At 40.9% G+C, this 136,674-nt stretch overlaps 9 protein-coding genes across 11 annotated transcripts; 4 read left to right on the top strand and 5 right to left on the bottom strand.

Annotated features, from left to right (window-relative positions):
* Nucleotides 1-1,909: 1,909 nt before the first annotated feature.
* Nucleotides 1,910-8,257, bottom strand: actr10 (actin related protein 10 homolog). The gene is made up of 13 exons (XM_005805618.2): nucleotides 8,043-8,257; nucleotides 7,013-7,085; nucleotides 6,848-6,930; nucleotides 6,605-6,713; nucleotides 6,290-6,397; nucleotides 5,459-5,526; nucleotides 5,258-5,337; nucleotides 4,698-4,733; nucleotides 4,281-4,360; nucleotides 4,063-4,136; nucleotides 3,447-3,528; nucleotides 3,145-3,346; nucleotides 1,910-2,919 (listed from the first exon to the last, which is right to left on the bottom strand). The coding sequence occupies exons 1-13, from the start codon at nucleotides 8,117-8,119 to the stop codon at nucleotides 2,738-2,740; spliced, it is 1,254 nt and encodes a 417-aa protein (XP_005805675.1). The 5' UTR covers nucleotides 8,120-8,257; the 3' UTR covers nucleotides 1,910-2,737.
* Nucleotides 8,258-8,942: 685 nt separating this feature from the next.
* c15h14orf37 (chromosome 15 C14orf37 homolog) lies at nucleotides 8,943-23,542 on the top strand. Of its 2 annotated transcripts, none has more exons than XM_005805617.2 (8): nucleotides 8,943-9,425; nucleotides 11,136-11,959; nucleotides 13,873-14,250; nucleotides 15,158-15,277; nucleotides 15,365-15,523; nucleotides 15,862-15,893; nucleotides 17,852-18,001; nucleotides 18,080-23,542. In XM_005805617.2, exons 2-8 carry the CDS (start codon nucleotides 11,158-11,160, stop codon nucleotides 18,152-18,154), a joined length of 1,716 nt encoding a protein of 571 aa, XP_005805674.2. In that variant the 5' UTR covers nucleotides 8,943-9,425; nucleotides 11,136-11,157; the 3' UTR covers nucleotides 18,155-23,542. The 2 variants fall into 2 exon arrangements, with proteins under 2 accessions (XP_005805674.2, XP_005805673.2); XM_005805616.2 differs by having other exon boundaries at nucleotides 8,944-9,425; nucleotides 13,870-14,250.
* A 1,682-nt stretch (nucleotides 23,543-25,224) lies between these two features.
* naa30 (N(alpha)-acetyltransferase 30, NatC catalytic subunit) lies at nucleotides 25,225-29,923 on the bottom strand. Its single transcript, XM_014471235.2, has 4 exons — nucleotides 28,875-29,923; nucleotides 27,800-27,923; nucleotides 27,615-27,670; nucleotides 25,225-26,551 (listed from the first exon to the last, which is right to left on the bottom strand). Exons 1-4 carry the CDS (start codon nucleotides 29,700-29,702, stop codon nucleotides 26,414-26,416), a joined length of 1,146 nt encoding a protein of 381 aa, XP_014326721.2. The 5' UTR covers nucleotides 29,703-29,923; the 3' UTR covers nucleotides 25,225-26,413.
* A 16,824-nt stretch (nucleotides 29,924-46,747) lies between these two features.
* On the top strand, nucleotides 46,748-52,946 carry LOC102220874 (homeobox protein OTX2-like). The gene is made up of 4 exons (XM_005805615.2): nucleotides 46,748-46,832; nucleotides 50,299-50,518; nucleotides 50,669-50,820; nucleotides 51,082-52,946. The coding sequence occupies exons 2-4, from the start codon at nucleotides 50,422-50,424 to the stop codon at nucleotides 51,751-51,753; spliced, it is 921 nt and encodes a 306-aa protein (XP_005805672.1). The 5' UTR covers nucleotides 46,748-46,832; nucleotides 50,299-50,421; the 3' UTR covers nucleotides 51,754-52,946.
* A 20,450-nt stretch (nucleotides 52,947-73,396) lies between these two features.
* On the bottom strand, nucleotides 73,397-82,879 carry LOC102220611 (E3 ubiquitin-protein ligase pellino homolog 2-like). The gene is made up of 7 exons (XM_005805614.2): nucleotides 81,736-82,879; nucleotides 77,248-77,377; nucleotides 76,834-76,935; nucleotides 76,169-76,366; nucleotides 75,916-76,101; nucleotides 75,633-75,838; nucleotides 73,397-74,696 (listed from the first exon to the last, which is right to left on the bottom strand). The coding sequence occupies exons 1-7, from the start codon at nucleotides 81,813-81,815 to the stop codon at nucleotides 74,312-74,314; spliced, it is 1,287 nt and encodes a 428-aa protein (XP_005805671.1). The 5' UTR covers nucleotides 81,816-82,879; the 3' UTR covers nucleotides 73,397-74,311.
* A 14,826-nt stretch (nucleotides 82,880-97,705) lies between these two features.
* Nucleotides 97,706-100,552, bottom strand: LOC102220348 (ADP-ribosylation factor 6). Its single transcript, XM_023348191.1, has 2 exons — nucleotides 100,389-100,552; nucleotides 97,706-100,231 (listed from the first exon to the last, which is right to left on the bottom strand). Exon 2 carries the CDS (start codon nucleotides 99,552-99,554, stop codon nucleotides 99,027-99,029), a length of 528 nt encoding a protein of 175 aa, XP_023203959.1. The 5' UTR covers nucleotides 99,555-100,231; nucleotides 100,389-100,552; the 3' UTR covers nucleotides 97,706-99,026.
* A 5,725-nt stretch (nucleotides 100,553-106,277) lies between these two features.
* prpf39 (pre-mRNA processing factor 39) lies at nucleotides 106,278-113,474 on the top strand. Of its 2 annotated transcripts, none has more exons than XM_023347913.1 (15): nucleotides 106,278-106,411; nucleotides 107,320-107,731; nucleotides 107,887-108,077; nucleotides 108,192-108,317; nucleotides 108,941-109,059; nucleotides 109,151-109,318; nucleotides 109,416-109,596; nucleotides 109,992-110,099; nucleotides 110,176-110,340; nucleotides 110,836-110,962; nucleotides 111,773-112,041; nucleotides 112,180-112,364; nucleotides 112,449-112,532; nucleotides 112,649-112,763; nucleotides 112,841-113,474. In XM_023347913.1, the coding sequence occupies exons 2-15, from the start codon at nucleotides 107,353-107,355 to the stop codon at nucleotides 112,928-112,930; spliced, it is 2,307 nt and encodes a 768-aa protein (XP_023203681.1). In that variant the 5' UTR covers nucleotides 106,278-106,411; nucleotides 107,320-107,352; the 3' UTR covers nucleotides 112,931-113,474. The 2 variants fall into 2 exon arrangements, with proteins under 2 accessions (XP_023203681.1, XP_014326723.1); XM_014471237.2 differs by having other exon boundaries at nucleotides 107,317-107,731.
* A 498-nt stretch (nucleotides 113,475-113,972) lies between these two features.
* Nucleotides 113,973-116,509, top strand: fau (FAU, ubiquitin like and ribosomal protein S30 fusion). The gene is made up of 5 exons (XM_005805611.2): nucleotides 113,973-114,072; nucleotides 115,498-115,579; nucleotides 115,719-115,863; nucleotides 116,120-116,175; nucleotides 116,279-116,509. Exons 2-5 carry the CDS (start codon nucleotides 115,505-115,507, stop codon nucleotides 116,402-116,404), a joined length of 402 nt encoding a protein of 133 aa, XP_005805668.1. The 5' UTR covers nucleotides 113,973-114,072; nucleotides 115,498-115,504; the 3' UTR covers nucleotides 116,405-116,509.
* A 1,442-nt stretch (nucleotides 116,510-117,951) lies between these two features.
* On the bottom strand, nucleotides 117,952-120,101 carry fkbp3 (FK506 binding protein 3). Its single transcript, XM_005805610.3, has 7 exons — nucleotides 119,972-120,101; nucleotides 119,673-119,774; nucleotides 119,484-119,585; nucleotides 119,257-119,392; nucleotides 119,077-119,144; nucleotides 118,367-118,464; nucleotides 117,952-118,232 (listed from the first exon to the last, which is right to left on the bottom strand). The coding sequence occupies exons 1-7, from the start codon at nucleotides 120,071-120,073 to the stop codon at nucleotides 118,178-118,180; spliced, it is 663 nt and encodes a 220-aa protein (XP_005805667.1). The 5' UTR covers nucleotides 120,074-120,101; the 3' UTR covers nucleotides 117,952-118,177.
* Between the last annotated feature and the right edge of the window lie 16,573 nt (nucleotides 120,102-136,674).

Raw genomic sequence — 136,674 nt, 5'->3', positions numbered from 1 at the left:
TTGACTAAAGTTAGCTGAAACACAGCTTTTCAGAAGTTTAGAAAAGAAAATCTGGAACTATTGCAGTTCGTAAACTTTTTGGGGTATTGTGTAATACTTTGATAATGAGGAACCTTTTTTTATAAGCCATCATTTGACATTAAATCAGCTGATCTAATTGCCACACTGCAGAAGCAATTGTGAAGTAAAAATTGTTTTATTTCTATTAACAATTTTATTTAATTCTTTTACGCATTTAACCACATTAGTTTTGTTCAACCTGTTAGAGTGTGAAGGCTAGAGAGTCTCTGCAGAACCAGTTAGATAGGTTTCTGCAGCTATTGCAGCAGGCTGATAGCGACAGCAAGGCATCAGAATTTGCTAACAGAAAAGAACAGATAGTTTAGATAGAAGTTCTGAGGCCTAAGAAGTTTCTTTATGGAATATTACCAGCTCAGAGTTTTAAGAAATTGATGCACCTGCTGGATATCCTGGTTTGACAATGTTCTTGTTATGCAAAATTGTTCCATTAGCAAACCTGACTTTTTGGAAACTCTCATATTTGAACAAGATGTTTATAATCCACGGAGTTAACTGACCCTCCAGTGTGATTACGTGGCTTGTATATTGTTCAACTGAAACTGGAATGACTACATTGTGTAACATGAGTTCTATATATCGTGAGGGCTTGCAGCTCCAAATCAGAACTCAGAGCAGCTTGCTGCTGTGTTTGTTCTCCGTCTGCAGACGAAATAAAGCTTTGCTCTCTGCCATTTGCCAGAGTCTCAGCCTGATCTGTTATTACACAAGATTTTTGTCCACACAATGATTTCATCTGGTTTCTTGGCTTTTGATCTCTTTTCTCTATTTATTCAATACATATTCTGTCTACTTTGAAAGGTAAACATATGTGACATTTACTGACAGTATAAATTTGTGGTGTATGGTGGGGAAATAAAATCTTGGATTCATTTTACACAAACGTGGACTACTTACAATGCAAACAATGAGATATTTATTTCAGAAGCGCTTCAGTGGAAGGAGTCACCATGAGGGTCAACCAATCAGAAGCAGACTTGGGGAACCTAAAGGCTTAGGCATTTTAGACAGCCAATAAAAAAAGACCACTTAAAACATGTTATCCAACTGACTAAAAGATCATATTCAAAGTTTCATACATCAACAATTTTGATGTATGAAAAATGGGCTTTTATTTGCTTAAAATGTTTACTACTACTTAAACCAACAGCTTATTAGACCCCTATAATTTGTGTCAAAATAAATGTTCTTCAATAATGCTTGTAAAACACCAACCTAACTCTAGTGTGATACAAAAAATGTACAACAAATCAGGTTACAAAAATACAAAATGACTTGAGGTTGGTTGTGGACGATGAAAGGTCACCTGTCTGGAAGGTGTTACATTATAGCATATTTGGTCTATATGTCGCAGTGACAATCTGGGAAGTCTGAAGATTTACAGCAAATGTCATTTACTTTAAAAATATGAGATGCAATGGTAAATTTGTGCTTTTGTGGACTACTAAGGGTGGCAAGATTTTCCCTCGCTAAGCCCAGTGGTTGGGCGCTAGGGCAGTGATTCATCCAGCGCCGCGTCGTGTTTTTGAGTTAAAAAATGTTTCAAGTTAACAGGAAATGTGAAAATATCACTTGATCAATTATATGTTATTGAACGATTGGAAGACCTGAACACCAATTATAAAGTCTTAAAAAATGCAAATATATATATATTAAAAAAAACTTTAAAAAAGGAAGCAATGCTAAGCCTGGGGGGCAGAAGTAAAGTCTGGTAGCCTGCCAGGCTTACAATACACTGGGGTAACACCTTGGGTGCAAACCTTACAATCAGCAAATAAGGTTTATGAAAGACTGATTCTTAGACTTTAAAACAAAATAACACAAATCCAGATTAGACTCAATTCTGGACATTTATTTGTAGTGATGATGGTTTACAGAGTAATTTTCAAAGGAATGTTCTGAATAGCCCAAAAACAAGACACACAAATATATTATCAGGTACGTAAGTGAAATCCACATCTTGTCAAGAGTGTCTAAATTGTGGATTACACCTTTAATGATAGTGTTGGAGCAAAACAAACCTTTTATCTTCAGTCAACAATCTTTACCTAAATTTTAATCCATCCAGAATTGCTTTAACATATGGGTAAAAAACGATCCAAAACCTCCAACAGCTAGGTAGAAACAATAAATAAGTGAAAATTGTTTGTTTGTAATCTCTATGGGTAATTTCTTCATTTTAACAGACATAACAGTCTGATTACATAAGCAACACTTTTTGTGATAAACACAAAACTTACAGTCGTAAGACGTCATCTTCAACATTTCTGCTGACTTCAGCAAATTTTCTCCTGATTCACTGGAAATAAAAATACTGAAGTGTGAAGACACACACGTACAGCGTTGTGACCGATGACATGTCTGCATTTGATATTTCAGCCCTGTGTTCATCTAATTATTAATAGCATGTGCAACTGCAAATCAATAAGGGATTGCTGCTACATTTACTGTTTAAAATGGAATACTGTCGAGATTCCATTCATTATGGTGGGAATTTATGGATAACACACATGCAAACTAGGACAACACGAATTAGCTTTTGAAATCTTACCTAGCTGACATTCAAAAATCTGTGTGTGAAGTCAACACATCAGTCTGAGAAGGTGTCGCGATGTTAAAGATTACCGAACTGTTGAGTGAAAAACTATCTGGCTAAGTTTCACTTCTCCATGGAGTACGCTCTCTTCATCAGTGGAGGAGGGGTCTTCCCTGCCTCGTAGAAAGACTCAGGAGGTGGGGAGCTCAAGCAGCACCAGTCCGGGATGCGTCCAGTCTGGTTGTAGTAATCCCGGGACACCGACCTGCTGCCCAGGATGTCCTGAAGGGCCCCAAAGATGGCGCCTGGGGGGCATCAGGAGAAATTCAAAGCAAAAGTTTAGAGAGGGAACAACAGATGCCGAAAAGAATGCATTTAAAGCTCTGAAAAACAGCTTTCTGAGTCGTTTCTCCTAAGTGCTGATTTTGAAGAAATATTTTATCCACACAGCCTTTTTTTTTCAATCTGCTCACTTAGAGAGTCAGCAAGAAAGCAGGAAATAACACTGAAAATGCTCTTTTGAAGAGTACCTCCGAGCCAGGCGGTGCAGTTGGGCTTCGCCGGTGGGGAGTGGATGCGGAAGTTCTTGCTAGCCAGCACGTTGCTGTACTTGGGTTTCTCCACCAGGAGGCGTATCTCAGCCAGCAGGCGGTGCAGGAAGCCGGGAAGCATGGCCGTGCCTCCGATCACCACCAGGTTCTCGGAGAGCACTTTACGCGTGTCAATGGGGCACTGAGAACAAAACAATAAAGATTTCCACAGGTTACAGTTTAATAAAAATAAAAACTACAACATCTGTTTGATACGCTGCGCTTATTAAATGACAGCGTACCTTCACCAGAGCGTCGAGGATCAGAGTCGCCACACTTTTCTCCTCGTTGTCCTGCTCAAACAGGATCTCCATCACCGAGTCCCTGCAAGACCAGACAAAATAACTCTGGTGCAGAAAAAAAAAAGGTTCTATAGAAAATCGCAATTTCTAGTCCTGGGAATTCTGAATCCACTGAAAACACTCAAAACCTGATTTTAGCTTGCTTTGTGTTTTTTGTAAAATTGTATTTTGAAAATGAAAAGCCAGGTAGCCAAGCTAACCTATTACTGGCAATTTAAGTTACAGAATTTTATGCACAAACCTATTTTTGTTGAAATATAAACTAATGGAACCTTTCATAATTGTTTTAAATAAATGATATATTTATTTACAGTCTTTTCCTCTTGTCAGTCACATAATTTAACCATCATTTCAAGACTAAATATAAAATATTTATTTCTGAATTAAAAAATTGTTTCTGAATCGAATCGTTAGACACTGAAAGTTTTGCATCTCTAAAACGGCACAGTCCAGACAGTAATTTACATGTTCTTCGGTGAGAAATACCACAAGAACTTGCTTAAAGTTGTTATAAAATTGCAAAAACTGAAACCAGATGAAAAGATCTTAAGATTACCTAATAGATCCTTGAACATGCAGGATTTTCTCTCCATCCAGAGGATAGTCGACATCCGGAGGAGGGGCTGGACGCTGCAAAGACACACAAGTTACACAGATTTCAGGAAACCTCACGACATTTAGGGCCCTTTTAGATTTTTTTTTTTTTTTTGCATCCAAACTTTCTGAGGAACCAAAACAGTGAAATGAAACCAGCGCAGCAAACACTCCTCCTACCTCAGCCGTACCGTCCAGGTTAAATTTGGCCTCCTGGATCTTGAGGCCTCTCTGCAAATCGCTGACAAAACATGTTCTGGCTGCAAGAAACAAAGCAGCACACATAAATCAATACACTCCTTCCGTGAACATCAACAATCTACTCAGACTTCTGAACTGAGGTGTTACTTGCAGACAGGTTAGGTCATCTATTAGCAAAACATGTAAAGAGAATTAAGCAGAAACAATGTCTTAATACCAATCTGATCTGTATAAGCCACCCAGTGATAGAATTACGGCAGCAGCAATGCCTCGATATTGAGTTATGCGACTCTGAAATGCTGATTTTTGGGGCTGAAATATTATGTCTCTTACATAATGCTGTAGTTGGTCAATAATCTTCATTAAGGAAAAGTAGAAAGTGCCAATTAAACTCACCTTTTATGTCCTCCACTGTTTCTTCTGGGATGGTTCCTGAGGAAAATACAGACGCATCACTTTTTATTGCATCACTAAATTAGACTTATGACGTGAATCTAAACTGACACTGCTGCAGAGATTAATTATAACTACTTGGTGTTATATTTAATTAGGATTCAAAAACAGCTGGAGCTGCTGCTATCTCCTAAACAGCAGCAGACGGACTTCAGAGTATGTGTCAGTCTTTATTTTTATAATAATAATAATAATTTTTTTAAAAAAAGGATCAATACATTTATTTGAGATCTGTTGTGATTTCCGCTACGATGTAGGAAATTATTCAGCATGCTATATTTGTTTGTTTTTTTTTAAATTATTATCGATTTGAAGAATACAGTTTGGTTACCTTTGCTAAGAAATGCTGAAGCGGAAACGCTAACACAGACATTTTGAATGCATAATTTAGAAACAGAGCAAGGGATTCACGGGAACGTTGAGCGGAAACAAGCCCTTCGTATGAATAGTGAATGATGCATTATGGGTCGCAGACATTTTTAGTGTAAGCTGCCTGTCGTTACCGATGGCGGCCGGTACGCTCTGCCCAGTGGTGGTGTCTGTGTCCACGGTGCACTGCTCCACGAGAAATCCGTTCAATTCTCTGCAATAAGAAAACATAACGGAAACAACAAACAATGCCGTTTTAAATTAACCCTGACAGGCAAAACCGCCACAGTGAAGTAAGTGCAAAATAAAATATTAACAGGCAACGAGGTACTGACTTATGAATGGCTTTCCCTCCAAGAGGCAGAGCCTCCCAGGCCGGGAGGATTGGAGTACACTCATAAATCTAATGCAGCAAAGTTAAGGCTGTTTTCAGAAAAGCACCCATAGTAAATCTTGGTTATTGCTTTAGAAAAAGAGAGAACAGTACAACCTTATTCACAAAAGAAACAGGGGAAAGTAAATAAATCCCAACCTTCATGCTTACAATGAAAATGCTGCTGAAACGTGGTGAAGAAGTAGAGTATTGTTTAATGCTACAATTAAGTGCTATTTCATAAAATTGAACTGTCAAAGTGTAAAACTGATCTGGATTTATGCTAAATGATCTACTGACATGATACATTTTGCTGAATGATAATTGAAAATATTATCGTTTATCGTACTTACGGCAATAAACGATAATATTGTTGTTTTGAGACCATTTTCAAGTAGTATATTGGTAATGGCATAACAATGCACATTTGCTCTCTCAAAAAATGGCTAAACTTTAACTTTGTTAGAAAAAAAAAGGAAAAAAACTCAACCCTGTAACTGGGAGGCGTTTTAAATATCCAAAATAAAACACAATCAGAAACAATGAATAAAATGTCTCTGTAAGCAAAATTAACCTTAAAAAAAATTAATCATCAGAATGGACATTTCTGAGGTCATTTTAATTTAACATGTGATTAACTGAGAAATCCCTATTGCGGCAAGATTACTAACAATCTCTTAAATATCAAAAATCTCATTGTTTCCCCTTAAACAATCTGCATAAACATCACTTTACAGTCTTGCCATTTGTTGTTTTGGATTACTCAATAACATCAAAAATAAGTAAAGGATACAGGCAGCACGAGTGTCTCTGTGTACCCACAGTCCATCACTAGAGCAGAGTTGATGCCTAAAGTCATGACGGCCATAAGGTGACTGGGAGTGAACAGCACAGAGGGCACCTGGATTAAAAACAAAACAGAAAATTTACTGTCGAGCTACAGAGTTAAACCCGAGTCCAAATGTCTGCAACTCAGAAGCATCAGATATGTTTTCACTCCTTTCATTACAAGTGAGCATGTACAGTTTTGTGAAGCAGAGAGACTGAACAATCCCGTTTACAATCTTAACCACGCATCTGTAACAACAATGGTTGTCTTTTGTGGCACCTCAAACTGTTTGAAGAAGACCTTGGTGAGCGTCTCCCTGAAGTGGGATGGGCAGAGGATGGACTCGATGATCACCACTCTTCGGTCTCGAGGGTTCACCAATAGGTGCCTGATGGGGGATAGATTCTAATTTGATGAGGCTGCATCACTCAGTTACAATGCATCATCATCTGTGGTGTTTGGTTACTGTAACAGCACAACAGTTTTGAAATAAGCACACTCGTTGCAGGAAAAGCACGTCACCTGAAGTACAATATGTGGATAAACTCTTTGAGGATGGCATAAAGCTCTTCTGTGTTGATGTTGTACTGGACCACTTTGGTGGCCTGCATGAGACAGCACACAGCATTAAGACACACATGTTGCTAACCCACACACTGATTAGTTACAGTAAATCATGAGCGTTACCTGCTGTTGTCCCGGTTTCCGGACCTCGCTCGGAATTATGAACCTGGGCCCCGTTTCCCCTGCAAAGCCGCATCTGCAAAAAACAAGTTATTTCAACAGAGCTGGTGTGCATGTTTACAAATATGACAAATTTTGTCAAATTTACAGCTAAGCCTTCTTTTGACTTCAATATGGGTGTATGGCACAAATCTTCTGCCACTCATTGCGAAGATGTAAATAAAAAAAAATCTTTTCTTGCTGTAGAATAATCTCAAAACTACAAAAATTCAGAAAGATTTGCTCGCTGCCTTAACCTATTATACTATTATCATGGTTTAAAAATAATGAAGTAATCTTTTTCCACAATTTTTAAAGTACTGTGTGCACCCAGTGGGGAAAAAACCCATATTGAAATGGGAGTTGAACATTACCAAATAAATAAAATGAATACCAAGAACAATTCTAATTTTAAAGTATCTGCTATCAACAAATGAACACTAGGTCTCTGTGTGCTATGCTGTTGGACTCACAAAGTTAAACATTGTATAAAAGAGGAGAGCAGTCCACTTGATCTGCATGTGACTTCAAGTCAGTTTCTCTGCTAAATAAATATGTGAATAACATTTTTGGGGCGCTGTGTTAGCTTATGTCAATTGGAAAAACTGCCAGTACATTACGGAGCTTACATATGTAAAACATACATAGTTAAAACGTTTCCACCAACATTCAATATTCGTTAAACAAAACAAATAGCATTTTGAAGGCTTTTGCTTTCGGCTGACTGATAATTCCACCTAGTTGTAGCTAAAACTGTCAGCTACAGCTACGTTAGCATTAGCTAATAGGCTTAGCATATTAGAGGAACTCACTACCTTGTAACTTGAACATATGCGGCCCAATTCCACTGCTAGCCACAAACATGTAAATTCTTCTAACATTTGATACATCGTAATAACGAGAGAACAATATGGGCTACATTCTTTTTAAAAAGCTAAATGTTAGCATGCTAACCTGGTAGCGGTAGCCTGTTTTGCTAACAACGCATACTCACTTTGTGTACGCTGCTCCTAAATCAATCACAATGGCAGTCTTCTCTCCTCCGCTTCCTAACCCATCAAATATTGGCATTTTACTATTTTATTTCAGAAAGTGGTTTTAGCTAATAACGCTAACAGTCACGGCTTTGCATCGCATAATAAAAAACTAGTTGTCTTCCTCTTAGCTTGGGCTGCCGCTTCACAGACTGGACGGACTGCAGGGGGAAAAGCGCAATTGGGAAACAGAAACTCAATAACATGCTCGAGTCAGGGAACATTTTATGTCCAGTAATGTCACTTTATAGCAGTATTTACAATTTAGAAAATGCCATCCAAAGAAAAAGAGAGAAGACATTACAGATTTAAACTTAAAAAGCAAATCTCTAGTTTCCATGAAGCACTGAAACGCATCTGTTGTCTTGGCAACGTTCCTCTTCTACAATCTGTCAAAAAAAGACCAAAGAAAGTACTGTTGATTCCTCTGTCCTGATAACTATTACTTCCATGAAACTGGTTTAGAAATGTGTTTAAGATGTAATCCTATAGAAACAGCTCCACACCTTCAAATATGTTGACTTCTTTTGCTACGTCACCTGTTTGGTGTCCTGGTTACGGCTGACCTCATTTCCTCAGGCGCAGACACAAGCACGACTACTTATTATCATTTAACAGCTGCCAAAGCAAGTTATTAACAATAGATAAATAAATAAAACGTAATCTTATCTGACCCCCTAATATTGAACTTTAGATAATATCTCAAATATTTGAGCAAATTGATTGCAGTGTCACATGATATGCGCAAAATCCTGCTTACGTTGTAATCTATTTGTCAGCTTACAGTCACGTTCAACGAAATGACAAAAAAAGAATGTTAGTTATAGAATAGCCTCAGCTTTTTACACATTTTGTGAAATTACAACCACAAACGTCTAAGTTTTATTACGACTTAAGGTCATAAATCATCACATATGCTTGCATATCTAAACGTTTTCTCTTGCTCTGATTGGATGTTTGGAGCGGCTGTCCCGTGGCCCCACTCTCCACAACTCTCCACATCTCTGCCCCTGTCGATAGGTCACTCCCCCGCAGCGTGATGCTGCCACCACCACCTGGAATCTGAAGGATGACCCCAAAATAAGGGAGATGTGCTCTCGCAGAATAAAAAAAAAGAAAATCAAAGACAGATTTTTTTTTTTTTTGTTCCCCCTCGCAGGCTGAAAGCATTTAAGTGGCAGCAGCGCGGACAGAGACAGCCTGCCTCTCTCCAGCTTGGTTTCTACTCTACTGAATTCAGTCCCTGTTTGGTAACGCAGCATCAATTTGGCATTCTCCTACACACTGCGAGAGAAACCTCGGCGGCGTCCATGCGCAAGGAGGTCCACCATGAGCTCTGAAAGGTATTCTGGTTTTATTATATTGTATTATTTTTTTTAGCCCTGCATGCGACCGTCGACACGCAGCTTGTGATGTTGAGGGTGTTGCGGTCTCAGGGGGGGCTGATTCCGAGCTGTCACGCTGGAGAAATGTGACTCAGTACCGCAGTGGGGAATTTGTTTACAGTCCAGATGCTGGCGTGGCCGTGTTGTCAGGTGGTGGGAGGTGGTCTGCACGCGCGCACTGATCGATTATATTGATCGGATCGATTGCAAGGGCATGGAAAGTGGGTTTGATTGAAGCATTGATCTTATGCTGCATCGAATGGTGCTGATATCTATCTATCTATCTATCTATATATATCTATATATATATATATATATATATATATATATATATATATATATATATATATATATATATATATTCTCTTGTCTGAGACAGCAAAAAAACGGGTATCAACCTGCTATTGCACAAATCATGCAGAGTTAGCTTTTGCATTTGGTATTGGGTGTATTTTCTATGTATGTTGCAACGATCTGCATTGAAGCATCTGAAGTGGATCCTATAGCGGTGCTATTTATAGCAGAAGTGAAGCGGGGTTGAGGATTGCTGTGTCAGATTTCCTCTCGTTTCCTCCATCTGTTTCCCACTTTCCCTCTTCTTTTTCTTCTTCCTCCTTCTATTTTCACCCTAGTTACTCCCCCCCCCCCCCTCACTCCCGTCACACCCACCTCCACTACCTGGGCGAAGCCATGAATCTGCAGCCTCGCAAAAAAAGAAAATTAAGATTTCTACCTCATCGCCCAAAAATGATTCGGCATTTTCTAACTAATCAGAACTACTGAGAACTAAAACAAAACAAAACAAAAAACAAAATAAAAAGCCAATTAGCTTGACTGGGAGTCTTGTGCTCTTTAAAAGGAGCTGTGATGACATGACAGTTGCAGTCTTTAGTCTAATTAAGAGAAAAGAGAACCACGATTTTGAAGCATCCATCCATTTTCTAACGCCCTTGTTAGTGGGGTTAGGAGGGCTGTTCTCCAGCTGACGTTCCGGGCGAGAAGCGGGGTACACCTGGACAGTCACCCTGGACAGTCACCCTGGAGCTGTCCTGCATCCGGCTGAATGAAGCCGGATGCAGGACAGCTGCCCTGCGCAGGGCAGCAGAGACAGACACTCACACGAGAATTTAGAAAGCCCAGTTAACCTTGACAATGATGTTTTTTGTGAGAGAACCGGCACGCATGCACAGGGAGAACACGCAAACTCCGCACAGAAAGACGCAGGAAATCGAACCCAGGAGCTTCTTGCTGCAAGGCAACACCAACTGCGCCACCGTGCAGCCGATTCTGAAGCAAATGTATTTTATTATGGTGAATGTAGATGCAAAGAAATATGTTAAAATGGCATATTGTGTCACGGGTGAAAAGGCGACAGGTTCCAGGCTCCTTGACGACCCCGCAGGGTGTTAACTTCCCCACTGGTTGGATTTGCATAAAAAAGAAGACTCGTTCAGGGGCTAACTGAGTCGTAAAGCAATTCGATCCTGTTTTTTTTTATTCTTCTTCTTATTAAAGAGCCTTCTCCAACATGTTATGCCTCGTCATCCCTGGTTTGTGTTGGAGCCACATGTCTGCCTAGTAACACCACAAACCTCCAGCAGACAGCCGTCCCTCCCACCTCTCTTCAAGCCTGCAAGCATTTATTAATTCGCTGTTGTCTGTCAACAGGCGCTGAGAAGACACAGAGAAGATGATGCCCTCCATTCTCCAGGCGCTCCTCCTGGCAGAGGCCTGCCTCTGCGTCTGCGGGGCCCCCACGTACGTCCCCGGCTTCAGCCGGATGCAGGACAGCTCCTGCGAAGAGCGCTGCGCGACAGACCGGGTGGCGCGCACCACAGAGTCCGCCCCGTCGGAGAAAGAGCGCGTTACCAGCTTCATGCTGGATGTGGGCGCAGGAGGAGGGACTGGCCCACATGGAGGGCCGGGGGGGATAGGTCCAGTGACGCAGGCGAGAAACGGGATCAGCGCTCGTGGAAGATTTGGGTTGAGCGAGGCTGGTCGAAAGGAGACCGAGAGCGAACCTGAGGGGGGAGATGTAGGTCTTGTAAAGGAGGACAAGCCTGTGGGTCCAACAGATGGGAGACAACAGGTGGACGCCGACATGAACACCCACACGCGGACTTCAGGTAGTTTCTGGGCCTCCATTGCGCCGCAGACGGACTCTTCCTACAGCCAAAAGAGCAAACAGGGCGGAACAGACGCGACCAAATCGTCCGCTTTTGATTCTGGACAGGATGGATACTCTGAGGCGACCTTGCAGTCTTCTCCAAACACTCCCCTCTGGTCCCCCAAACCGGTCTCCTTTAGTCCCGTCCCTCCGTTGGTGCTGGTCACTCCTCGGACTTCCACACAGCCGTCAGCGTGGGGCCAGGACAGACCAACGAAATCCTCGCCTTCATTTCTCCTTCTACCTGAAATCGGACCGCTGAACATGATGCCCAGAGACGATGGCCTGGAGAGTCTTTGGACCGAGGCGACGAGACCTGCAGGAGGTAACGCTTCAAAAGTGACGCAAAAAATAAAATAAAAAATCTTAGTTCAGGTTGGGTCAGACTTTCTCTTTCTTTTTAAAATCGCCTTCAAAGCTTCGATCTTCCAGTAATTATCACTGAGAGACGAGACATTTTCCAACTTGCTTCATTATCCTCTGAGAAGTTTCATTAAAAAACGTGGCAGAAATAAATAAATAAATAAATATATATATATAAAAGAGAAGTGTGTGTAGAGTCAGAGATTGGTTTTGATGGTTGGGAAAGAAAGCTGCTGCTTTTTCCACGCTCCACTTTGAACCCCAGCTGGGACTCATGACAGCCTAATTACTTTCTATTCCTGACTCAAGTTAGAAAAAAAAGAGAGAAAAGAGAAGAACACAACAGCCAGGAGAGGGTTAGTGGCAGGATTTGTTACAAGAGCCAGGCAGATTATTATTACCATGTGGATTTGGTTCATTAGGGAAAATACCACCCACATCAACGAGAAGTAATCCCCCCTTCTGGTTGTACCATTGATAAGAATTGATTGTTTTGTTTCTTATGTTAGGAATTTTGTTCCACTCTTCTTCTGCTTTAATTCACTCGTATTTTGGAGATTTCTTTTAAGAATAACGATATTTGCAAATATATAGGCATTAGTGAGTTTGGTTTTAATTTCTGTAGATTGGGTCTCGGTGTGTTGCTTTCTCCAGTCTACTTCACGTTGTGTGACAGGTACTATTAGTGATTTCTTGATTCCCCTGAGCGTCCACCACATCAAACCTACTTGTGAAAATGTGATTTACTACTTTTAATTGATTGATTTGGCAATGCGTACAGTTATATTTATATACAATCAGGTTGGTTTGGATGTTTTCGCCCTTATTTAAAATAAATAAATATATATATATATGTATTTATATATATTTGAAAATTACAAGTTATGTTAGTCTGATATTAGAAGTTGTGTGATGACGATCTAAAACATTTAGACAAAACGTAAGTCAGAGAAATTTGTGAGGGGCTGAATACTTTTTCACAGTTATGTCTTGTCTGAGAAAGATTTATTTCAGAAATGGGAGGAAAAAAGGAAATGAAGTCGACAAAAAGCCCCAGTCCCCAAAGTGACGGCACGTGAAAGGATTATAGATATGATATGGATATCAGGGCTACATTGGACATGTAATCAGGAATAAGCGCACAATTTTTTTCCCAAATAGCATTTCAACATTTTTATTTTATTGTTCATGGACTGCCATAACTTATAGAAAGTGTTTTTAAACCTTTTCCAAGCAGCTTCACCCCATCATAAATGCTACACATGCATCTGCTGATCCATACAGTTAATTTTTTCATCTCAAATAGGAAACATACATATTTTATTTCCGTCGTCAGATGTGTGTTTTTGCTCAACAGACTGCAGGACTTGTGAACATTGCTACTTCATTTAAGTTTTTTGTTTTCTTTCTAGAGTTAAATCCAGCATGATCACAGCACATTATCAGACTGCGTTTTTTATCTTAATGTTCCAAAAACATGTGGCCTTTGTATATTAAATGTTGATTTAAATGTTAACACCCTATATGGTGCCGCAGTGAAAGTATTCATAACCCCTTGAACCTTTTGGGATTTTATGTGACAGAGCAACACAAAAAAGTGAATAATTGTGAACATGAAGGCAAGTTATACATAACTATCAACATTTAATATGACAAAAATCTGAAAAGTGAGTTGTGCACTTATACTCAGTGTGAGCGCAGTTAAGTATTATCTGTTTTACATTACATGGACTGCAGTTTGTTGGTGTTGTCAAATAAAATCCATTACACTTTTTGGGCTGTATGGGGTCAAGATATATATATAAAGTACAAGCGGTGTGAATATTTTTGCAAAGCCTTGTATTTCTGCTCTTGTATGGCCTCAAACTCCAGCAGACACGGCGGTCCCGCTCCCTCAGGACGAAGCCACAGAGGCCACCATGTCTTCAGAGGCCCTGCCTCTGATCTTCGAGCCATTCGAAGACGCCACAGAGGAGGGACCAGCCGGAGCAGCAGCGGTGGTCTCCCAGGCACCAGTCGGGTCTCCTGGTGCCATGGCAACCAGGCTGCCGCCCACGTCAGAGGCGGACCCGGACCAGCTGGTGAACTCTGACCCGAGCGATGGCCCCTCCAGAGAGCCGCCGGCTCTTCTATCCGAATGGACTTCACCTTGGCAGGCGTCTGGCTCGGAGCTGCTGGAGCCGGTCGGCGCCGGAACCGCTGCCTCACAGCGGCAGGTCCAGACTGAGCAGGAGGAAGACCATCCAGGGACAGGTGAGGAAGGATAAATGAATCTGAAGGTCAACAAAACCAATAACTTTATGTATTAAACACAAGGACGTCATTTCGCTGAAAGGATGTAATGCTTGTAGTATCTATCGACCAGGGGCGTATCCACAGGGAGGCCATGGGGGCAAAGCCTTGCCACCTCCCCGCCCCCACCACCACCAACAACAACTAAAACAACTTTAAAATGTACACTTAAAAATCGAAACTCTTTTCTTGTCCGGAAGCCTCCTGTAGCCTTCAAATTAAAGATTCATTCTGCAAAAATACGTATTTATAGGTGCAATTATAATTCCAAATTCAACGAATGAATCTGCCAAGTCAAACTAAAAGACGTGGGTAAAGTTAACCCAATGAAAAGTAGCAGCACTTTGACATATTTTTACTCGAATAAACGTAAAAAGTAGCCGTTCAGAAAATTACTTGAGTCTAAAAGTAAATGTTAGAAAGAGTAATGAGTACTTGTTCAATCACAAAACCTAATTTAATATCTAGAAATTATGTCTTTAGAATGACAAAGTAGCAAGACGTGTGCAAATTCTGGTATAAAAGATAGAACAAATAATTATGAAATAAGTAAAGGAAAAGAGCATTTATACCTAAAGCTTCCAAGTGACAGTGGTACAATAAATTTTTTATCTTGTCTTTTGGGCATTTTGTTGTCTCTACTTGCGTACATAAGGTTTTTTTTTTTTAACATTCTTCACCGAGGAGGACCTCCTGCCATTCCCTTCGCTCTCCAGCCCCCATATAAACATTTCTAGATCCGCCACTGCTGCTGTTTATCAACTGCAAATTGTAATTATCGTAAAATCTTCCTGGATATTCAGAAAAAGAGCAGCTAACATTAAACGCAAACATCGAGCAAAGTCTACCTGGCCTATTTCTGATACAGGAACTGCGAGGACCACAAACTCTGAAGCAGGAACATCCAGCCATAACACAATAACAACCATTGCGAGCCATCAGCTCCTGCACAAATCCAGAACGGGAATAGAGGAGATGGAGTCTGAGGGTAAGTCATCTTTACTTCTAAAATATATATATTTTTTATTGACAAAATTGTTACGGTTGTTGGTCTTCTTTTTTTTTTTTTCTTCAGAGGAGCTGGATGAAGATGAAGACCACGAGAACTCCGAGGAATCGGTGGAAGAAGACAGTGAAGAAGACCTAACAGAAGCGCCAGAAACGTCCTCCACGCAGCCACCGTACAGCCTGATCCCTCCGCCACCGGTCTGGGTCCAGCGCAACCAACGGCTGAGTACGAGCGCACAATAACTACGGAAGAGGATTAGGGCCACCGAAAAAAGAAAAAAAAAATTCTGACTTTAATCTCAGAATTCTGATTTTAATCTCAGAATTCTGATTTTAAACTCAGAATTCTGACTTTAATCTCAGAATTCTGATTTTAATCTCAGAATTCTGATTTTAATATCAGAATTCTGACTTTAATCTCAGAATTCTTTTTTTTTGTTTTTTGGTGGCCCTAATCCTCTTCCGTACAATAACACCTTTTCAAAACTAATAAAATAGCCCCAGGATGTGTTATCATGTAAGCATCGTCTTCTTCTGCATCTTTTTTTTTTTTTTTTATTCTAGTGCGCAGCTGGGCAGAGCTGATCAGAGAAAAGGTAAGACCGCCCCCTGCTGTCTTCCTATGTCACCTGGTTTTTAGGTCTCCATGCATGTTCTCAAAATTAACTAATTATTTAATTCAGAACAGTTCAAATTATAAAAATTAAAGATTAAATTGCATGAGAACATTTAAAAAAAAAACCCACAGATAAACCACCTGCAGAGTGTTCACCTAAATCAGTGTTTCTCAAACTTTTTCAGGCCAAGGACCACTTAACTCATTTAACAAACAGCTACGGACCACCTAATTTGAAAATATTAGTCTGTTGACTCACGTATTATTGTTTTATTTGTTCATCCAAATTAGAAGAGTGGTGCTGTTTGGTAAATGTGACTGGCCACGACAAAGCCATGAACAGGTCTATTTGGACATTTTGAGTTATTTATAGATTTTGAAAGTGTGGAGTCTAAGCTTTTCTATGACGTCAAACACATGGAAATTAAAAAAAAGAAGTTGTTATTTACTACCGAGTGTTATGTGCATTAATAACATTTAGGACTATTTGTGATTTAGAAGCACAATTAAAGAAAAGTAGACTTGAGCTGCTTTAGCAGAAACAAAAAATCCTTTTCTGTACCATTAAATATAAAAAAATAAATAATTAACCCATTTCCATCCATTTTATTTATTTAACTTGGTATTTTTAACTAAATAAAAATAACAATTGCTGTTGACCTGAAAGCAGAGCAAAATTCATTACCATTCATTTGTAATAAAAACAAAGAATAGTTCTGACTGGAGCGATTCCTACCGCTAACCTCAGCAGCTATGATTTAGCTTCCTCTGATCATATAATATTGATCAGTTGTTTTCTTTCCACCGGTATCTGCAGCTTTTCTTTTGACTAACCCAGTTTTCCATCATTATTTTTAACACAGTCCTTTGGTAAGCTAGCTGTAGCGTCGCACGTTGAGCTGACGTCACGGCAAAACAAACGGTCGTTTACATGCAGTACCTCGCGGACCGGTAAGGGGCGCCCGCGGACCACCAGTTTGAGAAAGACTAACCTAAACTGATGCTGAAGAAGATCGACAATCGGGTGAATCAGCCATGAAATCCATACAAATCCAGAAGTAACCGCAGAAATCCACAGCTCAGAGGGAAAAACTGGTTCACAAGAAAGGTTTTGGTTGTTCACTCTACATGTCTGACATCTATGGAGGTCTGGCAAGAAGAAAACCGCTGTTGAGAGACAGCCATGAGGGGTTTGCCACAGGCACTGGTGTTACACCTAAATGTACTTTTTTGAGTCAAATATGAAAAACTAATATGGAATACTCGGTCAGACCCAGAATAAATTTTTATAAGGCAAATTTGTGCTCTCAAACAAGGACTTCTTTTTCACTTTCCTCTCAGTGTACAGACATATTTATAGAGCACATGTGTCAAACTCAAGGTCCGGGGCCAAATCTGGCCCGCCGTAGCTCTTTATGTGGCCCGCAAGACTCCAGGTAACATCTACAGGTCCCTGCAGTTTTTAAAAAAATCAGAAAACTACAGATTTTTCTCAAAATTGATCAGTGACATTGGGTTTTTGATCAATTTGATAAGGTAATTAATACAAGGTTGATTAATGCAAATATCGTAAAAATGTCCTACAAATATTTATAAATCAGCGTCACAGAATCTGTTATTTTGATTGCAAAAAAACTTTAAAAATGGAGGATTGATCAGTGTGAACAGATGTTCGGTATTATTTAATTTTAAGAAGCACTTGTTTAAAGCTGAAACAAACAGGCTATTTATTAATATTTTAACAGCTTAATGGATTTTATCAATACATTGTGGCACAACCGGCCCTTTAAGAATATTCAGACTTTTGATTTGGCCCAAAATAAAAGTTTGACACTCTTGTACTTGAAAATTGAATTTCACAAACTCTCCTTTCAATCTGACCGAACGTTATTTTACTCAGAAGAAAGGGCAAGTATTTAAGTCTCTATTCTTCTCCAGGCCGGGTATGTGTCCGGGATGTTGGCCCCCGTGGGCATCGGCATCACCGGGGCCCTGTTGATCGTCGGCGCCCTCTACAGCATCCGAATGCTCCACCGCAAGAGAAGGAACAGCTTCAAACACCAGAGGAGGAAGGCCAGGCAGCCGGAGGTCGGTATTCCAGTCGTTTCTCGTCTTTGGCTGGACGGTTCCCACTTTTCTAACACTTGTTTATGTCTTCCTGCCCAGCAACCCCGGGAGCCTGGCACCAGCTGTCAGGATCAGGCCATGCTGCTGGCTGACAGCTCCGAGGATGAATTCTGAGAGCATTCAGGCTTGTTTTTGTGAGCGATCATCAGCAGATGCTCTCCAGCAGGAGCGGTCTGGAAGACGTCTCCGTCAGCATCAACCCCATCAGTCTCGTCTGTTTGGGCGCGGCTCATCTGATACACACAGAAGAAGAAGAAGGGCACACACTGTTTGCAATGTAAACAGAGTGTGTGTGTGTGTGTGTGTGTGTGAAAGTTCCTCAAATTATATACAGTCATTGCAGAAAGAAGGTGCACAAACTTTCAGTTCTTGATATTTAAGTGTACAGAAACACACACCGATTTTCCACTCTGTCCCAGGTTTTTTAAGCAAAGATGAGGCTAAAATATTGTCACGGTGTCGCTTCTTCACATGACCTATTGCTGAACCGAAGTTAGTTTCTGATTCGGGAAATGGCTAAAGGGGGATTCCACCTAATTATTCACTACCTTCCGCATCTTTAATCAACTCTAGTTACAAAACTACAACACCTAGACACTTCAAACGTGGACTGGATTATTCTGCTCTAATAGCAGAATATTTAAAACCATGTTTGGGATTTGTGAATTTTTTTTTTCCCGATTTGTGAAACTGTAATAAAGGACAATTTTTGTCCTTTTTCTCGGTCACACTAGATCTGCTCTAATTCAAAACTACAACACCTAGCCACATCTAGGTTTTGTAGTTTTTTTTAACTAGAGTTGATTAAAGATGCGGAAGGTAGTGAATAATTAGGTGGGATCGCCCTTTAGCCATTTCCCGCATCGGAAGCTGGAATCGGAAAACAACTTCAGCTTTGTTGACCTATTCGCGCGGCTAACCTAAAGGTCGAGAAAACGTCTGGATACAGAGAGGAGTTTGTTGTCCACTAAGCAATTTTAGGCTGTTCAGATCTGAATTAGCAGAAAACATACCTATTTGACCATTCTTCCATTGGACATATCTAAAATATTTTCAGAAAATGCACTTTGGGAATCTGAAACACTTTGGACTAATGCTAGATGTCCAAATCCAGCCAATCCAGGAGCGCCTTTCATTTTTCTTAGGCGCCGATTGGCTGTAACCAAAATACAGGAAATATAGAAGATTGTAGACTTTACTGTGCTAAGACAGTCTCCAATGTGGTCTCAACAAAGAACATCTTATTATAAACTTTAACATTTAATATCTACAACTGTAGCTTTTTTGGGGATTTTGGTAATTCTCTTGAGCATTGTAGAGTCTCACCTGGATTGACAACTGTCCTAAATGATGTCTAGTAATCTTTCTCACTTCAATTGTGTTCGGCAGCTGCAGAAACTACAGTTCAAACACTCCCTAAAGCTCTAAGCTGGCGTCTGCCTATAAATTATGTTTGGAACAGATCATAAAAGCAAAATGCTGCTAAAGATGCTCATCATGAAGGGTTTCGAATAATTTAAAAATATGCGTTCGTTATGAAAAGTGGCATTTTGTATTTTATTTGATTATTTATCAAATAAAATAAATTATAAAAATAAATTATATATATATATAGGATTACTCATTTTTGGTTTGCTTATTACAAAACACATCTATTTAAAAAAAAAAGAAAAAAAAAAGTGAATTTCAGTGGGAGTTGCAAACACTGTAGATCATTTTGAATCTGATAAAGACCGGATCATTTCTAATGTGTTTTCGTAGATAAAGTCCTGGTTGTGAAAGAGAGCTAACTTTCTTTCTACCATGATTGCAGGCTTGGAAAAATAAACCCGACAGAGTCTTTCACAGTCCAGCCCAAAATCATTCAGACTCATAATTTATTAGCAGCAACTATTCATAGAATATATTTATGTCAGCTATAGATAAATGACAAGCGGCAAAAAGGGAGACATTTAAAACATCCTGTTTTGCATATTTAGTTCAGAATTATTCACGACTTTTCCTCAATGTTCAACTTATTTAGTTTTTTATAACTTCTGCATGTTCCTAATTATTGGTTTCTTGGAGAAAACCCCGATCTAAGCATTTTCTGCACACAGTGTGATGTTTACCTCCAGAATCTTTCGCTCGCGATAGCGTTTTCTTTGACAGGGCTCACGCAGCAGTCTTGTGTCCAAAACATCTGCTCAGCAGCGATGAGCAAACACTCGCCCGTTTGTCCCGATAAAGCGTTTTAAGAACTCGAGGTGAGACTTTTGTTTGCCTGGCTGAGAGGAACGGAGGCCGACCAGTTTACAGAGATAAGCCCGATATGAAAGGCGCGCTGGGGTCGGAGCCTTGAGACGCCAAAGCAGAGTTCACACTTCACTGAGGAAGGCCTCGCAGTGACCTGTGGGGTTTTGGATGCTGGAAACATCAGGAGGCCTCCAAAAGCCTCGGATGTTTAGCAGCTGAGAACCGAAGCAGTCGTGGAATAACTAAAAACATAAAAATAAAAAAAAGTAAGATTTTTACTGCTGCTTTAATCCTGTCAGTGTAGGATTTATGAGAGAAGCCACTTTAATCAGTTTTCGTCTTTTATTGCGAGCTTGGTTTTATATTTTTGTGTCAATAAAAGAAGCAAGAACGTATAGCTGACTGTAAATAGCTCACCTGGACACTTTTAGAATGATGTCTCATTCAATTGGGCCGTTGTAAGATAAAAAACAAACACTAGAAAGCTATTTCCCAAAATACGAAACCCTTATTAAGACCAATTTGGTGTCAAGGTCATATTCACACTAGCGTTTACACACGCAGTGCCTTGCAAAAGTATTCATTCATGTACTTTTTCACACGTCGTCACGTTTCAGCTACAAACCTCAATGCAACTTTGAATTGTTTACTCTTTTTTTTTTTTAACAAATAAACTTATAAAAAAATGAAGAAAAGTGAGCATATATGTGTTCAGCCCACTATAATCACTATAATGATTATTGACTGCTGCGTGTTGCTCTGTAAAACACAGTGACTTTCGAACTGTGGAAAAGCTCAAGGGGTGTGAATACTTTTGCAAGAAACCGTACTGCTCTGTAAAAATAAATATTCGCTTCTTTATGAGGATCAAACTTTTGGTCAGTGGTGACTGCCTGATGCAACATTGCTGTAAAAAGCTTTAAATTGAACCAGTTTTGACATTGTTTTTAATCTTTCAACTCTTTCAAGAGGTAAATGAGCTCATCTCATCTCCTTATGTTATCACCAGGAGATAAAATGAGCTTATTGTTACATTATTATTGCTTATAGAAGCAAAATGTTGGACCTAAAAAAAAAAGCCTTTGGGGTTCTCTGCTGCTTTCTATTCATGATAAGGAGATTTAGTTAAAAGTGTCAATAATTGGAATTTAATTTCTACGTGTCATTTCCAGTGATGACATCTGTTGTGTGTTGTAGTTATGTGATCTCTTTCAAAGAAAAGATGTCTAGTTTAAATGATATTTTAAAGGAAATTTATATCAAATTCTTTTGACAGAAGTTGCTGGAACAAAGCACATACCGAACATCGTCATTCTATTTACAACATGTAGCATAAAATACACTCTGATGTACAAGATAACTTGTATGTAAACTCATCCCCGCTGGACTATTTTCTCATCTTTGACCTCCATGACGCACCGAGGGAGAGTAGAAAGAAAAGATTAGATGTTTCCAAATCTCTGGAGATTCAGTTTATTTGCTTAACCTGCTTTTAAAAAGCAGAATTGTGAATTGGGATTAAAGATATGGGATGATTATAAGCAATAACCAATAAGGTCTAATTAAAACACGTGGAACCTTTCGTCAGTGTGACCTGCTTCCTGCTTGTTTACATATTTCTGTTTTAATGTGAGCGTGATGTAAAATGTTTACGGTCTGTAAATACAAAGAGTTGTGATCAAATAAACATTTCTTGTAGATGTCTTTCTTTTTGTTTATTGACCACAACAAACCTGTTTTTAATAAAAATATTTGACTCTTTAATTTGTTGCCGCCTTTTTAAAAAATGTTTTAGATGTAATGTTCAAAGCAAATAGGATTTTACTGTGCTGTATGAATAAAATGTACTTTATCAAATGAGTTTTGCGTGTTTGAAATCTTTTTTAAAATTTTTTTTTTATTTAAAGAGCCAATTATGTACAAGTTCCAGTATCAGTAGCAGGAACACACACCCTCAGCATGACGCTACCACCTCCATGCATGACCGTGTGTTCTTACGGTTTTAAGAAGAAACAAAGCAACTCGATTCCTTCCAAACGTTCAACTTCTGTACCGACTTCAACACAGTTGTAGGCTCCAAACACACAGTAAGTTCAGACTGGTTTTGGAAGCTTATTGCGCGATTTTTCCCTGCAGTTCTCAACTCAACGCTACTAAATATTTAAGGAATATGATAGAAAAGCTATGCTACTTCTCATGACATATGAAATAGCCGGAAATTAGCAAAACGATTGTTGGCGGGAACTTAACCAAGTATACTTATCCAAATATAAACAGGGTAGTATGGATTTACTTGCACTTGCATGCATAACTCTGCCATAAATTAAAACTTGTTCTTGTACTTAAAAATAAAATCATTGATGTTGCTCGAATGCAATTTAGAAAAGACCCAAATTATGACACGCATTTAAACACCGAAATGGCCCTGAGTGTGTGGATAAGTGTGTGTGTGTCAAGTCAGACAGCAGACAAGACAATTCAGTTTTACAGCATTAAAAAAAGAAATCAAATAATTTATTTCTGTGTTCTTTTTCCACATTAAATAAAAGCCATTGGACATTTCCAGATCGAAAATGAAGGAGAGAGAAGAGGTGAGGGGGAGGGGAGCAGCGCGTGTGTGTGTGGGGACAGACATGCAAAAATAAACGACTTCCTCTCCCCCTTTCTTCCTGCCGCGTGGGTCTCTCGTTGGAGGTGGTGCGTCTGTCTCTGAAGGACTTGCAGGAACCTCTGCGTGGCTGAGCCAATAATAATCTGAGGGGCGTGGGTTTTTTTTTTTTTAGCTGGGAATTTATGGTCAGAACTGTTGGGTGGCAGCCGGCCGCCTTACTTCGTCTGGCTGACGCTTTATGAAATGAATGCAACACCAGTCAGTGGCTATGAATTGATGATGACAAAGCCCTTCAGTCTGTGATCATGGCCTGAATGGAGGCTGTAATGACCAGGAAATTCCAGGAAGTGACCAATACTTGCAGAATTGAGAGAATTGTGGATGGTTTTCGTCAAAAGCAATAACAACCGGTGGGAAAGACTGAGGAAAGGTCAACCTTCAGAATGAACCTGGAGCTCTAAAGAGGGTCACCAATAAAACTGAAGGATGTCAGACAAGCAGGAACACTTTGCTTCTGAGGGTCTAGGTTATTATATTTTTTTTTTTGCTCATCATTCTCACTGAACCTCTGAATGGGTTAAAGTAGCACAGAAATAAAAATAAAAAATCTAGTAAAATAACTCTGTCCCAACCCCACACGTTAAAAAAAAAAAAAACACCATTATACAAATCTGAATAAAGGAAAATAGGTAATCCGATCAGTGGCTTCAAATACACACAGACACAAACTCACACAGACCGTGGCCGCTCTGTTCTTAGGCTCATCCACAATAAACCTGAAACGCCAACAAACGCATGTAGTGTAAATCTGAAAGAGGCGTTCAGCCATAGACTGTCATGGCAGCTTCAAATGATAACATGCGTGTTCTGTTATTAGGCATGGGCCGGGCTGAGAGTCCCACCGTACGTTTAATGAACACTTCACTGTATTAATAAGCTAATTTAAAACAAAAAAATTTACATGTTCTGATTACCTTTGTCCCTACACCTGCTAAAAGTTACAAAATTATTACTCATAAGGACGTTTGTATCATCTTACCTTTGAATAAATAGAATTAGCCGAGCATTTTAAAATAAACACCTACTAAATTTAGTTGTAGTTTCCAAGTGCTCCTGGTGCACTGGGTATATTTACTTTGGTTCTGTTATATGGAGAGTAACACAAGTGCAACAAGAAGGCATTAGGTGGTGCCTTCAAATATCGTCGGAAGTTGGAGCTTCCGAGCTGACGGGTTTAACTCCGAAAACCAGCGAGGTTTGCAAATTACTGGGCTGCTATCGACAGCTATTGAACTGTTTAACTCCATCTATTTAACGTGTTCCAATGACAAAAGAAAAAATGTTTAAATCAAGAGAGCCAACACAATAATTTAAGAATTTACTAGTTTAAATGCGCGTAGCTAAAATGGAAATGGAGTTCGTCACGGGTTGAGCTTGCTTTCGAAAACAAACAAAAAAAACCCCCAAAACTGTCGAGTACAAAAACAAAACGCACTGTTGTACAACTCCACCGTTGATGTAATGTAACAAAAACTCCCTGACAATGCTAATAAACAGCTAATTCTGCTAGGTTTTATATGACTAGCCATGCTGGATAGCTAGGCGCTAGCAAGCTGTGGTTTTAAAAGACCATTAGCTTCATTAGATATGCGTGGCGCATTTCTACCTTCCCAACCAATACTTTCTTTGTGGTAGAAAATATTCCCAAGGAGACAAATGTGTGTTTCTTGTAAAATGTTGTCGGCTTTCAACAGCAGAAAGAGCGGGAGAAGCGACAGCGCAGACTCACTCTTACCATGGTGTCTAAATTAGGGAAATTTAGAAAGTAAGAAACATTTAGGTGGTTTAATACCGTGCCGTAAAAAACGTGAAACCAGCCCATGCCTACTAGTTAATAACAGGTAAAACATTTCCACTGGTGCCGCATGCCAGCATCCAGCGGTGCTTTGAATACTGTCGACTAAACCAAGGAAGTTGAGGCGAAGCTCGCAAAGAAAGCCGACTTAACCACGCAGAAAATCTGAACAGAACCGACCCACGCTGCTGTTAAAGTCACAGTACACACACTCTTCTTTACTCGTACACACTGCAGCAATTTAAAAAGAAGTGCATCTGACCTTGTTCATTTTACTTTTTTGTTGTTGTAAAGGAAATAATGACCCCAAACCAGCTGAAGCAGTATTTCTTTGCCAGTCAGTGTGAGCTCTCTGAAGGTTCTGGAGGCGAGTCGTACATCGAGTATTGTGGACCCAGCTTGCTTTTTTGACGCATACTGTGGACAAATCCTAAATAAACCGAGCTTAAACAAAAGGCATAAAATGTTATCTGCTAAGAATACTTGTCTATTTTTCTTCTTTTTATCAACAGTTTAAATACACACAGCATACTCAAACAGGAATCCAGCATAGGGAACAGAAGTGCAGATCTAACTCCAGTCGGTCCTAATGGATAGAGTGGCACTTGAGAATGGGACTGCTCATGTTAATTAGCAAACAGAGACAGCTTGGACATGTATGACCACACCATCCTTGGCAAAGAGTCTCTTTTGGGGGCATTTTGCAGAGGCTGGCAGTGTACTGAAGAGAGAGAGAGAACAAAAAAAAACTGAAATTAAACTCCCCAAGATAACCCTGAAAGGGTTGGATATCGTGAAAGACATCAAAAGTGAAAAAAAAAAGCAGTTGGGCAAAAAGTTTGAGGTGATTGTGGATTGATTTGAATTGAACAACTGCTCCGGACCAAAAAAAAAAAATAAAATAAAATAAAAGGAGCTTTGTTTTTCTCTCACATTAAAACAAACAAGTGTTTACAGGCTCTGGTCCAGGGTGATGGGAGAGACAGCAGAAGGGGGCGCTGCGCCCAGTGGACAGAACGAGAAACAAACTGAACCATACATTACGCATCCAAGCAGTCACCCAGGACATGTTCGCTTAAATCTCAGTGAAACAAACAGCAGCACATACAACCAAAAATCACACACACACACACACCCAAAAGAAGACCATGTGGCAGTACAAACACACGAGTCAGACTAGATCTTTAACCCTCCCCAACCAAACAAAAGCTTAAAAAAAGCAAAACAAACAAAAAAAGAAACTTCACAAATATTTTCCTCCCGGTCACCGCTTCCTGCTTCCCTGCGTGTCATTTCCTGCAGGTCTGTTTGGTCCAGTGTTCTGCAGGATTATTTGGTGTGATGCCGCTTGTCCTCGTGGATCCTGTCATGTCACAGTGCAGGGGGGTAATGGGGGGCGAAGGAGGAGAAGAGGCCACCCCTCTTTGTAAAAAATAAAACACGTCTGTTGGCGTTTCAGTCTCTCTCCGCCTAAGCGATAGTTGTTCGGACGTCGAGGAGGAAAGGAAGGTGTGTCTGTGTCGATGCTAACTCCTCGCGTTTTAACACGGGGGGTGTTTGTTGTGTGTATGTATGTGTGTGTGTGTGTAATGACCAAGGGCAGAGCTCAGGCTGTTGAGCTCTTAGTGTTAGAGGTGAGCAGCACCTGGAGACCCGCCGCCCCGCGCCCCCTCTAGCGGAGCCACAGTTTGAGCCGCAGCGCGTCCACCCCGTTCAGGTAGTATCTGAACAGCCGCTTGTCTCTGACAAAACCCAAGTTCTCGTACAGCTTCAGGGCCGACTTATTGGTGATTTCCGTCTCCAGGACGACCTGGGGGGGAACACAGAGGATCGCTTAGTAAGCGGAGGCTCTTGAAGGTAAAAGTGGAATTGAATTTTCACAAGTACAGCACGTCGTGCACCGCCGTACTGCGTCGACGTTTTAGCATTTTGGAACAGTCACACCACATTTTTAGAATGATCAGATGTAGTCGTTTCAATCTGCGCAAATTGAAATTATGAACATAAACTTGCTTAAAGGAAACACGGCAATTTTGAAGAGACTTGTGTTTCTTGATAGAAAATGTCTGCCGGTCAAAATTGACGGATTTCGCAAAACTGCACAGGAAACACTTTTTTTTCACAACACACAAATTACTACTGACTGCCATTATTCTTAATACCTTATTGCGTGAATAAGCTTATTCGTTCGTGATTTTAATTGAATATTTAACTTAATAGAAGCATCGCAATTGAGAAATTGCGTTTTTTCAACATCAGCAGAATACAGACGAAGATTTGCGCACATTTGTAATGGAAACGCAGCTAGCTAGTAGCACAGACCAGTGTAAACGAATGGTCTCTGCACGCCGTCCCAACAGTGAAGCACAGTGGTGGCAGAATCATGCTGTGGGAGTGCAAAGTTGACTGAATGAAGCTAGATAAAGGGAGAACATAAGATGTGTCAAAGCATTAATACAGATCTTGAGAATGAACACGTTTAACCTAGTGCAGGAGTAAAAAGAACCTGATAGAGTACAGTTGATATTAAATAAAAACAGTTTGTTCAAAAATTTATTACATTTCTTACTTCAAAAAATATTTGTAAAGTTTATGAAAGTAGTTAAAAGTTAGATTTTTTTGTGCTTTCGCAACAAATTTATTTAACAGAACTGTAGAAACAAAGCCCAGTAGGAACTTATATTTTTAGATACCAATACATTTCTTACCAAATGTTACAAAAATCATATTTTCCATGTGTTGCTCTATCTCAGGTTTGCACAAATACAATAAATGTGCTTCAGGATTAAATCAAAACTGTATTTTTTTTCGCCCCCCACAGATTTCTTTTAAAATTTGGACTCGAAACTAAAAGAGAGATTGACTGGTGTTACCTCGTCACAGTCCCCCTCCACCATGGCATAGATGGCCTTTTTCACCAAATTAGTACCTTTAAACAAAACGAGAGAGAGCCAACAAAGAAGATCAGTTAAGTAAAACAAACAAACAAAAACATAACAGTGATTAAAGTCTTGATGTAGTTTACCAGATGGTTTTTTTAGCGTTTCGAGCCACTCACCAATACTTTTCCTTCTGTGTTTTGAGTCCACGGCCAGCATGGCGATGTAGCCGCGACGAAACATCTTCTTATGCATGTCCAGCTTACAAACGATGGCCCCGACGCACTCCTGCTCCACCATGGCCTGTGACAGAGGCACAAAGTCAGTACTTTGCTCCTCTGAGTGTCAGCCGGGGTCAGAGGCAGGACGCCGGTGGATCAGTCATCCTGTCAGATCCACGGGCTCCGCGAGTCGCCTTCTGACTTTCATTTCATCATCATGCTTCCTCTAGCAGCTCATGTGGCGGTTCTGACCCTTTCGGGGTGGGAAGTTCAGAACTTAAAGAGTATTTTTGCATTTCTTTTGACTGTGGGATTTCGTTTAAGACAAATAACAAACGAGGAAAAGAGTTCTAATCGATCTTAACAATACGCAGATTTTTTTGTGTGTTTTCGGCTCCAGTTTTCAGACAAAACATATTGACATGCAAACTTTCAAACTACTCATAATTAGAATGTAATAGACAAGAAATATTCACCTCCGCAATGGCTTTTACAACACTTATAGCCCCTATTTTAATAATGTTGAATATATATTGTGTAATTCTAACAGAGGACAAACAAACTACAATTACATTCCTCATTTATGCATCAAACCATATAAATAGATAGAGGTACTCTTTTCACCAAACTATACACAAGCTTTACTAAACTAAACAAAAAAATGAATCAAATGTTGGTGGTTGATGTATTTATCTTAAAAAAAAAAAACAAAATAAAAATCGGATTTTGCAGTATGGGCTGATTAATGATTATTTGCTGCAACTTCTACAATTCTAGCGATCAATGAGTGGAAAATATTTAATGCTGTGCTGTTTTACGTTAATTCTGTTATATTTTGAATATTGTAAAACTGTGGTATTTTTATTCAAAGTTATCATACCTTGATAATCTCTTTTGATAACAGTTAAGTTGCCGTATAAATGCCTCGTATGAAATAAACTGACAGGTGAAAAATGCTCAGAAACACAGGATGTTGAGACATTTGTGAGTTGAGGACAAAATCTCTGTGGAAGGTTTTGAGGGTCGTACTCACCAGGAAGCAAAGCTGCGGCCAGTTATGGATGAAGTACCTGTACGTGTAAATTGAATAAGGCTCAGACAAGTCCTTGGTGATTAGTCTCATGATCCACGGCATCTGGAGCTCGGACTCGTAGCGGACATAGCGGATGCCGTGGCTGTCTCCCTCTGCTCTACCGGGAGAGCCGCTGAGGTCCAGCCGGGCCAGCTCCACGGCCGGCGGCTGCAGCTGCGGCTCGGCCGGACTCTCCTCCCCACCGGGCCCGTCGCTGTCACCCGGTTCTCTTCTGGGCTGCGTGTGGTCAAACTGGTCCTCGACTGCGTGGGCCGCCTCGGTTCTCGTGAAAGCCGGCATCCCGTTCACGCTGCTGTTGGTCACAGGAGAGTGGTTGCCGTTTTTGGAGAAGGGGTTGCGGCCTACGTGCTGACAGTGCTCCGTTCTGTTCATGGCGGCCGCAGCCTCGCTGCCACAGCTGCTGTCACAGTTGTCCTCGGACGGTTTGAGATTGTCGGGTCGGCCCCCTGCGCGCTGGTGGTCGTCAGGCTCCTCCGCGGGGCTGACCAAGCCGTTTAGCTGCTGCTGCTCTCCGGCTTGCATTTTCAAGTGGAGCGCCGCCGGGCTAGCCCGGGCTAGCATGTTTTTATGCTTCTTCTTGGCCGACCCTTTGACCTCGTTCGCCGGCTGCGACTTCTTACCCGTACCGGCGGACACGCTGTCCTCCACGCGGTAGGTCGCCTCTCCGGCTTCCACCGCCGGCTCCGCTCTCCCTGCCCCGGAGAACGGAGCAACTTCAACCGGGGATGAAGGCAGTGCGTTACTAGGCCCAGGCGGCACTGTGGCCATCCCACCGCATTAAAGTGGAGAGACGCGCTTCGGAAACGTCCAACACAATCTCATTCACGAAGCGAATAATTACACAACCAATATCTGAAACAGCGAGCCGAATATTGTAAAAATCCGAGCGACTCTGAGGAGATAATGTGACCGTTGGCGACGTTTGTCACTGCTCTCCCCTCGATTTCCCTGCTGCCGCAAACGCCATTGCAACAGAAGAAGTTGTTTTACGGCAGTTGCGTAACCAGTGGGTGTTGTAGTTTTTGTGACTTAATTAAAACAACACTTCTTTCGACTGGAGAAAAGATATATATTTTAAACACAACATGTAACAAGAGACACATTTGAGGTATCTAAATGTTTTTTTTTTCGCACCGTGTTTCTCTAGATAAAGATACAAACTCCTTTTGGACTAGCTACAGTCGAATTTCTACAAAGCTAAATCTTTCAATGATTGATATGATCCACTATCATTAACACTGTTGAAGAGAAGCGCAATTTAAGCTTTTTTTTTTTTTAAATACATTTTGTCATGTTCTTGTGCAAAGAAGATATTTTGCCATTTAAAAAACAATACTTACTCAAACACCAGGGTTATTTTAAATAAAACAGAAGTTTCTCCAAGTGCAATATTGTTCATTTTTAACCGTAATCAGAATTTAACTCTTTTAACCTTAAACTTTAAAAAAAATTGTATACCTAAACCTTGTAAAATAAGTAAAAGAAATGCTTTCATGTATTCAGTTTTAATGAATGATTTCACTTTTAAGTTTACAATCACTGAAACGCTATTTAGTGTATCTACTTTCAGTTTTATTTAAACTTTCACATACATAGGTATTTTTAATTGTTCATGTTTTGAATGGTAGCACTTTTGGCCCTCGTAAAGAATAAACATTAAAAATACATATATTTTTTTCCAGAGGATTAAAAATAAGCGTAACTCTTGGTATCCATTTCTTTACCACAAGAGGGCGAAAAGTTGACTGTAAGTCTCATTACTACAATACCCCAGTTTCTCCAGCAGATGGCACCAGTAGATTTGTTTGACACAAATAATTCCCTGTTTAAAGTTTAATTTACCGTAATGTGTGCTGTATCTGAAACAGTAGCAAGGCTTTTAAATCCACAACTTTACGGATTAAGGTAAAAAAAAAAAAAAAAAGATATACAATAAGTATCTGATTTCACCAGTATTTTGCGGAGGACAGAGACCACAGGAGAGAAACTGAAATGCTTATAACCCTGCTTTTTGTTCTTGCCATAGCCAATAGCAAAAGAACATACACAGAAAAATCCTCATGTACCGTGCATTGCAAACGTAGACCAGTCATGCCTCTTAATTTTTTTTGTATTCTAGCACAACTACTAATGCAGTTTGTTTGGTTTATATGCGAAGGGAGTAGAGCATCATTATGATGTGGAACAAAAAATTGATTTATTTAAGAAATGTTTACACACAAACAAGGACAAAGAGAGCATTATTTAGAGAAGCAGCCAAAAGACCCGTAATAGTAACTCTGGAAATGCTTCTAATAAAAGCTAAGAGGTTTACCATTATTATTATTATTATTATTATTTAATTTGCCTTTGGGATAAGTAAAGTATTTTTGTATATGAGATATTACCTTTTTAGAGGAAAAGCCAATGCTGAACGAAAGATGTTAGAACTACCATTTGTAGTAGCTCCATGCAGAGGACACAGCGCAGATAAGGAAGAGAGTAATCATTTGGCCTGCTGAAAACATTATACAGCATGATACACTGAAGCTGAAACACGGAAGTGGGAGCATCATGCTGTGGATATGCTTTTTATTTTTATCTAGGGAGAGAAGTCGGGCGACGTTTGTGGAAAGATGAATGTAGCAAAAACACTTTAAAAAGACTGTAAAAAAGACTAAATGGGCAAAGACGGTTGCTACATTTGCAGCAAAAGCTTCTGGGATACAAATCCATGCCGCAGCTTTTGCGGGTTTTATTTGAATGTATTTTCTATTTTTTCAATTCTTGAAAATGAGAAAATTCTGAAAAATCTCAGGCTTGTGAACTTGATGTCCGGTACTCCTCTGACAATGCAATGCTTCTTGAAGCATGACCAGATATTTATCCTTAAACCTTTCGCTCATTGCACTTTGGGCATAAACTGTGGCTTTTCTAAGGCACAGAAACTGAAAAGTGCAACGTTTGGTGTTGTTGGATTCATCAAGGAAGATCTCCCTCATTTTAATAGTCCAATTCATCTGGTTTTATTCCTTGTTTTGCAGTGTGGCTGTGTTTTTCCTGGGTGGCAATGTTGCTCTACTTGTCCTCGGGTGGTTCCAGGTACCCGGAGCTGGTTTGCTTTAGTTTGGTAAAGACATTGTGAGAACTTTTCATCCTCAAAGCCACACACCCATGTCTACAAATAACGGACAAGTCTAGATTGAAATATTTCTCAACCATTTCTGACATGTTCTTGCATATCTACAATGGGATATTTTGAGAAAATAAAAGCAACATAGTGCTTCTAAAGAATTACCACAAAGGCAGAGGCGAAGCGACAGAACGGGAGAGCGGCGGCTCTGTAAACGGGCTAAGCCTGGGGGCTGAAAACTAACTGAAGAGCTGAAATCAGACATGCACAATCAGTTCCCCTTCAAATCTTCTTTGCAGGCCTATCTACTTGAGCAGGCTTCTCTTAATTACTTTCTCTATCACTTAGAGAGCTGCGCTTGCTTGGGACTAAGAGCAGAAAGTGTCTTGCCAGAGTCATTTGGCTGCTTTGAGCCTATATTTATTTAGGCCTATCTTCTTTCTCACATGCCCGTCCTTTGCCTCTTCCTACCCCCCGCCACTGTAGCCGCTCCTCCCGTTTCCCCCTCCCCCTCTCCCGCTTTCATTATACACCGCTTCTGTCTCTATTCGCCGCTGTTTCCATACCGCCTCTACCGTTTTCCAAATATCTCCGGGGTGTCGGTTGCATCATGTGACTGGTGTGCTTGTGATTACAGCTTTTTGGCAGACGTGTTTGCATGCGAGCGAGGACCCAAAATACCTTGAAAAAACAAAAAGCCAGTGAAGGGGTATGAGGTCAGTGAGGCGCTACAGGACTGACACTCCAATCTAGTTTTTGCCTCTCAGGTTTTTGGGTTTCCACCTCCTTCCTCTGCCTGTGATGCTGGGCTGGTCTCCTCATCCTCCTGCTTTTTTTTTTTTTTTCATCACTCAGGCGTCTGGTCCGCCATAGCTGTGTTTAATTAGTTTCTGTTGGGTTAATTAGGGACAAAGTTGGGGGTGCGGGGTCACACCTGAACAAAAGCGGGTCAGGCTGGACGGATGCAGGTGCTCCCGAGTAGCTGCCAGGTTCCACAGCTCAGATTAAGATGGCTGCGGATTATCTGGGGCATCGGAGAAACACAATGGCCTATGAAAGTATACTTGAACTTTCCCCCATTTTGTCTCAGACCTTTGTGTGTATTTTATTGGGACTTTATGCAATGGAGTAACATAAAGTATCAGCTTACTGTAAATCAAATTCAGGACAATGTGGCATGAATTTGTATCAGTCCCTCTTGAGTCGGTATTTTTACTGAACCATCTTTGGTGTTTTTTTTTAGGACATCTAAAGACTGAACTTCTACTACGTTGCAGATCGGATGGGGAATCTCTATGCTCATCACTTTTTAAGTCTCAATTGGATTTAGGTCATCACTTTGACTAGACCATGCATTGTTGGGTTTGTTAGGTTTGGCTTAGCTACTGCTAAGTATGTTCTTTTGGCAACTGGACTTTGTTTGGGCCTGCACACTCCAGCTAGTAATTAGTCGATTGCTAAATTAGTTGACTATTAATTCAATAATCGTTTCGTCACGACTGTTTCAGCTCCCTTAACAACCAAATAGAATCGTGCGACATTGGTGGTTGCAACATTTCAAAGTATAAAAAGTTGAAGGCGTGTGAACACTTTTACACAAGTCAAAAGCAGAGGAGCATCCATGCTGACATGGCCGTTCGTATCGCAAGACAAACTTCAACAGTCTTTCTTCTCACTTCTCAGAACAAGCCGTAATCACAGTCGTCCCGACTGAAGCTAGCTTTCACGCCCTTCCCTCCCACATCACAGATTGGATCCGTGCAACGTTTGGTTCCACTTCCCCGTCGCCACACAAGGTGTTCCCTTGTTCAAATCACTCCCAGCTCCCTTCTTCATCTTCGAGTGGCAGCTAAAACGCTTCTTCTCTCCTTTGTTCCCTGACTCCTGCAGAAAGAGGAAGAAAGAAAGAAAAAAAAGAAGCCTACATGTGAGCAATCCAAGCTAGTGAAGTGTACATAAAACGAGCGAAGGCTGCCTGTGAAGTGTACATCAGTTGCACGAGTGTGGCGATCACAGAAATGAAATGCTGCTTCACTTTGAGGATTATTTGTTCTTCCTCTCAAATGCGTCTGCAATGCATAGACGCAGCAAAGCGCTTAGAGGCAGAGAAGAGGTACGGCTTGACCTTTTAATCTGTCCCGCAGAGATGACGAGGGACCAGATGAGATGAGATATCAGAGCGGAGGAGAGGGGAAGGAGAGGAGGGCCCTCTGGCATGGCTGGCGCCCCCTCGGTGGTTGGGAATCCTAGGGCCCTTTAGACAGGCGCCAGCCCAGCGGGGAACCAGAGACAATCGCCCAGCACCAGATTCAATGCACGGAGATGGAGGGATGTATCGAGGTGAGGAGTGATATTGAGGCGGGAGCCCGGGACCGAGGCGTGGAAAGGTCTATAGGCCGGAGCGGGAAGAGTGCTGAATCAGGAGAGACAATCAGGAGGAGGCGAAGAGAGGAGAAGTCAAAGGAAAGAAAGCACCAGCGAGGGACAGATAGCGTATATTTCCCTCCGTAGCAGTCTTTATCGCCAGCCCAGATCGTGGCGTACGAACAGTGATCCAAGTCAACCATCTGCTGGGGCTAGATAAGCCTGGGAGAGCTGTGCATTGAACTGTCACTCAGGGAGGAGCGCGGAGACAGAAGAAGAGAGGAGGGGAAACGGAGGAGAAATGAAGACAGAACGGGAGAGAGCTGGAAAGACGAAGGAAAGAGAGGAGGAGGGAGGGAGTGAGGGGGAGTGTACAAGGTGGGAACAGTGAAAGGAGAAGATTGTGGCAGATTCTTGTTAAAGACTTAACGTCAACTAGATGTCCGGCCCTGTCCCGTCTGATCTCCGAATAATCCCCCAGTTAATGGGAGGAATAATAATAATAATAATGAAAAAAATAAATAAATAAAATCCCAGGCTGCTTGTTTGGTTTTATGCGCTTTCAGCCCACGTTTTGCATGACTCCTTATCGAGCACGCTGTGACACAAGGCTGTTTGCTTCCTGTCACATGTGTGCAGACGTCAAAGCCGTCCAAATGAAGCTTTTTGTGTGGAACAACACTGTAATTCACACTTATCTGCGCGCGCGGCGTTGTAACGTGTGTGTAGGAGCTGAGTCGATCAGACAGCTCCAGTGGTGGGGTTTGTGCAGGTGATTAAAGGTAAATCCCCGCTTAAACGTGCATAACTGAGAACGATGCTGCTAGCTTATATACACACGTGCAGAAGAGAGAGAAAGTAGACGTGGAAAAAATATCGATAATATCGAAACCAAGCTGACATCAGTATCGATAAGATTGATACTTTACTTTCAGATTCCCTCTTTAAAGTTTATTCACTATAATTTTGATATTGTAGTTTCTTAACTCTACCTCAAAGGAGATTTTGTTTTGATTTGTTCTCAAAGGATAATTTGTTTGCACATTGTTTATGCAGGAAAAGGTATACTTTTATTTTGTACTGTTTCTGTTCATCGTGTTAAAATGTTATGGAAGTATTTTGCAGACACGAGTGTCGTTTGTGTTCAGTTTTAACAAAACACTTTAAAGGAAAACCCACAAAAACAACTAAACGTCAGAAGCCTGAAGATCAAACTTGGATGAAATGCATCGACGTCGTATCGGTGATACTCATGTTGTATTTACTTGGTATCAAACTGATACCAAATAAATGCCTTATCGCACACCTCTAAGGCAAAGTGATCTAAACTGGCTTTATACGCACAGATCAGTGTATTTGCAGTGTGCTACTGTGGGGCGTGAATTAAGGCCAGGAGGGGGGTCGGGCGGGGGAGCGGCGGGGGGCTAGAAAGGGATTAGCCGAGGCCAGTTGGATCATTTTACAGCTGGAGGACCCCCCCTTCACCTTCTGCAGTCTCCTGGACAATGAGGATTAAACTCCTCTTGTTCCTCAACTCTGAAAAAACGGCAGGACGACAGACACTTATTCCTCCTGGGTCCCCCCCCCTCCTCCCCAAACTCGATGTGGCGGCGAAGAGAGGAGAGGATGGAGGGATGAGAAGGAGGAGGGGTGGTAGGCAGGAAGAGGCAGGGGGTCTATCAAAAAATTAATCCCTTCACAGTTTCCTCTGGGTGTAAAGTGAGATATGAGGCAGACATGTCTAATGAAACGCTACAGTCATCTAAGGGCGAGGCGATAAAAGCTTACATTAAGCTAATGGAGGCCATCATTAGTGGCTCTATTAGGAGGATTGAGATTTTTCGTGTTCTCCTTTGGTGATCCGCATGAAACAAATATTCAGTCCGGCCTTTTTTTCATGGAAAGGTTCTGTGTAGGTGAAATGTTTTGAAAGGGACAAACAGTCAAACGAACAGAACCTCCTCGGTTCTGTTCGTTTGATTGTCTTTGCATTTCCGCTCTTGTCCTTTCTGTTTCGCAAACATCATTGTGGAAGAAAGTGCCTTATTTATCCAAAGCTGAGTTTTACGTCAACTCTCATTCCTTGTGATTTTTAGCAATAATTAACCACGAGCTCCTTTAAGCATGCTGCTGTCTAAGAGTTCCTGTAAAACGTAACACAACAGGAATTTGACTGCACTACGGGTTTTTATGCCACTGTTATCAGAATTAGTAAAACAATTAGTAAAGAGAAGACTGGATGGTGGACATCAACTTGTGTTTTGAAAGCTACGGACTATTTAATAATTTAGATTTAATTGTGTCCTGGGGGCTTAATAAGATAGACCAAACCTTAGGATATAATCCTGAAGCAGAAGGAAAATAAAAAATGCTTTTCTACCTTTTCCACTCACCTAGTCTTGCCCACGTCTGCAGCCGAAGCAATTGAGACCTTGCAGTGGGATGGACAGACAGATAATAAAGAGTAAAGAAGCAGCAACGAGTGGAACTGTGGACTCATCAAGTCTCCATAACAACCTTTAGGTGCCATCTACATGCCCTCCATGACTGGTCATCTGAGAGTAAATTAAAGAGAAAATAAAAGTTTCTGTCCTACCATCACAAATGTAAACATGCGGAGCTTGTCTCTACTGTTTGTGTGGTCAGACGGGACTTGGATTTAGCTTTTTTGGGACGATGACGTGGAAAATCTCACTGGATCCACTTCTAGGTTTGGTGTGGGTTGTGTGATGCTGTGGGCCTTCTTCTCTTCCAAAGGCCCTGGAGAGCATGACACGATGAACCAGGAGGCCTTAGAACTGAAAGTTGCTCTCCAGTGGATATTTCAACAGAATAACGATTCAAAACGATCCTTAGACTGAAGCAGAACCCTGTGGATTTAGAAATATGGTGGAAAAATTCCACCAAAACAATTAATATTTGAGGAACAAAAAGTGGCACGTACAAAACATTGAGAATAGGGATGTTTGAAACAGCATTTTATCCAAGGATGCAGGATTAGTTTTAACATGTCTCACAAGAAAGACAGATGAAGTTACAATGTTCAGCTAGGAATGAGAGACAAAACTAAAAACAGTTTTGTGATGTCGACATTCGGGGATCAAATTTATTGTCCAAATCCGTGTGAGAGGGACAATGAAGAAGGAAGACAAAAGAAACAGAAGTGCCCCGGACTTAATCTGGGAATTGAAAATGAGGTAGTTGTAGGAATGTAAAGAGGGGAGTGAAAGAAGGAGGGCGAGAAACACAACAGAGGGATTCAGAGGAGGAGCACTTCTTCCAAAAAAAAAGAAAAAAGAAAAAAGTTTTGGGGAATTAAAAAAAAAAGAGCAAAAGATAAGCCTCTTCTCGCCTCCTGGACGCAGTGTCAAACCCAATCAGTGTCTGTTCTGGCACTGCTGCCCGTCTCCCAGGCTCCGGCTCACAATGGAGCCCAGCCTCGGCCGCTTCACCTCTCGCTTCCAATCTGCCTCCTCCAGGACGGGCCTGAAAGCAGCGCAGATTCTTCACGTTCTCATAAAACGTCCCCGGGTGGTGAGAATAGGATTAGCTGAAAAAAGTATAACCCCCCCCACAAAAAACGCAACCCCACCAGAAAAAAAAAACATTTCGGTGTCTTTAAATGGGCTCATGTTGATTTTGACGGATGTTATCAAGTCTGTGTTGCTCAAAAGCCGAAATCCTTATGAGTGAGGATAAACGGCTGAGAGTAGGTAGTGGCATTGTGCTGTAAGATTCTCAAGAATGAGACTTTGTGTCGGGTTACATGCACAGGGACAACAAACACGGATCAACTGCACAGTGATTACATCAAACAATCCCTGAGCTGCATAGTCCTGCGCTAATAAACGCGAGCAACAAGGCTTGATCTTTAAACACCTTGCCACTGCATAAAATAAATGTCTGTCTTGAATAGACAGCCCCCTAAATCGCATTGTTGAGCAAATCCTGTATTAAAAGCAAAGGGTTACTCTGTATTTATACTCTTGAAGACTTTGGTTAAGCCGGTGCTGCTGCTGCCACTTTGCAGCGCGGGCCTCTTCCAGCCCAAGTAAATCCGTCTCTCAGCGGCCATCTTTTTTTCTTTTTCTTTATTTTTTACACGCTTCAACACTCACCACCCGACCACCGCCGCCCCCACGCCCCCGGCCAGTGTTTACCCGTCACCGAACAATGGCTGGTTACTGGCAATTAAACAGCATTTTCTGAGGAATCCGCGGCTCTGGTCTAATGGCATTACTGTTGGATGATTCAATCCCTGAATAGTCAACAGGATTTTGCCTCTCACCAGGAAATACTGCTTCATCGAATTAGCCGTATTACATAGATTTGCCCAAAGCTGATGATTCAGGGTTCACAGATTACCGCTCTCTTAAAGATTCCTGGGAGAAAGGAGCGATAGGCCAAGGGAGGGATGGATCCGACGCCTCAAAGCTGCTTTCGCCGCCTCCTTCCGGAGATAACTTGCTTACCTGAATACAAGCGCTCTTTCGCAAACTACACCGAGCTTCTCCAGCGTGAACTTTAACATCAAACGGCGCGCAGCTCAGTCAGGCGCGCAACAATGCAGGAGCAAACTGCACATTGTGGCCTTTGACCTATCGCGGGTCGACTCGAGCTAGGCAGCTCAAGGAGCCGGGAAGATCGGCCAAGTCCATTATCTCACAATGAAGGGCTAATTACTGGGCCTTCAAGCCTCAAATCACACGGCAGCAGACAGTCTGCCGCTGTCCTCCGCTCACCCAACATCTTAATTGCTCTTTTATTCTCTCTGTGCTTCTACAGTGCCTTTCTCTCCGACTCAGTCCTCTTCTCGCCTCAGTCATTTCACACATGAAAGCAGGATGCTAATTGCTTGCTATGGAAATACTGGGCCTGTGATTACCCAGGCACTGGGCTTGGCTGGCCTGCATCTCCCTCTGCCTGTAAGAGGGGAACTGTTGTACCGGTGTTGTAAAAAATAGAAAGCAGCAGCAAATGGAGATTCATTTGGGCACGGGGCGGGGATGTGACCGTACGGACTGTCATTGTGCTCGGGAGGCAAGCCTGCAAAATGCTTGAAGTGAAGACACAGGTAAAACAGTCCCTGCTGCTTTAGATGTTGTCGCTATTAGAAACAAATTTATTGTGTTTGTAATAACTTGAACGTCCGTGCTGCCAGTATTGACAAAGTGACTCATCATTACTGGCTGGTTAATTCTTATTCAAGTAGAGGGAGTCATCTATGATGAGTTATGATCTCTTTCACTCTGACGAATAAACTCAGTTATTTGGTCATTTATATACAACAGCTGTGGATTGCCACCTTACAAAACAACAGGACTCCTCCAATAGACTCCATGCAATTCAACCACAAGAAGCTCATACTTCTCAAATAAAACCTCTACCGTTAACCACATCTCTAAAATGGCTTGACAGAGTTATGGTGTACCTCAGGGAGGAGCTCTCAGATCCTTTCTTTCACATCAGGGTGGTTTATTGATTTGCTACATGACACATCAACAGAATTTCTTATAATTGTGAAGTAAAGGGGAATTTATAGATGGTTGCCTCGACCATATTTGCATGTAGAGATTAGCAAGCTTCCTCATTCTTTGCTGCAAAATAGCACAAACTCATCGAGATCGGATGGTAGGAATTTGTGAACATAAAATTTCAAATCTGGTCACAGATCCTCTACTGGATTTAGGTCTGGACTTTAATTAGGACATTACAACATCTGAATGTGCTTTACTGTAAACCATTCCTCTGTATAACTGACTTCATGCTTATTGTTTTTATCCAGCCCATTCTCACTCCCAACTCGTCATATATTGACGCATGGGACGGTCCGTCCTCGTCACATGTTGACGCGCAGGGTACCCTTTTCGCGTCAATATGTGACGCGAGGTGTTTTACACTATGCCTTACCGTAATTTTTGCCCTTAACCTAACCAAATCGTTGGGTTCTGAAGGTTCGGCAGCGGTTACGAGAACCCTTCGCGTCAAAAATCCACGTAAAACATGTGATCTGCCCAAATCGTCAACATGTGACGCTGAAGGACCCTGCCCAAGTCGTCAACTTTTGACGACGTCAATATGTGACGCATGGTCAGAAATTGTCCTAACTCGTCAATATATGACGAGTTGGGAGTGAGAATGTGTTGTTTTATCCTGCTGGGAGGATGAACCTCTGCACCAGTCTTAGGTTGTTTTGGAGACCTAAAACTTAGTCTGGAGTGATGCTCAGAGAACGTTCTGAAGGTAAATACCTGAAGTTGGAATGCCAACTCTAAAGAGCTCACCAACCCTGGTCTTGAAATCTAACATGGCTGCTGTGTTGTATGCTGATGGTTTAAAACAGCTGAACAGTGAGCTCTATACAAGTTAGGAGTCTCTGAGTTGACACAGTGCTTAAATACTTAAAATGCAAAGAAAGACTTTGTTATGCAAGGATATAGGTAAATCACATTTGTAACTGGGCACATTTACCAAATTGCACTAGTTTTCCATTTTGTAGCTACAACACTAGTAAAGTGGGAATGACCCTAAGGTCAACTTCTGAGGCGAAGGGAACGATGTAGTAGGTGTCAGTCAGGACTCTGTCACTTTTGATTGGTTCAATATCATTTAGCCTGACTTATGACTGGTACAGAAACATTTCCCCCCAGGATTTCTTCCTAATTAGAGCCAATATTGATTTTATAATCTTACCTCTCGCATTTGTAGCCCTAAATAACCTTACCCTTGAAGACATGGCAGGCTCATTGACCTGCTACAGTGTACCCATTGATGTCAAGCACTCTTTTACTGTGCTAATGTTAATAATGCTTTTTTTTAGTTGGTTTGTTTCCATCCACTTAGGAACAATCTTGGTAGCCTTCAATGTCATCCACTGTAGATAGTAGTTTGTTATCTCTGTATCGCTGACTGAGTCAATAACCTACCACTCAGTCGATTTCAAACCAGATCTCTAATAATTGTGGTGGACAAAGGAATGGCCAAGTTATTCTTAAGTAGTTCTTCAAATGCTTTGTCCAAGATGTTGGAAAGTCGTGTTTTTCCAACGTGAGCTGAGATACTGCAATGATTGGCGGCCCTGGTGTTGGCGGTGGTGGTGGGCAAGCGGGGCTAGAGGGGTGCGGGTCGGCTGTTCAAAGGCTGGCGTCTTATAATGTTGGTCAGTTGGGGATTAAGGTCCTCTGTGCAGCAGAATAGCCCCTCTAATTAAAAAGGATAAGAAGGCAGAGAAATAGCAAGAGGCACGGGAGGAAGCAAAGAGAGAGGGAGAGGGGAGAGCAAATTTGCAGAGAAAAGAAAGAAAAGAAAAACTGTTTTCAGTGGCAGTGCTGCAGCCGGGCCTAGCAATTCAGACGGGATTAACTTTACACTCCTCCCCCTTATTTCTGTCTCTCTCTCTCTCTCCACAATCTCTTTCTATTGTGGAGTTTCCGAACTTTACTCTCCACATGCAATCTACTCCCTTGGAAGTATACGCATTCAAAGCGTCCAGGTGGGCCCCAAAAAGCTACATCTGTAGAGTTTTTTGGGATAATCTTTGCTGTTATGTTGAACTTAATGCATTTTTTCATTTGGTGATGATTTGTATAAAACAATTTGGGGTTTTACAGATAAACTTGTGTGTTTGTCACTGGCAGAATTTGAATAGAGGAGCTGTGTGCTGTGCCTCAGATGCTGGCTGACAGTAGGTGGGCTGTTTGCTGTGGGGATGCCAGGTTGTGTTTTTGTTTGGCCCTCCTCTGTCCCGCCTGCTTCCCTCCCCTTGGCCGGTGGGGGGTCCCGGGCTCCCGGGGTGCGTCCCTGCTGACCAGTATCCAGGTATAAGGCTTTTCGGCTTGGCTAACACTAGCCACAGGCTGTGGGAGGTTAACGAGGTACCAGCAGCCACAAGACACTAAACCCTCCCATGGGCAAACCACAAGTGGTGGATGTATCTCAATGAAGGGTATGAATAAGATATAAGACAGCAGTAGAGAGTGCATAGAGCAGAAAATAAAGTTACTGGAGGTAATCCTCCACCAAGCCATTTAATGAAGGACTTTCTTTATAAATAACAAGATAACGTCTGATGTTTCGTTTAAAAACGTAACTAATACTGTACATGATTGAACTAAAGAAGCATCTGATGAGTCTTGCAATATGTTTTAACATGGCAGACTCCTTTGCTCCTACCATAGAAGTCATTGAGTAATCAAACTGGTATTTCAAGGCTCTATTTAAAATCAAATTCAAGATAGATTAGCATTTCTGCAGTAGGATTTTAGTCCAAGTTGGAACTATAATCACAATTGATGTGTGACATTGTACCCATACATCATCACAATGCCACACTCTTGATCAAGCTGAGTATTCCTGCTCCCAATCTACCTTTGTTTCAAAGCATCAGGCTCAAAGCATAACAGCAATAGCTCAATATTAATCCAAAATGCCACCTCTGTTGGTCTGCAAATCACAATGTGCAGGACGAAATCCTCTTGGTTGACTAATTAATGAGATGAAGAAGAAATCCTACCAGTAGAGCACCATTCTTAAGAATTCACAGCTTGTCATCTGAACTACCTTACCACCAATTTAGCTCTGAACAAAATCTACTAGACTTCTCAGAGATTAGAATGTTGTCTTTCCATAAATAACTTAGGTTTGCCCTTTAGTCTGAAGAAGAAGAAATGGGGAATCGAAGGGTGCTGAGGACTACTCCCTGAGGTACACAGAGCCATCTCTGCCAAACTACAAACCTTTCAAGACACACAATAATTAACAGTGATTGCATAGGTCCTGTGAGTCTGTTGGGATTCATACGTGTTGAATTGAAACGTCCCAAGCCACAGTTTTTGGTAAAATGTACAAATATCTTAGTCTCTAAGTCTTTCCCCTGAAGCACCTGCTCTCCTGAGCGACAGCAGCTAATCCAGATACACAATAGGTCAGCATCCTCTGATTGGATCCTTGTGACCATCCACAAAAAAGCAGCTGCAGCTTCTTCCAGAATGCTTCATGTCAATAAATCTATCAATGTTTAGGTGCAAATGGCTAAAGAGAAACCTTTTGTCCGATACAGTTCTGAGAGTGCCAGTGTGTAACAGATAGGCCAAGCCATTGATTTGACCTTGACACAGACAGCCAAGCTGAAGTGAATGAAGGAAAAACTGGACTCATAAAGCAACACTTTACAGGAACTGTTTGCCTTGATCTTGACTTTTCTGTTTGTTTTTGATAAATTTGACAAAATGTTCAAGTTTAGCAATTAAAGTCTTGGAAGAACAGACTAGTGGAGAGCGCCTTCCTCAGCAGCCAGGCCCGCTCTGTAGTGGCAGAGTCAGTCCCACGATCCTTAGCCTTCGGTTCGTCTCCCTGTCAGCAGGAGAAGCGTGACTCCGTCGATTCGCCGGGAGACAGGGGGAGGGCACATTGCCACAGACATTAACAAGCGTCCTCACCTTTTAACAAGCACGGCCCCGTTTAGCTGAAATGCTCCCCTGGGCTATTAGATATTTTCCGATGAATTATATATCAGAGGGTGAAGATGAAAGCGCTCAGTGTGAGCCAAGAACATAGCTGGGGGGACAACAAGGGGAGCAGATTTTTAAGCCTGGTTAGGCTGTTTGTTTTATGATCGTTTGGGGAAAATGGGAAAACTCCACTCGGAGGCTACAGTAAAACTGCAATCAGGAGGAATATTAGCCTCACTATGCTAAATTAAAAAAAAGACTCTACAAAAGTAAATTATTAATTGTATTAATATTAGCCATCGAAATTGTGATGTGTTTAACCAAACAGATTATAATATTATTATTTGCCCTCTGAATATTTGGACTGAAATTTAACTGAAGATATTGGTTAAGTCAACATGAGCTATTTTCATTCACAGAGTTTAGAGGAGGTAATGGTAAAGCGATTGTTTTTATTTGTAGCACAAGCAGCATTTACTTAAAGCAATTAGACAGGAAATGAGCAGTGAGAAAAGGGGGAAGACATGTTGGAAATCAAACCCTAGAGGGCTAAAAGTTACAGGCTCTTCCACCGCGTCTTGCTGCAAGCTAATATATTATGAAGCGTTTATTATGAATTTATACGTCAACTTAGTGAGAGATTAAGTACTAAAAGATTTATGGTTGAGAAACTTTCTTTGCTGAAGCAAATACTTGAGTTAAGTGCTGAACACTAATGCTAAAGTCAAGTTTGCTAGCAGCGATGAGGAAGCTATTCCTTCTTATTCTACTAATGCGATAAAAATGCTGCTATTACTCATTGGATGCGATGTCCAACTGGGGACGATGAGACTAATAATTTAGTAAGGGTTGTGTTATGAGTGAATATGTGAGTTTGACAAAAGTTATAGTGTCAAAAGACTTGTGGTTGAGGTTGTGTCTTTACAAGAGTTTAACTTGGTATCTACTTTCAGCTAGGTTAGCTACAGCTTGACATCATCATACTGAGGCAGTTATTGCCATTGACCAGGACATTTTATCTGTTGTTCTCAGAGAGAAGGGTTACATGCCACTTTGTTGGAATACATTTTAAAAGTTTGTTACAATTTCAGTAGTATCCTATGCTTTAATTAAATAGATGTATATATATTTTGTATATTTATACCATTATACTGCATATTGAAAAAACATGTACGGTATTTGCGCTAATCTGTGACATTAATGTTTTTTATACCTATTTTTCTATATCTTCATTATTTTCTATAATACAGTACATCTGATTTAATTTTTTTTTATAAATATATGAGCAAATAAATCTGAAGTTTTGAGAACTAGCTTGGATGGAGTACAGTCTGCTCACAAAGGTCTCATTGATTTTCATCTCGACTAAAAGGCCAACAGCCTCACAGTCTGTTCATCTGGCATGCAGACTCTTAATTAGTTCCCTAACCTGCTGCTTGTTGGAGAGCATCGGTTGAAACCGCCGCCGAGGCTGAAGCTTTGGCCGACTAGAATCACACAAACGACAAAGAATCTAAATGAGATTGAACCTGGATTGAACCAGAGCGGTGAAGATCTGTGGAAACAGAAGAGTGGAATTAGCTTCTGATAATCCGATGCATGCGTTTATATAATCCTGAGATGCAAAACACAGAGTCCAGGTGAAGGAGCAATGTTACATGAACTTTATTTTATTTTCTCATCTTAGACATTATGTTTTCAACCAGCTGATGTAGTTTTTTTTTTTTTAAACAAAATCGAAAGAAATCAAATTTCCACCTTTAGCTTCTTTGAATATTTTGCTTTTTATTGTAGCAATTAGTTTGATTTTTGACAAGGTTTTAATCTAACCTTTGTTTTTTTCTTTTATAAGTTTACTTTATTGACTTTTTAAACCCCATTTCCATAGGAATAAAACCGATTTAAAACAGTCCACTGGTTCTGGTCTCTGCTCTTTTGGATCAGTCAATTGCTCCCTGTTGGTAACACAAACTCTAACCATGTAGCCTTCACCCAGTCATCAGCCTTCAGTACCTTTGGACTTTGATTTGACCTCAAACTTCAGTTTGGATTTGTAAGATAAATTGTAGACAAAAGAGTCAGGCAGTTTTCATTTCATTTTATTTTCTGATTAGTTTGCAGTAAACGTAGATGAAATGTCACTGCAGCAACTTATTTCCCTAATAGCTTAATGAACTAACAGATCAAAATTATAATCGGCATTTTCTACAGCCAAAAAGGCAAAATGAAAAAAATAAAGACCTTTAAAATGTGCTAAACTCAGTGGCCTATCTTCTTGTTACCTTCATGTAAAAAGGTGTCCCTCTTGGCTCTTTAATAAGGCCAACACCTTTTAAAATTTGTATTTCAATGTGAGTCAGTCTGCCACTTTATAGTCCATATATCCTATGGAATATATGGACCATAGGATATAGTTTATAGCAAGACAAGTTTATAGCAACTTGTCTTGCTATAAATAATTTTTATTATTTTAACTGATGAAAATTTTTACTTTGTTTCTTTTTGTATATCTTTTTTTTTTTTTATCTCAAACTGCACCTGCCCTGTTCTCATTTCACACAAAGAAACAACTTCTGTCACATAAAATACAATGATTGAAGTAAGTGGTAGTTTGCAGATGATTTGTATTTGACAAGATGAATTTCGGTCAAAGGAGATAAAAGATTTATAGATTTTCTTCCTAACACTCGCTATCATCCAATTTCTTGTTGCTCTACTTGTGTTGCGGCCACATGTTTCTCTCCTCTCACCTCTGCAAATCAAATTTCACTCTCATTTCCATTGGTTGCTAAAATCCCTCTCCTCCCTCTCAAACACACTCACACACTTTCTCTCCCTCTCTCCCAATAAATACTGAGCATCTCTCAGTTTAATCCGCATCCAACGAGGTCATCCGGAAGGAAACAAATCAAAGCCGCTTGATGGGTCTATAAGCCCAACCAAAGGATCGTTTAATATAAACAGAAGACTGAAGTAAGTAGGATTCTGTTTTTGTTGTTGATTTTTTTTCCTTTTCAGGATTTTCCTTTAATTTACAGTCAGACCGGGCAGCTTATAGGGAGATAATTGAGGAGGCGTGTTTGAGGAGAGGTGGGGGGAACTTTTCTCCCCTTCTCCAACCAAAGGAGCATCCAGGCAATGAATTACAGGACAGCACAGGATTCACAGGATTCACAGGATTCACAGGATTCACAAGGATTTAGTCATGATGAGAGGAAAGCAGGCCCTGCAGTCAGTTTATAAATGGCTGTCTATTCCATTCTTAGCTAATTCCATATGCTGTCTTTAAGTAGTGAAAGCTATTAATTGTCAGCTAAAAAAAAATTATAAAATTATTTAAAAAATAAAATGATACTTTTATAAGTAAATGTATAGTTTTATTTTAGACAAAAAACAGAAATCTTACGTGAAATTTTAATGTAGACAAAACGTACAATAATTTGAGAAATGTCTAAAATTTAGAATTTTTTCTGAAAGAAAAATGTCAAGAAAGTTTTTACAGAATTCTTTTTTAAAATAATTTCTCTTATTTATTTTTAGAAAATTGAAAATAGAACCTATTTTGTTTTTCATTATTGTCAACAATTGTAGCACTTATCTCTCTTTAGAGTATATGTTTGATTCCAGTTAAAGAAATAATAATTATAATAACAGCGACCACTCCTCTTGTTTCTGTTTTTGTTTTTTTGTTTTTTGTTTTTTTAGAGAGAGAGAGGGGTTCGGGGTGTGTGCGGGTCGTCTGCCAGTCAGCTGCTCCAATAAACACAATGCCACTCTTTGTTTTATTTTCATGACGCAGAAAATTGCGGAGGCCCGAACCCGGAGCCGCGGCTGCATGGCGTCCTGCAAACCAGGAACAGCGCGTGCCGTCCGGATTATGTCGTTAATTTCTCTCAGGAAGAAGGAGAGGTGGAGAGGGGGGTTAAAAAAAAAAAGAAAGATTTGAGCCAATAATAATTATTAGCCCATAGCGGGGCGGGAGGAATATTACTGAGGAGGAGAAAAGTGACAGATTGAGTTTAGGATGGATAGGAGCGGCCGTTATTGGCTTCGGAAGAAACGAAGAATCCCGGCTAATGCTAATAATAGCATTAATAGAGAAGTGCACATTTTAATGCCAGGCAGGTAGGCCCTGTGAGGGGATGCTAAAAAAACAAGAAGATGTTTCAACTGATAAACAACTCAGGGCTTGATATTATATATATATACAGTACAGACCAAAAGTTTGGACACACCTTTTAATTCAATGAGTTTCCTTTATTTTCATGACTATTGACATTGCAGATTCACACTGAAGGCATCAAAACTATGAATAACACATGTGGAAATATGCACTAAACAAAACAGTGTAAAACAACTGAAAATAGCCCTTATATTCTGGTTTCTTCAAAGTAGCAACCTTTTGCTGTGATTACTGCTTTGCACACACTCTGCATTTTCTTGATGAGCTTCAAGAGGTCGTCACCTGAAATGGTTTTCACTTCATAGGTGTTGCCCTGTCAGGTTAATAAGTGGGATTTCTTGCCTTATAAATAGTCATGAAAATAAAGAAAACCCATTGAATTAGAAAGGTGTGTCCAAACCTTTGGTCTGTACTGTATCTATCTATCTATCTATCTATCTATCTATCTATCTATCTATCTATCTATCTATCTATCTATCTATCTATCTATCTATCTATCTATCTATATATATATATATATATATATATATATATATATATATATATATATATATATATATATATATATATATAATTAACCATATCACACAAGCCCTGCAGTACTAAACATTAGATATTTGACCTGCAAGAGAGAACTGTAAGACTTAGCTTAGTTAAACTGTTACAGCTTCAGCTAATAGCAACAATGCTAATGTTCGTTCAAACTTGCTAGCTGAGCTTCTTAAAACTGTTAGTCGTTTGCAATGAATGTTTTTTTTGTGTTTATTTTATTTACATTATTTTAACTCTTTATATAATTTCTTTTTATCACAAATTATCACAAACCAAGTCTTACTTTTTTGGGCTTATTTTTAACATGGGTTATTAATTAGCAAAACTATCTTTATGGATTGGAGTTTTTTTTTTCTTCTGCTAAACGTTCTACTCAGAAAGAAATAATTAAAATCGTCCAAAACTAAAATGGATGCAAATTGCTTCAATGGTACCGTTGGTTAAATTCTAGCAGTTTGTTTGCATCTTCAGGGCAATGTTAGGAAATTTTGCTTAATAGTTAACAAATTAAAGTTAACAAATTGTCACAATGGAACTACGTTATCTCCACCTTCGTTAGTAGTTAAATTAGCATACGTTGAAGCAAAATGCAAGCAGACGGTTACACAGATTTAAATGAATTGCTCTAACAGTTTGTTTTAACAGTGTACTCAACAGTGAAACGTTACAATTAGAACATGCGGCGCTATTAAAAGTTTTAAAGTCCTTCAAAATCCGCTTTGGAGTGATTCATTTATGCTCGTTAACACAAAGATTCAGCTTTGAGTCCAAGAAAGTAAAAAAAAAAAAAAAAAAAAGCTTTCCTCTTAATCAGACAAAAAAAAAAAAAAAATTGGGTCTTTTTCCATTTGTTTTATTGCTTTGAGTTATATTTTATTTGCTCAGTCTCGATCTTCGATTGGTGCTATGAAATCATCTTAGATTCTAGATAGTTTTCTGGTACACTCGAAGATAAGTAGGGGTCAATCTCCTCGTTTGTTTAGATTAACCGCTCCTCTCTAATCAACACGTCTCCAACGTGTCACCTCTTAAATCTAATTACCGGGAGCAATTCTTTAGAAAGAGGAAGACCAGGAGGAGGAGGAGGAGGAGGAGGAGTAGATATTTATGTTTCATACTTTTTTCCCTAAAGTTTCCAGTTTAAATCGTTAAGCACTATTTTTTAAGGAAACAAACAAAATCGCCCAAATAGATGCAGAGGTGTGATGTCAATGCGCGCTCAGTTTGCAGTCCCATTGTTTGTTCCCTTAAAGTCTTTTGTTATCAGCATTACTTATCGGTCAACACTGCGCTTTGTTTCTGCAAATCAGCTGCTTCGTCCCCAACCTGTGGGTGTATATGCTAATTGAGTGCTCAGTTGGGGCCCAACGAGAGTGCGCATTTTAACGACAATGTTTTTTTTTGTTTGTTTTTTTTGGTGGCGCAAGGAAAGGAGGAGCGGGTGGAAGCGATTTTTTTTTTAGGCGGGGTTATTGAAGCTGTTGGAGGGAGGGGCGGTGGGGTTGATGGCGTAAACGCCTATCAGCCAGACAGAGCATCTTCAGTCCAGTGGGGGACAGCTGGGGGTCTCCATTCTGATTTAAGAGCCCCGCGAGTTTGAGGACGCCTACTTTGTGTGTGTGTGTGTGTGTGTGTGTGCGTAAAGGCTGCGCGTAAAACCTGGCGGACATACACTACTGTTAATATTTTTATGTTTACCTTCAGATTCATCTGGACCATTTCAGAATTCGGAGACGCCAGTGGGGGGGGGAAACGCTATTCTTAATATTATTATTATTTGCGCCATTTTCTTTACTACTTTTTGTGATCGGGGTGCCGGAGGCAAACATGATGTCCTATTTGAAACAACCGCCGTACACGGTGAACGGACTGAGCTTATCTACCTCAGGAGTGGACTTACTGCATCCTTCAGTGGGATACCAAGGTAATAGAGGGATTTCTTTAAAAGTAACCATTTTTATTTCAATGTCCTTAATTTGCCACTCCAATCTAAAGGAGTGTCGATGGTGTTACTCCAGATATGTTGGTTTTAAATTGGAACAGCGACATCCTTCTGTTTTCGTGTCGTTAATAGCGACCCCTCGCAAGCAGAGGAGGGAGCGGACCACCTTCACCCGGGCCCAGCTCGACGTGCTGGAGAACCTGTTCTCCAAGACCCGCTACCCTGACATCTTCATGAGGGAAGAGGTGGCTTTAAAGATCAACCTTCCTGAATCCAGAGTGCAAGTGAGTCCGAAAACTACACGGTTCTGTAATAAAAAAAATGCACATAATGTCTGAAACACAATTAAATTCGTTTTTCACGTTGACTCTGTCTGGAATTTTTTTGTTTTGTTTTCTTGAACACCACCAAAACGTGTTTTAGTCTTTTATCGTATTGTATCCAAAATGCCACTTTTTGCAGGTTAAATTATGTTAACTATATTTCCTGTAGTAATCATTTCGTAGTTTGTGATCTACTCTAATTTAAATATGTTTTCTTTTCAGGTCTGGTTTAAAAACAGACGAGCCAAGCACCGCCAGCAGGCCCAGCAGACCCAGACGGGCGTGCAGAACAAGTCTGTCAGCAGGCCGGTGAAAAAGAAAGGCTCCCCGGTGAGAGAGGCCAGCACTGAGAGCGGAGCCAGCGGCCAGTTCACGCCGCCTTCCAGCACCTCCATGCCGGCTGTGAGCAGCAGCAACAGCAGCAGCAGCAGCAACAGCAGCAGCAGCGCGGCGCCTGTCTCCATCTGGAGCCCGGCCTCCATCTCCCCGCTCTCCGACCCGCTCTCCTCCACAACCTCCTCCTCCTCTTCCTCCTGCATGCAGCGGTCTTACCCAATGACCTACACCCAGGCGACGGGCTACAACCAGGGCTACACGGGTTCCTCGTCCTACTTCACCGGGATGGACTGCGGCTCCTATCTGTCGCCCATGCACCACCAGCTGTCCGCCACGGGCTCCACCATGAGCCCCATGGGCGCCAGCGGGGTGTCCAGCCACCTGAGTCCGGCGTCCTCTCTCTCCTCGTCGGCGTACGGAGGGACGGGGCTCGGCTTCACCGGTGCTGCGGACTGTCTGGACTATAAGGACCAAACTGCCTCATCGTGGAAGCTAAATTTCAATTCGGACTGTCTGGATTATAAAGACCAAGCAGCTTGGAAGTTTCAAGTGTTGTGAGGGAAGAAAAATGGAAGAAATTGGGAACTTTTACGAACCCATGCAGAGCCGGTCTAAGACTGAATGCGGTCCTGAGCGGAAATTGATTCGGGTGGCACCACCAGCAACCACACCACCACCTATATTAACTTATTGGGCTTTTTTTATATATATATTCCCACTTACACAGTTTGCTAACATAACAGTTAGATTGATCACATCACACAATTATGATATAATATTTCACAATATGTATTTAAATAAAGGGATACCGACAAGTAAACTGTGGAGAAATCAATGGCCAAATTTAAAAGTAGGTTCATTCTCGATTAACAGACATCTTTGGATCTATGTTCTGTGTGGTGGCATGCTGGGGGTCCTAAGCACCAGCGTTTGGCTCTTGCCTCGACCCGGCTCTGCATTCATGCAAAAATAAAAATGTCTTTTTTCTTTTTTTTTCTTCCCTCCACAAGAATTCAGGCCCTAACTTCTACCTCGGGTCGAGCAGCGCAGGACTGTCTCACACTTGTTGGACTAACTTATTGACCATCGAGACTCAACTTTGATCAGGGGCACGGAACAAATCTGCTGACCAGAAAAGAAGAAGGGGGAAAAAGGATCAAGAGAGACCAGCTTGGAGGAGTTTGAAGAATTGGTCAGGTCTTTTTCCTGCTAAGCTCCTTAAAGACTCTCCTTTTTCTTTTTCTTCTTGTTGGCACGCTGAATGGGCGCCCCTTTGATCAAAGCGATGTGCATGAGTGTCTATGTTGTAAGGAGGGTGTGTGTGTGTGTGTGATGGGGTGTGTGAGCGAGAGTGTGAAAGCAGCTCTGACGCGAACTTGGATGCACTACTTAATTTATGGAAGAAGAAAAAATATACGAATATTTGACAATCAGTCCGTTCGCGCGTGAGCCGAAATGTATTTTATGTGTTTTTAAATTTTCGTTTCTCCCCTTGTAAAATTTCTTTTTACCCGACTTGTGATTTTTTTTTTTGTATAACCTGTATGCAATTCTGCCTTGCGTAAAATGCGCAGGAAAAGCAAGCTGTGAATTTCACATTTTTTTTCATGTTACCAGTGATAACTAAAAGAAGGATTTTATTGGTGTTCATGATAAATCGGGAACAACAACAGTGTACATCTTGCATTTCAAGGTCCATTAAAAACTGTAAAGAGCGACAACACCCACCATAAAACAATAAAGACCTTTTGACTCAGATTTGATGTTTCTGTTCGTTTATTGCAGCACAAAATGTCAGCAAATTTAGTTACTGTGGCTCAAAATGTATTTACATTTTCACGCAAACCCAATTGGCGCACATTAAATCCGTATCATTTAAGAGTTTGTTTGAAGGAGTTTTCGAAACCTGAACTTTTTGTGGCAGCACCCGCTGAGTGAGGCAGAAAGTGTGACTGACGCACTCAGTCACGCAGGAGGTCAATCTGACATTCCCAGTTCATTCGGAAAACTGACAAACACATGTTGGCCGAGCTTTTGGAACAGTTTGCGCGCAAAAGCGCACGGAACACATCGAATCGTCTTCAATGGGAAAAACCAACAACAACAAAAAAAGCTATATAATTATATGACTTAACTTTATATTGATATCTAACTCAGACGTAACTAGTTTGTCAGGACGCGTTTTTGTAGCTTTTGAAGCGAACGTGGCCCAAGCGGCGTCACCGGTAGATTCAAGACGTCATATTGCTTTAATTAGGCCTGGACGGGAAACGTGACCGACTCCTCTCGGGTCTAAGCCGTGACTTTTTGAAGGCTTTGCATTGTCCTTCCGACCGCCAATTAGCAACAATTGACCCAATTATACCGCGGCGCCGCAACAGCCTTTGAAATGAACTGAAGCTACAATAACAACAACGCAACGCATCATCAAGGACATCTTCAATGATGAATTAATAATAATAATAATAATAATAATAATAATAATAATAATAATAATAATAATAATAATAATAATCAAAACGATTCATATAGCAATAGTAATAGCATAAGTAATAATAACGTCATAGAAAATAAAGAGTAGAAAAAGAAACGTGAAAATATCAAGATCATATTAAATGGCTCCACTACCAAAATATCCGCAGATGACTTGGTGATTATACTTAAGCCTTTAACGGGTTTTCTAATAAATGTCAATAAAGAGCAGTAAGTCCGATTTCCTGCAGCATTTGGAGCGGGGGGCCCTCCCAGGTTTCCCTCAATTAAGCACAAGCGGCCCTAAAGAGGACATATGGGCCAGGCAGGGAGACGCGCTTTATTAATCCTCTCATCGCATTTAAGGATGTTAAACAATAATAAAGAAAAAAAAACATAGGGAGTCAGAGATAGAGAGAGAGAAAGAGACCCTCGTTTCGGCCGATTAGACAGCTTTTTTTTTTTCTTTTTTTTTTTTTTTTTTTTTGTGGCCCCGAGGCGAGGCTTTCCCCAAGCGGCATCACTTCAGCTACAGACCGGGGATTTCCGGGATTTCCTCCCAGCTGGGGGAGAGGAGAGGTGGGATCAGGCTGAGGCTGTTTGACCACAAAGTTTTCGTACCAGTTGCCGTTAATCACCTCAGATATGTATCTCAAATTCGCCTGCTCGCATGCGCAGAAGAGAGATTGTCTGGACTCGATGTTCTGTGTCCCAGACTGCGCCATTTAACCCCCATCATCTGCAGCCCTGACTGGGCAGGTGTTCTGTTGCTTCTTTAGGAATAAGAAGAGCAAAAGAATCTCTATGAATGCCTTGCCAGACACGGACCTGATACAGACACTTGCTGCATCGCATTAGGATGAACAGAATGGACTTTCTTTAAAGTAAATAAATAAATAATTAAATAAATAAAGACGGGAACATTTCTGCTCAACGGCCCGTCGAGCATTGTTATGCGTAAGCATGTGTCCCACATTCCCAGGGAGCCGATGCCGATCGCGTATAAGCCCAGCAACGCATACATAATTCATCTGCAAGCAGGAGCAGCAGTCGTGGAGTCTCTTTTAAATAAGTGAAACAATAGCGTTTCTGTGCTCTCGTCAGACGGGCGGCGAGCTCCTCCTCATCCTCACTGACCATGGAGAAGTGGAGAACGCACCCTGTGGATGACGGACTACGGCTGTTGGGTGAGATTACGTCAAAATTCCGTCGTGCAAACATTAAGAGATGATGCCGTGCAGAGGCTTAAGAAGACGGAGAGTAGAGCCAATGTTTGGCTCCAAAAAAAAAAAAATAAAAATAAAAAAATCAACAAGTATTTATAGGCGCACATAGAGATAAATCCCAGCTTGAAGTCTTACCTGATTTGTTAGTTTGGGTGGCTGACTATGTACTTTTTAAGTTTGCATTTGTGCCACACTCTTTTCATTTTACATTTGAACAGCTCTCTATGAGATGTTTAAAGCTTGAGACATTTTTTTTCGCCAGGATGCTGTTTGTGCTCCAGAAAACATCTGAGGCCTTCAATGAACAGATCAATTTAGACTGCTAAGTTACACATCACGGAAACGATTTACAAGTTAGTTTCTTTCTGAAGGAGATCGGTTGCTCTTGATTTTTCTTTTAAGATGTCACAATAAAGAGGGTGTGACTAAAAGTGTCTGCCTTACATATGTCTTTGTCGTTAAAAAGAAAAAAAAAAATTAAAAACGATGTCCCTATTCTTCCTCTCTACAGTTACACAATACGTCTTGTTTATGCACAGTTCCAATAAATGCAGTAATGTTTGCGGTTCTGATACCTCAAAATGTAGAGACGTTCTCTAACTTCTTGCTTTTTAATTTTGTTTGTGACAAAAAAAAAGATGCGTTCCTCATGATTCCAGACACAGCACAGGACATCGCCTTGGCTTTAGTCCGCTTTACGTTAGGAATTGTTGCAGAGAAAAACAACACCACCCTGTTGTTTTCACCTTTTTGTGGCTGCAACAACAGAGGAAGGTTTCTAATTTTGCACAGCAATGTAAATAATCAGGCTTCTTCTGATGGGTTTAAAAATATCCAAACCAATCTGCTCATATGTGAGACAATAATTACAGTTTTTTTGTAGATGTTAGTGACTTTGCTTTTGATCTGCTCTTGGCTTAATTAAAGTTAAATCATTTTTCACTCGTCGTTGAAGTTTTGTTCAACAAAAACAAAACATCAAATATAATATTTAACAAAGGAGAGACGCAAGCGGTCAGAAATACTTTGCTTTTTTTGCAGCACATTTCTGTAAACATGAGCGAATATGTTATACGTATATCACATGAAGCAGAAAGCTGATTACAGATTTGACATAAAATACAGCATATGTATACAGCAAGAATGACTTGCCATTAAAGTATTAGTGCTGTACATAAATTTAAAGCCGTTCTAATATGGGTTTTTTTTTCTCCCCAAAGCATCCATTTAGCTTGAGACCCACACAGCATCTTGGATTATGCCAAAAGTGGACATTCAGCCAGCAAAGTAATTTTTGCCTGTTTTGCAAACAGACCATTAGAAAAAAACAACAACTGTAAATCTCATTATAAAGCAAAAAAAAAAAGGTTTTAATAAGAGATTACGGGCGTTTAATGGTCACATTTACATAGGTTTAAACTAAAAGCATTTGACGCAAAGAGATGATGGAGAGGAGCTCTGTGGGAGACAACGGGAACAAAAGGTGCGTAAAACATAGACTAAGGTTTTATCCTGTATCATCCAAGTAAGAAAATAGTAGCAGCTGGTAATAAGACAAAGTAATATGTCATTACAATATTTTATCTTATTTATAGTCACACAGATGTGTCTGTAAGATATCATAGTAACACGTTTCACAACAGTATCAATGATTATATCAGTTTAGTGGCCCTTGTATGCAAACTAATGTTGTTGTTCTTTTTATTTCGGTTCGAATTAGTTTTTGTGATAAAATCAACTTGTTTAATTTAATCAGTTAAATTGCTCTAAACACAGATTAGCCCCATGTGAGAGCAGCACACGTTATTATGTAAATTGCGCTCCTTATTTCAACTGCCAGGATTTTAGGAGGGCAACGTTTTGCGTTTCGAAGTTTGGATCATTTAAGCAGGACTGTCCAGGCTCCGGTCTGAGTAACAAGACTGGACCCGGTGTATCCAGCTCTCTTTGAAGCTCTGACTCAGCTGAACAGCTCAACGCCGGGCCTCCGCGGAGCTCAAGGAGCTGCTGGTGACGGCGTTCAGGCAGGCGCGTTGGTAGCAGGGATGGATCGAAATGTTGCTGGGTAGAAATGGTGCCTTCAATGTGCCTTTCGGAGCTCAAAAAATCCCAACTTCCCACTCGGAAGAGAAACAAGTGGAATGCCGGCTATGTGCCAAGCGGAGGCTGAGCAATTTTTTATTCTTAGCCAGAGCTAAGCTCAGATTTTAAACCTCCCTTCTACTCATGATACGAAGTTGTGAGTCAGATTTGAATTATATTGTCAAGTTTTATTTTTTTATGTAACTGTAAATTGTTTTAATCATATTCGTGTTTAGCTCTTGTTCATGAAGGAAAGTAATAAATAACACTGAACTAATTTGGCTCCTGATTGGATTGTGTAGCTGGATATAAATCGGTCCTTAAAGTGGGCGTTTGTAAATTGTTTTTTGAAATAAAACGTTTCCCACAGGAAAACACGCATATGGCCTAAGGAATATTGCAAATATATGTAAGGATGATCTGATATTAACACTGATCTGCTTGGTAAAACTGAAAATAATAATAACAGAGAAAGCTGCTAGATGTCGCCCTGAACAAACTGTCTCCAAAGTGAAGTGCAGAAGTGGCAGCATGATGCTGTGGGTATGCATTTTAGGGGTGTGCGATCCGACACCAAGTAAATACAATGCTAATACCGCTACATTTTTTTAAAATGTCCTTATCATTAAATAATTTGGTGATCTGACTTTAGTTGGTTCATAATTATTAGGATAAAATACAACCTGTTTACAGAATAACACAATGAAAGAGAAAAGAAAATAATAAATTCCCCTTCTACCCTCCAGAACAAATGACTGTTTATTAACCTGGTCTTTACCTGTAATCTGCATGTAACTTAAATAGGAATACTATGATAGTTAGCACAAAAGCTTTGTCATATTCAGCCATATTAATATTTCAAGTTTAAGGTCTATATCTGTGTATTTTTCTGGGTTTCAGTAAGATTATTTTCAGCTGGTTAAATAGATGATAGTTTAATCGATATGATAAAATCAGCTGCAGTTGATCCAGAACGCTGCTGCTCACGTTCTGACTACAACTAGAAAGTTAGAGAACATCACACCAGTTCTAACGTCCCTGTAGCTCAGAGAATAGACTTTAAAATACTGTTGTTAGTTTATAAATCACCGTACGGCTTATAGCACCAAAGACCTGCTGTTGTTGAATCAACCCTCTTCTGGTTCTGGTTCTGCTCCGCATCCCCAGAACCAGACATGGAGAAGCAGCATTCAGCTTCTATGCACCACAAATCTGGGACAGACTTCCAGAAAACTGCAAAACAGACGAAACACTGAATTCCCTTAAATCAAGGTTAAAAACAAACTGTTTAAGGTCACTTCTGACTTGTAGCAAGTGGTACATTGACCAACATACTTGACATGTATTTGCTTCTTGATTTTGATGACGTCATTTGGTAAAGCATGTTTATTGCCGCTGTTTCATAACTGGTGACTGTATGATGGTTTTATTATGTAAAGCACTTGTTGCTGAAATGCGCTCTTGATTTGAGGGTGTAGGTGTCTTAACGTTTCTTGAAGGAACATCACAACTAGAGGAAAAAGCCTCCTTGGGGTTGATAAGTCACTGGTTTTATTTGCGTTCCTCGTTTCTGCGCGTGGGAAGGTACAGCAGAGGAGATGGCAGCACAGTTTGTCGACAGATGCCTCACTCCCTGCTCCACCCAGTCTTAGCCCACCTGTTCAGAGCGGTGACTAAGCTCCCACAGGGGAGCGTGTCTGTTGTTGACCCGCAGTGAGACAGTGGGTGTCCAGAGAAAGCTAGAACGGAAATGCTTCTTTGCAGGTTTCTCTCCCGTTACAACTCTTTGAATGTTGCAGTGGTAGGTCGGTGGGAGCGTGTGGATCAGTCGTACGTGTGTGTGTGTGCGTGTGTGTGGGTGTGCGTGTGTGTGTGTGTGTGTGTGTGTGTGTAAGGATCTGTGCGTGTTCGGGAGACCAGGAGAAGTGTGCCCTCTCCACACTCCCTCCTGCAGCCGGCAAACGCCTGGCCACCTGCTCCGGGATTAGAGAGCATGCGGATTACACGCGTCACAATGAAGATACACAAATACAAATATGCTGCCGGCCAACAAAGGACACTCTCGCACCAGACAGCCTCTCTGCTAATCGCTTGTAGCTTCTCCCCGGGTTTTCAAAGTTTACGACAAAAATCCACAACCTGAGCTAAAAAGCGTCACTTCTGAGTGAATGTGAAAATATTCTCAGTTCATTTTGGGCTTAGATTTTCTTTTGGACATAGCAGAGGAAGGTTTTTTTTTTGTGGAGACGTTAGGAAGCTGTTTTGTCGTTCCTGTCGTGACCCACATCAAATCTGTCCCACTTTTTCAACCATGAAAACACACTGACGTTAAGAAGGAGAAACCGGCAGGCAGTCGTGAACAAAACAAAACGCGATCATAATGAACAGACAACCTAAACAAGCGGTTTGTCACCTGGCAACGGGCCAGTTTGTCTATTTGCCAATTCCCACCCCCGTTTCTTATCAGTGCGTTGTCGTTTCCTCCCAGGCTACTTTCACTTCATACCTGGAAAAAAACCCCAATTTGGACATCAACACTTAACAATTGCATCAGTTTATTTCTCATGACATTTTTTCCCTCTTTTTTTTGATGAATTATGAAGGGAAATAATAAAAAAACCCTCATAAAATGTCAATGTATGATTTAATGTAGTTCTGTATTATTTTGTACTATTATATGTACTATTATGCTACAACATGTTTTTATAGATTTTGGTGCTGATATATCGACTTTCCTTTTATAAGAGACTCTCATTTCTGATCCGGCTAAGATAACTATGAGCAATCTCTACCTTACAGATTTCCAAACCAAATTTCCTATCAGAAAATGTCTTTTGTTTGCTTCATACATGTTCTGTTGAATTACTTTGAAATGTGTGTTGTGTGAGAAACATCATCTGGTGCTACTTGTAATTAAATGGAAAAACCAAAACCATAAAAACCTAACTTTTTATGGTTAAATGTTTGATCTGCTGCTTCACACATTCACCTACATTAGAGAAAGTCAGAATTCACCAGGGAACAACTTACCAATTCAGGACAGATTTAGAACAAAAGACTAATGGAAATGCATAGAAGTACGCTTTACTTATTCTAACTTCTTCGAGCATTTTGCATGTTACGACTTGCACAACAAACCGAGACTCATATCCTAAATTTTGATCAACATCCTACAGTTGAAAATGTACGAAAATAAGAGAGAACTGTACATAATCGCTTGACTACATATGCAGAAAGATTTTCAACGCGTTCACAGAAATGAGAAAACGCCTTCTTGATGTGCACGAGTGACACAATGATTTGAAGATTGAACAAGCAGGGTTTTTTTTTTAGAATTTCAATTCTACTCAAAGAAATGCACCAAAGCGACTGAGAAAAACTGCGATGGATCTCGCCGGATGCCGGGATCTATCTATCACTTATCGGATGAGTCCTTCAAACTGTGACGGGGATTTTATCATGATTGGAAGATTTTCTGCAACCTTCCCTCACTTCTTTGCTTTCTCCCCCCCCCCACCCCCCCAGGGGGTCAACGGGTTTGCTTTGCTAATGACCCCGTCCCGTTATGACCTCATTCAGTTTGGATTGGCGGCATACTGACTCACTGTGGTGTCGGGGGAGGTGCTGACAGGCCTGGAGGTGGAGGCTCCCATTGTGGATGTTCCTCACCGACAAATAAGGCATTGTTATGGATGGTTAACGGTAAATGAAGCTGGTGGGGTGTGTGTCGGGACAATGAGGGAGGGTGGGCCTTACAGTGTTGTCTGAGGAAAATGTGGGCGGGGCTACATGCTTAAATTATGCATTTATAATGACCATGAAAAGCATGAATTTGGTTACTGACCTGTTCTTCAAGTCTTTCCTCCAGTTTTTCATTCGACTCGTTTGTCACGCATGGATGGGGGTAAATTGCTAAACTTGTAATATGCCTCAAATTGAGCCCCTAAGGTCTGCACGAAAGTGTGTGCATGTGTTTAGTAAATACGTGCGTCTTGTAAAAAATGCCCGGGGTCATTCTTAGGTTTTGTAGTATCTCTTCTCACATACTATTATTTAGATCTAAATGAGTTCAAGAGTGGAGCGTCAATTAGTAATCAGTGTGTACGTGTTTGTGCGTGCTACAGCGTCCCAATGAAGAAATACCGCATGTCAGGAAAAAAAAAACATCCTTGCTCATCATAAATAGGCGATTTTTGTGAGTGAAATTGACAGAAAACACAAAATTGGAGCTTTGAATTGGTTTAATCTGCGTATCTCAACAAATGGAGTCTAAAAAAAATGTTTTGGCTGAGTTTTGTTTCCGGCCAAAACCAAATACCATCTATAGAAAACAGGGTACCGCAAAGTTTAGGAAGACTTTCTGTCAGCAGATGTTATAATATCAAGGTTAATTAGACAAATTCACATAAAGCTGCAAATATGCTGAAACACCGTATTAAAACGTCAAAAAAAGAATGGAGATATCTCAAAATGGTCTGAAATTTTTGACTGGAAGGTTGAGCAGAAACCCTGTTGTGTTTATGCTGCGCTACTACTGCAGCTGATACAACGAGACCCTGCGGAGGATAGTGAGGGGAGCTGAGGTCACTGCTATTGTCCAGTATCTGTTCCTGCACTGTGAGAGAAGAAGAGCACATCCTGATCAAGTGAAAAAAATATATATATTGCCAAACAAGAAAAACATCACGGTGACAGTGGACCTTCTCCCACAGTTTCTACTTAAAAACATTCAATAGCCACCCCACTCTACTTTGCTTTTCACCTGCGATGTGCGGCTGAAAAAGCAGCTCTCCCTCCCCTCTCCCCTCTTCCTCTTCACCTCTCCTCATCCCGCTATCACATCGGACAGGGTCTACTTATAGTACCACGCTAGGGAGAGGAGAATGGGGAGAGAAAGGGTATTATGACAGCGAGGGGAGGAAAGAGAGGGAGCGACAGAAAAGAAGGGCAGACAGGGTATTATGAGCGAGAGGGATGAGAGCAGTGAAGGCATTTGGAGTCTTTATTCGCTTTCCTAAGCCTCGGGCTCTGCTCCCAATCCGATTGGTCGATACGGCCAGCCATGTAAATGAAATGCAAAGCAGAGAGACCCTGACTTCCCTTTGCCAATTTGTGGGGGCCTTTCTCTCTTTCTCCACTAATGGTTACGTTCTTTTATCAGTCTGTCTTCCTTGCGACGTTACGCATTTCCACCTCGATATCACAGTCTGCCACCTTCAGCCGCTGATTCTTCCCTCCGCACTGTGGAATATTGTGACTTGCCTTTTATTTCTAGAAAAGCTCAACTATGAGTTTCTTTAATGTTCAGTTTAAAGAATTTTAATCCAGTGAGTTATTTTAATATTTCCTGGGAAACTCCACCAGTGGTTAAGAATAGGTTCACCTGCATGTGTGCAGCAGTTTGCAGAAGCATATTTACATTCATCTTCTTCCTCTTTAAAGTGTATTAGACGGTCCTTCTGGGATGTTGCAATGTTTTTTTTTTGTGATTGCTGCAGCCTATAAAATTACTAATTTTGCAGGACTTTTTAAAAAAAGTTGCGATCAAAGTTGCAAGTTGTTTTAAGCTTCACTCTCTTTTTTGACAAAACATGGTAGTCTTACAAAAAAGATGAAATTCCTGCACACAACATAGTTAAAATCTAACATCCAAATAATATTTTCAAGCACCTTCTTGAAATAGCACCCTTAATACGAATGCAATCATGTCCTGAGAAGTTGTCAAAAATGCAAAGTAAGAATTCAATGTTACTTTGAAAGTTAACATGAACATCTTAAAATGGCTTTTACAAAAAAAAAAATAGGAAAATGTTACAGCTTGGCACACACATGCTTTCATCTTGCAGGTTTGCTAGTTAGTAGGGTTTTAAGGTGATTGGTTGAAATTCTGTCGGGCGCAGTGATTGGCCAGAAAACATTCCGGCGATTGGTTAGATTTGCAAAACGTTTGTTCTGACTGGTGAAAATTGCAAGTCAGCGTAAAATTTAATGAGTGAATTTGCATTAATAGTTGTGATCGCAACATTATAACTTCCTGGACGTGCTTATTGCAACTCATAAGCACGTTCCTTTTATTTAATGGTAAAGGGTGGACCAGGAATGTGATCCAGAGTGTCTTGCAAAAGTCTGTTTATCCTATCAACTCAAAAATACTTCAGTGATACTCTGAAATGAAACTCATTTGAATTGATTGTCTCCAGAAGAGCGGCGTTTGTAGTAAAAGATGATTCTAAAAAGTGTATTTTTATTCATAAGAAATGTTGAAAACCATTTTGGTTTTCATTGCCCCAACAATTATTGTCCTCATTGCACTGGTCTACAACATAAACCATCATACCAATACAGTACATTGGTTTGTTTTGGTATTAACCTAGAAAAATGTGAAAACATTACAAATGGTGTGAATGCTTTTGGAAAGCGTTGTATAATTAAAAGGAGAGTGTCTCTCCAGCGGTTTAAAGCTTGGCTGTGAGCTTTTGCAGTTTGGTCATTTATTTAGTCCACAGAGTCTAATCAGCACCAGCAGCGTTTGCTGCTTTTACTGGATGGGAGAGGGCGACTGATGACAGCTTTAAGTGCCGACAAATGCCACAGTCTGTCCCAGATTAAAGAGGCCAGCCGCCGTAATCCCTGTAATGCTGCCAAATTGGTATTTCCTTCCTTTCCCTTTGCTGAATTGGGCATCACAGAGATTGAGAGGGTGTCAAAAGGCATTGGTCCGACTTGAATTTATCCACGTTGTATGTTCATTTAATTGGTGTTTCACCAAAACGCATTATATTCTCTAAATTATAGAAGGAAATTGCTCCAAATATTGTAAATAATGGGGAACTGTGTAACTTTGACAAGGAAACTGGCTGGTGTGATTTGTAAATAAACCGAATAAAAACCAACAGTAATAGGATGAATGAGAGGGAAAAATAAGGGGCTCAAATATTATAGAAGGACAGTAAAACAAAGCTGCATGCACAAAAAGAAAGTCCAGGAATGACAAACGGTCAGCGGTCGGTCTTATTCATGAAGTATTCATTGTGAAAACATTGCCACCTACAGGCAGCTATGAAAAATACACAGCCTTGGGCTCCACCATTAATGATAAACTCTAATGAAATATCAAGACAGATAATTTGGATAGTCTGAAATCATTAAACAACGACCCCTGGTATGTTTCTAGTACATAGATAGACACTGTAGCTGACAATAAAGCTAAATGTTGTAAAAATTTAAAGTTCTGATTACAGTACAATCTGCTAGAATAATAATAATGATCAATGCAACATGAAAAAACACTTTTCTTGTAGCAAACATTTTAAAATGCTCATTAAATGGAATGATAAAATTGTCAAAACATGCAGAGAAGTGCTTTAGTGATCATAACTGATTCATAGCAGGAGAAAGTAACTAAGTTGGCTTTGTGGCAGAGATCAAATGCTGGTTTTGGTTAACTTTATGTCACATATAAAAATGCTTGTTACTAGTTTGTTCAAGGCTTATTTTTTGCTGTATATTTCACTTAAAAAGCTCTTTTTACTTTAATAAATAACAAGCCTGCCAACCCTTGGGTATTGTCCGGGGCTCTTGTTGACCTGCTGGTGAGTTTTTGGACCTGCTCTTGGAGTTATTTGTGTTGGTCTGGCCACTCCTGAGAAAGTTTTCAACCGTTCCATCTTTTTCTCCATATGTGGATTTTGACTCTCACTGTGATTCACTGGAGTCCCCAATAACTTTAAACATAGAGCCATCAACATACTGTAGGAAACATAGATTTTCTTTGCCTCTTGGGGAAATTCTGCGTCCATTTCACAGTGTCCAACACAGAAGAGAATGAAACCAAGTTAATCCGTCATATCGTCCAATGGTTCTAAAATCGGTTGTGGTTTGACGTGCCACTCCTGGATCATCGGTCAAATGCATCTTACCCCACTTTGAAAACTTTCTGGAGGCGCCCCTTTACTTTAGCGAGACTCCCCACAACACAACACCTCATCCTGTTCTACCTCCTACAGCCCCATCGCACCAACTCTTTCCTTGTTGGTACACCAACCATCCTCCCCCTCCATACTGCCCGCCTTCCACCCGACATCACCCTGCCAAGCTGACAGTTCCAAGCTCCGTGGAAAATGAGTCTCGTTCGCATTACAATCGTGCGGGACAGATTCCATTAGCTCTATCTGAAATTGAGCACGAGAAGCAGGGAGCGGGAGGCAACGGCACACGCCCTTATCGGAGCGAGAGGGTGAGCTCCACCGACGTCACTAATCCACCGGGCGGGATTGAGCAGGCACACACCTACAGGGGAAGACAACTTGGGTCGCGACAGAGGGAGCACTCACACTCTTTCTTTACGAGCTGCACAACAACAGGTAACACATCGCGGTGGAAGGACAACCAAACAAACAACAGAAAAGCCCACATATGCAAATATTCCACAAGCTTAACACTTCTGCAATGTAATGAAAATGAGTCAAATTTGCATCTCGGTAAAGGACATGATGAAACTGGCAGAAAACAGGCAACAGATCAGCTCCCAGCCTCTGCGAGTGTTTGTGTGTGTTCCCTGTAAGAGCGCTGGCAGGTCTGTTCCAGCGGCGCTGCTCGTGGGATTGGTGTCAGTCTGTCACTCCATGATGAAACTGAGCCTCTCGTGCTCGCTCTGTTTGATCTCCAACTCTGCTCTCTCTCACACACACACCAACATTTCTGCCTCGCACGTGAACGCGTTCCACATAAGCACACACGTGCATTTTTCAGTAACACCCCACACAAACCCCCCAGTGTCCTCCTGCTCACAGCTATTAACCCTTGACACATAAATCCAAGGGTACGTGGGTGCGTTATTAGCTGTGTGTGCAAGTGGGAGGGTGGATGGGGTTAATCTTTGTGTAGTGTGGATTTTTTCACACAAGATCACTCAATTTAAATAGAGCAAGAACACTTTGATGTCTCCGGCACTCTCCCTCCTTTCTTCGCTCTCCATCTCTCATCCCACCCCTCTAATTTGCTTCGTGTTGCCCCCCCTCTGTGGCCCAGCGATAAGGTGTAATGAGAAATGTTTTCAAAACGGCTCTCACCTTTCACGCTGTGTTAATTGAGTGTGTGCTTGATACGGCAGAAGAGGGGAGAGAAGCGCTATCGTTCCCTGACCGCTGAAGGTGCCAGCGGGATGAAAAAGGAGTTTTCCCCAAACAAGGGAAAGCGAGGCCGGAACATGCGCTTGCATCATCTGACAGCCCTCAAAGACACAAAGTAATGAGAGGATGTACCATCTTCATTAGCTGTCATTTACAGAGACTTACAGCAACAGCACCTCGAGGCAGTTATCGGTCACGCAGTGAGAGAGGCGTCGGGGAAGAGGGGGGAAGATGTGAGAACAGAGGCTCACTTTGGCCTGAATTCACTTAGGCTCCTTTGAGGGGGGGCCTGCAGAAAGTTTTTATGGAGGTGGCCAGATGAGAAACGCTTATCTCGTTTGTAAAACAATTCTGTAATGAAGACATGGCCCTTGTCTAAGCTGCCTCAGGCCATTCATAGATCACTAATCAAACTGGCCATGTCCCGCACTTGTGCAAGCTTTCTAAACCCCATTCTCCAATGTCAAGTCTCACTCTAGCTGGTTTTGGGGACGCAGAGCAGAACCAGAACCAGAAGATCTATGAGGTCTGGAAGGTTGATACAACATCAACAATTTAATGTATTGTGGGGCTGAGCCGTTCAGTGATTTATAAACTAGCAGCAGTATTTTAAAGTCTATTCTCTGAGCCACAGGGAGCCAGTGTAGGGACTTTAAAACTGGTGTTCTGTGATCTATCTTCCTGGTTTTAGTCAGAACTTGAGCAGCAGCATTCTGGATCAAGCTGGAGGACTGATTTTTTAGACAGGCCTGTGAATACACTGTAGAAATAATCAATGCGACTGAAGATAAACGCATGGATGAGTTTCTCTGGATCTCGCTGAGACATTTGGTTCTGGTTCTGCATCCCCAGAACCAGAACCAAACGAGGAGAAGCAGCTTTCAGCATCTATGCACCACAAATTTGGAACAAACTTCCAGAAAACTGTAAAACAGCTGAAACACTGACTTCTTTTAAATCTCAACTGAAAACCCACCTGTTTAGAATTGTATTTGAAATGTAATCAATTACAAATTTATTGATGTAACTTGACTTAATGATTGATTCTATATTGCATTGTGATTCTGTTTGTAATGATGTAAAGCACTTTGAAATGTCTTGCTGCTGAAATGTGCTATACAAATAAAATCTGATTGATTGATTTGATTGATTAGTCCTTTAATCCTGGAAATGTTCTTCAGGTGATAGAAGGCCGACTTTGTAACTGTCTTTATGTGGCTCTGAGGGTTCAGGTCAGAGTCCATCACTACTCCCAGGTTTCGGGCCTGATCGCTGGTTTTCAGTTGTAATAACTGAAGCTGGGCATTGACTCTAAATTGTTCCTCTTTAGGTCCAAAGATAATAACTTCAGTTTTGTTTCTGTTCAGCTGGAGAAAGTTTTGGCACATCCACACATTTATCTGTTCACTGATTGGATTTGTTCTGAGTCACCTGGTGACATAGTAATGTAGAGCTGTGCATCATCCGTGTAGTTATGGTGACTAATCTTAATCTTATTTCTTGTTATAACCTGAGTTAGTGGGAGCATGTAGTTATTGAATTAGAGGGGTCCACTTCAATGAGAAGTTACCTATTGAAACAAAGAAATCCCTGTTCTTTATGTAATATTCGAAACAACTGAGTACTGGACCAAAGAGTCCTACCCAACTCTCTGGTCCAACATTGTATGATTTAAAAATCATACAATGTAAATTTTTAGGATGACTTTTTTAGTTTCTGTCTCATAGCTAAGGTGTGCCTAGAATAAAAATTACTTCTGAAACTTGAGAAATTGGTGATCTGTCAAATACTTATTTTCCCCACTTCACATACGTGTATTGTGTGTTTGTCGTCTTTTAACTAAGTAAAACTTGAAAAAACGCTGAGAGAAACTGCTAATTGGAGATTGTACCTCCAATTGTACCTGCAAATGGAGGTGCAATTGTACGTTGTTGGAATCCTTTTATCCCTTATATATTTTTCCATATATAAAGTCTAAGATGTTAAAGCAATAAAGCAAACAGACAGATGATGGGTCAGGTTTAGGTTCCCACCACTGTCTCAGTGAACAGGTATCTCCATGACAGCGGATGAGCCGTGTGTGACAGGTGCTAAACAGATTACCTTGTCTGTAATAATCTCATCCACCTACAGCCATGCTGGGCCTGTCCAACTAAAATGATGATGTGGGATGACAGAATCCACAGGGGGAAGCTCCATTTGTCGAGCTACGAGACCGTCTGGATTACCACTCCGGAGCCACAGCATCATCATCATCACCCTAACAGGATAACACAGCATAATAAACTCCTTAAAATAATCAAACTTATTACAACCTAACCCTTGTTTAATACATCCGACTCAGCTTACTGGTCTGGTATCCTCTAACAGTGGAGACACAAAAGAGAATAGCTTCCTAAGACAAGAGAACACAGGAAAGCAGATTGCGGTGCATTAATATTGGCATTAATTGGATTTGGAAATTACGCAGCTAATTTCTTCCAGTGGCTCAGTGAAATATGTAGAAGCAAAAAAAAAAAAAGAAAAAAGAAAAAAGGACATGGAAGTCTTAATTAATCGTCTCCGGCCCCGGCTTAATTAAAGTTTCCCAGTGTATGAAGGTAATGGGGGATAGATGAAACAATTGCAGAAACGCCCTCCCTTGCTGCCTCTGTAACAGAGTAGAGTCCGCTGAGGGTTCAGATTTTAGGGCCTTTGATTAACACACACACACACACAACAGTCCCCATAACAGAAACCTTCTAGTTTCCATTGCTCCCAATGAGGGGTTCAGAATAATTAGCTAGGATCGAAACCGAAGAATCCATCCACTGAGACTTCAGCTGTTATACACAGTACCTCCACCAAACGCGCAACACGATACATAAAAGCTACAACATATTTCCTAGTGTGACTGTAAAGGGGCCTGGAATTAAAATAAGCAGTGTGTAATGGCACGTCACATGGGTTGTGCACTTTAGGAGAATGTGAACAGAAAAGAAAAACTACTGATGATAGCTTCGAAAAAAGGATTTAAATACTATTACTGATGTCACTCAATAAATAATATGTAAATCTTTCAAGAAGTTTATATTATGATCATTAATTGTCTTAAAAAAAAGTTTTGACCAAAGTCCCTTCCTTATAAAAATTAAAATGATTTCTGTCTTTTTATGTTCTAGTAGAAAGCAATGTCTTGGGGGAAATATGATGCTTGGTCCAGATCTTAGCAGTAAATCCAATCCACACAACAGCCCAGACTCGCTTCACGTAGTTAAATGTCATAATACTTCCTAAAATTAAGATAGTTTCTCCTACACATAGACTGAGGTGGCTCTAAAATATTTTAAATGCATCACTGAGATACCATGACGCACTCCTCTCTGAAAGAAAAGACTCCTCCTCAGGCCTCAAAAAGTCAGATCATTTCTGAACACACTTCTGAAAGAAACGACTCACAGCGAGTCTTTCACTTCTTGGATTCTTTGCCGTCTCCTCAATAGCTTTTTGGGAATCGGGCGTTCTGTAATTTTCAGCTTCTTATCGTATTTCCATGCCGATGTACCGTATTTGACGGCCAAAACTGCTCATTAAAGCAGATGAGCGTTTTAAAGCGGTGATGCAATCTAAAGCAACCATCGCAGACGAGCTCCTGCCTGAATAAGCCGCAGCGCTGGCAGAGGGCGCCCTCTGCTGGAAACACATTTACCTTAAGAACTGCAAAATAATAAGAAAAAAAAAAAAACAGTTGTTTTTTTTTTTTAAATCTGGTTTATTGACATGTGTATAGTGATTGTCTGTGCACCGGACAATTACAGAGGAACATGATATAAAATAATACAAAATAGCTGTACATAAGATATAGTCAAAGGAATGCATTGTTATTTGTGAGGTTTTTCGCTGTATTAGACACGTCAGCTACTCACTCACCTACATTAAGGAGAGCTTAGAAGTTGAGGAGTTTGAGGTCTCGCCATCTGGAATAAGGGTCAGTGAATACACATGAAAAAAAAAAAAACTACATCTGTGAAGAGCTTATGATATCACTGGTGGTATTGAACAAATTAACGCTGTGCTCAAATACTGTGAGAGGTTTGCTCAATACCTAAATGAAATAAAGAAAACAACACATGAACACCTATAAATCAACGAAGGCTAAACTTAAGCAAATATTACAGAAGAGAAAAAGGAGCAAAGAAAGAGCAAAATGAGGGTGCTGCAACAGTTCATCCATCCACATGCCAAATTACAGGTGGAAATCTCGGGCACAATTCACTGAGGCTGACACGATTCATAACCGCCAGCTGATATTTGCCTGTTGGAGTCAGTTTTTCCTCCTCCTTTTTTAATAACAGCACCCTTTCACCCCTATTGGCACGCTTATTGAAGTAGATGCGTAGAGAGCCTGAAAATAAGCCCACCAAAGTTCTTGCTTTTGGACATCTTCAAAAAGATTGAAACCATTAATTTGACAAAAAAAAATATACACATATATATATATATTTTGGTGACACATTTATTGAATTCCTAAGGATTCCTGTAAACTGGAGCAGTTTTGTCATTTAGGCTTTATAAGTTGATCCGTTTCCAGGAACATTTTAGTCAGTAATTTATGATTCTCTGGGGTATAAACTGGTTGCGACACAGAGGCACGTTTCTGTAAGCCGCTCTTCAAAACAGGAAAAACAAGAGACCACACCTGTCAGATTAGGTAGGTGTGTTGATCTTTATAGGTTAGGGGGGGAGGCTAAAACAAAATAAATACTCCCATTTACAGTCAAAGCCATAATTAATCATCTTTTTGAATGACAGGAATTGTAACAAACAAGGCTAGGCTCTATGTTGCACTAGGGTTGCCCTGCCAGCTGTGACTCTGAGATCGCTAATCCTGAGCTACTGCTATTGTCACTACAACATGACTTATCCACCACACAATAAATCCGGCATTCAGGCTTCAAATGGGTAAAAAAAAAACACACAAAAAGAAAACGCCACATTCCAAAAACAGCACGTTTTGAAGTATTTTATCACGCGTTTTTTTTAACGGCTGCATGAAACGTGCCAAATCTATCAACATCCTGCAGAAGAATTGTCGGAAAATGTGAGCATAGTAGTTCAAGAGGTGTCATTTATGAAGTTATATCAAGAATTACGTTATTTTTTTTAGGGATGCACGACATATCGACAATAACATAGACACTTGCTGATATTAGTAATTTTATGATATATTTGGCCGATAAATAAAACTGGGAGGATTTTTTTCCCCCATCTTGTTGCATTTGTTTTGGTAGGGGCAAGGGAGAATGTTGGTCATGTGACATTCAAAGTGATGCAGTGCAGGATTGTGGGTATTTTAACTGAAAGTGTGGTCATTTTGTTTGAGGTATCGAAAAGGTAATGAAGTAATAAATAATATTGGTAAATATTGGTTATCAGCCACAACAGCGATATTAATATCGGATATCGTTACTGGCCCAGATTTTCATATCCGTGCATCCCAGTTTTTTTAAGACTCGTTTTCTTTATTTTTCCCTCGAAACAACAGCACAAAACTTTGAAAGAAAATGAAAAAAAAAAGCGGTTTAACTTTTTGACTCGGAAGACAACCTTAATTGTGACATACTTGCTCAGCGCGAGTAACGAATTCGCAAACCACCGTGCAGCGTTTCTGAATAAGTGTCCATGTAGCGTAAATACTGTCCAGCGCATGCGAGCTGGACACGGCTCCCTTGTGAGCGTGTATAACTGACTTCTTCATGTCTTCCACACCTTTTCGAGCTAGTTCACCAAGATACACCATAATATCCAGTTACAAAAATAGCATCACAATATAGACCATTCAGTATGAGCACCAGCGAAGGCTAAACATAGCCCGAGTATTTGGCTACATTCATTGTCTGGGCAATGTTTCATGGTAGCAGTGTGGAAGTGGACACAGTGTTGGTAATGTCTTCTCATTCACGGGCTCTCCTAATCTACCGCACAGTTACAGCTGGGCACAACTTGCTCACACCATGTAGGAATAATTAACTAGACCCACTGCGAATAGAAAAATAGTTATTAGATTTTTTTTGTTTGTTTGTTTTAAACATTGTACCTCTAAAAGAATTCCTCCCGCTTCCCTCAAAATAAAGCCCTCCCCCTTTTCTTAACAAAATAGTTTCTTTTTCCCCCTTTGAAACAAAAGTTTTTTCTTTTTGAGGTCACACAAGAACAAACCGCACCGCCCCTTCCGTCACACCAACACGCACACTGTCAGAAGAAGTTCAGCGACCCGAGGTGCGTTCAGAATAGAAGCTGTTCAGAAAACGTCGACTTCCTTTAAGATGGCGAGGACGCTGCACAGAATCTGGTGAACTGAACACACCTCTGGCTGACCTCTGAACCTGGAAAACCCTTTTTTTATTTCTCCTTCCCCTCGAGCTTCCAGGAACAGCCGACCGAACGCCTGGCTAGACGTAGAAAAAACACGTAGCTTATCTATGCAAGTGCTATTATTGCTTTGGAGAGTTGTGAAGTGAAGTGAACCCAGTTTTAATTCCCTGCCTTTGTTTATCCTCATTCTGCTTCATAACTGAGGTTACGGTACGGCTTCTCGCAAATGTATTGCTATCCTTTTAACTTTTTCACAACTGGTTACAACCGTGAGCTTCATTGCACTTCGTTGGGGTTTTACACAAAGTAGTTTTTTCCAAACTTCTTTAAAAAAAACTGTGACATGAATTTGTATTGAACCCCTCTGTGTGTGAATACTTTGTGAAACCACCATTTGCTCCACTTAAAGCTGCAGCGCTTTTACGCTTACATTTTTCACATTCAACTTTTTAAAACTGATCTTAAATTTTTAAATAATGTCAAAGATTGAGGCCTAATTTGACTCGGCCATTTAGACACATGCATATTCTCTGACCTAAACCATTCCAATTGCTCTCTGACTGCATGTTGAAAGTAGTTTCCCTGCAGCGCCTGATATTTTTTGGGCCGCAATTGACCTGTTTTTAGCTCCAACCGTCTTCCATCAACTCTGACAGTAACACAAACTAAAGTTTCTTCTCAACATTCTTCCACAAAGGCCAGATTTGTGGTGTACACAAATATGCAGTCGACCCACTCTCTCATCTAAACTCTTTTTACCAATTAGATGACTTCTGGCGGCGCTTGGTGGTACTGGACTTTAGATATGGGGTTATCAGAGTAAATACAAAGGCACACCACACTTTTCAGATTTTGATTTGCAAAAAAAATTAATTAATTAACCAGAACCATTCATAATTTTTCTTCCACTCCCCAATTATCCCTTACTTTGTGCTGGTCTGTCACATAAAATCCTTTTTTTAAAAATGACAAAACGTGAAAAAGTTTAACGTGTGTGAATACTTTTGAAAGGCGCCGTACGTAATGCTCACTCTGCCACTTAAGAGATCACCAAGGGGTTTCGTTTACAGGAGTATCTGTGCATAGATTTAACACTAAACGCATTGGTGAAGACAAAGGAGAACAAAGTGCGCAATTAAATGGATCAGTTGGAACGTTCATATTTTAGTGTAGTTAAAGGGGGTAAGCCTTCCTGTTTCAGGCGCTAACATAAAAAACTGGGGAAGATAATGAGAGTAATTGAAGGAAGTAAAAGTTACGGCCACAGTGAAGCTGAGACCATTTCTGTTAAAAGGATCTTCAGGATGTGGCAACTTATGGAGACGTGCTAGCGGACTAAATGAACACAGCTGCAATTAACGCTGGAAAAGAGACAGTCAAGGCCATTTGTTTTGTATGTGCAAAAAAGCTACTTAACATTTCACACTCTGAAGAGAATTAAAAAGGATGTTTGAACCTGATAGTGTGTAGTTACAGTACAACGGGGCGGAGTCATCTTACAGTGAGGGATTTTTAAAAGCTCAAGCAGCATCACCACAGATTCTCTTTACGTTCTGCGTAACAAAAATTAGCTCACTCTGTTTTTGTTAGATTGGAAGAATCACTATCTACTTGTTAGCACTGATTAGTCTGTCGTGTCCTCCTGATCTTGAAGCTCTGAAGGATAAACAAGGGGACGGATTGACATTCTGTAACACAACGTTGCGAGAGCGTGGTCGAACACTCAGAACGCATATGCTGCCCTGACAGCCATGCTCAACACTGAATTGATTCATCACTCATTGACGTTTGCCACGAGAATGAGGCTCAAGTAGACTCCTGTGGTTGGGATGGTGGTTACTGAAGGTCCAGCTAGTCGATGGGGCCCTGGAAGATGAGCCGTATCCAGCCGGGGGTACCGAGGGCGGCGGAGCAGAAGGGGCAGACTGGCCTGAATGCGTGTGTCCCGTGGGGCAGAGGGGTCTCGGCCCAGTATTTGGCTGTCCTCTCCGAGCAGACGTGGCCACACGGTACGAAGGCGTGAGTGGGCGCTCCGGCGTCCACGTACACGGCAGGCTCAGAGCCCAGCCACAGCGGCACGTAGGGGCCCACGCTTCTGCACAGGGGGCATTCTCGGCGCTTGGTGGAGCCCTCACCCTCCCCGGGGTCCTCCACCCTCTCAGATCTCTGGCCCCAGTCGTGGCGTCCGTGGACGTGGCCGCATGTGAGGTAGACCCAGGGCTGACGCTCTTCAAGGCTGCGGCAACAAATCAACTCGACGTAACGTCACGCAATTCCTTGTATGTTTGTAACAATGCAGTACTGGTAAAAATTGGTGTTAATCAGGGTCTCTGCAGGTTTCATCAACTCAAATTTAAGACTTTTTTAAGACCTTATGAGGCTATTATGAGTGAAAATTAAGGCCTGTATCGCTGTAAATGTACTATGTATATATATATATATGTAAGTACATACATTTAAGACATTTTAAGGATGTGCATTTTGCAAAAATTTAGCTTGTACCCATGATAAACGCAAAACTTTTGCTAGCTTACTAGCAAAGGTGTATTAGCATAAGGCTACCTGTAGCCGCAACCGCCTCGTTCCACACAACTCACTGTTCTCAATTTCTGGGTGTGACTCAAACTTTTTCCAAATAGAAAAGTCACGCAAGAAACAAAACCTAACTACATAGGGTTTAAGATTAAATAGTCTTACCACGACAAACCTTAGGACCTGTATCATGGTAAATGTACAATATGCATATGTGTGTATATTTATTTTGTGAAAACTTGCTCGTTCCCATGATAAACGCAAAAAGTAAGCTAGCTAACAAAGGTGTATTAGCTGCTAGTTACCTGCAGCCTCTGCCGTCTCGAGTCACTCAAACTTTTGCCTGACAGAAAAAGTCAGGCAAGAAAAAAAACAAACTACATAGTATTTGTGAGATTAAATAATCCGGCCACAACAAAATTTAAGACCTGTGATTAACATATTTAAGGTAAAATGGAAAAAAAAAAATTGAATTTAAGACATTTTAAAACCTTGATTTCAGATACATATATTTAAGACTTTTTAAGGATGCACGGACATCCTGTTAATAATTTATACTGTCGCCTTTTGCAAACAGGAAATCCAATAATGAACTCCTGATAAAAGTTCTTAACACTAAATCAAGTGACGGCAGCCTCACCTGTGGCTGCGTGGTAAGCTTGGGAAGGCCAGCGTGCTGAGGCCTACAGGACACTGCGGTCGGGACGCGTTCAGTTCTTGACGAAGGGCCTCCAGATGACGCAGGGTGGGAGCGCGCATCAGTCCCTCCCCGGTGCGCCACAGCAGAGTGGCGCCGCAAAGATCCACCAGGGAGCCGTCCCGCAGTGCGCTGCTCTCCCCTTCTGCCTGCATACAGACAGGGATATGCCTACAATTCGACCCAAACCAGATCTACGGAGCAAACCATCGCTGAGGTGACTCACCAGTTTGCCCCGATTGGGCCCAGAGCGCGTTTCTCTGAGGGCATAGACATCTCCGCACACAGAAATCTCCCTCCACAGACCCTGCTTGGGGTCCTGCGGGAAACCTTCCGGATGCATCACCAGCACCCCGTTGGTGGTGAGGCCGTCCATGTGGCCGTCAGGATTTTTCCACTTGGTTGCTTTCTCCTAGTGATGAGAGCGCCGCGTCAGCATTTAAAAACAGAAAGCACCTCCGTGCAGTATTGTTACTCACCCCTAAAAAGATATTTTTAGACGAGTCAAAGCCTGCGGCGTAAATGCGTGCGGTGTAGGGCGGGTTGCGCTCGCACACCACTCTGCAGGCAAAGCGGGAGATGGTGCTGGGAGCGATGGAAGGGTCATCTCCTTCTGTCCCCCCTCCGGAGGTGTCGGTCACCACAAAGTCAATGGGACTTTCTGTGGACCGTCCGATCTGCATGAGAAACAAAATTCTCTCATGTTTCGTTATAGTGTTAAAATAAACCAAACCTACAATTTGTTACTATTGATGTTAAAAAATGACTGCTGAATCAGTTAATAAATAATCTTTTGTAGTTTCCAACTAGGTCTCTGAAGTTTACTGAGAATTTGAACCATGATTGTTTATGTTTTTAATTATTAAAAAGGAAATGGAAATCCAGTTTATCATTTACAGGAAATAAAGCAAAAACAAAACACAAAAAAACAGCCTAAGTTTTAAGACAAAAATAGATTTTCTTTGAAAATTATTTTTAGCACTTAATCGTCGCAACTTTGAACTGAAATAATCTGCCTAGTTTCATGTTGCATTACAGAAGAGCGTTTGCGGCGAAACCTGCACATGATCACGCAGGTATCAGGAAGAGCATGTTTTAAAAAAGAAACGCAACTGTGTCTTAAAGATTATTTTGTGTGTTTTACCTGGAACATGTCTGTGCTGTTGTCATGGCAATACTCCACCACCACAGTCTGGTTACGGGACAGTGTGAAAGAGATGCTGTGCTGCCCTCTGCTGTGGACCGCCTGCAACATGAAAGCAGCAACAAGCAGCATAAGCACGCTACAACTTTTATTTTCACCATTGAAAACAAAAGGAACAGTTTCAGTTTGGTAAAAAAAGAATAAAATAAAAAAATCTACTGTAATTTGACCAGATAATGGTAAATCTTTTATTGTGTATGTTCCCAAGAAACCCAAGTTGGAAGACATAAGGGACAGAGAACAAAAACGCCGTTCTTCACAAGTTCACATCCTGCCTCTGACAGGCAAACAAAGGTCAACAGACGATCAAGGGCAGGAAACTTACAAGCCGTTTTAGCGTGCAAACACGCATACCTTGCTGTCCTGCGGCGTGTTGAGGATGTGCACAGCACTGGGTTTGACGCCGTTGGCCTTGGCCCTTCTGTAAAGAGCGAAGCGGCTCTTTCTGCGCCCGCGGTCTCCGCTCGGCAGAGAGCCATTGTACCTGGAGACGGACAAGGAAATCAGAACATTGCCATAAATCGCTGTTCTTTCAGGCGATCTGTAGTGTTAAATGACACAAGAAAGGCCAAACATACAGCCTAGCCAGTTCACTGGTCTATTATAGCTTAGTTTCAAACATATTTGTAAATGAAACAAGTTTTTTTTTTGTTTTACTGCATCTTTGTATGTGACGCTGCCAACTTTGAGCCGTCATGCAGCTCTTTGGAGGTATGTTCTTTTATTCCCTTGAAATTAATTAAATGAGACAAACAGCTAGCTGTTGCAATGAGTCATTCAGCCGGAGCAGTCGTCTGAAACCAATGCAATCATCAAGATGTGCTTTAACTGAAACTTTAACTCTGTTACTTTTGCCTGACTACAACTGTCTAAAAAATGTTTATTATATTCTCGGTATTGAAGTTATATTTCAGAACAAAGTACATTTGTTTGAATATAAACCACGTGTGACATTAAACTTTGTTGGAGAGCTGGTACAGACGAATCTAAAGCGATTCTTGCAGTTTTTAAGCTGCGTAAAACATCATTTTTACGATTTGGGTTCACACAGAACGCGCTATGCTACTTTCGCCAATCAGCAGAATTTGGTCATTATCAAAACCTTGGGGGGAGGGAGAGACACAGCGCACCAGAAGACTGTCAAAAGATTCATCAACTGCCCATATTGGCCCACAGATACGAGCGTTGGGAAGGTATTCATCCTCTTCGCAATTTTCAGTATTTTATTGGATAGAGCAACAAAAAGCAGAGTTTACAAGGGACTTGAGATTGGCAAAGAGGCTCACTGTCTATGTGGAAAACAACACTAAGCCTACAACCAGAGTTTTAATGAAATGGTTTAGGTCAAAGCATATTCCTGTGCGTTAGAATGGCCTAGTTAAAGAAAAAAAAAAACCTTACAGTCTGTGGAAATGTTTTGAAATCGTATACAGATGGTTTTCCTTCCATCTAACTTTAAGGAATAAAGTGAAAACAATTACAACTAGAAGAAAAAAAAGCAAAATGTTGAATCAGGGGGTCGAATACAAATGGATACCAAACTATGTGCTTGTATGTGTAACAAATTTGGAAATTCAAGTGTCACTTTCTTTTTACTGAATATTTATCCACTGTTTTTTGGTTGGTTTGTCACATAAAATTCCAAAACAATATAAAGAAGTTTGTTTGTTTTTGGAAAAAATATGAAAAAGCTCAAATGGGGAGAATATTTTTGTACTGTTAGGAAGCAATGAGTGCTGAAGCAGTTAAAGCTCTAGTGAAAGTATAATTTAATCATATGTATAGGAATCAAAAACAACTCCACCTAAACAGAAACACATTTCCTCATATCAGTGTAAATACAGCCAAAACTTTCTTATATCCATCTTATTTTTCTTTTACAAATTGAACTAATTTTAACCAGACCAATCAAAGTGAATTTACCAAGACGACATTTCGAACAAGTCACCAGTAGTGCAGCATTGTTTAAATCAAGGAGCATGACTCAAAGTTAACCTGAGGTCTTCATGTCCGGGCCAGTCAGCTCAAACTAATCTGGGTCAGGATGAAACAGGACACATAAGGACAGAGTTCAATGGGGTCTGAGTAACAAGATACAGATGTGATACAAGGCAGGACATTAGAGATCGTAAGAGAAAATATCTAGAGAAAATGGACAAGAGGAAATGGAGTACATGGGACAGAAACGGCATAAAAGCAGCCAGAATCTAATTTGAAAAATCAGAACCAGAAGCATAAATCCTAAACAACACCAGACAGGGAGATCCAGATCCTCATGGTACATCTGTGGACCATGACCACGCAACACGCATGTGCAAAGACCGTATGAAATATTCACTCCTTCTGCCCCTCAACACGGGGTTTATTTTTGTTAAGGCCAAGCCACCACAGACCGGGAGCCTGCTTCCGTCAAAGTTGACACTCAGCAGAACGGGAGGGCCGGGAGCGAGGGGACTGGGTCGGAAGGCACCACGGGGTTGTGGACGAGAACGCGCGCAGAGGCAGATGTTTGAAATGCTGACGAGTGTGGGCGAACTCTGCTGGACGTGGTGCATCGTACGGAGACTAGTAAAGGCAACGAGTGTTGGCAGGATGAGACTGCACAGAGCACACGGACCGCAGTGAGGCAGGCATCAACCGCAGAGGCCATGTGAGCGTCAGCGGCTGACCTTATCCATGTAAAAGCACACATGCACAAAACAGGCCTGGGAGTAATGATATCAGACAGGAAGCAGAAGAAAGAAAGGCTTGTTTAAACATATTTCATCTGATTTTTAAAGGGTGGGGGGACAACAAGTCCTACCAAAAACATATTTTAGGATCGATTTAGTAAAAACATTATGCTATGTCTAATAACCGTACAGTATTTTCTGTTGTAATATTGTATAGTATATTGTTAATCTTCAAGAACATTTTTACAACTGAATTTCCTTTTTGAGAGACAATAAAGCCTGTTTCTATTCTCTTCAATACTTTTCAGCTTTGAAGAAAACTGAAAGGTTGGTGGAATAATTTATTCCAATAACACATAATTATTACTTGGAGACATTTTAACATTTTCTGTCAATTTTTTTACCATTTTTAACTCAAAAACACGGTGGGTTGACAATAGCAGGTTTACTGGGGGGAACCCGGCTCTTCTATTATATTCTTCTATGAATGTTTCTTTTCCTGGCATAATCAGATCATAATCACTGAATGAAAGATAACAGGATCTGAAATTGAGCAATTTCAAATGCTCGTAGTAGCATAATTTGAGAAAATAAATACCAGTTTCATTGTATTCACATTTTTAAAAAACAAAAATATATTATCATATGTTTTTAGTTTTATAACAGTGCTACTTCATAAGAGGGCTTGGTGGAGGTATAGTTTTTTGTGACTAGAAACATTTTCAGTATGCTTAAATTACCTTTTGTAGGTAAGAGAAACACCATTCTTTAAGCCAGCAACTGACCAACAGAGCTGTGTTACTCTATGTTCAGCACCGTCAGAGTAAACTCACCACTGGTGTTTGTTAACCATTGTAGGTATTTCAGTAAAAAGTATTATCCTGCAACTTCTTGAACAGTAATTGAGAATTTACAGGTCGAAGCTTAACGGCAGCCAGAAATCGGTATCAGTCAGCAAAAGCCTGATTTGTCCCCCTCTGGTTTTATATTACGGGATGCAGAACTGGAAAAGGCTCTCACTTGTTACTCATCCTGATCTTAAGGATGTAAAGGGGAGCTCTGTTCAAACAGACAGATAACAAGGCGGCGGCGGCGGCGGGGGCAACTAATCGGTATGCTGATGAGAGCAACCACAGCCTCCTCTCTATGTTCATCCGAAGAGAAGGAAGAGATAGGCCATTAGGTCACTTATCTTTGGCAGACACAGGAAGCTCTGCATTAGCAGAGTTTGGTTAAGATGGTGCATTTGTGTGTGTGTGTGTATATATATATATGTGTGTGTGTGTGTGTGTGTGTGTGTGTGTTGTGGCATTTATGGTCCCTGCAGACCAGCGTTCAGCTGTAGGGGCTGGAGCTGCTGTGGAAGCCGGTGGCTGTCATCAGCACATCCTGCCCACTGCATGCATGTGTGCGCTAGAGATGGAAAGGGGCTTTTCTCCTCCTCCACTTCCTCTTCATCATCCTACTTCACCTCCTCCGCCTTCATCCCTGGCATGAATCAGACTGAGACGATTTTTTTATCAATTCTTAATAACCAGACCCCAATAAATAAATGAATATATATATATATATATATATATATATATATATATATATATATATATATATATATATATATATATATATATATATATATATATATAAATATAAAAGTGAGGTGCATGCATATGTCTGACAATGGTTTGCTCCTCAGACCTACTTTTAGGCAGTCACGGATCCAGCAGTGGATGACATCATTGGGATTTTCAGCCTGCTCACCCCCACTACAACCATTGATGAATAAGCGGCTACCACCGTAGTAGCCTTCTCATGTAGTAAAGCAACTGCAGATTTTGCATCATTTACACTGAAATCTGTATTTTTATATGAAGTGCTGGGATATTATTCATAAATGCTGCTCGGTTTATTCGCTAAACCTACTTTGTATCACTATTAAGCTGTCAGACTATTGGCGGAACCGACGGGCATGTGTAATAAATGAGCCTAACTATGTTACTACAATACAGCTGGTGTCGAAAAACAATGTTAAGAGCGACATATTGCGAGTAAAACCGGATTTAACACGTCGCATCACGGATTACCGTGTTAACGGGGCTCCCACGCGTTTAAAATGATTTGCCGCTGGAGCGTTTATACCCCCTCAACCGTTAACGTTAACAGAAGGACTTACCCCAAAATGACCAGCTCTCCGTATTTCACCGGGTCTTTAACGGGCACATCATCGTCTCCGTCCCTTTTCGGCGAATTCATCAGACTGGACTCCTCCAATGAAAAGGAAAAACAAGAAAAGAAAAGAAAGAAGCAGAAAACCTCGACCAGTGGGGGGGGCGGGGGGGTGAAAGAATAGTGAGGAGATAATAAAACAAAGCTAACACACTCGAAACTATATTTGGTTGGTGGTCTTATCAAAGTTTGGGCACAGTTGGGTAAAGTTTTAACAGACGTCCCGGTGTTTGTTTTATCGTTTTAATCCTGCGAAGAAGCATCTTTTCTGGCGGTTAAGGCCAGTGGGAAGCTAGTTTGTATCGCGGTAAATCTGTTCAGTAGCATAGGGTACAACAACGGCTAACGGCAGGGTGTAAGACGTACCAACTTTTTCAGGAGGGTTAGGAATTCACAATGTGCTTTAAATGTTTTATAAACCGTCGTTCTATACGCTTGTTTTAATTCCGCATTTCATACAGCGTAGTTAAATTCTATGAGTTCGTATGAATGAAAGAAAAGACGTGTTGGTATTTTAAAAAGCGAGCGAGCCGAAAAACGAACACCACCTTCATGAGTCCAAATGGTTTCTTCCATCGAGAGACTCTGGCTCCCACTGACAGAACAAAATGAGGCGTTTGGAAATTCACAGGAAGCGCTTGTGTCCCAAGGCATATTGATGGATTCTGCAGTTTCTAAGCTGATGATATACACCTTCTAATTTAATGTCCGGCCATAAAGCGCTAGTATTGTTGTAGTTCATTGTAAAGTCTGACGTAATGAGTCTCTTTGCGGGCAGAGGCAAGATGTGGGCGAGCATTAGCGGGCTCCAGAAAGAACCTCTTCGCCGTATTTCATATGGGAGCTGAAGCACAAACATAAGCCAGCTTGAGGTTTTGAATCTCTGTCATCTCTTTCCCTCCTCCCCACACACACTCACTTCACTCATACTCTTGTCACAAAGTGTAGTAAACTATAACGTTGTAACCACACGAGGGCAGTGTAGAGGCAAAAATAAACAGGCCAGTCTATTAAATTAGTTGGTTCTTGTTGCTGTAAATAATTGGTAAGCTACTTAGGGCTACTTTTTGGTGTTTTTCGCTTAAGTATTTCTTAAGGTTTGATTGGCTGCTGCAATTGATTTAAAAATGATTGTGTTTTCAGTTTCTGGTTGCTGTCATGTTTTATTATTTTAAAACATTTGTGTAAGTAATTACAAACAAATTCATAATTCTTTATTATTAATTTGTGGTTTTGTATTTTCTCATTAAACATTTAAGTTAAGAAGTATTTAGTTTTTATCATTTATATTGATGCTTATTGATTTAACTATGCATATAGTCATTATTTTCACTTGCTAGATGTAACAACTGACATTTACGTAAAAGTTTTATTTTTACATTTAGCATATTCGTGCAAGTTGACATTTCAGTCAATGGGTTTTAGAAACTGTTCGTTTAAAATGTTGTCCCTTTTCTTCTTGAATCTAAAAATTGTTTATGCCTTTCTTTTGCATGATTGATTGCACCACAAATTTGGAACAAACTTCCAGAAAACTGTAAAACAGCTGAAACACTGACTTCTTTTAAATCTCAACTGAAAACCCACCTGTTTAGAATTGTATTTGAAATGTAATCAATTACAAATTTATTGATGGAACTTGACTTAATGATTGATTCTATATTGCATTGATTCTGTGTTTGCAATGATGTGAAGCACTTTGAAATGCCTTGCTGCTGAAATGTGCTATACAAATAAAATTTGATTGATTGATTGATTGTTGCTATTTATTCGCTAATCTATTCATTTTGTTGGTTTACACGCATAATTTTGGAACTACTTGTGTCCAAATCTGGAGAAAGTAACGACAGACGTACAGTGCAGATCGTTGAATCTTTAACTTGACTGGAGGGGTTCACAGCAAGGTAAATTCGGCTTCTTCTCTCCTTAGATCTTAATAAGAGCCAGAGTGGAGTGCAACACTATCCTGTCAACACTTTCTCTCATGTGAGCTGTGTACCTCAGCTCCTCCTTGCTGTGGGCGTCTTTACTGCTGCTTGGATTAATGCCCTTCTTGACCAACTTGTCAGTTTAGGAGTTCTGCAGTTTTCTCATACCATGTCTTGGTATGTCTGTAGTTGTGCCATGCACTTTCAAATTACAGTTGGTGTTTTGAGCAATGCTGTGTGAGATGTTCAAAGCCTCTCGTGTGGCTTTTGTTATTTTATAACCAAACCAGCTTTAAGCCTTCTCACAAATAAGTTTGTGGTTGTATAATAATGCAAAAACTGGAGAAGGTTCACGTGGTTTGACTTGGTTTCTTATTTATTTATTACATTTTTTTTTTTTTGCAACAGACTATATATGAAAAGTTTTATTGTTGTGAGTATGTCCCGTGTTTTGCCTCTAAGGGCTCCAGTGTTCATCTTTGACTACAGACTATTTGGATAGAATCCAAAGTTTCAGTAACAAAATCTCTTCAGTCCACCAGCTGGGTAGAGGTGCCTTTAGCTGCAACAGAGGTATTAAAAGTAACATGTAAAGGCTTGCATGCCCTGCACAGTCCTCTGCAGCAAGTGGTAATGTTGGCCCCTGTAAAGCACTTGTCTATGAAAATGTCTGTGTTAATCAGAGAAGTGAAAGGTAGCGTACCTGGGTAATGGGTGATTACTCATCAATGAGTCTCAGAATAAATGAAACAGGCGTCCACACCCTTATTTTATGAATGACAGCCTCCCGCAGAAACAGTGTCCGCCTTTAATGATGACTCACTTCTTCTTGGGTATAAAGACGTAGATTACACAAGCTGCTTTGGGTTCATCACTTGTTTAACCTCCAACATAGTTTTCCTATGAGATACAAAGGAGAAACTGGATAGGCCAGATGTGTGTGTGTGTGTGTGTGCGCGCGTGTGTGTGTGTGTGCCTTTCTTCCTTTCTTTCCCACTGTGGGATTAAGGTCACACCCTCTGTTACTCTGCCTTAAAGTCTCTGTCTGCTTTTCCGTGGCTGTGTGGGGCTGAGTTTTAACACAAAGAAGCAAACAATCTTCCAAGCTTTTAAATGATGAAAAGTTTATAGCTACATTGTTCAGACATAAGGACAAGGATCCAATTTAGACAGCTGGAGTTGTTTATTTCACTTCTCAGCTCAGGAATTTAAAGTATGACCCGAACGAATGTATGGACTCTCTGCTGGACAGACCCTATGGAAAGATTATGCAGTAATCCCAAGAGGAACATTTTCCCTTTGCTTTGCGCATCAAAACTTCCTGTTTTTGCTAAAGAGCATATTTAGAAGGCAAAAGCAGAAAACCAGTAGGAAGGACTTACTGGCTCGTGAAGCATTTAGTTCAGAACCAATTCTTACTGTCACAGATGATCATAAAAAGTCGGTCAGTAAGTGATAAATATGGAGAGGGAAGCGTGCCGAATAGCAACAAACAAATAACTTGTGAAATAATTACTTAAATGTGTCATTAAAGCTGGAAATGAATCCAGAAATAATTTGTTAAATATAAAATTAATCACGTGTGCCTCAATTAAATGCATGGCTTTTATTTTCCGTGATTGAATAACTTATTTCATGTGATGAAGCACACCATGCATTAATTTAATCTGTCAACTTCACCCGTCAAACCCCGCCCACTGACGTTTTGGTTGGCGGCAAGTCAAGACAGTTTCCTCCAAGGCTGCTAGGACTCTGGGACAATATTTCAACTTCTGGTTATTTACTTAAAAAATAGCAACTTCAGCCTCTATATCTCTAGTTTGGCTTGAAATATCGCTAATAAGTTCCCAAGAAAGCACCGCCCACATATAATCAATTCTATACTTGCTGAATCATTGCTGTATTTAATATCCAGTTTCGATAAATTAATGACACGTTTAAATAGTGATTTTATAAGTCCTTTGCTTATTGTAATGCGGCACTCGTCACTCTCGGTAGATAAACACATAAAGAGCACAAAAGTTTCCTCCACAAGGTAAGCTTTCTGAGGTAACGATTTGAGATTTTCTTTTCTTATTTCGCAGGACATGCTCTGCTGGGCCCTGGTAGGTTTGCCTTGGTGCCGACGTTTAGACAAGCTGATTAATGGGGAGGCAGTAGCATCCAGAGTCTTTTCTGCAGCCCACAGGGATGTGCGTTTGTCTCTAAGAGTGGACAGCTGATAATGCCCTTAATGCAGTCTTCTGCACCTTTCTACAGTGCCTTCCCTTATCGGCTGCAGAGCTGCACGCCTTAACAGGATGCTGATCTGACAGAGGATACTCCCACTGGTGCTGCAGCAGAAGGACATAAACAGATCTTGAGAGAGTTGTTTTTTTTTCTCAGACTTCTCAGGAAATTTTGTGTTTGAGGGGCTTTTTTTATTGAATGATTTTGTTTATTATTATTTATTTATGAATAGCCGAAAATAAAACTTCGTATTTCTTACGCCCCCACCCCCAATTTTTCTGCGCCAATATTCAGTGGCAAGTGAACATTTCATTTGCCCCTTAACTCAATTATCAGATGTTTACTCTGCTTTAAGGCTGAGATGTTTTTGACGCTCAGGTCTTTTAACCTCTTGACCTTCACTCTGTTGGCATGCTGGCTTCCTTCATTGATCAGCCCAGCTTCTTTTGTGCTTTCCGACAACTCAGTAATGGTCTTTGTGGGATGAGAACGAACACAGTCGAATGTGCAAAGAGGGTGCCCGCAAAAACCTGCTGGGTTACTTTGTCTACCCATGGATTGGACGTATCATTCAGCGTTTTGTTTGATTTGAGAAGAGACTAAAGGGAGTCGACCATTTTGAACTAAACAAAGAACAAATCAAATCGTTCAAGACCTCTTCCAGGATGTAGCAAGAAGTAAGAAAATGATATATAATAATCTTAATGCCAGCAGGTTGATGTAAACACTGAAGAAAACCAAAAGACTGCACGGTATCAGATAATTGTTTTCTTGCTTTACTACTCTACAAGGTCTCCGGCAATGTATGTGAGTTTTAATATCTCAGCCACTAAAATATACATAAAGTGTTTAAGATCAGTTTGAGTCTGTCAAAGCCCAAGATGTATATGGAAAGCATGCAAGATGATTCCAGTATATTATTTGTTAGAAATACGTTATTAAATTACAGATTCCAATTGCAATTTCATACATTGTGCAGACGCTTCAGTTGTATTAATGTAATTTTTAATTACATTTTGGAGGAAAGCATAAACCTTTCGGCAGTGTTAGGTATGGAGTACATTTAACTTTTCTCTATCAATAAAAGTGCTATTGATAGATTTTGAGGTGGTAACTTCTAGTGCAAAATTAAATAAAAATAAATAATAAATTTAAAAAACAAATTTAACCCAACCAATGTTTTTCTAGTAACCCAGGTTATTGGTTATTCTTTTCAAGCCACTCTTCGGTAAGATTAACATTTGATTTAGTCACTTTGACACCCTGTTTGGGCTTGAGCAGTTTGCTGAGTCAGCAAACAGTGACACAAAATGTGGTAAATCAACTTAGGCACTTTGCCGCTGACCCAGGATGTTTTTGGCCAAATAACTCAATCTGGATTGTTTCCAATCCAGCAGTTATGGTAATGTATAACACGGGGCCTGAAACAGAGCCCTCTGGGACTCCTGTGCAAAGTGGGGGAATGCAACAGTGGTGAGTCTTGATAGCTAAGCCCAAACTTTTTCATACCCTTGTCAGATTTTGGTTTAAAACGATATCTTTATTTTGCTAGCACGTTTCTTCTGACTGTAGGTGGTATTGATGTTTTGATGGTTCCCAGCAAGAGTCAAAATACCAACAACAATTTGCCTGGCATATGATTCACGTTTGGGAATATATTGCACCACTTGATGGGGGATCCAGATCTGCAATATAATGGCAACTGCGCAACCCTCTTTGTTCTGTATAAAACAGCAACAAGAAACAGTTCTGGATTTGTGTTTAAGAGAGTGTAGCCTCTTTAAAATTGAAGTTATGCTTTGCAGTTGTTGAGGCCGATCCTGCAAAGGATGGTGACAAAACCTTGGCTACGTCCACAGCACAGTTCCATCTGGACCAGTTGTTTCTAGTACCGTGCTATGATTTGTGTGTGCAACATCTGCCCTCTGTCTGACTTGATATTTGGCCGGCGCAGTGGTCTTGACAAAGAAGCTATTGAATCGCTGCTGCTGCTGTTGGTAATCAGGTTGGCATTGTACTTCAGTTTTCAACATCCATGCAGCATTTTGTTTTTTTGCAAAACATGTGCGTGAGAGTATTAGAACCTTATCAGTCAATGTCAACAATATGATATATTGGCTGCTTCTCAGTTGTGATTATGCATAGCTTGCATACCATAGCTTGTCTGCATAACTTCTCATAATAATACGGGATGGAAGCAGCAAAACCGGAAAGAAACAGCTATGTCAAATCCTCCAATTTACCCAGAAGCCATATTAAATTAACTAATCACAGGTTAGATTGTTTGCCTTATTTTGAGCATTTGGGATGAATTATTTATGCTACCACAGCAGGACGATTGGCCAGCCAAGATTGTATTATTAGAAATTTTGGAAAATAAGCACACATATGGATATTTCAGAGATAACTTTATTTGTATGAAACACATATCCAGAGAAAGCATAGGTTTTATCCATGCTCACAAGTGAGCTGCTTATTCTCATGCAGTTTATTTCTCCCTTTTGTGAATGTCAGACGACTGACACCAGGTTATAAAAACTGACGTGCTTTTGAATGTTAAGCAGACAAAAACTTTTTTTTTTTTTAAAACCATATCAAATTCAAATGTGGACCAAAAATAATAGTAATGTTGCTTGCAAGCTGTAGACACCGGTAAAAATAAAACACGTCTCTTCATTTGGATTTAGTCTGTATTGTATACTGAAGTTTTCATCTGAATATTTGGTGGGGGAAAGGCGAAAAGAAAAAAAAAAAGATGGGAGTCAAAACAGTCATTTTAGATCACTTGTACACTCCAGCCATCTGCTGCTGGTTTCTTTGTCATTGTTGCCATAGAGACAGCGGCAAACAAAGAAAAGGTACGTCTGTCATTAAACAAACTGTCTCCCCTGTTTGTGTTGAAAACTTGAAGGCAACCAACAAAGCAGAACTTGAGACATTAAAGCGCAACGCAAGCGAACCTGAACTGCAACAAACGACTGTGCCCGTAGTGTGTGTGCCTGCTAGGTGTGTCCGTATTTTATGTATCTATGTATTTTATGAGCAGGCGTGATGCCGCAGATGGCTCAGCATACTCCAATTCTCCGGTAGCGGATCCTGGCGCGGCTCTGCTACCTGCCACTGCTAGTGATTTTAGCCTGCCCCCTGGGGAGCAGTCTAATTGCACACGCAAGCAAGTTTCGTCACTTTACACCAAATAAACAAATGTTGTAGCAAATGACCGTCTGGTCTTTGCTGCACGTAGCGGCTTCAGCAGACTCACAGATCTCAGCGTAAAGCCGAAGAGCATGAGAAGCTGGAGATAAGAGCTTTTCGTGGACAGAAATCACAAATATAAAGCTCATAAACATGTGACAGGATTAACCTTTGTATTTGGGGGGTGGGGGGAAAGGGCAGAGTGTAAAAGCAGCAGTTCAAGTTTGCGTGTCCTCTTGAAAAGAGGAACACATGCAAGGAGATCTATTTTTATCGCCTAATTAAAATAATCTGTGGTGCGCTGTCTTGGTTTTTAACTCGAGGTGTAAAAGGCCTATAATCCTGCACTGCTGAGCTCTACTACAACTGTTAAAACAATTTTAATAAGGCACCTGCTAACAACCTGCTGCACATGTACATGACCCAAGCACTGAGACCTCACACACACACACACACACCCACGCCCACACACAGCTGCTGGTCCGAGCTTTGCCGAGTTACTTCACGTTAAAGCAGATGGCTCTTCAGATGGGACATTTGTAAGAACCAGTGGGGAGGCTCTGTGTGTGTGTGTGCGTGTGTGTGTGTGTGTGTGAAGTGTGTGGGGTGGGTTATTTTGGGATTTTGTGCTGTGTGTTATTTAGGGATGTAAATAACACACAACAGAAACCAGAGACATAAACCTGCCTTGTCTGTTAACATCTTGACAGTATATATATTAATAATTACACAGAACGCAAACTGTAATTTTTTACCTAAGTCTGACATGTTTTATTTCTTCTTCTCTCAAAACAAAAGTGTACTGGTGCACAGTTGGTTGTTTCACTGACATTATGGTGTGGAATCAGGTCAATATAATTTTTTCTGCTTATAGAAAGCCAGTGCCTTGTGTCCTTTCGGGCCCAGGCCTTAATAACCAGCCTCTTTCTTTCATTGATATTGCCTTCTTCCTTTTGCTATCTCAGTCTGTCCATCTGTCACTGTGGTGTGCCATGTGTCACACAGGAAGGTTGCAGCACATGTCAGTTCCTGTCACAACCGAAAGCACAACTCAACATTTATTCACCCCACCGTGCCTTTGTCTACAGAAGACAAAAGATTTGGCGTAATTAAAAACTCTCACGGCTTCCTGTTATTTAAGATAGGCATCGGTAGAGGTAACCATTACTGCTAGGTTTTTCTGAGGTATCTTAGCTTCTTCACTTGGCTTCTGAGATCATTTTTTTTTAAACAAAAGAAACACAGTGCTTTGCATTTCTTAACTTTTTTTTAATTATTATTATTTTTAACATTTTCTCGTGTTAATGTCACATACTTCCATTTATTTCAATGGGCTTTTATGGTGTGAGCAATTTTAACGCAGAAGGAAAATGCTACACACTTTGAGTCAACTTAGAGTCAATACTTTAGCCATAATTACGATGGCAAGTCTTTTGAGATTTACAGGAAGGTGGACCTCTAGTCGGTTTCTCTTCTAAGATTGCCATCTTTCATCACGTCGACTCTAAACAGCTTTACCCACAGCATGATAGGGCCAACACCATGTTTCGCCGTCGGTACAATGTGTTCAGGGTCATGCCGAGTTTAGTGTGTTCTGTTCTGATCTTTTCTGACCAGAGCTTCTCTTCCACTTGTTTGCTACTCATGTACCTTTTGTCAAAAAATGCAAGTGGATTCTCTCCAGCTCCTCCAGAGTCAAAGTGGGCCTCCGGATTTGTGCTCTGATCATTAAACTTTGTCCGATTTGGTCATTTAGTTGGACGGCCTCGGCGGGTTTGCGGTTCTGACGTGCTCTTTTTATGCTCAGACGAATGAAATAGTTCCCACAAGATGAAATGTATTCATGGGTATGAGAATAAAGCAGTTGCACACAAATGCACACCACATTGCAACATTTTTAGTGGTGAAACATTCAGAAGGCCATGTACCGTTCTCCTTCCAGTTCTCATTATGCAGCACCGTGTTGGTCGACGACACAAAATCCCACTAAAATACATTGCAATTTGCGGCCTGAATATGACAGAAAGGGGTATAAATACTTCTGCAGCTTTCTGTGCCTGAGTCTAATTATACATTTCATTCAATAAAGATTAAATGAGACGGATTTCATCCAGCGAACACTGCCGCTAATGCACCGCCTCCATTAATTACAACTGTGTGGCCTAAATCGTTGGTGCTGCTTTGGTGCCGCCTGCGGCAGAAGCACATCGCCTTCCCATTGCACAGCTTTCCTCCAAAAAGGCGAACGCAGGCTCTGGGCTCCCTATAATTATTAGCACATTGTCCGCAGCAGAGGGAAACGGAGTGTGCAACAGACTCGGAGGAGCTCTCAAAAGTGCCCTGCTAGCTGAATGCCACCCCGCGTGTTGCTTTAATGGACGCCGTTTAAGCGGGGGGGGGGGGTGGGGGGCCTTTGTGCTGCAACTGTGACGGCGAAGCCGAAGCACTCTGGCCCGTCCAATAATAGCACTGCTTTTGTCCTTTTAAGCGGAATCTGCTGGAAAGAACGATTATGTCGATGCGGAGGAATTTTATTGGCCCTGTAGCGAGTGACAAAGGAATAAATTTTTAGATTAAAAGGCCCCGAGAAACACAAGCGGTAGGATGCCGAGGAGAAAAGAGAACTGTACAAAGTAGCTCATTGAATTCCACACAGCAAATGTTTGGCTGATGATCAGCGGCTTGTGCTGCGGGGTTTAGGACGAATCATCATTTTTTGAAACTTTGCAAAAGTGTTAGAATCCAGAAAGGGCATAGGAACAAGTTTATCATTGGGGGGGGGACACATATCGAAAACCGGACAGATCCGTAAATATCTGCCAGAATGTCAAACAATGGTGTCATCAACGCATTACTCTAATCTGACCCCTTGTAATGCATAACTTAACGCGTTACTACTTAATCTGATCCAATAATCAGATTAAAGTTACGTATCCAAGTTACTGTGTGTTACTATATTTGTACTTTTTTTTTTTTTGTAAGCACATATTGTTGCTTTCTTCTTTTTTCTTGGCGAGTTACGTTTCATGTGTAACACCAGCGACACAAACGCAAACGATGGAGGGAAAGAGAGATGGACATTTTCTAGCTGATGATGAATGAATTTTTCATTGAGTAATCAAGTTACTTTTTCAAAGTAACTAAGCCATCCCTGGTAATAAATTAACTACACTATACATCATATGTGTGTAGGCCTGTCACAATAGCAAATTTTGATGGACGATAAATTGTTCCAGAAGTTATTGCGATAAATGATAATATTGCTGTTTTGAGACCATTTTTAGGTGATATAACGGTAATGGCAAAATAATAATGCAAGAACACAATCTGAAAGATCAACATCATGTGATTAATTGATTTATGGATTACTGTGACAGGCCTGTATGTGCGTTTGTCATCTCAAGGTGACAAACTCCCCCAAATACATCTTCTTCCATTTCCTTTTGAACAAAATGGCTTCAGTCTTTCATCGAGCAAAATGACTTCCAGGATGAACACTCACTTTATCATTTGCCTCACAATTAGCAAGATAAATACTCTGGCAGCACACACAAGCTAGCTACCAGATTCTGATATATTTTATTGGTCAAAATACATTTGACTGTTGGTCAAAAATGTAATGATAAAAGTTGACTGGCAATTGAACTGATTCTGCCTCTTTCTAAAGTAAAAAATAGCCAGTAAGATGGGACTCAGCAGTTTTAAACTCAGTACAGTAGTTTGACCAACAAAGATAAAATCTAAAAAAAATAAGCTTTGTTCTTGAATAACTCTCTACATCAGTGCAACAGTTTGCCCTACAAATATAATTAAAAATTATGCTTTTCACATCTAACAGACACCGTAGCTCCTCACTGATAACTCAGTCTCACCTTCCAGCCCTGCATTCAATAACTTCATTTTTCACTTTCCAGTCAAACATGAGCCATGGCTCTCAGAAGGTTGAAAAACACAAACTGTTGCGATAAAGCCTAAGGGTTTGTTTTTTTTTCTCCTGTCATTTCAGCCACAAATTAAAATTAAAATATCTACTGTTTTGTGTTTCTGTCTCTCCCTCACTCTGACTCTCTGCAGCCTGATGTTCCTGCATGGATTCGTGGATTTACAACACTACAGTCATTTACAGGATCAGAATGTGCATTAACTAAATGTAAAAAGTATGTTTTTATCATACAGAATGAGAATTCTAACAACCGATTTTCAGATGGATACATTAAACTCTATTTACTGTGCAGCCCATACAGCAAAAGCTTTCACTCATTTTAAAACCTCCCCTTATGCCCTTTTCTTATTGTCTCCTAACCAATTACCCTCATGAATAGTGTGGAAATAACAACAAAAGTATTGAAAAGTTAAAAGAAAAATCAACCTGACATCAGTTCTCACCTGTTCTCCTTTCTGGTTCTACTAAAATTAATATAACTTTTAGATCTTCACATCCTGAAGCTCCACCTATGTCTTCCCTGACCTGCTCTTCTCACAATAAAATAGTTTAGTTTATTTAAAAATTAAAACTGGTTAATAACCAACAAACTAATCGAAGACCTCACCAGAGCTTCCTCTGTCTCTTCGCCTTTCTTCAACAGCCTCGCTATTTTAAGTGGTCAGTATGATCAAGTGTTGTGTGGCCATTGCTCACACTGACGTTACACTTTAAACAACAACAACAACAAAAAAGGCTCATTTTGCTGCTGTTTCATTTCCTTGTGATGAAATACAACATTGTGGCTAGAGGAGCGCCAATATTACGCGTCCCGTCCGGTTCCTACGCCTACGCAATCCAGCATTTGTTAGGTAAATTAGGAAGGCGCGGACTTGTGGAAAGCAGTTTGCTGAACGCTAGGCTAACGTTAGCATATTTAATCTGTTTTAATTTGACTCTGTAATAACCCATCCGGGAGGAAAAACTGTTCTCTTAACTTTGTACACGTAACGCTTTACTTTGAACGCTGTTCGATTTAACGACAAGCGTTTCAGCTGCTTTCAGTGCAGTTCTGCTTTCCAATCAGAGAGCCGTCTGCAAATATCCGAGCAGATCGAAACAGTTCTTTTCTTTAGAACATGAACACCGTTTTAAAAAGGTCTTGTAAGGTGCATACATTGCAAAGGGAAAATTAAAATTATATGATCAATAAAATGATGCGAATAACCTAAATTATAGCTTTGCTAGCTGCACTTATGAACATAAGCAGCAGAGAAATTAGGAGTTGAGATTTATCAGAGACACTTAAAAAGACCTTGATTTCTGTGTTGGATAAGGATATCTATTCATTTAAATATGCACAATTGTTCTTACATTCAACGTTATGAAAAGAACAGAAAACTGGAAACTAAGCTATGTTTGTAACGGCTTCTTTAAGACATATAGAGATTTGGATTCAGTACTCCATCTTGGGCTGCAGTTGCCACTAAAATACATCTTGCAATAATTAGTACAACGTGCTTTTCAGTGAGGTTGTTGACGTTCTCTCCTGGGAATGTTTTTTTTGTCACTGTGTTTTCTCAGTTCTGTTTCCCCCACCTTTTTCTGCAGGTGTAGAAGGAGACTTCTAGACTTCTAGGGTGTTTCCTTCCTCCTTCTGTCTCTCCTCTACTATCTTCCTCTTTCCTTTTTAACTTATTACCCCCTTTCTTTTCTGTTTTCATGCCTCATTTAACCCAGACAACCATATATATATATATATATATATATATATATATATATATATATATATATATATCAAGTGGAGCGCTATATCAAAAGTCATAATAACAATAGCATTTCTTCCTGTTCTTTTGGTTCAAGTCTATTTAACGAGATGCGTTAAAATGTGTTGAAGTGACCAGGATGTTTTTTTCGCCCAAACTCAGTGACATGCATAGAGAAACATAATACTCCCCCCCACCTCCACTTGTTCCTATGCACTGCTGGAAAGCAGGTCGCACTTTCCCCCAAACCTTTAAGGACAAATGATGCATTTCGAAGACATTTTCTCACAAAAAGCACAGACAGTCATGATGTCAAAGCAAAATTAGTATCTGACCTCACTCTTAACAGGCAACTCTGTTTTCACACTGCAGTTGACGGGTTACATGTTGTACGTCTTTGTAGCCTGTAGGCAAATAATTGTGACGCAAGGTCCGGAATGGCAAAAAGATATATTTAGTTAAATAATTTCACTGACTACTACTAAGGGTATATTCTAAGTTTTTGCTTTTCACTTCATCAAAAAATAAATAACCCATGGCATAGACAACTGTAATATCTTTGCATATTTAGGTTATCTGGAATGAATGGAAGCCCGTTTCCGCCACTCTGTTAAAAAATAAAATAAATTATCTCATTATAATGAGATACTATCATATTATCTCATTATAATGAGATAATTTATTTAATTTTTTTTAACAGAATGGCTGACACGTACTTCCATAGAAATGCGACTGTTGCCGTTCTCTTTAAACCAAGGCAATTAACTGCTTTGCTTTAAATCGCAATTCAAATGCAGTGATAACTATATTTTTACTCCAGGTTTCTCAAACCAGCCTACACCTGTAATTGGCAGTAAAACCTGGGAGCAAAAGCTCGGGAATTGAAACTTGAAGGGGTTTTTTTTGTTTGTTTGTTTGTTGTTGTTGTTGTCGTTACTTTGGCCCCTGACTCTGAGCATTACCAAGCGTAAACTCTCCGCTTCCATGGAAACAGCTGTAGGAGGACACAGACAGCCGGTGTCTGAGGCGTGAGAAAACAAGCGCGTCGGCTCGTTTTTTGTCTTCCATATCCGCGCATATCTCTCTTTGAGGACGTCGACATTCGTGCGCCGTTTTAATTCGGCGTTAGCTCTCTTTTGTGTCGACTTGTAAGGCTTAATTGGTGGCTTTCCGCTGAGCTGAATGAAGAACTGGAGGGAGATTAAAATCAAAGAGGAACGCCTGAGTAAACAGTTGACAGGGGAACTACCAGTAGGCTCGGTTTTTGAGCTTTGTTTGAAGTCGACCCCGTCAAAGGCGTACAATAGAGCAGTCAGCCTCCGCCCAAGGGAAAAGAACAGAAACAAACAAACAAACAAAAAAAAAAAGTAGAAAATGTCCAATTAATTACATTGTTTAAACAGAGGGGCCACAGGTGAGCCTGACAGGGTTTGACAATAGAGCATGTGCCGGTGAGCACATTGGCAGCGGTACAAAAGGCCTGTGACACAACGCGGCGTGATTCACCGGACCCGGCGCTGACGTAACATCAGGAGTAGTTTCAAACTCCTCTCCCTTTTACACATTTCCTCTCACAGGTTCCCCCTTCTGAGCCGCGTTTTCGGTCAAAGTTTCCGCATCCAAAAACCCAAAAAGGGTCGTGAATGGAAAAAAAAAAAAAAAAAAAAAGAAAAGAAAAGTGTCGCAAAACGAGGGATATATGCTTGACACTTCTGGCACCCAACTGCTCTGACAAGAAAGAAACAAAAAGGACAGGACAATTTTTGTGTCTGGTGATTCTACTTTAAAAAATAAAATAAAAAAAAAACCGCTGGAGAAGAAGCGATGGCGGTTTCGTGAGAGATAACGGGGGCCCCTCGTCTCATTTGTGTGACTATCTCGGGTGAACAAGCTCCGTCCTTCAAGCCGGACACATGCGGAGCGGCGCTCTGCTCTCGGTCAAGCTTCGCATCGACAGCTGCAGAGCAAACACAACAAAAGCAAACAGAGCAGCAGAGAGAGACACAAACAAAGCAAGCATTCCTGAACAGGAATCCATGGACTTTTCTCTTTTTTTTTTTAAGTCTTTGGAAGGTTTTTTTTTTTTTTTAAATAGGAGATGAAGTCACATACACAAAGCAAAACACTTCATAGGATTTCACCTGTCCTTCTGGTGACTCTCAGATCTCAGTGCCAACAATCAGCTTTGTTCAAAAAAAAAAAAAAAAAAACTTTCCTGGCTTTAATGCAATGCCCTCTTCCTTAAGACGGCATTTTTCACAAGCAACTTTATTCCTTATGTTTGAATGGCCTGGGTGACACATAACGCTCCAAGCGGAGATATCAAGTGTTAAGCAGGCGGAGGAAAGCAAAGACTGAATGGCTTTTGAAATAGTATAACCCGACTTCAGGTCTCTGCCTCAGGATTAGTGGCAGGACGGTGATGAATAAACTTCATCATCATCATCATGTGATTTCCTCTCGCCTGTGCGTGCGTTTTTTGGCGGCGACTCTGTCTTGGTAATGAAATCTGTAGAAAAGAAAACACGAGAGCCGCTGCGAGAGAGTCTGCCAGCCCCGGACCGGACCGGACCGGACCGGACGAAGTGATACTCGGGAGACCTTTTTTGACGGGAGCACGCTTTACCTCGCAATCACTACTCGGAAACTAGAGCTCTCATCATTTATTCACAACAAATGACTCACAGGAGCAGAAAGGAAACAAGCCGAGGCTCACTTCTCTTCGGTTTGTCCTTCTTTCAACTATCGCAACGCCCCAAGCTCTCATTTCCTCTTTTATGAGCTCAACCTTTTTCAGAAGGGAAATATTGCTTTTTTTCTCTCTTTCTCTTTTTGTAATAAGTAGCAACCGGTCATTGAAAAGGCACCACTTCCATATTGATCTGGATATATATTTCTTTTATTATTTCAACAGCATAGCATAAGAAAAAAAGGTATTTGGGGGGGCGGGGGGAGAATTAAACAGCAATAAACTTTTAACAGAATTGACTGCAGGACTTCAAACGGGCTGGTGATGTTTAAAACAGAAAACAACCAAAAAAAAAAAAAAAAAAGCACCTGTTTCGGGTTGGGAACTTTGTAAACCTCGCTGGAGTCCAAAAGCCAAAAGTCAGTTCAAGAAAATCCAAAAAAAAAAGAAAGTATGCACCACCAGCAAGTTGCTCAACCCCCCCTCCCTTCTCCCATTCAAAGTGCAAACTCAGCGGCTGAGAATACCCTTCGCCATTGCGACTGTCTCAGTTTCGGGGAGGAGGGGGACACCTGGAACCCTGGTCCGGCCTAAGGCAGCTGAAAACTACAAAAACACTCAATGGAAGCTCTGAGAGAAACGAGAGTGGAGATGACGAGAGACTGGTTGGTAACAGATTCTGGCCCTGAAACAAACCGTTCCCCCCCCCCCCCAAAAAAACAAAACAATTTATATGTATATATCCGTATCACAGTGTGAAAATCCAGGAGAACCACTGCACAGGAGAGAGGAGCTTCCACATCTCATTCATCCCAGTACAATCAGTTGAACTTTTTAAAAGGTCCTAATAACACACCCATAGTACACATTCTGACAGAAAACGGAGGCATTTTTTGTTCCCCCCCCCCCCCAGAGTTTTCAAAAGTGATATGCTGATCTAGGAAACGGTTTCTGGGTCCCCCCCCCCCCATCCTTTGGATATGTAGCTGGGTTGTGAGAGCGCAGGACGAGAACTAAGCAGGAAGGGGGGGGGGGGGGGGGGGGCAGCCGCACCTTTCAGGTGAGTCCCCCCCTTTAAAAGAAACGATACAATAATGGGGAAACAAAAGCAAAATGCAGCAAAAAGCACTAAAGTAAGATGTGTAGATTAACAGCACTGATTACACAGATCGAGAACTAAAGAAAACTAAAAAAAAAAAAAAAAAAAAAAGAAAAACACTTTTTTTTTGATTAACTGAAAATTTGGGATTAAAGTGAAATACTTATCGTAAAGAAAAATAAACCAATAAGTAAATTACGACTCTCTTTAATACACATTAAGCAAAGAAATCATTGAACTGAATTAATAGCTTCAAATTGCATCCTTGTTTTTTTTTATTTATTTTTTTAAATTCTCTGCTACTTTTGTGTGCGTGTGTGTGAGGGCGCGTGTGTGTGTGTGTGTGTGTGTGTGTGTGTGTGTGTGTGTGTGTGTCTCGAAACGTCCAAGCTGGTGGGTGGGAGGAAACATTAGGATTTGTAATTTGAGGTAAGCCAGGTCAGGCCCTCATATAGTCCATCCCCTGTCGTCGCGCACGAGGGCTGAACGTACCAATTCCTATCCCGGATCCGGGTCAGGCCCAGCTTCTCCTGGATCTCGTGGGGCTTCATGGCGTCCGGCAGGTCCTGCTTGTTGGCGAAGATCAGGATGATGGCGTCCCTCATCTCCCGGTCGTTGATGATCCGGTGGAGCTCCTGCCTGGCCTCGTCGATCCGGTCCCTGTCGGCGCAGTCCACCACAAAGATCAGGCCCTGCGTGCCCGTGTAGTAATGTCTCCAGAGGGGCCGGATCTTGTCCTGGCCGCCCACGTCCCACACGTTGAACTTGACGTTCTTGTAGGTGACGGTTTCCACGTTGAACCCCACCGTGGGGATGGTGGTGACCGACTGTCCCAGTTTCAGCTTGTACAGGATGGTGGTTTTCCCGGCAGCGTCAAGTCCAAGCATCAATATTCTCATCTCCTTGTTGCCAAAGATCTTTGACAGCATCTTCCCCATCGTGTTTACCGTGCATAAATACTTTGTTGGAAGAAGAAGGGGAACTCCTAATGAGAGCCAAGTTTGTTTTCAGGACAACAGAGAAGGCCCGGGTTCAACGTGAAGCTACACACGTGACAACAGTGAGTTGACACAAGTGTCAAAAAGTCTGAGAGCTGGCAGCAGCGTTTACAGTACAATTAGCTGGATTGAGGTAATCTGGCCTGAGGAATCAGAGGGACTTTATGGGGTGCTTTTGTAGATTTGGGTGGGGATATATTTTCATGATCCACTGCCCTCCAACGTGAGAAGAAAAACTGACATTCCCTTCTTTGAAAGTCGACTTAGATCACACGCTCCCTCCCAAAACCAGCAAAAATATGGGTCGACTCTGCTTACAAGATCCTTTTTTTCCCTCCCAGGTGACCGAGCAGAGCCTGGTTTGAGGAGTTCTTTCAGCCTAAAGAGGACAATATAAATCAGGCCCAGGCCAAGCCGGGGGTTCCCACTTCCTTCTTGGCCGCCGGCTGTCCACACTTAGCTTATTCCCCCTCGGTGAATTTCGAAGCACGCCGATTTTCCTCGCTAACCGGCGGCGACAATTCGGAGCCTTCCGAGTCCGCTTCAGTACCGGGGTATCCACAGGAGGACCGCTCAAAAGGTCATTGATTCATCCGACTTTCTTCTGTTCCTTCCCCCTGTGACATAGGAGCGGTCCGAAGAAGGGAGGGGTGTTAGTACAGAGGACAACTTTGAATCCGACAGAAAAAAAAAAGAAAAACTCTCTCTGCTGAAACCTACAGGCTCAACGGAAAACAGAGGAATAAAAAAAAACTGCAAGAGCGGGATAAATACCTGCGTCTGCGGCGACCATTCCCCAGTCCCCCGGGCCGTTTCTCCCCCACTCTTGCCGCTCTCGATTTGTCTTCCTCCCTCTGTGTCTCCAGCCGTTCAGTCAGGCACAGCGGTGGCGGGGCTGTTACCGGAAAAGGTGCGGACCGAGATCAGCCGCCACTTCCTCTGCAGCGCGCACTCACACACACAGAGGAGTGCTGCGTTCAGGAACACGAATAAAGCTCCGCCATCTGAGATTAAAAAGAAATTACGCTAAGACCATTAGCACGGCCTTTAAATAAATAAATAACATGTCAGACATGGAACATAGTGGAGCATCCAAAGCAATTTCACTTGCTTTGCTTTGTTGTACTTTATTTGATATAAAACAATGTAAATAATAAAAATCAGACCCTATCTAATTTGCCTAGCCTGCAAGTTGAACACATTTTGAGTTATAAAGGTGGGAATATAAAATAAAGCCAATAATTTCATACAAAAACTAAATACAGGTAAGCATATCTTTTTAAATCTATAAAGTGGCCAATAACTTCAACAGTAAAATAAATTCAATTTGAAATTATCAATAACATTTACAGTGGTGACCTTTAAAAAATATTCAGCTTGGATATGTATTTATGCAATCCTATTGTTATTACAGAACTTCATATGCTATTTTTGTTTTCACTTGTATTCATAATTTCAAATTTATTTGAGCAGGGTTAATAGACCCTAAAGCCAAAGGCTAATTCACAGGCCCAGTCTGGTTAGGCTTAGCCGCATTTATGTATTATTTTATTGTATTGTTTTCTGCGAGGTGTTTCGGGGTAATTTTGGAAAATGAATAAATTAAGGGGCTCACTGTCATGTCCATCTGCTTGATAGCAAGTGGTCCAAATATTAATGCTGACATTTAGATCAAGTTAATATTATTCGTCAAAACCAATGCATAATTATCTTAGAATAAAATTAAAAAACCTGGACTGAAACAATATTTCGGAATGTGTTAATTCTTTAACATGATAAATAATTTATTATTTACTATTCTTTATCTACTGTACAGTATGTACAGCCATGTGGACATGGGAAGTAAATGTTTCCGATTACCCGTAAAGGCGCCGCAGCCATTTCGCATGCGCAAGAAAAGAAAAAAAAAGAAAGCAGCAGCAGCAGCTCAGTTGCAAGTCGGCCCATTAGCTCGTGTTGCCGCCATTAGAGCGCTCATATCAGACACAATCACCTCCAATGTGACGTGTACCCTTTTTTACTAAAACTACTAAAATAGTTAAAGGATTTCAAGATGGGTTTTACAAGCGGTTCTTTCCAACATGTCCGATCAGTCATTCAAACAGTTTCCGTTTGATTAGTGCGTGACGTGGAGGCTGTCCATGAAATGGGCGGGGGGTGAGTGAGGGAAACTACAGCGCTGCTGTTCCGTCACAATGCCAGCGGGGTACGGCAGGCCGTTTTAACGTAAAGTCGGTTTCGCCAGACTATTTCTAATTACATTCCAGGTGTAAAATGGACACAACTACATTTTCAAGATCCTGTATGGTATTTTAAGATATCTTCATTTAAATTGTAAATTTGGGTGTCCTGTGACAAAACCGATTTTATGTTACTGTAGTTTGCCATAAGTGGTGGTTCCAGAACAACTTACCAGGGGGGCAAGAGTGGGACCAGTGTTTTTTAATGGGGGGTTCAGAACAAAAGAATACAACAAACAAACAACAAATGAAACAAAACACGACAACATGGCATGGTTCAATTAGATGATCTCTGAAGCTGCAGGTTTCTATGTTTAAACTACAACATACATGTTCTGTAATTTGCATAATCATTGTTTCATTTGATCAACCGAGTAAAATATTTTTTTCAGTTTTTAATGGGCACTTTGCACTTGATGTCAACAGTTCTAATAGTTTTAGTCATTTTGTTGCTTTGAATAACCTTATCACTTGGCTGCCGTATTCATCTTAGTGTTTCTTTTACTTCAGCCTCCCACCTTTTTATTTTTACGTGTTCTCCACTATTTTAGTGAACATTTGGGTCATTTTGTGATTAAAATGGGGTCTTTGTGTGTTGTATTGTGTGTGTCTTTATAGATATTTTATGTCGTTGTGAATTTTCACTATTTATATCTCCTTTTCTAGCCCCTTTGGGTATGGATGAAAGGTATTCTCACTTGATGATCTATTTGATCTAAAAACAAAACAACAAATAAACATAAATAAAGATGGCCAAAAGTACTCACAAACTGGACACATTACACTTACGTAAAGATTTGAAGAGCTAAAAGTGCTGCTCTTAAGCCATTCCCTAAGCAGTTGCTAGGTCAACAAGGGGCCACAATGTCACACAAGTTCACAAATGATATTTTGTACAATGACAGAATTTGACAAAATAAATTGTTTGATCCTTGATATTTAAAATATTACACGTGAGTCAGCATAGAAGGAGTAAACAGATTGTTTCCTGGTATGATATTTTGCTACTGAACAGGCTAATATTAGTGTGTTTTTTGTTTTTATGCTCTGTCCAAGTCGTACAACCAACTGAATGGTCATGCATGGTAAAAAAAGACACTTAGGAATGTCAAGACCGAATAAAAGAAATGTTAGGTATGTGAAAAGCATCTGAATTAATTTTTTAAAAGTCAAAAAAATGTAAACCAAGGTGTATATATTCTGTTTATCCTTAACATAACACATATGTTATGTATTGTATATTTTATACACTGTACATATTTTTTTTCAGTATGCACACATTATAGCAAGTCCTCTCCAAATAAATAAATCACATAACCGAATGTGATTTAACACACATTTAGTTATTCAGTTGCTAATATTGCTTTCTTGTTGTGAACTAATGGTTCGGTTCTTCAGGGAGGTTGTTCAGTAGCAGTTCAGAGAGTCGCTAACGTTTCCCAATGTCATAATAGCAAGAATAAGAAAAATCTGAATAACAAGCACAGGTGGGGGGAGCCGAGATGGCGTCTCGGTAAGGGTTCTATTCTCAAGCTCCGCTAAAAACTGTGCTTACAGCCATAATTTAAACATATCTGTCTAGTTCTCAGATTCTCCGCCATCGTCAATGCCCGGGCCGACTCACTCGAGAGCATGGTAACATTAAAACTTGAGAGGCTTAAGGTTATAATAATAACCAACATACTGTATATGGCTACAACTTGGCTACAACTCTCACTCAGACAACAGAGAGCTTTTTGAGTTATGGGATGAAAAGGTCTCATCTTGGTTATCAAAATTTCCTGAAGCCCTTCTAATTTTCGGTGGTGATTTCAATGTGGTTTATGATAATATTGATAGATACCCTCCTAACAACGCTTTTTTTAAATTTTATTGGCTCTAGTGACCTTTATTTGACAGTGAATTGACAGGAAAGAGGGTAATGAGAGAAGGGGGAAGACATGCAGCAAAGGTCGCCAGGCCGGGAATTGAACCTGCGACAGCCGCGTTGAGGAATAAGGCCTCTATATGTGGGTTGTGCTTAATCCCTGTGCCACCACAGCACACCCCAGCCTCCTAATAACTCTTAACTCATCCAACGGCTACCTGAAAGATTTTATGGATAAATTTGATGTCTTAGACATTTTAGGGAAAAATTTTCTACATATAAATTATTTACAGGGAGTACAGAAGACCTTTCTAAAAAGTCCCGTATATTGACTTCTGGCTGATATCAAAGCAAGTCGATTCTGCTGCTGTTAATATTGATGCGCACCCTGCTCCTTTCTCTCACCATAAAAGAATCACTTTATGCCTTTCACTCTCGACGCCCAGCATTCCTAGAGCCGTCTGCTGGAAGATGAACAACGGTCTTCTCTCATATGAGGATGTTACTGAAACGATCAGATCCCTGATTAAATCCCGCTGGGAGGAAGCCTGGAGACAAAACCCCTTTAGTCCTTTTTGGCAACTGTTAAAATATGACATAGGAAAATTCATGAGATCCTTCAAAAAAGAGAAGGCAAAAGGAAGAAAGTCTTTACTCTCACATAGCTTCTTTATCCAGGATTAGCCATGATAACCTTAATGAGGATGATCTATCTCTCCTTAGTGAATGTCAAACTAAACTTGATGAAATATATAAACAGAAGGCTCGAGGCGCGTTTGTCCGGTCTAGAGCGAGATGGTTGGAGGAAGGGGAGCAGTGTTCTTCCTACTTTTTTGGTTTAGAAAAGTCTAAACTTCAAAATACTTTAGACACACTTAAAGTTAATGACAAGATTGTAGCAGACCATAAAACCCTCGGTTCATTTTGTTCCAATTTTTACAACAACCTCTGCTCCTCTGAATACTCAGATGAAAATGCTTCTTTACTGATTGACTCTATTAAACATTGCAAAGTTATATCTGAGGCTGGTAACAAAATGTGTGATGCTAATCTCACTCTACAGGAAATAGAAGAGGCTATTTTAAGTCTTGAAAACAGCAAATCACCAGGTAGTGATGGGCTGTCAAGTGAGCTTTATCAGCAATTTGTAAAAGAACTTAGTCCCTTTATTCTCAGCACTCTTTCAGAAAGTATTGGTCGTGGAGAATTGCTTCCTACTTTAACACAAGGCCTTATTACTTTGATCCCAACAACCTGGCAAAGACAAGTTACTCATTGACAACTGGAGACCTATTTGTTTACTGAACAATGACTATAAGGTTTTTGCTGTTATTTTGGCCAGAAGAATTAAACAAACCCTCAGTTCTAATATTGATGAATCTCAATCAGGCTTCACGTCCCACAGACACATCACAATCAACCTAAGGCTTGTGCTGGACCTACTAGACTATTCAGAACTAATAAATGATGGCAGCTTTATTTTGTTTTTAGACTTCTATAAGGCTTTTGACTCTCTAAGGCATGGCTTTGTGTATCGGGCCTTAGAAAACTTTGGTTTCGAGCAATATTTTATAAAATCTATTCCGGCTCTTTCCAAGAAAGGTAACTGTTGTATTAAACTGAAGCATGGCACTTGTCCCATATTTCCAGTATCCGGAGGAGTGAGACAGGGCTGTCCAGTTTCCCCTTATTTATTCCTGATCGCAGCCCAACTTCTTGCAACATTTATTCTGGAAATCAATATCCGTGGCATCTCAGTAGCTGACAGAGAAATTTGTATTAGTCAAGTTGTTGATGACACAACAGTGTTTCTGAGAGATGCTGACCAAATTCCTGTTGTTATTAAGCTCATTCAAACTTTCTCTGATGCTTCAGGCCTCAAACTTAATTTAAACAAATGTTAATTGCTCCCCCTATCATCTTGTAGCGAATCCCATCTTTACAACATTCCCGTTAAAACACAAGTTTCATATCTTGGTGTAATTATCACAAAAGATGCCAAAGAAAGATGCAAGCTTTACTCTGACCCTACAACTGATGAAACCAAAAAGAAATTAAACCACTGGCTTCAAAGAGATCTATCTTTACGGGGAAGAATACTGTTATCTAAAGCTGAAGGAATATCCAGGTTAACTTATGCTGCACTAGCATTAAATGTCAATACTGCTACCTGTAAGACTATTTTTAGTTTCCCCCCATTCTATACATTGTATTGACATTTTGATGCAATATAAAAGGGCCAAAAAACAAAACAAACAAGCACAGGTTTCCTGCCAACAAATATGGCAGATGATATTAACCAACCAGCGTCCATGTAGCTCCAGCAGTTAGTTTGGGCTTCTTTTCCTCTCTTATTTTTTATATATTTATTTATTTAATTACTTGCTTGTTTGTTTTAATATCATAGATGTACTTACATTTTAATATTATTGTATACATTTTTGTCTCAGTGTAAATAAAGGTTTGTAAAAAAAAAAAAAAAAAAAAAGTCTTTGCCCCTGCGCTTTCCTTTGGTAACCCCGTTCAGCGTGTCTCCATGGTGTTCTGAGCAGGCATGCGCACTCTGGGTCTGTTCTTCCCCCCAAGTTGATAGGTAAGGTGGATGACGCGCGCCTGTCGGTTGTTCGGTTGTAACTTTTGAGAGTAATTACCGTTTGAGAGGTTTGACTTCAGCGACTTGGGAGCTGCAGGTGAGATTTTCAACCACGACATTCATTCTACTTTGCAATTAATGACTACAATTAGACATTGTGCTAATGCTAGCCACGCTGGGGGAGACGATAACCGGCTAGCCAGTCTGGTGTGTAGTATCAACTGGGGACGAAATCAAAAGAGAAGATTTATAGTTCCGTTGCTTTGTTATCTCAGTATTTCAGACCAGTTATTAGAGAGGGTATTTGATTATGTAAATAAAGCAATTATGAAAACAACGCAATCGGGGGAAAATGTCTCTAAGCTATAGCTAGCTAGCTAGCTAGCTTAACATTCGCGTCAAGTAGACAGGCTTAGAGGCCTAATTTATCGCTGAACTTTGAGCAAGCGATCACCCGGATGAAACATCGCCTCATTTCAGCAAACCCTGTCAGTTGTAACACTGGTGTCTTTTTTTTAAAACTTGTTTTATTGGGCATGTTATGAAGCTAACACATCTCCTATCTATCATTATCTTCTATCACATCTATTACTTTTAGCAGGTCACTTTGAACCTTGTATCGAAATTGAATTTAGGACTAGGAAGTATCTTGTTGCACCACCAGCTGGCGCTTCTGTCAACTGTCTGCATGGGGTTTATTTTCGGCGCCTAGTCATTTAAAAGTAATCCTTAATCTTAATGTAAATGTTGAGCTTAATGTTGCTTCAAATGTAATGAATGGGTGCTGGAATTCAATTTAGGTTTTTGTTCACCTGGTTGAAAGAGATGCCGTCAAACGAGTTCTGGGAAATATGCTTTGGCTGCTCCAAACTACTTTTCTTGATCAATAATTAAGACTATGTAGTTACATAGTTTTTTTTTTTTTAGCTTGTAAAATAAAAGGTACTTCACATGTTTTTACTACTCATAAAATAACCAATATGTTTTTCTTTTCCCCCCCAGCAGGTCTGTGATTCTAAAGGTGCCACTTCTACTGGAATGCTGGACACTGAGTCCACAGCCATGGAGAGTAATGGGAACGAATTTCTTCCTGACCTTCCTGCTCAGGCACCAGACTGGTCCTTGGAGCAAGTTCCTCCACAGCCGGCCGCCAGCGTAGCGCCGGAGGGCTCCGATTCTTCTCAGGACGATCTGGCGCAAGAGCAGCAGCAAAGCCAACAAACGAACTCCTCCGAGCTGGGATCCGTGGAGAAGGCTGTGGAGCAGTTTCAGCTTGCCAACGCGTCTCTTTTCCAAGAAGAGCATCCTCCGCCGCCACCGCCGCCCCCTCCGCCACCACCTACAGAGGATCCAGACCAACCTCTGCAATTTGCTACTGAGCCTCAGCCAGAGGCTTTTGTGCCAGATGGAAGTCAAGGTAACTAATAATAGCAAATCTAAGTTTGACATCCTTAGGTATTTAGTAAGGCAGCAAGCCTAGGATCTGAAATCAAAATGAAAAGACTGTACACTTTGAAACTGAGTATTCCTTCTTATTATTTAAAAAAAAAAAATTCTACAAATCTTTTGTAGATGGTACCGAAGCCACACAGATGGAGGATGGCATGGAGTTGGAAGAACCAGCCCGAGAAAGTTCACAGGAAATTCCTGTTCCAACAGAACCAACCCCACCCTCAGAGTTCGAAAAGCTTTTTAAGATCTGTGAAGACAGCCCGGAAGACTTCAACGCCTGGGTTTCGGTGCTGCAGTACGTCGAGCAAGAAGTAAGAAAACATACTTGAAATACAGCAACTCACCTCTATCGTGCTTGTATATATGCCTGAGGTTTTCCTTTAGAAGCAGAATTGTAATCTGTTTTCATTGTGTGTCTTTTGCAGAATCTTCTTCTCCCTGCAAGGAAGTCGTTTGATGTCTTTTTCCTACGTTATCCCTACTGCTATGGCTACTGGAAGAAATATGCAGACATGGAGAAAAAACACGGCAACCTACAGGTTTCAGAAGAGGTACAAGTTCCTCTGAGACTTTTTATTTTATTTTATTTTTTCAAAGGCACTGAAATGAGGTCAACAGACAGAAACAAACAAATCATAAACAGAGTCCAGTGCAGTCCTTTAGGTAGTTATAGCGGAGTGTTTTTGTTAATATGGTTCATTAATGAGAAAGAAGAGAGAAAAAAGCATTATATTAAGAAGGAAAAAAACCACTTTTTTTCTTGATGATTTTATACAGTTTGAGGGGAAGCTACACAGGGAAAGCAATATTATCACAGTTTGCAGTGTGGTGTCTCTCCACCCCAACATGCCATTATACCATGCATGTTGTAGATGTTTAACTGAAACACCCAGTTGCAATAATTTTCCTGGCTGTGACATTAATGAGCTCTTGAGGTAACTGATTACTTTAAATTAAAGTGTCCAATAGTGGGAACAAACCTGAAACGTGCTGGATAGTGCCACGAATACCAGCGTTGGGAAAACAGTCGCACAATAAAAACAGACAAACTTTGAACTTTGTGGTTGGACTTAAATCTTTATCTGGTGAGCGCGCCAAAGCTTTCAGCTTTTACAGAGCATCATAAAACAGTTTCAGCTTCTGACAAACGACTTTCAAATATTCTCCTACCAAGGTATACAGAAGAGGCTTGCAGGCTATTCCTCTTAGTGTGGACCTTTGGCTTCACTACCTCACCTTTATCAAAGAGAACTCGGACCCCAACGATCCAGAGACGGAAGGACGAATTCGAGCGTGAGTAGAGCATTTTTTGCCTAAACGTGACCTACTTAAAACCCATGACTTTGACAATAAACATCCTTTTTTTCCCCTTCTGTTTTAATAGCTCCTACGAACACGCAGTGCTCGCAGCAGGCACAGATTTCCGATCTGACCGCCTCTGGGAATCCTACATAAGCTGGGAGACGGACCAGCAGAAGCTGGCTAACATCACCACCATCTACGATCGCGTCTTAGGCATACCGACGCAGTTGTACTCCCAGCACTTTCAGAGGTACACAGAAGGACAAGCAGCTAATTTTTATTTTATTTTTTTTAACTACTTCAGTCATGCCTCTTCTGAGAATGACATTTTGGTTTTGTTTGCTCAGGTTCAAAGATCATGTGCAGGGCAACCACCCCAAACACTTTTTGTCAGAAGAGGAGTTTGTTCAGCTCAGACTCGAGCTCTCTAAGTCCAGCCTGTCTGGAATGGTCGGTGAAGACGGAGAGTCGAACGTTCCTCAGGAGGAGCTGCCACCGGGTACCGAGGACCTCGCCGATCCCGCCAAGGTAAGAACGTCTCCGCCATTCCTGGTAAGGGACAAAACTGACAACATTCCACTTGCAGGTTTAGCAGGAGCATTCCTGTTGTCCATGATAACATAGGGTAAAAAAAGAAAATGCTCAGGTTTGAAGAAGTTTTTCTATGTCACCAGCCAAGCCAGGAGATCCAGTAAGGGACTCGCCCTTAAACTAAAAGGATCAACCGGGGCTCCTTTGAACCCAGCTGTGCAGGGTGCAAACTTTCCTGTCCCCTCTACAGGCTTCTTGTCTCTGGCAACATCATGGTGATGTAAATCCTTGGTTGCAGGACTAGCAGTATTCAACAAGTGGACAATGTTGTGCTGGAGAGAAGCCATAAAAGTGCTGATCTGGTTCTTGGTGTGTGTCTTTTCTATCTGTAGAGGGTGACAGAAATTGAAAACATGCGCCACAAAGTGATCGAGGTTCGACAGGAAGTGTTCAACCACAACGAGCACGAAGTCAGCAAGCGCTGGTCCTTTGAAGAAGGGGTAAGTTTTTTTCTTTTCCTCCCTCCGTGTTCGCTCGTAAAAGCGGCATTTCCTAAACGATTTCTCTCTTTGTCAGATTAAGCGACCCTACTTCCACGTCAAAGCGTTGGAGAGAACGCAACTAAACAACTGGAAGGAGTACCTGGACTTCGAAATCGAGAACGGGACCCCGGAGCGCGTGGTGGTCCTCTTTGAGCGATGCCTCATCGCGTGCGCCCTCTACGAGGAGTTCTGGATCAAGGTATTTTGGGCTTGAACTCGCGACTCGTTGCTGCTGCCTCCCTGCACTTCCCCATCAACGTTGATAATCACATCATCGACTCAGTTTAAAAAAAAGAAAAGAAAAGAAAAACAACAAGAAAAAAAAAAAAGAAACGTCCTGCACTCTCTTTGCGTGTAACGTTGATATGTGACTGTATCTGTTGTATTAGGGGATGGCCAGCTTGCCACACAAGATATGACTGCAGCATTTGCCAACTACTACGTTGCATCTTCTTCGTCTCCCACTACCTTACAGAAACTTATCTAATTGGTTCCATGAAGGTGCTGATGGGTTTACACAGAAAATTTCTAAAAACGATCTTGTCTATGAAGCAATTCACTGAGTGTATGAACTGTATTTACAGGTTAAAAATGTTCTGTTTCTCTTGCCTTTCTTCTTCTTTTCGTCTTCTTTTTTTTTCCTCTGTCCTCTTGCCTTTCTCCCAACTTGCTTTCCTTTTTTTCCATTCTAAAGTATGCTAAGTATCTAGAAGGCTTCAGCACTGACGGTGCGAGACATGTGTACAAGAAGGCGTGCTCCATTCACCTGCCCAAGAAACCTGCCATCCACCTTCTGTGGGCAGCATTTGAGGAGCAGCAAGGTAAAAAAAAACAAAACAAGTAAAAAATAAATTCAGCAAGCCTTTCAATTTAACTTTATAGAATGTAGTATTAGTTCTCTGCTTTTAATCAGGAGTTTAGACCACTCATTTTTGATTTCTTTTCAAGCAAAAATATTATTTTAACTGATTCACATTGGTTCAGATATATACATGTACACTTCCTACTCATATTTTGATCAATGTCTTTTGGGGTTGGGCTAGAGTTCTGCACAGTCCACAGACTTTTTAACGGGATTAAGGCCTGAGCCTGAAATTGGCCGGCTTGATTCGTTCTAAAACTGTCTTCATTACGTTTGAGAAGATTTGACGCCATTCATGCCGTACTTTCCACTGAAGAAGAAGGCATGTCAAAGAAGTACTGGCATCATTCATGTATTCAGTGTCATCCACATAGCCATGAAATGTGAAGCTATGCTGTAAAAGTAGAACCCAAAGGGAGCACATGGCAGGCAAAAAGGAGAGGTCCAAGAATTGATCCCTGAGGGACACCACAAGAGAGATGAGCGCTTGAACGTAGTCTAACTCAAACAATTCTGTCGCTTTGAAATAAGATTAAAACTACTCCAGTGCTGATCCCTTATTTCCAACTTGATGTCGGAGCCTGTCTAATGTGGCCCCTGAATTACAGAAACCCCAGAACAAAGTTGTTCAAAGTCATGCAAGTTTAAATAATGTATGTTATTAGAAATTCAAATTTACGATTAAAAGGTCAAAAGTGAAACGGCATTTAGAGTAATGGGATGTGAGTAAATGAACTCGGGTCAAAGCATCACTCTTGTTGTTGTCTAGGCAACGTGGAAGAGGCTCGCGGGATCCTGAAAGCCTTGGAGGAAACGATCCCGAATTTGGCCATGGTTCGTCTCCGCAGGGTCAGTCTGGAGCGTCGCCGCGGCAACTTGGATGAAGCAGAGGCCCTGTTGAAGGAGGGAATGGAGACCGCAAATAATGACATGGAGTCGTCGTTCTACGCCGTGAAGCTGGCTAGACACCTGGTGAAGGTGCAGAGAAGTCTGAGCAAAGCGAAGAAGGTCCTTCTTGATGCCATTGAGAAAGACCAGGTGAGGATCTGTCGACACTGGACGACGCAGTGGATATGGACATTACGTTCTTGTTTTCTTGGTTGAACATTTCCTCTTTCAGACGTCACTTGCTCTATCAGTTGTGTGTAATATGTGTGTGTATGTCTGCCTTTGCAGACTAGTTCGAGACTATATCTAAACCTGCTGGAGCTGGAATTCAGTGGAGATGTGATGCAGAACCAGGCGGAGATCTTGGCTTGCTTTGACCGGGCCCTGAGGAGCCCGTTGTCCCTGGACTCCCGCATCATTTTCTCCCAGCGCAAAGTTGAATTCTTAGAAGACTTTGGCAGTGACATCAACGCGTAAGTAAAGCGGAGTTACGTGTAGACCCTTACCGACATGCTAAACTTTTCGTCTCACCAGTGTTCCTTTAATTCCATACTTAGGCTGGTGGCTGCGTATGAGGAACAACAGAAACTACAGAAGGAAAGCGACTCTTTAAAGAGAACAGCTGAGAACGGATATGACAGGTAGGCGAGGAAACGGCACATTAGCGCTCTGTGTTGTCAAACACCAAGCATTGTTTAACCACTAAAGCTAAATGGTCTTCAAACCAGAATTGTCTCATTCCAACTTTCTTCTCAAGCTCTCAAGAACCTGACGCCAAAAGGCAGAGACTAGACGATCCTTCTGCAGTTGCAGCAAATGCGATGACGGACATGCAGGCGAACAGCTCTGGATACAACTACAACTGGTACCAGGTAGGTTTGAGTCGAATGCTTTGTTGGTTTATCCACCCCCCAAAAATGAAGTTGATTGGTTTCTGTTTCTTTATCAGCAACAGTATGGCGGCTGGGGACAAAATTCCTGGGGACAGTACAACCAGTATGCCCAGTACAACCAATACTACCCCCCTCCTCCTACATGATGCACTTGAAGATGGAGTTGTTTTTTTCCCCCTGACTTTAAACCTTGGAGCAGAGCAAATTACCTGGGTGTCAAGAAGATTTTTAATTCAGCCACACACTGAGCAGGATAGCCTTTATTTTCTTCTTCTTCCACTACTGCTGTTTACTCTGTGCTAATTGAATTTCATGTTACATCCCTGTGTAAGAACAAATTTGGTTCACAATGGTAGGAATGTAAGAATTTGGTTTTAAAACAGCAATTGCTAGAGATGTTGTCAAAGCAATTTTGTTTTGGTGAAATAAATGTTGAAGGCAAATGTACTTTTTTTGTCCTGTATAAGACAAAAGCTTTTTAATTTTTTAGATTAAATGACTTAGTTTGGTTTTTCTTTGTGTTCCGGCTTTAAGGTTGCTAGAGAAGCATTTCTGTATGCTTCTTGAGTCATGTTTCTTCTTTCCAAACTTGTAAAAATGTCATGGTAGTTTCCATGAAGAGCTCCCTGTTTTGTTTTTTTTATTATTATTTTGACCTGATTTCCTAATAAAGAAATTGATATCCTCAAAGGCTTACTGCTTCATGGCAAGAAGTAATCAGTTTAGTACTCATGATGTAACAATACCATGAACTGTTTACAACACACACACACACACACACCCGCAATCCTCCAGTCAAGCATGTTTCTCTATGGAAGTAAAGTTTGAGTTCCTTATTAGCTAGAGTAAACATAAATTAAGCCGGTAATCATTTTAATGACGGAAAAATATTTCATTCCTGAAGTCACTTGAATGATCAAATTAAAATAAAAATAAAAAAACAGCTCACTTCCGAATATAGTTAAATTGTACTCTTAACTTATCACTTAGATTGAATTATTGCTAAAAGCTTACAATTTACAACTAATTTTGACTTAAGAGCTTGCGGTATTTTTTTTTTTAATAATACAATTATTTTGTAAATAAAATATTAGATACTTATAAATAAATTCGGTATCTGTTAATTTTTCTGTGTTGGCTTCAAGTTATTCTTTGTCTTTTCCCACCGCTCAGTATCCTGGGCGTCACAGTTACTTCCGCTAAACCTTACGTAGATCTGCACATGCGCTGTGCTGCCCCTCAGACAGTCCTTTTTATGCTTAGCGTGGAACGACTAGCATCAAACGAGGTGAGTCGCCTTCGTTTTCTGACATTATTTCTTGTTATGAAGTGTCCAGTAACATATTCCTTTGCACATTTAGCATTATAATCCATAGCCATCGTGTGTCGTGACAATTTTTTTTCTTTCGAATCTGTATTTAACATATTTTAGACCGACTTCTCTCAAACGCATGCACCATGTGGCTAAGCTAAGCTAGCATAGAGTTTGCTAGTAGATACATCTCTCAAATTTAGTTACCCGGTGTTTCCCAGAGGGTGTATTTTGCTCTCTATGAATAAAAAACCCGAATGTGGAGGTTTAATGATGTGGTCAATTTGTTGTTAGTTTCCGTTATGGGATAAAGCGCCAATACACTAGCAGTTTCCGATCGAAAGGCCGACATGTTGATTTTCAAACACTGTGCTAAAGCTGAAACAAATTTCTGGTGTCGCGGATTAGCTTTGAGTTGCACCAAAAAGCTACGTTGATAACTTGAAACTAGTTAGACTAACTCAACTGTTGTTTTAAGATTGGATTTAGTTTTATGCAGCATTTAAAAAATATATATTGTAACTAAGAATTGTTATAACAGCTGTTTGTATGAAAGTGAAATAAAAAAAAAACTGTTTCTTGTGTAATGCAATTAAATGGCTTTACAAACAGTACAAAGATCATGTTATGCTGTTAATGATTAAGCTATAGAATCTTTAAATCTGAAAATCGGGGTTATGTTATGTGTCTCAATTTACAAAAAAAAAAAAAAAAAAAATCATCCCATTGTGGCCCCAGAGTGTTTATCTCTAAAACTATTATAATTTTTAAGCAGCATAGATTTCTATTGTCAGCAACATTCTGTGTTAGATGTTTATATTTCACTTATAATTAATATTGACTGTCTCTTTTTATTTAGCAGAAACCTCTAGTATTGTATTATGGAAAGTGCATATTTTCACCATTAAAACAGAACATTAGTATATAACCATGAATTTGAATTGTTTCCTGAAACAACCTTTGTAATGAAGATTTGTTTTTTTCTTAGTCTATTAAGCAGTCAAAGCTGTTTTAGAATTTAACTCATTATTTTTAGCTGTATTGATATGGACACATTTTCTGGGATTAGTACAGCATTTACTCATAAATAAACTTGAGTTTTGGATTATAGGTACAGTTTAAAAAAAAAAAAAATTGATTCTTAAAAACAAAACTATTCTTCTGATAAAGGCTTTTGCAGAGCTAACATTTAATATGCCTTATTTTGGTCACAGGAAGTAATGCATAGTGAATTAAATTTTACTTGATGAAACATTGAAACAGAAACCTTAACCCACAATAGCAAATATAAAATAGTTTGAGGGGATGGCACAATCAGGAGGTTAGTTGCAAGTCCAGTCACTGGCATTTGCCGGTAATACAATAATTACTTAACCTTTTGGCTTTCTTCCCCTCTCTCAGCGTAAAGATGCAGCTCTTCTTGCATGGCCAGAACACTCACACCCTTGAGGTGACCGGACAGGAGACTGTTGGCCAGATCAAGGTAAATTTAAAAAAAAACAATCAATACAAGCTGAAATTTGTAAGATTCCAGAATGATTTGTTTTGAACTGAGCTCTTTAATTTGTTTTATTTTGTATGAGCAGTATTTTAAAGATGAGCTGACTCTGGTTGTTTTCCAGGCCCATGTCCAGGCTCTGGAAGGACTCCTGGTTGAGGACCAGGTGCTGCTGCTCGCTGGCTGCCCACTGGAGGACGATGCCTCCCTGGCAACCTGCGGCGTGACTGAGCACTGCACCCTGGAGGTGGCTGGCAGGCTGCTCGGAGGTCAGTTCGTTGTTGCCAAACATTTTCTTGCTTCACGAAAGCATGACTTCAAATATTGAACCACAGCAACAAGTTTTAAAAACCACATGGAGTTGTAATACTGTAATATTTGGCTTTTTGTTTAAATTTAACTGTAGTTGTTTGATACAGTGACATTTAGGTAATTTAAAATTGCAGGGTAATTTCTTGTAGTTGTTAATGCAGTCACAGTATAATGTTGAGTCTTGTGGGAGCATGAGTGTGTTGTTTCTTCCAGGTAAGGTGCACGGTTCTCTTGCCCGTGCTGGAAAAGTAAGGGGACAGACTCCCAAGGTAAAGTATCCCGTATTCTTTTCTCTTTGCTGCAGAAGTGACTGTGCAGTCGTTTGTCAAAAACTGTCTCAAGGAATTGAGAATGTTTTGTTCTTTTTTCCAGGTTGACAAGCAGGAGAAGAAGAAAAAGAAGACCGGCCGTGCCAAGCGCCGCATCCAGTACAACAGGCGCTTTGTGAACGTTGTGCCCACCTTCGGAAAGAAGAAGGGACCCAACGCCAACTCCTAATTGCTTCAATGCTCTAATGGAGAAATGACACCATCATCTCTAGAGTCATCAGTTTTTACCAAGTTGAAAGTTGTCTTGTACAGAATAAAGGATATTTGACTTGGCTTCATCTAGTAATGTCTTTAGTTACACAAACTTGACTCTCCAGTAAACCAGCTGCTCTTCATAGGGTTTCTTTGTGATCTTAGGTGAAAGTTTTCCATTGTACTCTGGACAACTGTTTCTGTTTATGGCAACTTTAAAAGTAATAATGTGGTAGTATTAATTTCACTTTCTTATGGCATTATTTCACATTCTAGATCAGGGGTGGGCAATCCTGGTCCTCGAGGGCCGGTGTCCTGCAAATCTTAGACGTCTCCCTGATCCAACACACTTGAATCCAATAGTTGAATTTTCTCCCAAGTGCGGTCAAGTTCTCCAGAGTCCTGGTAATGACCTCATTATTTGACTCAGGTGTGCTGAAGTAGTGATACATCTTAAAGTTGCAGGAGACCGGCCCTCGATTTTTCCCACCCTGTTCTAGATGAAGAATTGGGGTTTTATTACAATGGAAACTAACATTCATCTGCAGCAATTAAACACTGAGCATCAAGACTTTTTGCTGTAAATTCTCAAACATTCTACTCTTGAAACAGACTTGTTTCCATCCATCCATCCATTTTCTGGTCACCCTTTGTCCCTAATGGGGTCGGGAGGGTTGCTGGTGCCTATCTCCAGCTACGTTCCGGGCGGGAGGCGGGGTTCACCCTGGACAGGTCGCCAGTCTGTCGCAGGGCAACACAAAGACATACAGGACAAACAACCATTCACACACACACACACACTCATCTCTAGGGAGAATTTAGATAGACCAATTAACCTAACAGTCATGTTTTTGGACTGTGGGAGGAAGCCGGAGTACCCGGAGAGAACCCATGCATGCACAGGGAGAACATGCAAACTCCATGCAGAAAGACGGGAATCGAACCCAGGACCTTCTTGCTGCAAGGCAACAGTGCTACCAACTGCGCCACTGTGCAGCCCAGACTTGTTTCTTTAGGTAATTAAAATCAATGTCCTCATTGGCTACCCTGTCCACTAACTGTGATCCATGATGAGTAGAGCAAGATTCAGCCTGAAAGGTAGGATTTCATAAACTGGTTTAAACTTGTCACAAAAAAAAGCTGTGTGGAAAAGCCTTGAAGATCAAGTAATGTTGCCATTAATTCATTTGCATATGGAGCTAAAGGAAAACATATTTTTAACTGCCCTAAAAAGTTGTATTAAACTTGAAATAGTGAATTATGTGTGGAACAAGTGACATGCATTAACTGGCACAGACAAAACAGTTTCCACGGTGATACTTCTTTAGTGTGGCACATCGTTAAATTGTTTTCAAATATTGGAAAGCTGGGTGATGATTATCTGACCTTACTTTTCAAAGATGGGGTTTGCATCTTCAAACTCAGACCAGTTGATGCAAGTTGCATCACACTTTGCAGAACTACTCAGTTAGTCCTTTTTAACCTGAAAACAATTCGGCAACCTCTGAAATAAAAACCACGGAGTTCAATGAAACGGGTTTATTATTCATAATGTACATGCAAAAAAAACAAAGAACAACTCGTTCCTCCTCTTAAAATAAACATTGAAAAATCATAAATTTTCCATTCGGTATTTGAAACTGCCAGAAACCATTTGTTCTTAAAGTAAACTGACAAATGCAGTCCAAAGACGGTGTAAACTTAAAATCTTTACGGGGGGGAGGAGAAAGAAACAGACATTGGGAGATATTCAATCCACGGACACCAACTCCACTTCAAAAATCAGCTTTGCATTAGGTGGAATTCTGATGGAACAGGAATTAAGGAAATATTTGCATATCACCAACAGCTCAACCTCATGCCCAAATGTGTCGACACAAAGCCTCTCCTGTCAAAACCTGAATACCACGTCACCTTCCAGATGAAGAGAAAAGGATACTTGGAATCTGGGACGCCCTTTTTTCCATAAGCCCATTCGGGTTCGATCTCCAGCCGAGCCGTCTCGCCCTTGCTCATTGTCAGAAGGGCCTCGTCCCACTGGGGTGAGAACAGAAATAATCACATCTAACTGTCTGTATTCTCCAAAACGACCCGAGATCGCAGATATACATGCAGGCTAAAATGGATAAGTACACTTCCACTATTATCTGGATAAATATAAATTTCCCAGTTGCAAAGAAGCCAAATTTGACCAGATCAGAACTGATCCTTAAGCTTTACTCATTACAAAACCAGTTCTGATGTGTGAGATCACTGGTATTTTTTTTCTTGTTGTCCCACTTTCTACCATCTAACTGTTCTGAGGTAAAGTAAAAAGAAAAACGGTGGAAGTCATTATTTTTTTGTTACCCTCCCAATTTCTGCAAAGCACCAGTACCGCTGGCAGCAAAATGCTCCCTCGGCATGATGGTGCCACCACCGTGCTTCACACTTCCTAGATCTGAAAGCCTCAACCTCGACTCCTCCAGACATTCTTCAACGTCACTGAGGCTGTACAGCTAATTGTCTCATTCACTGGCTTGTTCAGTTGGACTTTTGGAGCAGGTGTTTTGTTTTTCTTTCTTGGTTGCCAAAATTAATGTATCTGACGACATGACGAGTAAATTTAACCCTTTGGAACTGTAAATACAAAAGGTAACAATGACATACCCCTCTGATGACTTTGCCCATGCCCACTTTAAAACTCAGAGGCTTGGTTTGCTTCTTCTTCTTTGCAGCTGCAGACAGACGAAAGTGTAGGTTTAAAATCTTTTATTGCACATTGGTGATTTTAAAGCCCTACATGGGGGGCTTTTCAGTCAGCTTCTACGTGTGGATGCAGTCATATACCTGCGGGAATATTTGTGTCAAAGACTGTCCCGTCTTCCAGGCTGCCTGTGTACCAGCAGCTCACAGTGTCGCCCTTCTTTGGGAAGTTGGTCTTGTCCCCTTTCTTCAGCACCGCTTTGGTATATTTTGGTGGACCCTGAAACAAGCAGTGGCGTCTTAAAGATGCTTCAAACCAGGTAGGAGGCATTTAAAAGAAAATGCATTCTTATAAACCACCAGTTGAGCACCTCGTCCACAACTTCTGCTTTGACTTCCTTGGGCTTCTCTTCGACCTTCACGGCTTTAACCTGCTCGGTTACGTCCTCCACTGGGTCCGTGCCTTTAAACCTCTGCACACACACACAGTAAAACCTTTAACGCAGCCAGCGGAGGATGCAGGATTAGCAACATGAAAAAGTTCAGTTTCCACCACTTACTTTGCTCTGGAAGAGCTGGTTGTAAGCAATAACCAGCTGCTCTTTCTTTGCGGTTTTGGCCACATTTTTAATATTTCCCAGCAGTTTGTGCTCATTGAGGAACTGAAAGACAACACGCACCACAGGGGAGAACATCAGGACACTTTGCGTTACTTAGTGGCGTGTTTTTGGACGATAACGTGTTTCTCATGCTGCTCTGCCCCTATGCTAACTCTGCAGCATGCTTGCAGAACAATGTGAGGAATTACAACGACGCTATTCTGACTGAAGCCGAGGCAACGCTGAAGTGGAAACCCTACCGAGTGGGCCGCATTGTCCTGGAGGAACTTTATTACGTCTTTTTTAGGCAAATCATCACTTTTGAGCTGCTCATCGCTCCACTCCCGTGCTGGCTCCGCCATTTTGAGAGGCGAGCTGGTGAACTCTGAACTCTGGGGGATGCTCTCCCGCACTGAATCCACCCCAGAACAGGTTTATATTTCACACACCTCTCAGTGACCGTGTTTCAGTTCACGTTCAATAAAATGTTAACTAAACTGGGCATGTAAAATATATAAGATATATGGATGAGTCTACGTAGTTAGGTTTGCAACCCAAAGGCTGCAAAAATGTTTATAATCGTACCTTTTATTTTACTTTTCATAATATATTGGCACAATAATTTACTAAAATATATTATTGTCTTAGATTAAAATTTATTTGACATTTCAAGTATTACATTGCAATTCTGTGTTTGCCCTGCCACCTACTGGAAAAAGATTGCACTAGTGTAATAATATTAGGAGAGAAAAGAATATATATCAGAATACATGGTCACAACTGTGTATGTCTATGAAAGCTGGTGCAACCAGCTGCCTTCAGCAGCCACCTGTTCAGTAAATACAGTTCACCACTGGACCATTTTATCTCAACATAAACACAGATGTTGTCTGAAGGCCTCAGAGATTTGAACATTAGTGAACAAACATCATGAGGACAAAGGAACACCGAAGGGAGGCGTTTAAGCGGGACTACTTTATAAAGCAATACTTGGGTATCTCACAGAGATTACCGCTCAATCTTTTTTAGAAGCTGAAAAAAAAGGCAAGAAGCGCATTAGAAAGAGAAGCAACCAAAAGCACCAACAACAATTCAAATAATATACTTACACATTCAGAACTAAAGTTCAGGTCATTTGTTTGTGTTATTTTCCCTAAGATTTTCTTCTGTACTCTCATGTACAGTAGATTTGCGCATTCTGGCATTGCTGTTAAACATATGCATAAACCCTGTTAATGTTTTACAGATTTTTCCTTTCATTGCTGATCATGCCATAGATTTGATCCTTTAAGTAAAGCACTGAGCTGTTTTGCTTTTACTGGAAGCTATTTGAACATAAATTGCGATCCACCGTCATTCTCTTTCAGATTTCTAACAATGCTTTGTCCTCAAAGCGCAGCAAATGCAGCTCCCTGTTGACTCTCCCACTCAGCTCCTTCAGACTAGCCAGCAGTAATTAGCAAACACCTGGTGAAACTGTGCATCTGCCGAGCTCATTATCCGAGCTACGTCTCAGTGCAACGCTGGTAAAAACGTTGTCAGAGGGTTAATAGAGATGTTGTGAGGACTTCCTGAAGCAGGAGTTTCTTAAAGAGACAGAGGCCCAATTTCAAGGCGTTAAATTACAAAGTCATTTTTTAAAAAAGTCATATTTGATATACACAGTATTTGTTATAACAACTGAACTCAATATATTTCCTTGATTATGCTACAAAGTGGCACTATGTGGCTGGAAAATATATAATTCCCACTCCCAAATAAATGATCTACACTTCATCTGTGTTTGAAATCCTTTCCTGTTTGTCTTTCTATACGTCTGTTGAAGCTGCATTCTACACAAGGCTTTGCGTTTAGTCAGGGTTTAGCTGGAGCTTCTTGTTCTCTGTCAGTCTGCTGCCTCCTGGCACCTTTCGTAGCGTGAACATGTCGGCCTCATCCTTGTTGCATCATCCTGCCTCACTACATGCGCCCTGCTGCTCCGCTAGTCCACAGCTAATACACCAACAGAGACACATCAGGCTTGAAAACATGCCCTGCTGCAGCTCCTGCTGCCTCCTGTTTATCAGTAGCCATGAAATGCAGTGAGATGATGATGGTGGTGATGATGATTTGCAGACACTGTACCAAGCTGCAGAACAGGGCTGTGCAGAGTTTTTCTTTTTTTTTTTCTTTTTTTTTTACCCTCGGTGGTTACTAGGCAACAAGAGTGACTCTGGGAGAGCAAGAGGAGAGGGATAATTATATCTTTATAGGAAGTCTCCCAGGTCTCATTTTTTCTCTTTTGTTGTGGGGAAAATAGTTACAACTGTGCAAAGTGTGATGATGTGACATTAGCAGAGCCAATCTCTCAACTGAATGTATCAGGGGGGGTTTTCCCCTCCCTCTGATAGTGTGATGCTTCCTTTGTGGTCACATCTTGAAAATATTCATGGCATAGACAGGAACTTCCATTCCTGTCTAATGTATTACTTCCCTTTCATAAATAATTTTCTTCCTGGTTCTGGCTTGAGGTACTGACTGGCGTACTTCAGCTTCTTTATGCCTCTGCTGGCTGGCAAGAAACTCAGCTAACTTAGCAACGTTAATTTCAACGACATCTTAACCTTGGCAGCATGTGCCTCAGTCCTATGTAAACTTTTTATAGTGGCTAATTTCACAAACAATATGGTCACATTCTCAGCACATAAGATGTGAAAACAACACTCACTACTACATGCTATAGTGTATTAATTACATCTCTTTTTGTCACATATCAAAGCAGTCAACCAACAGAATACTGCCAATTTTTTAACTGTTGAAAAAAGTGTGTCAAGCCCTCACAATTCACAATTTATTTATTTATTTTTACCCATATCAGACCTACATGTTGTCATTTTGTTCGTTGCTTGGTTCCATTTTGCACCTGCACTTAATCAGATGCAAAATGGATGGGTGAGCGGATGTCTATGCGTCCGTCCATCCGTCCATCCATGCTTGTCATAGTATTGTGAATTAACACCTACTTGGAGTTTTTGGCCAGCTATCCATAGTAAAATAACATTAAGAATCGAATGGAAGAAGTGTAGCTTTGACTGCTGTTTTTAACTGTCAAAGTTAAATACAGCAAATCGATTAAAAGCCGCAACGTTTGTGTAATTCAGCCAGTGAAGCATATTACAAAACAAACATTTCTTTGGTATGCATAGTTGAACAGTTGAAATGATCTCAGGGATCAAGAATTAGGGAGATTTAATTTGATGCTCCAGCAGAGAGCTCTTCACGTCAACAGCTGATGCAAATAAGGGATACACGTCCTCTCAGAGGCATCTCTCGACTTGTGCTTTGCTACACAAATTTAAACTCATGCAGTGTGAGATAAACATTATTAAACAGGCTTTACTGTGGCATTTAAAGAACCACAAGAGTGACATAAACCCATTGGGTTCATTTGAGGAGCAGTTTCTACTGTAAACCTCTAGGGGTCAGTGTTTACGCATTCTTGGTAAGGCGTTGCAGAGCTTCAGCATACAGAGTTTGAAACAAGGCTTGACTAGAGCAACAATGATCATTATTCAACAAGCTGTAAAAAAAAAAAAAAGAAAGAAGACAACAATAATTACCATAACTTGTAACAGAGACACAATGGGGTGGTGTGTTTATTTCATTAGGAAATGCACACTGAGAACAAATATACGGTGATGAAGAATTGATTTTTATTGCAAGATTTTCACAAAATACTATCCTTCTAAAAAGTATCTTGAAAAAGCCCAGATAATTCTGGTTTGGGGGTTACTGGGTCAATGAAATCACAATGCTGGCATTAGTGAACAAAATGGCAGACAAATGACTTGACCGATTCCGTCCTGTATTCTGATGCCTTATTGTTGCATTTGAGGTGAAAGGGGTTCCACCTTTCCTACCTGATCAAGAGTTAGAATCTCATGACCCCTTACGTGATGATGAAGGGCCGAGCTGGACCGAATGGCGATGAGGACAATGATCGCACAGAAAATACTGGATTTCACTTGTATCACCTTCAGCAGATGGGATGATTTGTGGCACTGAATACAGTCTGAACTAACATCACTTTAGCTAAGCAGAACAGCCTCTCACTTTCTGACTCGCAGGCGATGGGGTTTCTTTCCTCTTGCCTTTTGTGTTGACTTAGGCATGCGCAGGCATGGTGGAGCTACCTGGCGGGATTGGGCTCATCATAAGCCCGGCTGTCTGGCAATCTTTCACAGCAGAAGTGCAGAAGTAGTGACCGATACAGAAGCTATGCAGGAAACATCGTTGGGATGTAAAAATCTAATTACTGTCTCACGTCAAACAGATTGCATGTTTTGCTATTTTTTTAGTGTCTCTGCTCAAAATGGTGGCTGATGACCTTTGATATTGACATGTAGTCATTCTAGTCTCCCTGGTCCTCCTCACTAACTGCCTAAATGTGTTTTATTGAGGTAAAATGACATGGCCTCGCAAGATACAACATAATTCCACTTTAGGTGATGCCACCAGATGTACAGGACATCGTATTGTTAAAAGTATTGGCCTTTCTGTGTCCTTGAATGAGACACTTCCCCCCGCTTTGCCTGCAGGGGGTCGTCCATTGGTCTCAGTTGCATTGCAGCCTGGCTTCTGTCAGTACAACATCTTCCCATCATCATTATGTACATTCCTGAATGATGTAGGAATCTGAAGAGCTTTGGAGTCCTCTGACTTGATAAAGCAGCCATTTATCATATGAAGTTGTAAGGAGATCCTGTTTGTAATCTATGGGGTTTAACTTGATGTTGGCCCACCCTTAGCATTGGGAAGGTCCTGGCTGCGAACAGAGGAATTGGGTGGAGTAGAACAATTTTGATTGGATAATCCGTTTTCCTCGCTCCAAATGTCTGGTTTTACTTTCATAGTGGTTTACTCCTGTGGTGAAGTTAATTTTAAGTTGGATATTGACAGACATTCTCACTGTGATTTACTCCAGGCAGCGATGGCTTGACATGCCAGGTGTTGTTACAGATAAGAGGCTCCAGAATATATTTGTTGGTTTAGGAACCATCAACAAAAGTTAAACAAAACGGCCCCCAAAAACTAGTAGCTTACAAATTGATGTCATAGAAATGAAGGCATCTCATTAGTTCAGCATTGTAATTTAGCCACACTGAAAGCTATAGAAGTGATCAATTATTTCCCTATGAAATTTTAACAGAAAAAATCTAATTAATTCAAATTAATAGAAATTAGTGGATCCCATTAGTCCAGCATAGTAACAAAAATTTTGGTCACATGATCTGGAAGCTATTACAGAATAATTAAACAATTTTGACTTCTTTTGGTGCAGAATTATGACGCAAGTCAATGGCGTAAAGATGTGTTCAGACTGCAGACACTATGAAAACAATCAGATATTTATCCGAATAATTTAGTACAAAATATGGAAGTTGCACAAATCAGATTTTTTTTTATGGGGGGAGTAAAAAGATTCGAATTGGGCCATTCAGACTGCCATAAAAAATTTGGGATTTTGGTCACGTATGGGCAAAAAGATTGGGTTTGGGTAGCCAAAGAGGCGCTTTACACCTCTATGCACAATACTCTGCATTGTACTTAGTGATGTAGGGCTTTAATGAAGTTACTTGACCATAAAAAACTCTTTCCAGGAAGCTCCCAGCACTGTTCTTGGTCTAATCTGAAGGTCACCTCAAGATTGTAGGTCTGCAGAAAGTTGCCGACATTTGCGCAGCATCCACCGAACACACACTCATTATCGATGGCCTAACACTTGTTGCTGTCAATTAAAATCCCTTCATCGTGGTTATAACACATCTGACATTTGACAGTGAAATATTTCACAACTCGACTTATTGCGCTGCTAGCATCTGTGTCCCATGTTGGAATTCAATTAGTTTAAATGAATTTGCGAAAATATTTTTTGCATATACAGTACAGACCAAAGGTTTGGACACACCTTTTAATTCAATGAGTTTCCTTTATTTTCATGACTATTGACATTGTAGATTCACACTGAAGGCATCAAAACTATGAATAACACATGTGGAAATATGCACTAAACAAAAAAGTGTAAAACAACTGAAAATACCCCTTATATTCTAGTTTCTTCAAAGTAGCAATCTTTTGCTGTGATTACTGCTTTGCACACACTCTGCATTTTCTTGATGAGCTTCAAGAGGTCGTCACCTGAAATGGTTTCCACTTCATAGGTGTGCCCTGTCAGGTTAATAAGTGGGATTTCTTGCCTTATAAATAGTCATGAAAATAAAGAAAACCCATTGAATTAGAAAGGTGTGTCCAAACTTTTGGTCTGTACTGTATATCTAAAAAAAACAAAACTAAAAACAAGACAATACGTGCAGTATGTGTAAATTAGGAGTCCCGAAGTCTGTTAAAGAGAAGGAAAAGGTACACTAGCTCACGTAGTTTGTACTCTCAATCTTCAATTAAGAGAAATCAGTTCAATTCCCCCTCTCTCCCTTGACATTATGCAAAAACAAACAAGTAAATAGAAAGCTTTTCCATCATCCCCACTCGTTACACCTTTACACAACACACAATTGCCAGAATTAAAGGCTTTCTGAATGAAAATCATCCCTTAGCGGCCTCGGCCCGCTGTGGGTAATGTGTTTTCTGCTCTGAGCCTAATAAGCTTCCCTCTAAGCCATATGGCAAGCTCAGTTCACCTGCCTAGAAGCAGGGCTGCAAGAACACGTCCTTTGCTATAGTGCGCGATTCATATGCTGGAACAGCTCGAGCTGACAGCTCACGCCTTTGACGAGGTTGCATTTCCTCCCCCTCAGGGAGCTCTGCAGAGTGCAAGGTATGTTGGGTCAGCGGGGGGAAAACTCCACCAACATCCGACTGTAAGAAAGTTTCAGTATTTTCCTCTCTTTCTCTCTCTCTCTCTCTCGTATAAAGTATAACACCTTTTCCTGCTGGAGCTGCGCCTTGTGGGAGGAGAGCGAAGGCTTGGGTTAAAGTGTGTCACAGCAGCAGGTGGGCTGGTGAAAAGGGAAGCGTGCCATTTCTCACAGTCACACGCCTGCGATCATCATGCAGCAGCGGAGCTCTTGGTTTCAGCGAGCTGCTCCATGCTTTGGAAGGCTTCCAATCCAGAGCTTAGCTTGCAGATCTGCAGCCTCGGTGCCAGCCAATGCCTTGCCCTGTCAGATCTGATCTCTTGGCTACGTGTCACGAAACGAGGGCTTATTATAAGTTTACCTCAGATCACCTGAAATCTGGCCTCTGAGGCAAAGGCTAAAAAAAAAAAAAAAAAAAAGTTTTCACCTGGAAGAAATGTATTAGAAAGATTAAAAAAAGAGCGAACGTTTTGGTGGCATGCGAGGTTGATATCAGCCGCCAGAGGCTTTGTTGTACACGGCTACATGCCCTCTTCCCGTCTGTCTCTTCAGGATGCGTCATCTGTTCACCGCTAATTAGAAACCAAAGAGAAAAGATGGATTTTGAAGTCTCTGCTGGATCCGATCCCAGTCTGAAAATCTCACCGGGCTTAAAAGGACAGACTTCAGAGCCACATGCTCTGAAAAAAAGAAAAAAAAAAGAAAACTCTCCGCTAAACTCTTGTCTCTTCACATCCCTCCAAGCTGTCTGTTTGCAGTTTAGCAGTAAGACTCAGGGCCGCATGAAACCTCCACAAGCGCCGCGCTGAGGCTTCACACTGGCCGCAACGTTCACAGCTTGCTCCCACACCTTCAAGAATGCTGTCAGACATAAAGCTTCTTAGTTCCGCGGCGAATCGTTGGCCTTGACTTTATTTTCCTTCTGCGCCTTCCTCGCTGAGGCTTCCTGCAGATGGAATAAAAGGCATGCACTGTCAACTCTGTCATCTTTAAACTACAGCACAATATTATGACTGCACCATAAAAGGAAAGCAGGAAGCTCCTCTTCTTGAAGTTTTAACCGTTTTGACATATAAGAGTGACAAACTTTACTTTAACAGAGTTTCATAGCCAAATCTAGACACTATTTTAACTCACATTTAATGTCAAGACTTGTACAGACCCCCTACATTCAATCTCACTTTACTTTAGTTTTTTTTCTTCTTCTGTTTAGCAAAACAACAAAAACAGACTAAAATTTCCAATCTTTCAATGTCCGCATCTGGCAGAAACATACACCCCAAAATTATGTAATTGGAGTGAAAGGTGGTTCCACAAAGTAGTTGTATAGAGGGGGGAGGGGGAGGCAAATATAAATATTCACAATGGTTTACATATTCCATTTGTAAATGCTGCAAATTATGTATTGCTGTCATTGCCCTTCACAACTGTCTGCTGCTTTGAGATGAGATATCCCATAAAACACCAGGGGGAATAAACCGAAATTTGTTGCTGCTACATGACAAAACAGAAAAAGAGAGTCGAGGGAATATAAATACGTGCGCGAGCCACTGTGTTGTTTAAAGTCTGCAGCGTGACGAAACATTAATATGCAGTTTTGTTTACTATTATCTTTCCATCGCTGCTCTTTTCACCTTTAACAGCTGTCGGAAACTCTCTGCTTTAGCCGAAGGCCGGAGCAAATTCAAATAAATCCAGGAGCCACTCGTGGCCGCTCTACACCGTCGGGATCCGAAAAGGTGCAGCGTTGCGGCGGGCTGGCGTAGAACGAGCAGATCGACATTCACATGTGGCCACGCATTCTCAAGCACATTAAATTCACGTCTGCAAGCCGAATCTGCCGGCTGTCTTAGGATGCCTGCGGGGCCGGACAGGCTGATGTCAAGGCTCTGCTCAGACACGCAACATGCCCTCTGTCTGCTTGTACACGAAACATCCGTCACCGAAGACGAGGTTGCCTTTGTGAACTTTGGGCTGACTGAGCCAGTCGGCGCTTGTGTGTCAGGCTGTGTTCCACGCGTAAACGTCTCGCAGTTTTCGAGGGGAAATTCTCAGGGTGAAGCTGGGAGTGTGATTGCAGAGCAGCTTTAGTCAAAAGGAGAACTGTAGGAGTGGAAAAACGTGTGTCAGGAAGATCCACTTTAGATTTAGAGGGCTTTCTACGGCCTGATCTCATTTTGGTTTTATATGTGTACAACTTGATGTAGGGCCTGTTTTTTACCCCCCTTTTTTCTTCAGGAAGCACTATCTGAGAATTAAACGGCCACATTTATCATTTCAAATTATTACTCCGAATGTGACGCGTTGGATTACCTCATTATTTGAGCTTGATTTATTTCACCTCACCAGCAGATGACTCAAAGGAATTGGCAAAAGCCAAGTTTATCAAGTACTTTAACTGCAAAAGTGATTCAGTGCTCTTATCAGCCCCCATTAAATCCATGCCAGCGCATTCAGCTCGGCACCGGCACTGATTTCATAAAACACTTTGCCCCATATTGCTCAAGCAAATCTTTCTTTTTCTTTCTTTTTTGATAGTTCTCCTCATCAGTGAGTCTGGCAAACGAGACAAAACAACTTCACACTTTTTTTTTGTCACACCGTAGCCAATTTTATTGGGATTTTATTTGTGAATAGCAAGTCCTGTTTAAGTTTTTTTTTTTTCCCAGAAGGCAGGTGGGGGGAGATGCTCTCGTTAGATGTCACCAAAATGTAAAAACAATACAAGGGCAATCCTGGAAAAAAAACAAAGAAAACCTAGGGGCTGCAGAAGACAAGTCAGGATCCTGGTGAATCCTTCCAACACGATAATGACCCTGGAGAAAAAGAAACGGTGAAACGGTTTAGATCAGGGTTGTGTAACCTGGGGCTCTAGGGCCGCATGTGGCTCTTAATTAGGTCAAAGTCGATATGCAGTCAAGCAGTTTTAAACATATAAAAGTAAAAAAAAAAGATCTTGTGCCTTATCTGTATGATGTTTCCACCGTAGCCTGCCTTTTTTAAAAGTTAACTGGCAGCTTTGTAATGTATTTTGTCCCTCTTTTGCATAACGGTTGACAAACTGTTTAAAGAAGTACAGACATGTTTTATATGCTTTTTCTGTAAAGCCAAATAATAGACATCAAATTATGATTCTTAAGTTGTAGAGTGAAACAAACAAATGTCATATTGTAGTCATTTATACACTTGCTAAGCTTTAGAAACTTCTTGAATAGCATTGGTGGATCTTGACAAATCTTTATTAGTGTAAACAACGGCAGGAATGTCACTCCTGGTTCAGATCAATGCACATTCACGTGTTAGAATGGCCTATTCCAAGCCCAGACCATGTTTCACTTTCTAGGCACAATAGAATATAATCCCCTTTTTTAGTTTACGAAAACACAAAGTCGCTCCAATCCAAGAGTCCTTGCCCACACACACACGCGCATAGACGGATCGAAGGAGAGTTTTTCTGAAACTGAAAATCTGCTCCAGTTCAATAAATGGAGTTCTGTCTTCACTCCTTGACTTCCATCATCGGGATGGAGAAGGTTTCTCCATCTTGTCCATGTAAAATGCACCATGTCTGCAAAGAGGGGGTTGGGGGGACTTATCTATAACAGAACATGCTCCTGTACTTATGTATTAATGACACAACTGCTAAGACTTTATTGGCTGGATCTCTTTCCCAGAAAAAGCTTAAATGAGACTGAAGACAGAGTGCTTGGGCTGAATGCGAGGCATGAAGCCGTAATGTTTTCACTTCTTGCGCAGGGATCCTTTAATGTTGTCTTTTTCCCTTTTGTCCTCTGAGCGTACACGCTTTTGGATGAATGCACTTGGAGGAGGATGAGACAAACCGAGAGGAGAGAAGGCAGTTAACGGATCAAGTGTAAGTGTTTTAAATCTGGTGAGTGCTCCGAGTTTGCACCTGGTGCAAAAAAAAAAAAAGAAAAAAAAAAAAGAGGGACATAAAAGCGGCCCAGAGAGCTGTGACCAGTCTTTCTTTTTTCATTTTTTCTTTTATGTGCAGCTTTTCTGCACCGGCCCCCTGCAGACAGCTGAGCCACTCAGGCTCAGAGTTTGATCAGCAAGCGGAGCCTGACGGGAACAAGGTGCCGCGCAGTGAACATGAAAAGCAAAACAAACACAGAAACAGACAAATTCTCAGAGAAGGTTGCCACTCATCCACACAGTCCCTTTATAATCACTATTATTATTATTATTATTATTATTATTATTATTTCTGTTTAACGTATTTGTCCTGCACACTCACTCTCACCCACCCCCCAATGTTTTCACCAAAAGGGCTCAAAAAACACAAAACAGTTCCCAGACATCACTTCCCCGCTCTGATGGATCCCATTCATCTCGGTAATGGAGAAGTGTGAAGTGCCAGGAGCAGATTGTCTGCGGCAGCGCCACCGCCTTGCTTTCTTTTTTTCTTTTCTTTTTTAGGGTGCCGGCCAATCGTTCTATCTGACTAAATTCGTGCAGGTACCACTTTAAATGGACGACAGGGAAGACAGAGAAAGGTCGTGTTTGAATAATGAATCTGCGGAATGGACTACAGCTCAAGTCGGAGAGTGTGAACGTTGGTTTTGGTTGTCTGTCAGCGACAGCCTGAAGCATTTAGGAACAGCAGAACGGGAAGTTGAAAACGATGTTTCGCCTCCTCCCAGGATAAATAAATGACAGGAAGTGAGAAGTACGCTGCAGATAGCCCTGGAACGGTTCCAGAGTTTGTCACATTATGTGCAGGAACTTCGGGAGATTTTATTTGATAGACGAAGGACGACATAAATGTCCCGCTGGAAGTATAACCTCCACCTGAAGCTTCTAAGGAGTTCTTGTTGTGTATTTAGCTCCATCAACACTCCAAACGGCTCCGACTAACAACCTGTCTGTTCCTACAAAAACCAAAGCCTCAGCATGATACCGCCCCTGTCATGTTTCACTGTGTGGAACCAGCCTGATAAAGACACATAACATTTAGATAAGTATAGACAACCTTGAGCGTCTGCTTCGTGAGAGCGTCTTCAGTCAGAAGCTTTTTCAACTTCACTGTAAGACAGACCGCTACAGGAGATGTTTCCCATCAGCATCTACAATAACATTTAATTTCCCTTTGGGATCAATAGAGTATTTTTGAATTGAACTGATTGTGCGTTGAAAGGTGTATTGCCACATAACTTTGGTTTGATCTGACCAGAACATCTTCTGCTATGTCCCTCGTATGACCAACTACAAAGTGAAATTCGGGTCGATTTCTTTTATCTTGTTGTTGCCATTTTTCCTCTTGATATTCCTCAACCCTCCTCCTGCCGTGTTCTTTGGTGTACGTGACGCTTTTATTCATGGATACTCCCTGGAAAACCTCTGAGGCCTTCACCGAACCTGTAGATTTAACTCATTTTTATTGCAGAACGTAAGGGGAAAAGGGGGCTGAATACATTTGCAGTGAACTCTGACCGTGATTTTGACGAATATGTTTGACGTTAAGGATTGGCACCAGTTGGAGCCACAACCCAACCTCTGAAAGGTTTTACCTGTGAGGGTAGATTACACCCCCTGGGGCTCAAACTTCATCACTGTAAAAAAAAAAACAGAGGAAGGCTGCAGACAATATACACAGTCGGCAGGTCAAGGCGACCCCAGGACAGCAATAACACCTCATACAGTTGGAGACAGGTGTAATTTGAAACAGGTAGGGCTGTCCAAACTCTCCCCTGGCACAAACTCTGACAATGTCTATATTCTCCTTTATTTGGGAAGCAAGATTATTTTAATTTCCATTCTTTCATGTGCAAAAAAAGTAGGCAAAGAGCCAGAAGCCAACGTTTGATTGGTTCTGTTACTGTCTCTTTTTAAATGTGTTTTTGGAAGACGGCTAAAAGCATTTCAGTTCATGTTTGATTCTTCTTAGAGACGACTTTCATTTTCCTTCCAGTCTCGCGCGCGCGCCGCTCTTTCAATTTCAGTCCATAGGCGTTCAGGGATGTTCGGCTCACAGCTTGTGAGAGAGATCGTACATTTAAGGAAAACTAAATTCTGCTATACGAGGCATGGATTTGTCTGCTCATCTTTTTTTTTTTTTTTGACACAATTCTCTGGTTCAGACGAGTCCATGGCGACCTAAGTCTGAGGAATTAGAAATGTGAAAATCCAGCGTTTGAAGTCTCTTGGTGGTCTAATGAAATACTTCAGTCAAAAGCTTTCTGAGAACCCAGATATCACGGGCTGACTAAACCTTGCTCTACATTGTGCTTTGTGTGATTTTTTTTTTTCTCCAGATAAAATGATTGCAATCAATGTGCAAACACTACTAAATACAGTAGGTCATAATTCTGACTGACCTCACAGACATGAAAACGCGCGGCAGACATTTCATGTCACAGTTGAAAGCTTGAGGTAATAGTCAGAAGACATTTTGGTTCTCACTTGGTAAAAGTGAGCAATTATTCCAGTTGTCGAGTTGGAGATTTTAACTTCCATTTGAAAATATAGCACCTTATTAAACTGTCTTTTTAAAAAAGTACATAACAAGAGATTTTCCCCATGTTATAAGTGAAGTAATCTGCAAGTGGGACTGTAAGTCAATATTAAGGAACTATTTACTTAACCTTTTCAATGCACGGCGGTCACTGCAAGGGACAGCTGTCTCAAAGCCACTTTCTTGTGTTTCTTGTGGATTTTTATGCTATAAATGCACACAGTCCACTGAAGTGGACTCTAGTGCACCACACAATACATCATCAACAACTGGCCATCCACTGCCAGTGCAAAAAAAAGGTTTGTTAAATCCAATATGGCTGACAAATGAAAAAGCAGGAATATCCAGTCCCCATTTCTACTTTAGAGGATTCTTGCAGGTAAAACAAAATACGGTGACAAGTAACCCCTAAAGACTAATACTATAGTGATGTATTTTCTAAATAATGTTCTAGATAACAACTTTGTATTTGGAGAAAATATACAACTGATCACCCAGAAAAAAATTATATATATATATATTTTTTTTTTTAACAAAATTTGTTTTCACACCTATTTCATGCCTTAAGAAAATAAACAAAATGGAAAAAAATCCTGACATAAAGGATCATAATTCATGAAATGCATGAAAGGCTTAAAAGAAACTCCTACGTCTTGCTGAAATGTTACTTTTGTTTTCAAGAGTACAAAGATTTTTGCAAAATTTTTGGTAAAATCTTGTGGTAAAATTTTGTGTTTTTGCAGTGCATTCTTACAGAGTCCTCTGAGGGACATGGGGAAATGTTTTGTTTCTTTTTCGTTCCCTCTCAAAACTTTTGCGCTACCTTGCAGTAAGTTTTGTGTTCCCTCGCAATATGCTTACCGCAATACTTGCCGGTCTATTTTGTATACAGTCACCAATGTCACTTTAAAATGTCAAATATGTGCACATTTAAAGAGCCTCGGCGAAATCGTGTTTATCCTTAACTCTTTGGTGCAAAACACTGATTAAAAATCGATTTATTCACTGCATGTTTATGTCTTGTTTGTGTAAGGCTGAGATGGAAACGGCCCTTTAAAGCATTCAGACTATACCAACACAATCAAAGCTGTCAGATGACTGATTTACTCCAAATAGTTTGGATGTATTTTTATTTCTTTCCTACTTACGGAAAGTTTCTGTTTATGTCATAGGTTTGTGGCGCCTTTCTATCCTAAAGAAAAAGATATAAAACTTCAGATATTTAACAACGAGATATTAAGATACATGGAAAAACCTCATGAAAACCTTATATATAACGATGGCCACCATAAAAAAGGCTTACAGTATTGATCAGTATAGTATTGTGAGGTAACGCAAAAGAAAAAAAAATCCCATGTTCCCTCCGTATTCTAACCGGGCCTTATTCTGGCGGTTGGGTGCGTTATCACAATAAACCCTTAAAAAAAAAAATAATACAATTAGTTGTAGTATGAATCTCCTGATTGGTGTTTGCGCTGTTCCTTTAAGTCACGTGGTTGTAAAACAAGCCGAGAACAGATTTGCTGAGCAGGGAGACTCGGGCGTCTCACACCTGCCTTCATCTTTCTGTTCCGACATTCAACGCGAGTCACGCAGGTACGACGGAGTTTAATAAACAGCGCACACTTGAGGCGCGCAAGTATGACAATGGATTTAATCGGCAATCCGCGGGATTGAGCGTCGGCCTCCGGTGGACATGAGCGTCTGCCGGAGAGCGAGCGACTCTCTACATAGTGATGAGACGGGAGCAGAGATGGGAGGGGAGAATGCAGACGCGATGATTCCCCCAGGCTCGGTAATTTACTATGTGACAGGAGTTGCACACCTGTTCGACGGCTTGTTACAGCGCATATCTTATCAGCCAATCATGTGGCAGAGGCTCAGAGAGATCCGGCGCGTGGACGCGGGCAGGAGGACGAGCTGAATTTGAAACCGTAGATCAGAAATGGGGAGGAAAAGGGGGCGAGACGTGGGTGACTCAACAACTGCTGCAACGCCGATGGTTTAATAATTCGGCACAAACAAGCGGACATGAATTCAAAAATTAATGCGCCAGTGTTTCGAGTCATTTCGCAGTTCCAGGGAGGCTTCAAACCTCAGCCCGCGTAACTGCAATATTTATGTTCATGAGCCGAGCGAGAGCAAATGGAATGATGTGATTTAATGCACAAAACCCCCCTCTGCTTATAGAAATACAAAGGCGGAGTGGAGTGCTGCTTTTAAAGCTCGACCCTGTTCCCCTGTAACGCCGCATTCAGGAAAACCAGAGTACAGCTCATCCTAATTATTTCTAACCGACGGGCCAATCCATCAACGGAGGCCGGCTGAGGGGAAGCGAAGAGGAAGGATGAGGAGAAGGAGCACAGGAGGTTAGAGTGAACTCCTGCTGAGCCTCGGTTTCTCTTCCTATTGGATTTTTTCCTTCCGTTGTGTATTTTCTTTCTCTTTCAAACCCTTCGTCTTTCACCCATCTTATTGCCTTTGCTTCATCACCTTCCTCGACTGGTTCCTGCACAAAGGACGCGCCTCCTGCTCCGACGGTACGTATTTGGGGAGACGCGCCGCGCAGTTTGGCGCTGTTTGGCATGCGAGCGGCCTCCTGTCAAAAATGAGTTAATGCTAATTCAGGAAGCCTATTTAACATGATTCCTCATATGAGGATTGGAAAGACAAATGTCCACGGTCCAGGCATATCGGACCATTAAATTCAGATTTAAAAAGATTGATATCAATACTTATCAAAACACAGACGCCCCCTTTACGCCATCAAAGGCCCCGGGCAGCTATTCTCCACTCAGCAGTGAAAGGAAAGATGGATAGATCCAGACGGTGAAAAAGAGCGGCGAGGAACAGAAAGGGTACGGGGAGAAAAATGTCCTCCTTGGCAGCAGAAGAGCCGTTCCCCATCGCAGCATTAGCCAACATCTCCTGATAACAATAGTAAGGGATTGATCAGTATGCTGTGCATACCTGAGGGCTGTACTAGTCCTTTATCACAGCATCAATTGCGGCCTTCGTCTAAAGGTAAGGTTAAAACGGGAGATAATGCTTTGTTCCCGGGTACCTCCTCTAATGAACCTTATCTCTGGTCTCTACCCACCTCCCTCTTCTTTTTCACTTCCAAAGAATAACACAATCTCTGCCCTCCTTCACCTCGCTGTGGATGAAAACTCTTATTTTATTCTACTCTTTGTTTTCACGGTGCAGCATGTTCCTGTAAAAATCTTTCAAATGTGTGTTACAAGCAAAACAAATTTTAAAAATTGCAACCCTCACGTCGTATGTTTTTCATATTTCCCATTAACAACTTGAAGTTCAGGATGACGGCCATGTTTCAAGATGGCTGCCGTTTTTGAGCCTTTTTGAACCTGTTACTGCCATACAATGTTACCCATTTCCATGTCTTGGATCATGTCCCATTATATGCGTTCAACTTACAATTTCAAGTTAAAAATTTGAAAGTTTTCAACTTAAAATTGAAAAATTAAAATTTTAATTTTTAAGTTCAAATTTTACAGTAAGTCATCAGCCAGAAGGAGATGAAGATGTGTGGCACAAACTGTTTTCCTAATGGCTGGCATTAGCGTCTGCTAACTTTTTATGAGTTCAGTGATTAAGTGTTAGCGTCTGCTAA

This window comes from Xiphophorus maculatus, chromosome 15 (genome assembly GCF_002775205.1).
Source record: "Xiphophorus maculatus strain JP 163 A chromosome 15, X_maculatus-5.0-male, whole genome shotgun sequence".
In the NCBI taxonomy this organism is placed as follows: domain Eukaryota; kingdom Metazoa; phylum Chordata; class Actinopteri; order Cyprinodontiformes; family Poeciliidae; genus Xiphophorus; species Xiphophorus maculatus.
This window is presented reverse-complemented; position numbering and strand designations above follow the sequence as displayed.

What these genes read in the sequence shown, in the direction of transcription:
- c15h14orf37 (XM_005805616.2), top strand. Translation starts at nt 11,158, where the DNA reads ATGATGCCCTCCATTCTCCAGGCGCTCCTCCTGGCAGAGGCCTGCCTC. An exon ending in GGAAGACCATCCAGGGACAG is followed by an intron (nt 14,251 to 15,157) that starts GTGAGGAAGGAT and finishes TTTCTGATACAG; the next exon opens with GAACTGCGAGGACCACAAAC. An exon ending in CCAGCGCAACCAACGGCTGA is followed by an intron (nt 15,524 to 15,861) that starts GTACGAGCGCAC and finishes TTTTTATTCTAG; the next exon opens with TGCGCAGCTGGGCAGAGCTG.
- LOC102220611 (XM_005805614.2), bottom strand. Translation starts at nt 81,815, where the DNA reads ATGAATTCGCCGAAAAGGGACGGAGACGATGATGTGCCCGTTAAAGAC. An exon ending in ACACGCCGCAGGACAGCAAG is followed by an intron (nt 76,936 to 77,247) that starts GTATGCGTGTTT and finishes TTCATGTTGCAG; the next exon opens with GCGGTCCACAGCAGAGGGCA. An exon ending in GGCCCAATCGGGGCAAACTG is followed by an intron (nt 75,839 to 75,915) that starts GTGAGTCACCTC and finishes GTCTGTATGCAG; the next exon opens with GCAGAAGGGGAGAGCAGCGC.
- LOC102220348 (XM_023348191.1), bottom strand. Translation starts at nt 99,554, where the DNA reads ATGGGGAAGATGCTGTCAAAGATCTTTGGCAACAAGGAGATGAGAATA.
- LOC102220874 (XM_005805615.2), top strand. Translation starts at nt 50,422, where the DNA reads ATGATGTCCTATTTGAAACAACCGCCGTACACGGTGAACGGACTGAGC. An exon ending in TCCTTCAGTGGGATACCAAG is followed by an intron (nt 50,519 to 50,668) that starts GTAATAGAGGGA and finishes TGTCGTTAATAG; the next exon opens with CGACCCCTCGCAAGCAGAGG. An exon ending in TTCCTGAATCCAGAGTGCAA is followed by an intron (nt 50,821 to 51,081) that starts GTGAGTCCGAAA and finishes TTTTCTTTTCAG; the next exon opens with GTCTGGTTTAAAAACAGACG.
- naa30 (XM_014471235.2), bottom strand. Translation starts at nt 29,702, where the DNA reads ATGGCCACAGTGCCGCCTGGGCCTAGTAACGCACTGCCTTCATCCCCG. An exon ending in ACACAGAAGGAAAAGTATTG is followed by an intron (nt 27,671 to 27,799) that starts GTGAGTGGCTCG and finishes TTTTGTTTAAAG; the next exon opens with GTACTAATTTGGTGAAAAAG. An exon ending in TGGAGGGGGACTGTGACGAG is followed by an intron (nt 26,552 to 27,614) that starts GTAACACCAGTC and finishes GTTCCCCCCCAG; the next exon opens with GTCGTCCTGGAGACGGAAAT.
- prpf39 (XM_023347913.1), top strand. Translation starts at nt 107,353, where the DNA reads ATGCTGGACACTGAGTCCACAGCCATGGAGAGTAATGGGAACGAATTT. An exon ending in TGCAGTACGTCGAGCAAGAA is followed by an intron (nt 108,078 to 108,191) that starts GTAAGAAAACAT and finishes TGTCTTTTGCAG; the next exon opens with AATCTTCTTCTCCCTGCAAG. An exon ending in ACAACTACAACTGGTACCAG is followed by an intron (nt 112,764 to 112,840) that starts GTAGGTTTGAGT and finishes TTTCTTTATCAG; the next exon opens with CAACAGTATGGCGGCTGGGG.
- fkbp3 (XM_005805610.3), bottom strand. Translation starts at nt 120,073, where the DNA reads ATGGCGGAGCCAGCACGGGAGTGGAGCGATGAGCAGCTCAAAAGTGAT. An exon ending in ACCAGCTCTTCCAGAGCAAA is followed by an intron (nt 119,586 to 119,672) that starts GTAAGTGGTGGA and finishes GTGTGTGTGCAG; the next exon opens with AGGTTTAAAGGCACGGACCC. An exon ending in TGGGCAAAGTCATCAGAGGG is followed by an intron (nt 118,465 to 119,076) that starts GTATGTCATTGT and finishes TTCTCACCCCAG; the next exon opens with TGGGACGAGGCCCTTCTGAC.
- actr10 (XM_005805618.2), bottom strand. Translation starts at nt 8,119, where the DNA reads ATGCCAATATTTGATGGGTTAGGAAGCGGAGGAGAGAAGACTGCCATT. An exon ending in TTAGGAGCAGCGTACACAAA is followed by an intron (nt 7,086 to 8,042) that starts GTGAGTATGCGT and finishes TGTTTTTTGCAG; the next exon opens with ATGCGGCTTTGCAGGGGAAA. An exon ending in GGAGGGAAAGCCATTCATAA is followed by an intron (nt 5,338 to 5,458) that starts GTCAGTACCTCG and finishes TTCTTATTGCAG; the next exon opens with AGAATTGAACGGATTTCTCG.
- fau (XM_005805611.2), top strand. Translation starts at nt 115,505, where the DNA reads ATGCAGCTCTTCTTGCATGGCCAGAACACTCACACCCTTGAGGTGACC. An exon ending in AGACTGTTGGCCAGATCAAG is followed by an intron (nt 115,580 to 115,718) that starts GTAAATTTAAAA and finishes GTTGTTTTCCAG; the next exon opens with GCCCATGTCCAGGCTCTGGA. An exon ending in TAAGGGGACAGACTCCCAAG is followed by an intron (nt 116,176 to 116,278) that starts GTAAAGTATCCC and finishes TCTTTTTTCCAG; the next exon opens with GTTGACAAGCAGGAGAAGAA.